The following is a 101192-nucleotide window of genomic DNA, read 5'->3' as shown; positions in this document are numbered from 1 at the left end:
AACAACATACTGGCGTGACTGCCTCTTACTTTTCCCTCCTGTTTTACAATATTATCTGTATAACAAGAACACGATGATTCGTAACTAGCTCACTATTGAATAAAAAGGTTTAGACCTTCGTTGGTGTAAGACTCTGATAAATCTAGACACCAATGTATCATAAATGATTTAAATACTAAACTAACATATTAATACAACAAAGGTCACAATTCAAATAACATCAAATGGCATCACCAATTCCCATCTCTCTCCATCATCAAGAATTGGATAAAACACATAAGTGGGCATAAAAAGGGGTAAACAACAAATCACTATCTCTATCTAGGCATCAAATTATTAAAAGCAAAAATTTGACCCAATTCTACTCCAAAACACAAGGCTCAATAAGTGCTGTGCACTAAAAACCAATTTTCAACACAAATTAAACAACCGTAAACCTGCATGAAAAATGAAAAGATGCATATGGGCAAATGGTTCAAATAATAAAATACAAACAATGATCTCTCAGTGCAACGTATCCACATAACAAACATATTAAATACAAAGTTCGACAGCCTCATCCTAAATAGCAAATATCTGTGTATCATAACAAAGGATGGCACAAAACATACTAAATTATGACCAGATTCATACCATCTCTATGAAATCAGAAAATACTCGCAAAAAGGAAAATGGATCAAATACAGAAAACAGCCACGTACCACCACCTTTTCATGTTTAACTACATGAACTTGACACACGGAACTTAATATCATTACTAGGCGTAATGCATGATATACATGGACATACAATGATTGAAAACAAGGGCATATAGATCAATATTCAAAACAAAAAAAATCTAATTAATATCAGAACAAAACAGAAATCATTTCCCAAACATCACAGTAGGCATATATCAAAGGATGAGTAATACCTTGGTCACATTTGCTACGGCCGCCGTAGATTCTAAAATTTCTACGGCGAGTAGCAATTCTACGGTCGCCTCAGAATTTCCACGGCCACTTACTCTAGCGGTCACATATGTAACGGTCGCCGCACGGCGTATTTTTTAATTTATGGAGAAAAAAATCTGCGGCTGACGTATGTCCTTTCGAAATCATGACGTACGGTCGCCCTAGGGACAAAAATGCTATAGGGCGACCCTGCGCTGGCCGTAGGTTTTTGACAAATACTACGGCAGACGCGAGGTGGCCGCAAGGCGCCCTCACGGTGGCCGCAGGGGAACTATACAGTGAGTATACCATGAATTGCTTGTCACACTCATGATATTTTACATTAGACATTTCATTTCAGAAAGTTTTCAAAGTGTCGCACCATGCCCGTGCGCGTATTCTGGGTGGGAGGGAGGGGGGTTCGGGGCCCGGGCCCCCGGGTAGGCGAAAAGGGGGCGCCAAAAAGAGGGAGGAGAGAAAGGGAAAGAAAAGGGAGATAAAAAAAGGAGGGGAAAAGAAGAGAAAGAGAAAAGGGAGAAAAGAAAGAGAGAAGGAAACAAGAAGAAGAGAAAAGGAGAGAAGAGAAAAGGGGGAAAGGGGGAGTAATAAAAGTGGGGGGGGGGCAAATTGATGTTTGACCTAGGAAGGGGGGGTCGCCAAATTAATGTTTGACACTGATCTGAATATTATACGATCAGTAATGTTCGACCTAGGAAGGGAGGGGGGGGGCAATTCGACCTTTGGGGTGATTCGCGCTCGCATCGAATGATTACTTGGACATCATGTTAATGATTACCTAAATTGCGTAGAATGTCTAGTTTTGGAACAAAATATAAAAAAGGTTCAGCTCGCGCTTCGCGCTCGGATCGAATAATTTTTAAGTGCCCATCCTGTTCATGATTACCAATAATGCTTAGAATTTCCAAACTGTGGGGCATTTTGGAATATAGACAATTTTCAGCTCGCCCTGACAGATAGAGAGATACCCATCCTGCTCATGCTTACAAAACTTCTCAGAATATTCTATTTTCAGGTCTATACACAAGCTATCAAAAATCGCGTTCGCATTATTTATTTGGACTTATGAAATAAATCTCCCTTAACCATGTTAACTTGTTTGTATGAATAAAGTTAAGATGTTAATATACGCTTTAGTCTTAAGTAAGAACTACACCCTAGGAAACAACAAAAATCAGCATTTAACTCCCCATGATAATACTAATGATAATGATAATGATAATAACGTCATATTTTACCCAAGTTAGCCGCTGGTGAAAGGGCAATATCTGTGCTTCCTGGTCACATTTGTTCTTTAAAAAAAAGTGGTATTACATCATATTCATGGATAGATTACTTTTTATCAAGTCATCATTAAAAAAAGTGGTCTGCAGTTGCCCTTTTTCATGTGATTATGAAATAAGATAATTCAACATGCATTTAAGGCACCTGTTTGCCTGACGAGGAGCGGTCGCCATTTTTTCTGAAAAGTACACATGCATATGGGCCAAAATTATAGGTAGGGCCCCCGAGGTGCAAAATTCTAAATACGCGCCTGATGGCTCCCGAGCAGATAACACAAAAGGAGAAGGGGAAAGGAGGGAAGAAAAACACGAGGGCAGCCGCACGGCCACCGTACGCTCGACGTACGGCAGCCGTAGACCGTTCTACGCCATGCCTACGGCTAGTCTAATTTCTACGGCGAGCGTAGAAAATAAAAAATGTTATAACTCCGCGTTAAAATTCTGCGGCCACCCCTACGGCCTGTAAAAAGTAGTAATCCGCCGTACGTCGACCCTGCGGCCACCGCAGATTTTCTGCGGCCGCCGCAGAAATTTCTCGAATTCAGGTATCTACGGCCGCCGTACGGCCGCCGTAGAGCAAATGTGACCAAGGTATAAATGTTAGATAATCATCATCAGTTTGACATCATAAAAACATACCACATCCATAAAATCAACAACACTCATAACTGGCAAAATCACTCACCCAAAATACATCACAAAATTAATGACAAACATCACAAAACTGTTTATTGTGATCAACCAAAATCACATATCAAAATGCAATCCTGTAACATAAAATACCTGCAAAGAAATATAATAAAACATCCCAACATAAAATCACAATCAAAATCACTATCAATAATATAAACAAGGCACTTTAAAGCATGTTGATTGAAGCAAAACATACCTGCAAATAAACATAAAACAAATCATGGTAATTGGTATATAAAATCAATTAGGCATCGGTTAATAAATAACTCAAAAAACAGATCCAAATCAAGCGATGAAACTCCCGTTAGTCCGTTCCTCACAATCACATGGTAAAATTGGGGGTTCCATGACAATTGCTCCGCCGACAATTGCTCCGCCGATAATTGCTCCGCCGACATCTGCTCCGCCGATATTTGCTCCGCCGAAAATTGCTCCGATTATACGACAATTGCTCCGCGACAATTGCTCCGCCGATATTTGCTCCGCCGACATCTGCTCCGATTATACGACAATTGCTCCGCCGATAATTGCTCCGCCGACATCTGCTCCGCCTTAAATTGCTCCGATAATGCGACAATTATTTATTTATTTTTTTATTCGTACTTTCATACGCATAACAATTTTAGCACAGGCTGAAGGCGTCAATTTACCATGGAGCATAGCTCCATGAATTTACAAAGTAAACTTAAACTATGCTTGCATGATATATTAAATGTCATACACAGGGGCCGCGGAACGGTTTTCAAAGTGAGGGCTGAGTCAAAAGTGGGGGCTGTCCATGCTAAAAATCACAATCATATGGTCATTCTTACGTTTTTTGTACACGGCTTTGGAAAATTGGGGGGGCTAAAGCCCCCCGGCTCCGTGGCCCCTGATACATGCATATAGAAAGAAATAGAAAAAAAGGGGTAGGCACAAAGGAGGGATATATATTCTTAATGCTTATTCATGGTGGGGGGGGGAGCATTTGTGTAAGTTTTATTACGTGCCTGGCGATTAAAATGAAGAAAAAAAAACGCGTTTTCATGTAATTATTATAACCATATAGCTCCATGTTATAACAGTAGAAACAAATTAGACATACCCAATTCTTAGCGTCAAAATCGCTCAGACTGGCGAAATATGCTCCGATCGAAGTGGAGACATTTGCTCCAGGTGAAATTCAACGGTATACCCCACCTTATTTTGTCGAAAACCTGTACTGTAGTCACGCAAAATGTTTACTGTCGGCAAATTTTGTACCATACAAACATGACCAAGACATTCAGTAAGTAAAAATTAATATTCAAGAAAATACCAACTTGTGAAAGGCTACATGTCGTGTCACCTTCTCGGCACACCCCTCCACTCTGGTTTCCATATCCTCTCGTACACACAGTGCTCTCAGTCTGGTCTCCACATCCACATCATGTCATACACATCGTAGGTTTTTAGATTATGATAATACTGTATATAATAGTGAGTTGCTTTTTTGTTTTATGTTGATCATGATTGTTTTCTTCACTGATAGAAAAAGGATAATTAATTTTTTTTAAATAATCCAAAAATAAAATCCATATGTTCTGTTTTATATAGTTATTAGTCAAGGTTACTTTAGTTCGCATTAGTTCTCATTGTTTATACGTTCTAATTCTTATGCATTATACCGATTGATATTGTACTTTAAATTTGACTATGTATTGTTACTTTGATTTTGTTGTGCTTTGTGAACGGAAAATGAATAAATCTTAATCTAAATCTAAATATGGTCCGCCAATAGTCGAATTATATTCATTATGATGTTATAATGTAAGTAACAATTCGTTGTTGATGGGGGATATAATTTTACACGTAGTTTCAAAAAATAAAAAAAATCAATCAAACAAGATTTTCTTCTATGAATGATATACCTTCATGTGTATATGGCCGCCTATGTATTTTCCAAGAATGAACTATATGAGAAGAAAACGTGTGTTCATGTACTTATTATCATTATCATTGTACCACCATTATCATCATCAGCATCATTATCAGCATCTTCATCATCACCATCATTATCATTGTCGTCGTCGTTTTGCTTATGCGGAAATCAAACAAACATGATTGTGAAAAGGGTTATGGAGGGAAAGAGAGAGAGAGAGAAAGAGAAAGAGGGGGGGGGGAGAGAGAGCTTGAGGAAAAAAGGAGGTGTATGACTTATTATTTCTGAATATCGCGATTTCTGTTTATTCATGGGATTGAAATAGAAGGATAAACTTAAGTTCTTGTCATTATAATTTTTTATTTGATTTACTGATCAGAACATGAGATAAATGAAATCATGAAGACTGTACGTTCTCGACAGATTTATTAACGTTTTCCAACCAAAACTACACTTTAATGACTGCAAACACATTCATTTTCACACACTCGCAACTATGGACACATTATACATGTAATTGAGAGTAGTGTCATTTTCAAAACCTTTCTTAGCTGCAAGGAATACTGAATCTCATTTCCACAATGTGCATCTGAATGCACAATGCCTGTGTTTCTAACATGTACCCAAATTACCCAATTTAAAGAACACATGTTAAGATCTAATGAATCAGCAAAATAATCCACATTCTATCATGATCAGCAGGCATAACAGCCTATATACTCTTCAATACTTCAATTACAGTTTGTCGAAAGAAATGACACAAAGAAAAAGAAATATATAGAATTGTAACTAGTAAATATATCCAAAATATTAAATTAACGCATCGTGCTCTCATTTCTTTTACGATATATCCCCCCCCCCCCCCCGAGATATGCTTCATGTTTACAATTTTAAAAAGGCGTATAAATGTCCCCTTTCCATGTCAATAACAGCTCGTGCTTTGTGCTCGCATTATAAATTCAGTGAGATGCGTATTGGGTTTCATGAATTTGTAACTATATTATTGCTGGTATATATATTATTGTCTTTTAAAAACAACATTATTTGTTTAGACGTAATGAGAGAGATACATACATATATTCATTTATAATATATTTATATTGTCGCTTTGCACAGAATAGAACAAAAATACAACCGAAGTCTAGTTTTATAGTAACTCACCAGTAGCGTAATGAGCCAACAACAAAAAATGGAGGGGGCGAGACAAGGATGACATTTATTTTCTTTTCCTTTATTCTTTTTTTTTCATTGGTAGGGAGAATGGGGGGATCCGTGACCCCTAGCACGCCCCTCCCCCATCTGTACGCCAGTGATGATCATACTTTCGTTTGAAAAAATTGAAGGAAAAAAAGTGCAAGGGTAGATAAGGCCGAAGACGTAAATAAAAATTATTGATACAAATATTAATAATTATAATACTGATAAATATACAATAAATCAAGCGGTCACCAATAAAAATAAACAACGTGAAAGAACAAAACGAGAAAGAGAGAGAGAGAGAGCCCGCGCGAATGTATGGTGTAAAAGTTGCTGGAAAGCAGAAGAGATATTGTGTCCAGCACAATATCTTGGGGCCCCCCCAAATTCTCTCCCCGCTCAAGACCGGAGTGAAACCAATGATAATAATATATGAACAAAAATCCAGATTCACAATTTCAATGGGGAGTGTGTCATTCCCCTTCTCCGTTACAATTTGTCAAGTGGCAGCGGCATGGAGAACAATTTGTTTTGTTTTTTAAGCAGAAAGCTGTGATGATAGGGGGATAATAAAATAAATAAAACATTAACGAATAACAAGAACAAAACAACGACAAAACAATTTGTATCAGGATGAATTTCTTAACATAGACCAACTTGGAGAGATAAGATGTTCATGCAATTGTCGTATAATCGGAGCAGATGTCGGCGGAGCAAATATCGGCGGAGCAATTGTCGCGGAGCAATTTTCGGCGGAGCAATTGTCGCGGAGCAATTGTCGTATAATCGGAGCAGATGTCGGCGGAGCAATTATCGACGGAGCAATTGTCGGCGGAGCAATTTTCGGCGGAGCAGATGTCGGCGGAGCACATGTCGGCGGAGCAAATATCGGCGGAGCAAATATCGGCGGAGCAAGTGTCGACGGAGCACATATCGGCGGAGCAAGTGTCGACGGAGCAACTGTCGGCGGAGCAATTGTCCGGAGCAATTGTCGGCGGAGCAACTGTCTTATTTTGCGTAGCAATTGTCGGCGGAGCAATTGTCGGGTCACCAAAATTGGGAGTCCAATCATAATAAAACATAATGTTCACATCAGTAATGGTCACTATCCAACACATGGATGTCTCTGTTGGTATTATCCTTTGGAAAGCTAGCCGAGCAGAAATGGAATTAAGTAAATAATGTCCTTAGACCACTGATAGTCAGGCAATGAAGGTCTAGTCTGCGAAGCTCTGCTACTGGTAGAGATAGACCCAGGACATAGCATGGGGCCGGTCAGGCGGACGAGTAAGATGACTTTCTTCTGGGGTGGACAGACCAGCAGGACCATGCTCTGGGATAGCATGGGGATGATCTGGTGGACGACCATGACATCCTTCAGGGGTGGACAGATCAGCAGGACCATGCCCTGGAATAGCATGGGGCTGATCTGGAGGGCGAGTATGGCATGCGACATCAGTCCAGATGGAATGAACATGGGTATTAGCGATTGAGATGCTACCCGAGTACGGACATTCAGTTGGAGGTGACGCATGCAGGGTGAACGACTGAAAGTTCTGTGAGATCAACCCATCCGCAGCACATGGTACCTGCGCTGGATGGATGACTTGCGCAGTAGAGCTACCGCTGCTGACGTTAGCCGGGCACGGAGGCATAGCAATTACCACAGAGTTTGCTCTGTAGCGGTTACTTGCGTCAAAAGGTAACACCGAATCGGCCGATGGTGTAACGGACACGGTATCAACACTTCCGGAAGTGTCAAACCTCTGATCAAGAGGCAGCACGGTACCTCCACGGTCAACGACACGGTTGCTACCAATGCAGCGATCCAGTAGCATATCGAGTGATAGGTTAGGCAAAATTGTCTCATCAGGCAAAGTCAAGTTAGGCAAAATTGTCACATTCGGCAAAGTCAGGGTAGGCGAAACTGTCACTTCAGGCAAAGACAAGTTAGGCAAAATTGTTACATCAGGCAAAGTCAAGTTAGGTGAAATTGTTACATCAGGCAAAGTCAAGTTAGGTGAAATTGACACATCTGACAAAGAGCAATGACCATAGTTCTGACTAGGATCCAAATCAAGGGACTCTGTAAAACTGAAGGTCACATTGGATTGGCAACAATCCCAAATTACCAAAAACTGACAATCATCGGCAGGAAGTGGAGAGCAACTCGATCCACTCGGAGTAGTAAAGGCAACATTGCCATGCCAACAATCAATGCAATGGAGTGAAGAAGTTCTGAAATCACTCAAACGTGAAACTGGAGGAGAACATGAACTGCTTTCATAAGTGTCTGTGTCTGTAACACTCTTGGAACAATGACGGCACACTGGCATCGGTATCCTGACCATTTATATCACTAACAATAGACCCTACATTATCTTTCCTTGTTTCTTTTACATCTCTCATGTGACCAATAAGCACATCATCTCCATTAGCTTTATCAACCACATCAACATTAGCTTCATATCCATTTTCCTCATTCCATTGTTTCACATCACATTGGTCACTTTCATGAACCAGACTATCACTAGTTGCATACTCAACCTCTTTATTCCATCCTTTCATGTCAGCACTGTTTGTTATATTCACCTCACCATCACAATTCATGTATCCATCAACTGCATTACATTGTTTCACATGAACTATGTTAGAGTCATTACCTCCACCATCACTACTCTCATAACCATCATCTACATTGCATGGTGTCATTTCACCTTTGTTAGTTTCATGCACCTCACCATCACTAGTCTCATCTCTTCGGTCTTCATTCCGAGATTGACAATCATTACTTTCAGATTCATCTATCTCACTATCACTCGTCTCATATCCATCATCTTCTTTGTGTATGTTAGTGTTTACTGGTGTGACCGTGGTCCCTAATGTAACATGATTATCAATTCCATGACTATCATCCATTGGACTCTCATTTTTCTCGCGTTCCTGATCATTTAGAATGAGATTCGTAACTGTATGTATGCCGGCGAGATCAACATCATACAAACACGGCGGAGCTGCACTACATGACAAAACATAGCAGGAAGTAGCACCATCTCCAAACATGATCAACTGCTTGGAGGGGCGAACCGAAATATCGTTCTGCTCCATGAATGGAGCCCCAGCAACAATGCTACAAGAACCTCTCAAGTAATCATCTTGGACTACCACTCCATCAAACCAAAGTTCACAACCATCGTAAAATAATGTGAACTGAGCCACACCCACAATGTGGGTCTGATCGACGAGACTAACAATGGACACATCATCAACAAAATAATCATCAAAACCAAAATCATCAACAAGAATCTCGACACCAATATCATCTGCTACAGATTCAGTGATTAAATTGAGCTGTGATCTGCTCTTCAATTCAACATTAATCCGCGAATTAATTATCAATTGTGCGGGCACAAAAGCAAGGTTTATTCAATGCCTGCCTGTTAGCAGAAAACTGGCGCAACCCTAGTTGCGACGACCTGCTAGCCGAACGCCAGCTCAACGCATCGTGAACGGCTGCCGCGGCGGTCAACGCGGCCCTGGCCATGGTATATGTAGGAATACACAAATTTATATTCGGGAAGAAACCCAACCTCTCGTCTACCACCGATAGAACACGACGTGCCTAGCCCCAATTTATAGGGTTAAATTAACTTGGGAAGGCTTATTTATACTCGATGGGTGGATACAATCCAGCTGCCACCACGCCATGGGTTAATGAGGCACAACTTAATATAAAAGAAGTAAATAAACTAAGCAACTTTGAGGTTACGTGTAACTGTCTTTAATAACCAAGGCCAAGAGACCAACGCTAGATGGCGCGCTTACAATTTGCGCTTGCAACATCGAATCATCATTATAATACTAAAACAACATACTGGCGTAGCCTGTATTTTGGTGTCGTCTACCTACACATCACAAATTTTTAAAATCCATTAAATATTTTTTGAGTTATTGCGCGGAAAACAAGTGGGGGGGACGGACGGAAGGACGGACAGGGGCAACGCTTAATGCCCCCTCCGGACTTCGTCTGCAGGGGCATAAAAATGCAGTCATAAAAAAGCCATGACTAGATCACTTGAATAAAAGCTGCCCCAATAATGCTATAAATGATTCCAGATTAACTCTTTGTGCGCTGGACCATGAACCCATCTGTACTGAATTATTTTCAGGGAGGGAAACAATGCATTGTTTGTTGAATGTGAAATGCGAAGTTTGCACGGCACCGAGTGTGCATTGGTGCGAAGTACGCGTGGAAAGGGTTAAGGATACTACATAATTCAGGATCAAAACAGATAATTAAAAAGTATTCCAAATAACTTACTTGAGGATGGCATACATATGCTTTTCCTTCATCATTTTCTCTTTGGCTTTCTGAAGTTCCTTAGGCTGAGGTGGGCGGGCAAATCTCAGATATCTTGACCGCTGACGGGCTGCTATTGCCTGAAATGTTACAGCATATATGTTGAAATATTTAACGAAAACTGTTGAATCTGTAATATCAACTGGATCTAAGTAAAACAACATCACTATCAAGAAGAATAAGAATGAAAAATAATGAATGAACTAATCTTGTGAAAAGCGAAGGGCTTTTCATGACTTCCCCCCATATTCAACCACTACTTTGGGAAATGCATCATGTTTAGGTGAATCAGATGGTAAAGGCGAACAGAGTAGGATGGTATGGGCATGAATTTAGGAGGGATAATAATCATGTTTTGATAATGGAGCTTGTACGAAGTGGGGACGACCAAAGAAGACATGGACAAGTGATTGAGATTAGGAGGGTCGGGTTAAGGGGGTAGAAGGGTTAGGTTGAGGGAGGAGGATGCATCCAAAAGAGTAAAATGGAGGAAGTTGGTGAGGGTGATTGCTGTAAATGAGAGGTGGATCCGACCACCCATGTAGTCGAGGACTAAACCTCATTTAAAACCTGGATGACTGTCTCATTTATTTTATTTCAATGTATTTTCAAACGGTCAACATAAATGAACCAAATATGAACCAAACTCACATTTCAATAATAATCCACATAAATGCAATATGAATGGAAATGGACCAACCTTGGATAGATCTTGTTCGTATAGCTGAACCCTTGATCTATGCAGAAGCCGCTTGTCAATCAGATCTGTGTTGTCGTCATAGTGATCAAATATCTTGATGTTGTTGCTGTGTTTCCAAGCTTTACCAATGGTCAGCATGGCCATCTGTGAGAAAAAAAAGCATGTGTACTGTTATTGTATAAAAGACATCTACACAAAGATACTAAACAGTAATTACATACTGAATTTCAAATTTCATGACATTCCAAAGATTCTTTGACCATTTGCCTAAATGGTCAAATGATGAGCAATTTTGAAAACTTACCACTGATGGTTGGGTAATGAAGATACATTGCAGGAATGAGAAGTACATAGACTGCATCCAATATATGGCCTGAGCATAGCTGAACCTGTGAGATATCAATTATTACAAATAATTAACGAGTGTCACACCCGTAATACTTTACTTGTAGTTTTATTTACATGTGGTAGTAATGTCAGTCACAGAACTGCTTTCACAAAAGCTCTGTGTATATTATAAGAAAATACATTACTTTCCAATAGGAATCATTAGCCTTGTAGAGCACTATCACAAGCCATTAACTACTCAAATCTGGCCAGGATCCTTACCATAATGCAATATTCTAAGCAGTGGTGTAGCCTAATGATATAGACCCACTTGAATGACAACATATGAATTCACAACTTACTATACCATAGTTCATATACTCATAATAATCACTTTACCAAGCAACAGAACATGCATTTTTCCCTTCGAAACATGTTTCAATATTAAAATAAAATAATATGCCAATCTAGTCTCCGTTATCAATAGTGATCCACAAGGGTACATCTTAAGACTAGCTATTTATAAAGCATGGCAAACGTGTGAAAACACACAGTGCTGTTGGTTAGTTTGCTTTGACTTCAAAAGAGACACATTATCACATACAGCATGAAATACATGCGTGTGCGGTTCCAAAGTTTCATTATTTCAACATTTATTGATTAAATTCAATTAATTTCATGCTATTTACATTTGAAACATAGAGAGACATTTTACCAGATTCTCATTTATAGCCAGGGAAAGAGTGGTATATGCCAAAAACTACGTTCTTAAATGCACAAGTGACACAGTGAGAAACAAACATTGATACTGTACAACGATACCTAACGAATGTGTGGAGAGTTAAATCAAGAAATGGAGACAGTGCCGGGAGGAGGGAGGACCGACTGAATAATTCATACTTACTTGAGACCAAGTACAATTGTGATGACGGAAGATGCGATCACAATGAAGATAGATCCTCCCCATGCGATGAAATAGAAGACATGCGGTAGCCAGATCTTGGGACTCTTCAGTTTCTTATGGCTCGTGGAGGGAATGGGATCAGGATCTAGAGACTCCCAGCTCTCAGTTAGCTCTGGTGATGTCAAGTCACTGTCTGTGAACATTGCCCTGTGGGCAAAGACGATGACAAAAGAGCGTAAAAATTGATTTTTATTCACAACTTGTTATAAGCTACTAAAATTCTTGTATATGAATGATTGAGGGTTGATCTGTTAGCGAGAATTACAGATGAGACGCTTCATGAACATTGCGCTGTGACTGAAGAATATTTATGATAAACGATTGTTTTCACCGTTAGCATGTTATAAGCTTCTGAAATCCTTGTTACTAATTGGTTGATGGTTAATCTGTCAATGAAATCACTGGCATGAGGTCTCATGAAACAATTCCCCGTTTCTCAATATCAGAATTCAACCTGACGCCAGCCAATACAAAGCATGCTTCAATGTCTTCCATTTGAGTCACATTCAAAGAAAATTTTATTCAGAACACCCTTCAACTCACCAGTTTCCTAATACGAATGGTTATCAAAGAGAAATATAATGCAGAATGTTGGCAATTCACATATCATTATACAGTAGATCAGGGTACATTCCCACTAGTTCAGCCACTTTTTGTAGAAGGCAAATACCAATTAATATAAGGTATTATTGATGCTTCTTTCTTATGCATAGTCAAAGAGGGTTGCAATATTGACAGAAAATTCTTAATTGCAATTTTGTACTTATATAAAAAATATATATATGTAATCAGTCTATTAATTGTTTGTACTTTGTATACATGACCAATTCAGCCATTTGGCTGCAACATATGTTTTTAATAAACCTTGAATAGAATTGAATTTATATTTCATGAATATATTTTCACAAACTAATCAATGGTTATTATTACTATATTACACTTTGAATTTTTCCATGTAAGATTGTTTGTCTAGATTGTATCAAACAAAATAGAATATTCATCCATCTGTTAATCTGTATCGCTATGGGTCACTATCCAAGTGTTGATGTTTGAACAGGAAATGGGTTATCAAGGAGAACGACATGGCTGCACATACCTAAATCTGTCTTCTGAAGAAAGTTCACCAAATCCACTGGAGTAGCTATGAGCATCAATGCTGGATCGACTGCTCTCATTCTCGGACAGGTGCTTGAAGATAGAACTCTGAAATTCACCAATCAAATGATAACAAGATAAAAAAAAGCCTTATCAAAGTAGAATGGTATATATTTTTGGTATCATCCAAGGTCCTGTTGCATAATAGTTGATTATCATGCTAACTTTGCCATTGAATGGTAATTTATATGGAATGCTTGATTTTGATTGGCAGTTAGGCATTGTTACCATGGTAATTACAATATCATGGCAACTTAACTATACTCGTAACTTTTTTCATAAAATCATAATATTCAAATGAAAAAAATTAGAACAATGTATACAGTTGACGCAGAGTAATTCATGAGGATTCAATTTTGGAACACTTACTGGATGCATGTGATTAACACTTAATTAAAGTGGGAAATGCAAAATGCATTGTTAAAAACTTGTTTGATAAAATCTGGTAAGAGTTAACTTTACGAAAAATGATGGACATGGCCTCATATCATTTGACCTTTTGACCCCAATCATCCTCATGAACACACATGTAGTATTTACCCAATGATCATTTGCACCAACAATTAATGCAGAAATGGAGCAGGTCAAACAAAAACATTTCCGAATCAGCAGTAAATTTATAACACATGAAAAAATGGGTACTGATTTTAAATCATCGATTTTGAGACTGATAAAATCATGGAAATTAGTTAACTAGTTATTGCTCGAGTACATCTTCAAGATGCCTGGTAAAACAAGTGGAATGCCTCTGGCGGTCTCACCTGCATCACGCGATTCAATATAGCAGCAGTGCTGACTTTGAAAAACAACATTTAACTAATTATTCACAAAAAACACCATTCATATAATGATACAATACTGTACGTTCATTGACATTGGACCTTGGTCATGTGACCTAAAACTGGTCAGTGATACTTGATTACCCCTATATCCACATTTTATACACTATATCTATAAACTTTGAAAGTTATGACAGCAACCTAATAATTACCTCTAAAATGGCCAAAGTTCAATGACCTTGAATTACCTTTGACTTTGGTCATGTGACCTGAAACTCGCATGAGATGTTCAGTGATACTTGAAGACTCTTATGGCCAATTTTTATGAACTAGACCAATATACTTACAGAATTATGATGGTAATTCAACAAATACCCCCAACATGGCCAATATCCATTGACCTTTGACCTTGGTCATGTGACCTGAAACTCGCACAGGATGTTCAGTGATACTTGATTACTCTTATGTCCACGTTTCATGAGTCAGATCCATAAACTTTCAAAGTTATGATGGTAATTCAACAGATACCCCCATTACGGCCAAAGTTTATTGACCTTTGACCTTGGTCATGTGACCTGAAATGCACACAGGATGTTCAGTGATACTTGATTACTCTTATGTCCAAGCTTTATGAACTAGACCAATATACTTACAGAATTATGATGGTAATTCAACAAATACCCCCAACATGGCCAATATCCATTGACCTTTGACCTTGGTCATGTGACCTGAAACTCGCACAGGATGTTCAGTGATACTTGATTACTCTTATGTCCACGTTTCATGAGTCAGATCCATAAACTTTCAAAGTTATGATGGTAATTCAACAGATACCCCCATTACGGCCAAAGTTTATTGACCTTTGACCTTGGTCATGTGACCTGAAATGCACACAGGATGTTCAGTGATACTTGATTACTCTTATGTCCAAGCTTTATGAACTAGACCAATATACTTTCAAAGTTATGATGGTAATTCAACAAATACCCCCAATTTGGCCAAAGTTCATTGACCCTAAATGACCTTTGACCTTGGTCATGTGACGTGAAACTCATGCAGGATGTTTAGTAATACTTGATTCACCTTATGTCCAAGTTTCATGAACTAGGTCCATATATTTTCTAAGTTATGATGACATTTCAAAAACTTAACCTTAGGTTAAGATTTTGATGTTGATTCCCCCAACATGGTCTAAGTTCATTGACCCTAAATGACCTTTGACCTTGGTCATGTGACATGAAACTCATGCAGGATGTTCAGTAATACTTGATTAACCTTATGGCCAAGTTTCATGAACTAGGTCCATATACTTTTTAAATTATGCTGTCATTTCAAAAACTTAACCTTCGGTTAAGATTTGGTATATAGTCTCACTCTGCTATGCAGGTGAGACAAAAACTGATTTTTTTTTTAATCTTACAAGTCGTGAATCGGGGGTCTAATTTCTTTGGACTCAACTTGACGGTTCGTGTAGTGTAGCATTGCACAAACCATCACCTGTGGTAGTACATAGGGTGAGTGATTCATAAGGAGAATTAATACAACCATTGATACAAACCTTGTGTCTATGTTTCCACTTCTCCCTTGCCCATCTCTGAAGGTTGTACAGTTGTGCAGCAGTTTGTTCTTCTGGGTCTAATTCATAATAAAATACAGAAAATTACTTGATTATCTTCAATTTTCTGTATAATGTCCTCTACAACCAGTTACATTTGACCCAATTCTTTACATAGCAATATTGACAATCAAAACTGCAAAGATACAATACAAGTTTCAATGGTACTTACTGGGAATGTTCCAATGCAACATGAATCAACTGGCAGACCAAAGCCTCGGGGCTTGATTCATCATGTACACAAATGCAACCACACTGACCATGTATTGGAAATGCCATTACCTCTACATGCCTTAGGCCTAAACATCGTGAGCAGGAGGCAAAGCAGCAAGGCACCATTAGGGAGCATAACACTGGTGGGCTGTTAAAAGGGTAAATTGCCAATCGTCCACTGCCAACTCGTCCACTCACCACATGGTCTACCTTCATATAGTCTAATGCCATTCCGTCCATCAACATTTCGTCTAACAACCATTTGGTCCAACAACCATTTGGTCCAATCATCACTTCGTCTAATCACCATTTTATCTATTACAATTTCATCTAATAACCAGTTGGTCTAATACCCATTTTCTTTTCATTCATTTTACACAATTAACACTTTAGGTTAATTAGACCAAATGGTATATGGTCACATTTCATAAGTTGGGTATGCAAAAAGGGTGGCGTATGAACAATTTTCCACACGGTGCCATGGATAAATTGTTGCTACATCACAGCATCTTGACCAAATTTATTGAGTAATATCTCATTTTGAAGCTAGAACTATAGGCTAAATATATTACTATGAATTAGATCAATACAATATCAGGAACAAAAACTATAGCACATTAAGTTTGAAGTAACAGGGGTGGCGGAGCCGGTGGATGCTGTAAATGATAAAATATTAATTAAACCTAATTAACAACTTACTATAATATGTAATATGACTGTTATCCTCATATTTCTGGGTGTTTTAAAGCAGGGAACAACTAAATGTCATAAAAATTTGACAATTTTGAAAATATGCAACAATGGAAAACATGTGTATGTCAGCTCTGATCTGCAACCTTATCAATTAGTAAACCGGAGAGATTTGGTTAATTATCTAATTTGTCATCTTAATTTTTAGTACAAATGTTGTGTATCATTGCAACAAACATTTCTACCCATGATGTTGTCATTTTGCCAAGCATATAAATGCAGTGACAGGTATTTTGGGGGCAAAAATGTGAAATTAAATACTGTTAATTAATTAGTATAATTAATATGCATGAAATAATAGATGATTATTCAATTTTTGGTACAGATTTAATTATCATTGTTTCAAGATTATAACTGCAAAATACTAGGGAGATCCAATGTTGCATTAACTTTTGACATCATTTTATGTGCAGCAGGTCCAATTTGGGAAAAACACATTTCAAAATGCACATTTACATTGACGTCTATGTAATAATTAGCTGTTAATTAGTCATTTTAAGGAAAAATAAAGGTATTCGAGACTTCAAACTTTTTCATTCTTTAGAGAATGGTAATAGCTATAACATATCAAAAAATAAAAATTTTGACCATTTTTACCCTGTTCGCGAAATTGGACCACCTTATGACATGCGACCATATGGACTAAATGGCTATTGGACCAACTGGTTATTAGACGGAATGGCATTAGACTAAATGAAAGTAGACCATGTGGTGAGTAGACGAACTGATGATAGACCAAATGATAGAAGACGAGTTGGCAATTGGACGAATTGGCATTAGACGAATTGGAAATAAACCGTTAAAAGCTTGTACCCTAATGACCACATCCTAGAAATGTTTCTCTACAGAAGCTTTCCAACAGAACAAGGTTGCCATCATTTCCATAATTCTTAAATAGCATTTTCTAACCTGTCCTCAAAATTTCTAATTTTGAAATACATGCTTTTGGTCTTTACGTATACATGCCTGTGAGAGAAAGAGAAAAGTACTTACCAGATTGATGCTTGCTATTGGATTTGATGTGCTTGAAAAGCTCTCCAATTTCTCCAGGCATTCGCCAGGGCTGAAATGAAAGAAAAAGGAATTGAATATAATTTTGATTAGCATTTCAATCATAATACGATTCAAGACATGAAATATTGATCCCAGTTATATGCTTTAATAGACCTTATGCATGTAACGTCATAATCTCGTAGCGCCATCCCTCAGAGGATAAAAGAAAACACCTAAACCAAGTTGTCAGAGATGCGCCAGCTGCAGATCATTAACGCATTCAAGGCAACAGCCTTAGCCTCAGATGGCAGCGCCATGATGTCAATGCATAAGGTCTATTAGTCTCTTCGATAATGATCGCTTCTCTTACCTTTGACCTCCGGAAGAGCATGATGAGAGGGAAGTTTATAGGGATAGCAATAAGAGCTGTGACAATTCCAACGAGCACCGCTTCTCCGGATACATCGATCACCCCAAGCTCAGAATCCTGATGAAGAAAATATGTGAGAAAATTGAACAACATTGATACCTTCATAAATTTAACACCATTTTTCGTCACTGCTTTTAGAAAGGTTCCCACTTCTTCATCCAATCCTTCCGCTTCTGCACTGACAAAACAATGGAGAATCAGGAAAGCTGCTTTGAAATCCCAAATACTGCAAAGCTGTGGACACAAACTTTGTTAAAGGTATTGTCCCTAAGACTTCACTAAAGGACCTTAATGCAAGCACTTTAGATTAAACATGTATGTATCACGATTCGAATAATTTCACACTACAATATTCAAATCTTGTATGATAGGGATTTAATTGGAGGCCTTTGAATGACTCTGTTTAGGGATGGCATATAAGGTTACATTCTTTGCCAGTGAGTGCTCATTCATCAGTAAGCAAATTTAGATTTGCAAGAGAACTTCTGTGATGTAATTATTTTGCAATATTGTTCTGGACTCCTAGATTTGTGCATGCCCAGAAAACTTTTTGACCAATTCATTTTAAATAAATAATAGGATTTGTATAGCGCACGCATTCACCTTGCTAGGTTCTCAAGGCTCTCCCACTACTTCGGCTAAGCTAGTCTTCCGGTGCGCACAGCTTTTTGCAGAATTACTTCCTGCCGCTACCCATACCTCAACTGGGTTGAGTGCAGCACCAATGTTGGTAAATTTCTTGCCGAAGGAAAACACACCATGGCTTGGAATCAAAGACACGTCCTTCAGATTAAAAGACGAGAGTCTTAACCACTAGACCAAGACGCCCCCACTATGTGAACAAGCATTAAAATACTATAAAAAACATTTATATGTAAGTTGATTTTAATAAAAAACTAACATATTGTGAAACAGCTGATGGTGTCATACTCCCTACATAAACCCAACCTACCTTCTTATCTAGTTTCTGGTACCAGAGTGTATTGACACACATAAAACCCATGGAGATACAGAGACAGCATGTGAGACGTTGCACTCGGGTGAAGATACTGTATGGGGGTCTGGTGAAGACAGAACTCCACAGGTAATAGTCTGCAAAGTACTGGGATCCCTTGGCAAAGAAAGCCTAGAGATGGCAAGAGAACAATCGAGGAGAAAGAATAGTATTAAACATCACTTAACTATTATTTAGTGAAGTTATAATACATAGTATGCAACATTTATGTCCCCAAATATCCTTTGAATTTTTTCATGACCTTACCTTTGTGAAACCAAAATCTTCCACCACCAAAATATCTTGTTTGAGCATCCAATCATCCTCTTTCACTACACACCAACAGCGATGTACATTTCTCTTCAAAACTACCTATTCAATAGAATTACCCTCAAATCCTTTGGAATCCTTTCATAACATTACCTATGTGAGACCAACACCATCTACAATCACCAGACTCTAATTTCACCTTCCCATCAACCTTCCACTGCAAACCAACAGTCATATACCTCGTTGAAGGTTCAAACTACAAAATCAATGAAACTCTTTCATAAACCTACCTTTGTAAAACCAACCAAATCGTCAACCACCAGAAGCTCTCATTCTATCTTCCCATCATCCTCCTCTACTCCAAAACATTACCAATTTACCCATTTTTTTAACCACATACTCAATGTTAATATCCTCAAAATGCTCTGAAATTCTATCATGACCTACCTTTGTGAAACCAACCCCATCTTCAACCACCAGAAGCTCTCGTTCAATCTTCCCATCATCCTCCTCCACGGCAAACCAGCGCTCACAGATAAAGAACCATTTCTGCCCTGTCAGAAGATCACGTACTGAGACCCTACTCAGGTACCAGCTAGGTGATAGCCCGGCATTGTTGTGCCATAGCTGAAGCCGTTGGATGTTTCCGAGGGACTCTGGGACACTAGTCAATGATAGAACAATATTGTGAAGGAGATATACCAATAACAGTATAATACCAAGATAGAAGCTGGTAAGGTACTTGGTTTAATCACACACAGGTTTTCATGGCAATTTTCCCCTCTACAGTGTATGGGAAGTAAGTGTACTTGGGGCCCTTTTGAAAAGGTTTTAAATGCCATTATCTAGTGCATATAATGCACCTTGGTTTCTAACATTCATGTATTCACATGATTTAAACGCAATCATCAAATATCATGAAACAAATGTAATGACAGAGTGAAATAATATAATAAAAAAGATGAAATGCAGTTAATGTATCTCAGTTTGGTAAGAGCCAAAACAAATAAAGGCAAAAGCCTTATTCAAGACCAACATATAATTCTTCAAAATTGTAATACACATAGTTTCTACATGTTTTAACACAATAGAACTTCATTACAACTTTGTTGTGTTACAAATGGTGCAAAAAAAAATGAACAAATCAAGAAATTAATTGAGACAAAATCCACAACAAAATAGGAAAGGAAACATTATTTTCAGAGACAAAGTGTACATTTCAAATACAAAGTTTGAAAATGTGAGAATAGCAAATCAAATAAAATGTGCATGGAACAAAATTTTTCTAATGGAAAACAGTTTATTGTCCTTATGCATTCATCTAAAAAATATCAATGATGTTTTAAGAGGTGGTTCATATATCATACAATTCATTTAAGAAATAATGATCACACACAATAGATCAAATTGACAACAAACAGTGAATTTATACTTACTTTCAAATCACAATCATATTTTCAAGGTCCAATGAAAACAATAATTAAAAGGAGTACAAATACATTAAATTTATTCGACATTTCTTTTGTAAGGCTTTAAAAAATCCTATATATAGATCAAAATCTGCATGTATTTTTATCTGTAAAACCTCTATAAAATATTCAAAATACAACAATTCAAATTAGTCTAGAAATAATTCTTTCCCTTTTCAACGGCCAGGTCTGATCAATGTTCCAATACAAAAAGTCGTTAAGTGGTACAAAATTTAAAAATAGCGCGAAGAAGAGCCAAACGAAAGCTTTTCCTTGTGCATTCTTCAGAGTATGACGCACAAATGAATGGAAGCAAACACAACAAAAGAATGTAACAAAGGGTGCGTAGGCAGACTGGCGCGAAATAGTGAGCGCTGATTGGCTATTTAATTCCTAATGGTAAATTAGTCTTGCCCCCAGTCTGCCTACATGCCCTTTGTTCTATTCTTTTGTTGTGTTCGCTTTCATTTCATTTGCCGTCATACTCTGAAGAGTGCACAAAGAAAAGCATTTAGTATGGCTCTTCTTCGCGCAATACAAAAAGTAGTGGTCAATCGCCATAACTTCCAATGTGCTGTTGTGCAGCATATGTGCATATTGTTCAACAATCAACCAATCACAATCATTGTTTGACATTTGCAATTGATTGCAAAGCTTTGTTTTACTGGGCCATAGGATAGGATCATCCCACCGCTGCCACCAAATAATGAAAGGAAGAAAACTAAAATAATCTAATAACAAATAATTTATCTTTAACAACTTCTGAAAAAGAAATTGTTTTAAGGCAAAGAGTCCCAAAATAAAACTTGCTACTTGCATAATTATAAACATGAAGAAGAAAAGAGAAAAGAAGGAACTGGAAATCTCCCCTGTATCTCGTTTTGGACCAACAGGCTTGTTACAATTTTCAAGCACCTGCTTGACCAATCTTGACGGCTAGACAGGTAGATGTAAGCTCGAAACTTAAGTGTCTAGACTATGATGACAACATACCTGATGATAAATCTATCTCGTGAATTCCTCTCAAAGATTGGTTTGTCATCACAGATGAGTTCTTTGGTCTCTGAATGTCCCTCATCTCCGTGTAAGACGATGCTGATCCTTGCCGTCGTTCCTGCTGCAGTTCGGAACCCAGTCTCAACTGTGATGTCATAGCTAATGATTGATAAAGACAATAAGGCAGATTAAATCGTTTCAATAGAAATTATTTTAAAACACAGCTGAACTGATCTAAAGGCATTGTAAAGTCTCTATCAAATAGGTTCTAGCATACATGTAGTTTAATAGCAGCTATGTTGTTTCTTTTGGGGGAGATTGGCTTTTGAGTGAATCCAATTTGCAGAAGTGGGTAGTGCATTGAACATAGCTTGAAGAAGCCTATTGACAGAATACATTACTTTTTTTGCTTACTTCTGAACAATAATTAATTTTCTGATATGCTTTGTGAAAATTTGTCAGTGAAAACCATTAACTTGTTTTGTGAAATACTCCAAAGAGCTGACAGCTTAAAACATTATTAGCACTGGATAAAAGGGGAGTGTTTCATCACACTGCCATCTGACAAGTTGTCAGATCTGACAACTATCCTTTTGTTTTCATTGGCTGCGAAGCACAGCTGTCTGCCTATAATGTGTTACTATGGAGTTGGGCTAAGACAGGTGTCTAGTTATGACTATAGTAAATGTCAAATAAATCAGACTTTGCATAAAGATCTGATAAGTTCCTTTCATAAAATGCTTTCCAGATACTGCTAAACTAAAAATTTAATTTCTTAACATTTTCTTCTCAAGCACCTCAAATGCTAAATATATGGCTCTGCATGTCGCTTGGCTTATCTAAAAAATAAAGTCCCTTTTTCCAGGAAAGCTATTGTTAAAACAATGCACTCACTATTGTCTATCTCCTGGTTGGTTATCCTTCAAGTAGATCAATCCTTGCTTCTTCTCATCGTGACGGTCGGCATAGTAACAGTATATAAACAAAAGAGCATACACTCCGATCAACCCAGCAACAAACATGTACGTCACTGGATTCTTGTTCGGCCTGTAATTCAGAGAGGTAAAAGATGAAATATATACTTGTTGAAGTACTAAATAGAGTCTTTTTGCAGGATTCCTGCTATAATGGTAGGCTATGCATCTTTTTGTAGTGGCTTTCCTGCATTCCAAATTGTTTTGCCTATGATGAAATGTGAGGATTGGTAATGATAATCTGCCTGCAGGATTCCTGCGGGAAAGATGCGACTCTGTGCAACTCTGCGCATGTGGGTGTGTGTTTTTGTGACCTTAGGTACATGCCGTACATTTGTAAGTTATTTCATTCTCCCCTTCCTCACTCTTCACTCTTTCTTCTCTAGGCTCTCCTCTCCTGTCTCCACTTTCATTTTCTTAATTCTATTCCTTAAACTTCTTCCCTGTACACTTTCTTCTCTCCTATTCTGTTCGCTTACATGATGTATATGCATGTATTCTTATGTATCTTTGCACTGTGTTTCACAGGTGATCTATGTCTTACAAGCTGTGCTTTTTAATGGATCACCTCAGTTCTACATTTTAATTAATGATAATTCATGGTTACTTCATTAATGACATGTACAATGTTTTGTAGAATTGAAATAAACTTGAACCTCAACTCTTACTTTTAAAACGGTATCTAGGGGGGGGGCTAAATACAGAGAGGGGTAAACTAGCTTTAAACTTAAACCCATTGAAGAATGAGCTCGCATATACACAGGCTAAAGTCTCTGGAAAACACATGCTTGTAGCAAAATCATTGAGTGTCCTATGGGTTAATACTGTACCTAACATAACAACAGACATGAACAAATGTGAAGGAAGGAATCAAAGCTTACCCGACGAAGAGCTGCATGTCGACAAAGGTGACGATGCTGAGGATGGGGACAAAACTAACTCCAAAGGAACTGAGATGGGTGCACAGGCATTGTGTGGTATCAAAGGTGGATGTAGAAGATGTAGAGCATCCGTCAGGTGACCAACTCACTAAAAAAGAAAGGAGCAACTGAATAACTAATGTTTCTACTATTAAAAGTCTGAACTAACACTTTCAAAACCGAAGAATTTACTTCTGATAGAACAAAAGGTGTGTCACAGATTTTCCGAGGATATAATCAACCATAACTGAAAGTGTATTGTTTCTATGAATCTGCATGAAAGATTGATGTCAGAGCTCAGGATAGAAGCTGGCTATCCAAACATTCAACACCAATATAAAAATGGGTTTCATTTCAATAATATAGTGGGGATGTAAAATTTAAGCACTGATCATGCAATACTTGAATATACTATATATCAGTACCATCTGGATCCCAGAACTGTTCTCAGTATGACGATGCTTTCAGTTTAGGTCATGTGTAGTGTACATCTCTCAACCCCCCCCCCCCCCACTCCCACCAAAAAAGGAGTCAGTTTAATACCGATGCAAACCATTGCTTAGGTCATGGGGTAGTTTTCACAATGCTATCCTGCCTATGCTAATGCTTTCTTTCATTATGTTTACTTTTATTAGGAACGAGTGTTCACTTTAGCATTTTATTAAAAAAGCACAATTGATATCCTCCACTCACCTTCTGCAGGATCCCAATAGAGGCACTCTCCCCACCACATTTTGAGTAGATACTCCCTAGTCTGATCACCATCCTGACGGAACACTGTCTCACCAAACTCACCATCAACAAGAGCCAGGTAATACCGGCCAGAGACTGAGTTAAAGTAAAAGAGGACATTATAGCATGGACATGGATATTTCAAATTTCATAATCAATGGGTGCAAGGACTGATTGAAGTGAACAAAATGTACAAAAATATTATAGTAACGAGGATACTATGGTAACAACTAGACTATGGTACGTAATAATACTTTCATCATCAACAAGCGCCAATTAATACCTGCCTGAGACTGAGTTAAATATAATACAAAAAAACTGGAGGATTATACATAATAAAGTAAGGACAAAGATATTATTAGTTGTACAATGCTTGTTCATGCAAAATGCAAAATATTGAGGTTCTGGTTCTATACTCCATGAGGCAGAAGAGTGGAATATAGAACCAGGGAACCCCCTGTGCGTAAAATATTTACTCTGTGCTTGTTATCTGGTCTACGCACAAAGTGAGCCAGTCTCATATTTGCTAGAGGGGTCTCTGCAGGACAATCTTCTGCTCAAGAGATGCTTGAAGTTGGAGTATCTGAATATCTTGCTTACCATTGAAGCTGTCTGGTGGTAGGAAGATATCAATGCGATTGATGTCGTCATTGTGACTCCAGCACAGGTCATACCTCGTGGGTGTCGGCTCTAATCCGTACCTGTACAAATCAAGATGAATCAGTTACAACCTTTTTTACTACTGAATTCTGAAATTATAAAAGCTTTGTACAGGGACAACCCAGTTTCATAAGATGATAGCACTACTTAAAGATAAACTCTGGAACTGGTAACAACAGTAATGGTTAAATCCCATAATGTAAGCCAATACTAAAATAAGTGCAAAGATATGTAAAATACCATGGCCCGTATTCTGAAATCTGGTTTGAATTAAGCCCTGGTTTAAAGTTGTGGTTTAACTATGGATAGCCAACTGGGGCACAAATCCCTAACAGTACACATCCAATTTATTAACATTTTTGACACTCAAATTGTTCATAATTGTCTGGATATGATAACTGAAGTATTTTGATGTATTTTTCGTCATTATGAAAGCAAAAATAAACAAAATAGTAAACAAAGGCCTACAATATAAACAGAATTTTTGAATTTTTGGCTCCCCATAATTTTAGCACAGAGTTAGACCGTGGTCTAATTTAAACCTGACTTCAGAATACGGGCGAAAAGTGTTTCCATGAACTGTAACTGATTACTACGTGAGATTTTTATTTTACTTTACTCTTCAATTTATGAGCCTCAGAATTGGCTTTTGTTGTTCTTAAAACTGGCTTGTATAGATATTACATCAAGCATTGTGGTTAACACTGTTCCAATTCTTCAATGCTCAGGGCAATATTTAATTTTGGTACATACACTTTCCAAGATAAAATATGGAAAGTAAGAAACATACTAATGTCGCCAAATGGATGAATCCAGCTGATCAAAGAAAGCTTCAAATGACTGGTTGTTCAAATTGGTTAAAAATACATAATCAACTTGCCTGGTCATAATTAGCGACAGAAGAATTGACTATAAAGTACACTCATGAAACTCTTCAAGTATATTCTGATTAAAGTCTTTTTTCAAATAATAATCATGTGCCTCTCCAATTTCTTTTCATTTTTTTGTGGGAGGGAGTAACGCAACCTATTCCGGTCTTCTCTATGTCTTTAATCATAATATCACTTTTTAAACATTTGCCTCAATTTTTTGAGGGAAATACAGGCCTTTCAAAATTGAGTTCTTAAATCTGCAAATAATAATTCAAAACATAAAATACGCTAGGATTAAGTCTTTGTTTTGGTTTTATCCTTTCAGATTCCTTTCCAATAATCCTTGTATGAATTGTAAATAGTTCATAATTCAAAATGATCTCTAATTACTTTTAAGGGTGTGTTCAATATTAGTTTCAAAATTTAAACGGTAACATGAATCATGATTGAAAGCGTGATTACAAAACGCTGATATAATGAGAAACAAAGGGTGTGTTCAATGTCCTCCATTCCCGGTCGTAAAAGTAAACGTCTTTCAAATCACGATTTTCGGAGGTAAAGTTGAACGTCAAATAAGATGTGTTTGTAAATGCGATCACCTCAAATTTTACAAACATGCGTCAGCATTGCGAACACCATTGAGTTTTGAACATCTTTAAATTTGCTCTAGCAGTGGAAGCCTACACAAAGTGGTGCCAAATTGACCTTTCTTGTGATGGGTTACACTGCGCAATAATGCTGCGCAAACAAAAGCAGGAAATTTAAAGACGATCAACATATAAACAGCTTTATATTTTCAACACTAAACAGTGCACCACTGATCGTGTTTGTGTTCTGTGTTTTGTAATTCAGTTTTAAATCATGATTCCTGTTGCTATTTAAATTTGAAACTCGACATTGAACACACCCTTAATGTAATAACACTAATTTGTTCTCTCACCTTAACAGGACTGTGATTGGGATGGGGCGCTGTATCGGAGTAAGCCTGATGGAGATGTGAAAACTCTGATAGATGTTAGTCCGGGAGACATTGAAAGAATGCACGCTCATGTATGCAGGATCAAAGGTGTAGTTATAGGAAAGTTGCAACTGATTGGCAAAAACAAAGATGATTTGAACATAAACAATACTAATCTGGTTATTGATAATGAGATTAAATAGACATTGGTGGATCCATGAAATACAGAGGGGTGAAAGCAGGAAATTTCAAAATAGGGGGAGCCAATATGACAATCTCCTTTGGTTTAGCTTTAGAAATATGTATATTCCAAGGCGGTCGTCAGATGGTAAAACGGTCTATCTCGAAAATCGCTGTTCTGACCATTTTACCATCTGACGGCCGTGTGAGGTGCCGGTAAACTGGTCTAACTCGAAAATAGACCATTTTACCATCTGACAGCGATGATTCAAAAATCTCGATTAAGAAGGTTAAAAGGTTTATGTAAAAGATTGCTCGTTTTACCTCCAAACGATATTACCGACAATGGGCTAACTCAAAGATAGACCATTTTACCATCAAATCTAAAGGAAAATACAAAAAGTGAATTTACCTCAAAAAGTCAAATTTTCGAGTTAGACCGTTTTACCATCTGACGGCCGAAGGGATTGTTACAACATAATGGGAGGGGGATGCCCATCCTTTATGCCCCTGCATGGATCTACCACTGGATGAAATAAAGTTACAAAATAAAATATTCATAACAGTTGTAATATCAATTCAAATAATCAAGGGCTCATACCCACACTGTATACTAAGTAAAGAAAATAATAAGATATAAAGACAAGAATAAATATCTAGAATTTATCTGAGCCTATTCAAAATATGGTTCAAACCTCTTCAGATAAGTTGTCAATGTCAATGAGGATTTCTTCTCCGGCAGGAAGATTTGAGACATTTACCAAGCTGGGCTCATCCTCATCACAGGAGAATAGCTCAAGGGATGCTACAGGTGTAGTGACCTATATGTAGAATCAGAGACAGGACCGTCATAAGCATTATCCCTTACACCATAATCATTAACTCTCAGCAGCATCATCATCATCACCAGCACAACCATCATCTTAATCATCCTATCATCATCATCATCATCATCATCATCACCACCATCACCATCTTCATTATCATCATCTTCATTATTAAATTTATCATCATGAACACCATTACCTTCACCATCACCACCACAACCATCTTTATCATCACCATTACCATCATCATCACCATAAGTGTCACTGACAACATCATCATCATCATCATCAATCTTATATTTGCCACCTTTACATATTTGTCATATTTAAATTTCAGAACTATCTATTATTGTATTCAGCAATAAGAAAGAAATTAAATTGATATTGTCTTCATGCCCCACTGTGGGACACTGACACAATTTATTCCAATTAATTCAAATTTTGCCCTACCTTATTTGCACCTTGACCCCACATGAAAGGATTGTCCACGTAGGTCACCATGTGAGCGTCGTAGCAAGGGTAATTCCAGCGGTACCTGTCAGTCCAACTATCCTCCGCCTGAGGTTTGCCTACCAAGGCATCCAAGCCCGGTGGGAGGGTAAAGGTTGCGCCCCCAGCCAAGAAGGTGGCTCCAGCCAGGGTACCTAGTCTGGACCCCTGGAGGCTTAGCAGGGGACTGGTGAGTATCACTGCTGCACTCTCAGTGGTCATGTGACCAAGATATACCTGTAAAGAAAAGTACAAGAATATATATGTTTGACAGTGATGTCTGTTTTAATGCAAACTCACCTAAAAAGGTGTCCAAGTTCTTCAAATATGATGCTTTCAATTTATTCAGTTAGTATTCCCACATCAGAGATGCCAAATTCAAATCCTAGCAATGCATCCAATTCTAGGTTGGTAACCATGGCTCAGTGAGAGATCATCTAAAGTATGCATTATGTACATGGGAAAAGGCTGTGATGCATGCGGGACAAAGAGATAGGGGAACGAGCAAAGTCCATAATAGACAAGACCTATGCGAGGAAAATTTGAACTCTAGAAGTACTTTGGGAGACACTCATTCAGGAACAGATCTATTTCATACAATTGAGACTCAGACTTAATGGACATTTTCCCAAGCAAAGTTCTCATGATTTGATATCAACTTATTACTATCAATTACGAGCTTAATCGCTCACGATGGCGGTCTCCTGCGTTCATTTGTTAATGTTGCTTTTATTATTATTAAAATGTGAAGTATATGCCCACACCATTTTTTTTCTAATTATGTATTATGTTTATATTGTATACATTATGGATTATTTTGTATATTGCAAACAATGTAAATATTTTTGATAATGTAATGTGAATGCAGAAATAAAAATAAAACAATCAAACTTATTAGCACAAACAAAATGAAAGCCAAATTGGCTATTTTCAAGCTTATTTGATTTCAAAAACTTTTCAATATTCACTTTCACAGACTTGGATGATGCAAACTCTATGTAATGGATCTAATCAAATTTGGCACATTAAAATTGTGTGAAATTGTCCTGTTCAAAACTCTTATCCACCTATAGAGGTTTATAAAAACATCATTTTCCAAAAAGACTTTAGTCTTTCAAAAGGGGGAAACTCTATAGTCTATTAAAAGGGAATAACTGACATGTCTACCACACTGACATACCTGAAGCATGTCAATCATGGCTGTCACCATCTTCTCTGTGATGTCTCTGGAGTCCTCTGGTGACAGGATTTCCTCAGTGTGGTTATGATGGAAAGACTCCAGGATGTTGGAAGCAACCATGGTCATCACCTCCAGGGCATCACGGGCTAGACTGGGCTCCTCCCACCTGCAACGTGCGCTTGACGTCGCTAAGGTCGTCAGGAGGCCGGATATCTTCCTCTGGCAGGGGGCATTCAGCTGGGATGGATACAAATCAACGAACACAAGGTTAATACACAGTTTTAGGGTCTTTTTTTATTAGGTCAATCTGGCTACTACCCCCAATGCAGCTTCTAGGACACATTATCCCCTCCCCATCCCCTTGCGTCCACACACTACTCTTTACGTAACTGCATCTCTCAAGGCTTAAACCAATTAATTTGAATAGAAATTTATTCTTTTAAGAACTGCTGTTAAAATTTCTTTTTTATATATCACAAAAATGTCTATTTCTTTTGCATACAAATTCTTCTCTTTTAATTCAATATCAAATATTCTTGAAAGATTACCATATCTGGTGGCATAAAACATTGACAAGACAATTCTATTAAACACCATGGAAATTACTACAAATTGATCCTTATTGCCAATAAAAATTTCCACATAAATGGTGTACTAGCTCCCACCACGTCATTCTTCTATTGAACCATTTCACTTAAATGGATAGGCGATGCATTTAATTGGTGGTGCAATGGGTGGAGAAATGGGCGGTGCAGATGAAAAGTGAGGTTGGACTTAATGTATTAAATGAATTTTGACACTGTATAATGACTAGAGGAAGAAGATAATTCAATATGACTCCCTACCTCTACTGGTACAGAGGACACCTCATTAATGGCACCGACAACCTGAAGAATTTCATACTCATCTCTGATAGGTAGCGCTAGAATACCTTCAAGCAAGGCACTACGTATTGCACATCTCTCTGCAATGACCTGTGGAAGGATAATGCCATTTGTAAAGTTAGCACAACTCTATGCATAACTTTAAGCACAACTGTAAAGATAAATGCCAGTTGTGGTAATGATTTCAAATGAGTTTGTACAGAATCCAATTAAATGACCACCCAAGTGTATGTACGTTTATATAAAAACATATGTACCAAAGGAAACTGGAAGATATTGTGTAATTGCTGAGAAATGACAAAAAACAAGCATATTTGAGCACGATGTCTGGTCTTTAACCCAGCAACAATAATACACATTTACAACTACTGTATAACAAATAATTGCATTCATATTACAAGAAATAAAAAAGTAACATACTTTCCCCTGAAAATATCCAGTAACATCAAATATTCAACATAGATATTTCGAATTCAATTAATGAAACACAGACTAATATTTGCCTTGCCATATCAGTCACTTGTAGGATTGTACACAGAAATCGGCTTTATTAAACAGTCCCTAGTTCCCAGTATACCCTTTTTCCCATTCAACAACTAAACATAAAATGGAAAGCATTATTTCCAATTACAACTTCTCAAGGCTCCTGATAGTTATCATCAAATTATTAAACCCTAACCCTTTTTATTACTGATAACAAATGTAATTTCAGCAAGGTTCTAAAAATGATCCATAAAGCTGTCATTTGTGACTTGATTATCAACTGACACCAACTGAATAAAGCGTTGAATTTGTAAAAATATACAAAAAAAATCTTGAAAAAAATTATGAATTTGCAATTTCCTTGATCTTACATGGCAGTGGTCAGAATCATGATCCTCGTCAAAGACATGGGAGAGTTGATTGAGCAGGTGTGCCACCAAACGCACATGGGAGGTGATGTTGAGGTCGTCGCCATGGGCAACGTACAGCGACAGCATACTGCTTGAGCCCACGGACACAGCATCCCTAAAAATATTTATTATTCATTCACAGAACAAGTATTACAAGATTCAATATAAATGTTATACAATGACATAATAAAAACACAGTAATTACAAAACAATTTACATGACAAACTGACCACCAGAAATCTCCAGTGACAAGTGCTGCTGTCTTCATGGTACTCTGCAAAAACACTGGTGTTGATTAACACCAGCCCGGTATCTATATCGGAAAATACCAGGTGGGTGTTTCATAAAGCTGTTCGTAAAGATACGCACAACTTCAAGCACGACTGGAATATGTTCTTAGGTCCTAAATCAATTACATAGACATATCACAAAGCACAAGAAAGGATCACCAGTCATGCGTAAAGTCATTTGTATCTTACAAACAGCTTTATGAAACACCCACCAGGGGAGTGTTGAAAACAACACCAGTGTTAAGAATCAAACCGATATTGGTTGAACACTGATTAGTGTTTGTAGCCTAGAGCCGAAGTTGCAATGTTTCAACACCTCTCAGGTGTGTTTCTATATAAACACCAAGCTTGTATTTAACTAACATCAGTATTTTTTGCAGTGTACAGTAGTATTTCATGAAGTCTGCATTTTCACAAACTAATGTGCTCTCAGCGAATCAGATGCTGGAATTTTCATTCGCGAGTAACATCTGTCACATGATGAAAATGTTTTGTTTAGATTTAAGTTTTACGTCTTAAGTAGATTTCCCAATGGAGCAATTGTCACTGGAACATGCCATTGAATAAAAACACTGAAATCATATTACTACAGGGAAGTCACAAGAAAATTATAAGGAATACCAGGTCTCGTAATACATAATAAGTCTTATAATAAATTGCAAATTTGCAATGGATTGTTGGTGCGATTCTTGTATCAAAATCTCTAATTTAGTAGGTCATTGAAATTAATCTAGCAGTTTTACAACTGAACTTTGCAATTGATTGCCAATAAGTTTCTTGTAACACCCCCACAGATTTTTAACTGGTTAAAATTAATCTATGGAATGCCACAATCACATATTATTTCACCATCTAGAAGGCATACCCAACTACCACATTCATACATACCAGATATATGATGGTGTATATACATGTATGAATGGGGGTCGCTGAATTTTGAAATCGATTCAACTGAAATAACTTTTGCTTCCTCTGTTTTAACACAAAATTCTGACTTTTCGTAGATAGGACCACAGGCAAAATACCCTGAAAGCACTATACTAAGTACTCAAATATTTCTAATCTTGGTGATAAATAATGGCATCGTTGGCTTTCCTTGACTCAGATTGATTTAATGAAAGGTCCTTTTTATGAGAAAGAACTCCAGGTTCGCCCTATTAAAAAAGCTATTTTGTAATGTAACCGGATTTAACAACTTTCAAACAAAGGAAGCTTGCTTCGATCTGTATTCACCTCACAAAATTTTAGTAATATTCATACAACAATCGCTTCCTTTTATCCCTGTTTTCCTCTGAATATGTAACCAATATATTATTGTAGGAAAATGTAATTAATTTATTTATTATTTTTAAATGCTGAAACATCTGCTGAATATGAAGCCATCTGTCAGGGTTGAGGTTTTTAATTCAAATATAACCATAAATATCACTTGTTTACCCTACTGCATGGGATTCAGATAATTTGGAATCATCTGGACATTATTTGGAAATTTATCTAAAATTATCTGAAATTATCTGGAAATTTTTTGGAAACACTGAAAAGAACAAAATGAGCTCTATGTAATTTTAAAAGAGTAATACATCATTTGATAAGCTACAAAATCACAATGATGGCATTATGAACATGTACATGGAGAGAAAAATATCCACAATATTTAGCATCTGAAAATACACAGTTAGAGCACGAACACTATGAACAAACAGAAGAATAATTAAGAACATATGGATACATACAAAATAAATAGAAAAGATAAACATACAGTATGAGAAGGGGATGAACTTATTCCATATTTTATCACAACTGAAATAAAAAAATATATAGAAATGGTTTTGATTCTGTCCAAATATTGGATGATATTTTGTTGTTTTCTTTTTAATGAAGTATGTGTACTGAATGAATGTTGCTGAACAAATGAAATGAAATAAAATAATCAAAACTAATGTGAATCAATACATATATAATGTGCGTAAATTACATGCAGTGTGATTATGACTGAGAGAGTGAATTTACTGTACAATAATAAAATAAAAGCATCTACGGCCCTGCATTCCTGAGCAAAGACCCAATTGCTCATCCTAATTTACTATAAAACAAACTCATTCCTGAAACAAAGACCATCAATACCCGCAGAGAGTAATGACCCTAAATGTACCTGAAACACAGATTGTGCTATGAAAATAAAATATAGGAATTCTTTATGTATAACACAGGAGGCTTCTGAATGTCATACTGAAAAAACTATTTAGCAGAATATCGAATTTCATCTCCAATTTGCAGACAGACGACTCACTCAATGCGAGATCCAGTCTTGACATAAGAATGTTTAGTCTTTCAATTGATTCACAGAGCTATGATATGTAACTCACTATTTTCCTAAATGAAGCAAAACTTCACAATTAAAAATCAACCAACTACATCATGTGGTACCCATTCAGCCAATGAGAGCTCATTCACACGATACTGTGTAGGTTTTTTAAGTTTCTTTGTCATTCTCTGTCATTGGGATTAAAAAGGTATGCAGATTGATTATTTTCTTGAGATCCAGATTTCAAGAAATTTTTTTTTTTAATCATTTTGCAGAGGAAAACGGCCCTGACAATTTGTCAGTTTTTAGTAGTTTCTTTGTTTGGCTCTCTTCTTTGGAAAATAATCTGAATGCATTTTAAAAATATATCAAGATATAAATGGGGGAGTTGAAACTGAATGATATATATATGGGCAAAAACATTGTACCAACTTTGAACTTGAAACATCAATCAATAACAATAAATAAGCATAAATAATTGCATCATCGTCTGTGAAATGGGGGAGCGATGACGTCCCGCTGTTGTAATCTCCTCCTCAATCTGGTGCTGCGTATTAAGAAATCAGATTATCTGCTAAAAACATATATTTGATATCAATGCATCCTCAAATGTGGTACACAAATATTTGGGGAGTATGCAAAGCAGGTCATTAATGTTAATTAATCAAGCAATGTGTATATTTCTAAGTCTTCTTGGGATATAATTTATTATAAAAATAATGAGGAATAGTTGATGGGTTGTAAAGTTACATTATATAATCAGGGGTTGTTAGGACCTTGTATCTCAAATAAAGAGGTTTTCCATTGTTATCATTTTAATGATAAACTTTAATTAGAACTGTTTTCTTCCCCTCTCCAGAAAATTTTACAGTTTGTTTGAGATACAAGGTTAAGTTGCCCAAGCAGTCTTATGCAGTGTAAAATTATGTTTAGTTAAATATGCATTGGTAAACATTTTAATATGGAAGCAATGAATGCTGAATGATGTGTATACACATAGGTATTCAATGAGGGAATGTGGGGTATAACATTGAATAAATTTTGTATGGAAAAAAGATGAGAAGGTTTTTTTGTGGACATGTTCACGAAAATCATTCTTAGTTTAACATTCACTTTGAGAAGGTATTTGATGAGGTGAATGGCATATGACATCTTGTATGTGAATTTGAACTGACTTTGTGTGGATTTAAATTGACTTTGGTGGATTCATTCATTGAGACATTAAGTGGCTTTATATTCTGATTTTTTTTACTTTGAATGGTTTGTCATATTTTAAAACATCACGCACCCACATCAACATATCACAAACAAACAGAAGCAAAAGACCTCAATCAGATAGACACTGTAGTCGGTTATCTCCATCTCCAATTAGAGAGACCAAGAGGCAACTAGGAGATCACTTCTTCTCTATGTGATTCTCTATGACAGAGAGCTCCAGGAAAACAATTCTCCAGCAAAGAAACAACATCTCCAAAGCCACATATGATATCAAGCTTGGCATCAAGTTTGATATCAAGTTTGCAATCACGTTAAGGCATAACCTTAGATAATTCCATGTAGACTGTGTGCGAACTACCACACAAGACTATTACTTTCAGAGAACAAAAAAACATTAAATGATATCACTAATCACACTCTTGACCATATTCATATTGATGGTTTTATTTTATTTGTGTTGATATCATTTTAAATTCATTCATTGTTGATATTGACTTTATTCATGTTGACATCATTTGAAGTTAATTCATTTTTATACAGCTTTGATTGCATTCATGATGACACCATTTGAAATGAATTCCATGTTGATATAAGTTTGATTGCATCCAGGTTGATATGATTTTTAATGACCTTATAATTGATATTGTTTGGATTGCATTTATCTTAATTTTGTTTTTTAATAGTCAAATGCGATTTATTCATGAAATAAATAAACACAGTATGAGGGGGTTTCAAACCAGGAAATTGAATTTGATTGCATGTTCTTCAAACCTTTGCATTCAATTTAAAATTCCTAGACAATTTGAACGCAAAAGAGTCTTAATCCTTTTTAATCCCCTTGGATTCATAATCTTTGACAGGATGGAATGAAAATGATGACATACAAGTAGGATTCATGCAGAATATGTCATGAATAGCACATACTTGATAAATGCCTTACTCATGCTTGGCTTTAAAGTATAAGTTTTGTTTCATGCTGATACAAAAAGCAACTCATTGATCTAAGAGTACCAGCTGAAAGTCTTTTTGATCACTTTAACGCAAGGTGAGTGTGTTATCATGCCATAAATATGATTGTAAAAGGAACAAAGACTTTCAGTCGGTACAATACAGGAAGAATAACTAGTGGAATGTTGGCTAAAGTGGACGACCATTAAATAGAGAAGACAGAACACATCACACATAGAAGGGCCCTTCACCATACATTTAAACACACTTAAAAGGTAAGATTATATACATTTGATTGCAGGCAAAAAGTATAAATGAACAAACTGTTGGGTTAATTGCAAGTAAATATCATAGGTTATCTGCTCTGAGGATGATACGCTTTTCAGATTATGAAAAAGTGATTAAAATACATGAATGATTAAAGTATTATAGTTACTGCCAAAAGTATACATACACTTACAAAATATGAATCTTTTTTGTTATATGATAATTCAGACTTATTCATATGTGTTTTTTTTTACTAATTGTATGTATACCTTTGAGCTCAAAATATATTAGAACATAAATCTATAAATATCAACAATAACATTTCAAACAAAACAAAACAAAAAAGTACCCATAAGCTATCAACAAATAATCAAAATACAAGGGACTGAAAAGAAAATTAAAAATGAAAGAAAGTATGGTGGTGTGGTTAACACTTACAGATATTCCAGCTTGTTTTCTAAACTTTCAAAAGACTTTGGGAAGACTGGTATGGCAATATCACAAACAGATGTTTTGCCTCCCTTGCTGTCCACTATGGCTAACTTCAGATAAACTGTCATGAGAAAGGATATCAGTCAATAATTATTGACACTTCATTTAAACAGTGTTTTGACAGTATAAGTATTAAGCTGGAGAAGTACAAATTAACATCAACATTTTGTTCACAGTTTTGCTAAGATAAAAATATACCATCATTCTCTTTGTAAACTCAACAAATAATCAAAGAGATGCAGATAATTTACTCAAATAACTTGTAAAGTCAAAGAGAATATGGAATTAAAAGAATTTCACAAATGAAATAAAATGGATGAATGAAAGAATGAGTGAAGCAATACAACAAACAATATTTTTGGAAGGGAGCTTCTGTAATGTATATCGATTCAGACCAATAACAATTACTCAAATGTATTTTACACAAAGCACATTACAACATTTAGGTCTTCAAAAAATCAACCAATGAAATCTAATCCATTACCATTGTGGTTGTTTTCCGCATGTCCAGCAGGCAGTAAAAACCTGACCGATCGGTCCATTCCAAAATATAAAATTGTCTCTGGGTCTGATTGGTTAAGACTATATCTGACCTCATACTGCAAAGGAGTGTCCTAGAATAAAATCAAAGCATCAGAAATATCTCCGTAAACTATTATGAAAATTAAAAAAATATATTTAATTCGATTCAATTATACATCATCATGTAAAGCACTATACAAATGAATCCTGCTGTTTGATAGGTTACAATAAAATTGCATCACTAACAGGAGGTTTTTGGCATTTCATTGATATTTCTAACCAATAGCTTTGGTTCTTAAAGCCAAATGATCGATTAAAAACATTTCAATTATGTGCAAAGTCAGAAAAATGTTGCACTACATACTATATTCGATAAAAGTGCATTGAACTTTATACATCTCAGATAAAAAGTTTGTTGAAGTGCGTAGTATCTCATCAATAAAATGATAGAACATAAGCATAATTAACTACATGTATGCACTTAAAGTAAACTCGTATCATTATGTGTGAAATAAAGCAAATAATCACCTTGTGGATTTAGGCAATAAGAATAAGAAATACTATTACTTCCACAAACATATATATACATAGGTAAATATGCTATCTTATGGGATCAAAGAAATATGTTTCACTTAGGCAAAAGGAGAGGTAAATAATACCTGCACTGTATAATCCGTTCTGAAAATTGCTTGTAGATTTGCTTCAAGGAAGGTCAAAGTATTCTGACTTAAGGCTACATCAAGACAACTTAATAAGTAATATGACATATCGTTCACCTAGAAACTGAAATAAATGGGTATTCAAGACACAAAGCCTACCTCATCTTTCCACGAGTGACAAACAGCAGAAAAGAAAGTATCCAATTCTGTCCCACTATCCGGGGAGATTGAACATATGCCCAGCTGAGGAGCTTCGTTGACTGTGACATACTGATATGCTTCAGCCTGCACCCCAGGGCTTCCATCTGAATATAATGGGAATATGATGACATGAATTACTTGAATGAATTTCTATTAAATATCTTTAAATCATTGTGTGGCTGGTGAATAAATTAAGAAGATTTCTAAAGATATGAAATACAAAGCTGGCTTTCAAAACAAATTCTTCAGCAAAAACCAACCTAGATAGGCAAAGTCAATACAAGTGTTTTAATGTCTGAACAAGATTACACCGACTGGACTATTCGCACCCTTGATCTGCCCCCCCCCCCCACCCTCGTAATAGAGATTGGTCTGAAAAAGGCCAGTTGAAATAGAGAAGAAGAGGTCAGAGCCACGTACAGATGTTATATTTAGTGCGAATACAATTCAGCATCCTTCCTTTCCAGATTCCATGACATTTGTTCCAGCACAATTGCTCCTTATTAACTCACCAATGTCAACGCAGACAATTAAAATGATATGGGGTCAGGTGATCTACTAGACAAGATCACAGTCATCACTTACCCTCAGGATATACCTTGACACCAACTGCATAGGTACGACCTTCCTCGAGGACACCAGGTCTCAGGGTGAACTGCTTTCCTTTTAACCCTGACAAGGTGGATTCTTCGCTAACGACTACTGCTTGGGATGACCGGGATACGATGTGCTCCTCATACGTGACAGGATTATCGGGGTTTGCCACATCATCCCCGTCGTTGGCACTACTCTGTACGCTGGAAATTCCTCCTTTAAGACACAATTTTAAGTTACTAGGAAAAATTCAACAAAAAATCTTTTTACAAAAACAACAAAAATCTAACACAAAAACATTATTGCATTACATAGTCGAGGACTGTGCATTTAATATTGTTCTAGATATCACTCAGTAAAGTTAAGTTAATTTTAAGTGTCTATTGCCACTGCTTAACCTGATCAATGGAATCGCAATTGATATATGTAGTTCTCTTACTCTGAATGTGTTTAAAATGAATTTTAAAAAATAATCAATAGAGATATTGTCTTTGCTTTGAAAAATAGTTTAAAATACTTTGTAGAATAGTTATACTATGTGCCCTATGTGATAATTTTCTTTGAAAAAAACATATAGGCCTATAGCCTTGTAAGAATAATCTACTTACCTCCTCCATATGCATCAGATGCTGCAAAATTGAAAGAAAAAGAGAGTTGGAATGAAACTATTTTTTATCATACTTTTCTGCACATTAATCACAGTGATATATTTCCTTCATGACAGTAATCTTAAAAAGGCATAAAGGTTTATAAGCACTTGAAAATGTATGATTTTCTGGCTGGTGATTAGATCTGGGACCTGTGTCATAAAACTTGTTATGATAACAAATTTGAAATGACAGTTAAAGCTATGAAAAGCATTCTGTCTGATTGGCTGATGGTAAATTTGTTATGGAAATTCTGCATTTGTTACTAAACAAGTCTTTATGAAACGGGACCATGGACACCTTGAGACATGTTCTGGTCTTTTTAACCAATTGACTAGTAAATTCTGAAATTCATGTAGATCCTATATAGATAGACTACCTCAGAAGAAGCCTATACATTCATGACAACCCGGTGGGTGTTTATAAGGCTGCTGGTAAATTATGAATGACTTTTAAAAAGACCGGTGATGCTCTTAGGAATTAGATCAACACCAATAAAAATCTGGTGTGCATCATGTAACACAAGAAAGGATCAATTGTCGTTCGTAACTCACTCAAAACTAACAAACAGCTTTATGAATCACCAACCAGGTTGGTGTACTAGCCCATTATCCAGATTTCCATATATCAAACTGCCTCTTAACAACTCATTCAGACTTACAATATTCTGGGTATAGAGTATCATCTCCTTCTTGAATGGAGCTTCCATCATCAACGTCAACATGTTCCTCAGGTGGCTGCGGAGGAGTGGTAGAAGACCCGGATGTCCGCAACCCAGAGGTGGTCCTGGTAGTGGGTCCAATGCTGTAAGAGCTTTCCTCACCAATATAGGAGGAATCATCAGGGTATTCATAGCTACTCTCAGAGTAGTCTTCAAGGAGGCTGTCTTCAACTATTCCACCAATGGGCTGACGGGTTGTAGAGTGCGGTATGGTGTTTCCTGTGGTGGATGATGACGCCTCTGAAGGGGTGGAGGGGTCGGAGGTTGTCAATGTGGCTGTGGATGTTGGCAACATGGTGGATAGATCAGCAGTTGGAGGTTCTTCTTGGATTGATGATGATGATGATGCAACCTCACCCACAGACGAAGACACCACTTCAGCAAAGCCGAAAGATTCCGAGGATGAGGAGTCGTCAGCTTCCATAACCATATCTGATGATGAAGATGTATCTTCTGTAATTTCCACGCTTGAGGATGATGATGACAGGGTTTCCCCTACAAATGAGGAGGAAGAGGAGAGAGCTTCAAAGAAACCAGACCTTCCTTCCACAGTAGATACACTCTTGTTTTTGGTGGCCCCGTCGTCGCTAGTTCCCATCGAGCGGCCTTGCGTCAGATCATCAGAGTAATTATCCTGTTTCGTTTCGACTGCTGCGACACTGTCCTCAAAGACACTCTCAAAGACACCACCTTCGTCGCTGTAATATTCCTCCAGAGCACTGCTGCTTGCAATATTTTCAAGAAATGAAGACTCTGGAAGGGATTCCGCAAAGGGTGATGATGATGATGATGATGACCAATCAGGGCCTGGATTGAAGAAAACAGAAATATTTTAAGAACAGTGATATTTGATGAAGAGAGCTTGCAAGAAAATGAAGCACATAGAAACTATCAAATAATTTTTTTTTTTTTTAACATCCAGGTATTACATGTAATCAAGCATCTAACATCCATGAAAATTGATCAGGGGAGCGTTTCATCAATATTTTCATCCGACAAGTTGTCAGATCTGACATCTTTCAATGATTTTGATTGGCAGAGAGGCACTGTTCCTATGGTAACTGTCGGATAAAATGGGACGTCCCCCTGATATGACTGCCCTGAGTGTAAACTCCTCACATTAAGTTATACATAAACCATAATTTTGAGTTTAACTCTTATTCTAATCCTCATATGCCCAGTATGAGTAATAAGCCTATCACAACCCTAACCAAAAAAAAATCAAATCTTCAGATAATATAAAGCAATAGCGATTGTTGTAGGAACATCTGTCAGGATATGAGATAAATAGGATTGTTCTTTATCAATTTTGCAAACCATTCAATAAATTAACCATCAAAAGGCAAAAAACAGAATAATGAAAATTATCTCTTAAACATATTAAAGAAAATTACCTCTCAACATGGAATTGGCTAACCTATGGTTTACTGGGAAACAGAAACTATCATATTACTGGACTCCCTAGTTCTATGAGTGGACATGGATCAAAGCAAGAAAATATATTAACCTGAATGAGAGGAAGTAGTTGAAAGACTCGCTGGAGAAGACGACAGAGCTGTTGGCGACGTGCTAGATGCCACAGTTGTCCCAAAAGTTGGACTTGTTCCTTGCCCATCAGGACTTGATACCATTGGACTTGTTTGGCTGGATGTAGGGCTTTGGGATGAAGTGGAAGTGTGAACAATGCCAGGGGTGGATACATGTTGCACTGGTGTGCTGGGTGGACTTGTGGCTTGGCTGCCTGCTGTGTTCACTTGTGACGAAGTGAGTGGAGTAACACTGGTCTGGATGGTTGTTTCGCTGTCGGCTGACCCTGATCCATCAGCATGATTGCATCTAGAAGCTGCATGAATAGTAATAATATGAAAAGGTCATTAATCAATGATCCATACTATTTAGAAAATGCTAAATCGAATACTTAATTACCATTACTCTTCTGGGCCCTGTCGCACAAAAAATATATATTAATCGCACCATGAAATGGCCTATCAAGATCATTGCAGCATGCGCATTTCGCTCAGTAGACTGACAAAGAACTGATTAGAAATCACTCTTTCAAAGTAGCAATTAGCTGCTAACCTTTGTGTTATGGGACCCTGGTCTTAAATGATCATTTATCTAGTTGTAGTTCACTGCATTGTTTTGACGTTATATCTTTTCTTTGTCCGTATATGTAAGTATTTTAATTCCTCTCATAATCAAGTTCAAATTTTTCACATCAATATTTTTACACTTCAAGAAGTGTAAATCTGTGTTATACGGTGATTAATTGGTTAATAATAATAATAATAATTACAATGTGAACATTTGTAATGCATATCCATCATAAAAAGATGCTCATGGTTAAAAGCATACGTATGCTCAGTACATTCTAAAATTCGTTCTTATAACTTAATCCACTTACCAGAGTTTGAATATGTTGTGCTTCCATCCCATATGACAAACAGCTCCCACACAAATGTCACATTATCCCCACAAGTTGGACACAGCGCCTCGAGGGTTAGCTCTGCATTCGAATTGACAATGCTCTCATCACAGGATGGGCAATCCACAAGGAGTCTGCAGTAACAGAGTGAGAAGAAAATTGTCTCAAAATCATGAACAGACCAGAAAATAAATATTTATAAAAAGGAAAAAACTCTGATACACAGAGGATGTTATGAGAATACATTTCAAAATCAAGGACAGAGACTGAAACTGCTCATGGGGGAGGGGAGTTGTCTGAAATGGCAGCTCATTATGTCAGGAATCACTTTATAAAGTATAAGGATTTCAAGTGCCAAAATATGAGTTTCAACAAATGCAGAATATATATTTCAAAATTATGAATGCTTGGCAAATAAGTGAAATTAGAGATCAATATTTATATCAGGCAGCAATGTAAAAAAATTCTTTTTCGACTAGAATACGGAAGATACTTACTCATAAATCTTCTCATTGGAAACGACCTTCAAGACTTGGGAAACAGAATCTGGTTGCCTGCCTTCTTTGCTAACGGTAAGGTAGAAGACAAATTGGAAGGCCATGTCCAGCCTAAGCCAGGCTGCAGGAAAGAGTAAGGAGCCATTGGTGGATGGTACAGGAGCCGTGTCATTGGGAAACATCAATGGATCAAAGCAGGGTTCAAACGGGATGTCGATCGGATGACATGTCCAATTGTATCTGTATGGGAAACATAAACAAAATGTCAAGTGATACATAGGCGATATGATATGATATGATGAAAAAAGAACTACAAAAGAGCAAGTGCTTGAGGAAAGATGCTTAGATTTATGAACATTATTGACCTTTTGTTTGTAGAGAGTAAAGGAAATTCCAAAATTCTGTTTCAATTGTCGCACATTTTCTGTAATCCTGGACAAATAACTGTTATGATTGCCTTGCAGATATATCATTCAAGACTTTATCCATCTTAATATTGACATTATCTATCTAAAATTATGTTAATCCCTCTATCTATATTGAATTCTGATTAGATCATGCGATGACTTACTGTAGATTTGAATCTGACGGATGATCTGGATCTATAGAGAATCCACCATTGATGTAAGCAAGAGTGTTCCTATCAATGGTCCTTGTGGTACCCCCTTCTATGACTGCAATTAAAAGACTTTCCCTGATTGTTAGACTCAATGATGTCCTGGAATACACTATTGTGTTGTTCATGTGCACCTAGAAGAAAAAAGATATGTGTCATTCTGGTAATACTACAACTGATGTTCTTGTAATATTTTTTCAACCAAGATATTCAATATTATACATAACTTAGTCAAATTTTAGTGCTTGACTCCAGGCTTACACATAGCTGGAGGAATCTGCTTTATCAACCTTAGACTGAAACGCAGATTAAGACTGAAGTACAACCTACTGCAGTAATAAATTGGTAATATATTTTCTATAGTTTAAAGATGTTGTCAAGTAAATTGTGGCATAGAACAGTTCATCAATATTGCTAAGAGCATTGTTCATCTAACATGATGTTAATAGCAGTGGGATAAACAAAAAGATTTTGTGAAGTAATTTACTAGCGACAAAGCATCACAGTGGTACAACACTTGCCTAGCCACGATGTTCCCCAGGGGGTAGAGATGGCACAGTTTATGTGTGGAACAGTGATGGATCCAATGGTTGGGGTAATACTAATTACATTTAAAGCACTTAACCACACATAGTATGAAGTGATACATAAATGTAACTATTTTAATCATTGTCATTATTACAAATTCATGAGGTACCTTCAGAAAATTTCAACTAAAGGAACTTACCTCTGCTGATACTGAATAGGAACCTATGGGCACCACATGACTGGGTATGTAGAGTGTCCGTTTATCCAGAGACGCTACCATTGGATCCAACAGTAGAGGGCTTCCGACGACAGCATCGATGAGGGACCAATGATAGGTTGTTTCTTGTGTGATGTCACAGTCGATGAATACCTCAATCTCCAGCTTTATTGGATTAGAGAAATTAATCTGGAAAAAACAAAAGCGGATTAAACAGTTAATAGATGGATACCAATATTTCAAATTCTGAGTTCATATATTCACATATATATTCTATTTATGATGAAATAAAAATTTATGTAATCATAGCTATTACCAATGAATATTATGTTGAGGATTGAAAACCAGAAGGCATTAATTATTAGAAAACAATGGTTTAGAGACAAGTGATGTGTGATAATTAGCTACCAAGATAATCTTCTAAGCTGTATCATATCTTGCCTTATCGACAATTGGAAGTTCAGTTAATTTACCGTATTTTGTTTTTTTTAAATTAAGGTGTAACTTATTATTTCATTTGGTTCTAAAATCCCATAATGGCTAAAAGTGATTTATATCTTTCTTTATGTGAACCCTCGAGACATTCAAATGCCAAATTTAGAACCTGGCCCCATGACACAATGGTTAGTGAAAAATCATACTACTAGAATTCACAATTGATTGTACTTATGATTAATACAATCTTGATACTTTGCTCTATGATCAATTGCGAGGCTTTGTTCTACTCTGCTAGACAAATGTCACTCAAGCTCTTTATACATGTACCAATGTTACGTAATTGCGACCAGTTTACTCTGTTATTCAAATGAACTTATCTTCTAATGCCTACATTTCTTCTCCCTCTTCTCCATCTGTGTTTCTTTTTCTACTCTTAACTTTCTTATTTATATATGATGTCATTACAGTAGGACCTACGTAACTTGTTATTTATTTGTATCTGGCGACCCCAACTCAAGCTCTGCTTTCCGGGTTTTCGCCTCCTTCAAAATTTTGTCGAAATATATACTGTATTCGTTACTATGTCAAATATTATTTTGTATCTGTTTGAAGGAAATAAATGTGATTTTCAATCAATCAAAAAAAACTGACCCTTGAACGATTTCTGATGTACATGTAACTTACCGTTCTGCTTGAATCTCCAACAATGTAGAGTTCTGGAGCTAGACAGGGCTCATCTAAAATGAACACATTGGTTGACGCACTTGAATTACTCACATCATTGCTTGCGAACACATTGATGAAATATTCTCCAGTTCTAAAAAAAATCAGATGACATACTAGCATCATACGTATCATGCAAGAATCAAGAAGGAAAATCCTGTAGTATGATAAATAAAGTCCTAAAAAAATCAAAGGATATACTAGCAATATGTGTACAGTGCATGTATCCAGAAGAAAAAACATAGAAAATCATAATATCTTTACAACAGTACATTTTTCCCACTTGGTACAATCCACAAACTCTCAATTTATACCTGACATGTAAATATGGGCCCTGAAACATTAAGATATACGATTGATATCCATGTTAAATCACAACTTTATTTACATGATATGCCGTAGACCTAGGGTATGATTAGTTGTGCAATTGATTTTATAGTTCATGTCACAGGCTTATGATAAACCATATCAACTTAAAATCCCATTACTTGTCCCATTAAATGGATATAAAAACAAAACAAAACAACTATTACAATACCTGTTATAAGAATGCAGTACAACAGACTGTTCCGTAATAAGATAGGGGGAGCTATCACCAAAGTCCCAGACATACTCGATGTTGCTACCGGAGTAGACCTGAACCTCAAGAACAGTCCTCTGTCCAAAGAGTGCAGGTGCTGAGGCTGTGATGATCATTGTTCCGATAAGTGCCTGCAGGGTCATCTCAACGGGGTTGGAGGTTGCGTTACTCATATGGTTGCCCGCTTCAACTGATACATAATAGCTTTAGAAGAGAAGAGGATGATGAACACCATTACTATTACCATGACCATGACCGTCACCATCATTGTAACCCATCATCATAATCATCACCATCATCATAATAACCATAATCACTGGTGTTATCATTATCATCATCACCATCATAATCATAATCACCATCATCACCACCATCTGCATCTGCATCACCATTATCACTTTCATCATCAACTCCATCATCACCATTTCCATTGGGGCCCTATCTTTAGATATTTTGGGTTAAAACTGGAACTCAGAGTGGTTCCGTTTGCCTCCTAGGCACAGATGGCACCAATTAAATGAATAATGATAATAAGGGAGGCTTAAAACCATCTCAGTCCACTCATATCGAAGATTACCACGTGATAACTTACATGCCAGGGAGAGTATAACGGTGGGTCAAGGTATTAACCGATGTCTGCCTTATAGGGTGTCCATTCCCCATGTCCCATCGGAACCACTTAGCACTATTCGCTGGAGTCTCTGCAGTGAAGACCAGCTTGGTGTATGTCGTCGCTAGCTGACTCTCCACCTTCAGGTCAACGACTGTGAACACAATTCAAAATTATAATTATTCTTGCTTATACAGCGCTAAGATTAATTGTAACAGAAGTCTCTGAGTGCTCTGCAATAGTGAATTAGGCCTACATTGCTTTAGTAAAGTAGTTGCTGCATGCACCATGTATTGATGAGGAATAAATTCATTCCGGGTGGGTGTTTCATAAAGCTGTTCATAAGATAAGAGCGACTTTAAGAAAGGTTCACCAGTCGTTCTTAAAGTCGCTCTGAACTTATGAACAGCTTTATGAAACGGCCCCCAGGTCCCTATTTACCTAACCTAGGTTGATTGCAGCATAGAATGGGATAAATATCTGAGAAAAACTTGATGCCAGAAGTAGGATTTGAACCCACGACCCCAGTGGCGGCACCAAAGGGGGGGTGCCCACCCCCCACAGAAATTTTGAAAACTGAAGGAAACAATTGTAAAATAAATTAACCTCTGCCTCAAAAAATTACTTATTCAGGGTTCCCACAGAAATTTGAAAACAGAATTCCATGACTAAATTGCTGCTTTCCATGAATTCCTTTCTGGCACGGTTTTCAGAATCAGACACATTATGATGGCCTCCACCTCCCCTCACAGCCATCCGTTCCACCCACTATCTTACTCATGACATGTACATCTATTATCATTAGTATATGGGCTGTTTCTGACCAGGGTACCATTTTCGTTTCACCAACACCCAAAATTCAAAAGTATCTTGAACTTAATTCCATGACTTTTTCACAAATTTTCTAAATTCCTTGACTTTTCCTTACTTTCCAGGATTTTCCATGACTGTGGGAACCCTGTTATTGCTACATGTATGCATTCATACATAAATGTTATTTAGTATTGTATTTTGAATATCTATTTACATGGTGAATAAATAAATGAAACAAAAAAACATTACAATCATTCTTGTACTTACAAGAAACAAAGTTGACAATATCAACTGTGCATGCAGTCTGAAGGCTCTGTACTTTATTGAATGCAACCACAGTGACATTATAGCTTGCAGCAGTACGGTAAACATGAGTTACAGATGGACCTTCAGGAGAACAGACAAAAATCAAAGAAATTAGACAGTGTATAGCTGGATGTTATTGTTCGTCAATGTCATCTACTTCTCTACAATTTCAGCATCAGATAATTTAATGTTATCATGATCATAAACTAATAATTGTTCCTCCTACCTATGCCATTCCCAAATCCAGAAAACAGGCTGGTTTCAATTATTTTTAAATCTCTTGATCCACTGTATTTGGAACAAACTCCCTCCAATTTTAAGATATATTATTTACTCGACCTAAAACATCTGAAAACACACAAACATGATAAGTCTTAACTCGCTTTATGCCTTTATATCCCATGGAAAATGAATCAATAAATCTATTTATCATTTTTACTAACCTGCGAATAAGTAATTGGTTTGATCACCCATTGACCAATTAAAGAAGAGGTTATTTCCTTCGTCCACTGTGACAGTCAGTACTGACATGTTACCAAAGGGGAATGTATAGACCGCATGGTCAAAGTAAAGACCATTGGGAGAGATGACCACGATGAATGGTGTCCCCAGTGATTGGGTGACGTTGGTCAGAAGATTAAAGGCTGTGACGCTGACATGAAATTCACCCTCTGTGAAAGAAAAATGTGTAGAGTTGGTATATAATTTGAAAACACTAAAATGTAAGAGAATAAAGCAAAAATTCTAGAACTAAAAAAAAACTGCTATTTAATTATTTAAAAATGCAGCATTGGATCCAGTTCATTGTCAAGGTTTATGAAAACATGCTATTGTATACATTTTTAATTCTTGACTCATAATGTAAAGATGCTAAGTGAACATGTTTAATTCTCCATATCATATGAGCAACAAAGTCTAGTTGACTAACTTATTATTCAATTGATTGCTTTGGGTAAGACAACTTAACTTATAACAATAAAACAATTTAACATCAAAATTATTACTCATCAATTGCTTAGGAACAAGGCAAAAATCAGTCTATTCTAAGACTTGAAACTAATAGGTGGGTCGCACTTTCAAGAATTACACCAAACAAAAATGCCTAGGGACACAAAATAAACAAACAAAATATTCAATCTGATTAGTTTTTAAAAAAAGGTTTAATCTGATAACCAACCAAAGAAGCGACCAGTGTCATGAGATGTAAGAATAATTTTGGTCATGATCCTTTTGCCAGATGTTCGGAGAGTCATGATTTCAGTGCTTGCCCAGGCACTGTGTTTTTTCAGATATACATAGAAATCTACGAGACAGGACAGAATAGCATTAGATAACCCCATACCTGCTGTGTAAGCATGAGTGCCGAGACCATAGTAATTGCCAACTAAACCCAACTGGCCTTCAATAACCTCCTCATAGCCATCACCATAGTCAAAGGCAAAATTGATGTGAGAGCCCCAACACAGTGCACGGAATGTGATGGTATCGGTCTGCCAGTCACCTGCTTCGTCCTGCTCGAGGGAAGCCCAGTTGTTGCCTTCATAAACCTGCAATAAATTAGCAGCAGCCAAAATTTTTTATAATGGCCAATTTTCACAGAGATATACAAGATAAAGGAAATTCAAAAATACAGTAACTGCATTTTTTGTTAACAGCATTTTTAGGATATGACAATCTGTTTTGCATCGGGCCTTAAATATTGGTGATTTTTTAAAGCAAGGTTTTTTCTATGATGCATATTTCTACATTGCATCATTAATGAGAAGATTGTTGAAGGGTATAAATACATCCAAGGCCAAAGAAAGAAAGAAGCATCAAGGCCAATCCACAGGGCATCCTAGGCCATTGTCAGAATGGCCTTCGATTATTTTTTGCTCTGTTGTACCCTGCCGTCCTTTTATACCATTAATATAAATGCCTAAACTCATTTATTTTATTCGGTCTTCTAATAACTAGCATAACTACGTCATATGAATTGGATATAGATTACACTCATCAAGTTTGCAGAATTCCTGTTCATAAAATTTTGCGATTCAAGGATTTGTAGATCTATGCAAATGATCACTATTACCATCATTCTCTGAAGGTTTTGCAAAATAAATAAAAATTTTCTACTCTTTCACATACAAATTCTGTCATCCAATACTCACATTAAGTTCCAATGCCACAGGCACTTGTTGGACCACAAAATGTGTAGGATAGTGATATATCAGAGGGTCCTGTTGCAAGGCATTGCTAGCACTGACACTGATGTAGTACTCTCCAGGCTTACCAAAGGTATGGATGACTGCACTGTAGCTCCCGTTGCTAATATTAAAGAGTATGAGAAAAAAAGACAATGAGAAATCATTATACAACATATGTAAAAATAACAAAAGGTATCTAAATATTATAAATTGTAATTGTTTCATGAGGACTTAAACGTATCTAGGAAAACCAGTGTCCAGGCAAGCACTGAAATCATGCCCCATTGCAGAATTTTCATATATCATAAACATTTCACATATAATTCATATATACAGTACATATTGTAGCAAGTTACTAGTATTGTTATCTTGGCCCCATCTTACAAAGAGTTGCGATTGATCCCATCAACCACAACTATGGAAAGCCAGCAACGTCAACATCTATTATGCATGCTTGTTCAAAATATCTTCTATGATGTATATTCATACATTCATTGTTTTCTTGAATATTTAGTGTTCTTCTCTTTGTTTCCAAAGTACAGTGTGCAAATTTCCTGTAGAAAAAACTATGGCATTGATGGATTTCCATATATTTAATTGATTGCATCAATCGTAACTCTTGGTAAGACAGGAATTCAAAATCCCTTGCCAGATTATCCAATATTATTCTCATTGTGCTTTTCTGGATTGATAACTCCAGGGCCGTCTTACAAAGAGATTTGATTGATGCATGCATTTTAGATCTTGGGGTTGCTGGCTTTCCATAGTTGTGGCCACCTAGGCCCAGAATTTTCCTATGGGATGGATCAACAACAACTCTTTGTAAAACGGGGCCCAGGACAAAAAAAAATTCAAATCTATAGATAAGGAACAAGTTTGCCAGAAATATTGGATAGCTATTCTTATTGCACTTCTAGTGCAATTTGGAGGAAAAAATTACAAGAATTAACTATTTCTTAACTTTCAAGGGAGGAAGTTGGCTCAGTGGACAAGTCTCCAGACTTTGAACACAAGGTCCGGGGTTCAAATCCCACTGCAGCACTCGAGTCCTTTGGCAAGGCATTTATCTACATTTGCCACTCTCCACCAGGGTGTATTAAAGGGGTACCCGGTAGGAAGGAATTCCGTGAATGCTCATGCAAGCCTCCGATCAGGATAGCCATGCTAAAGCTGGGGTAATAGTATGCAGCACTTAAAAACATTTGTATTAAGTGCTATATAAATGTTGCATATTATTATTATTATTATAAAATCCATTCATCAGCTAAATCTTTCTCTTACCTGTGAATTGTTGTTGTAGGTCCAGTCATGTCATTGAAGTCCCAAGTGAAGACAATATCATTGCCTGTATGAACAGTGGCCTCGACGGTGATATTGTCAACGACATTGACCAGCCAAGAATTGGATGTGACAATCGTAAGCCCAGTGATCCTCTCTTCAACCCTCACAACAGTAGATCCATCCATATCGGACACACCATTGGACACCGTTGCAACAACAGCATATTCACCCAGGTCTGCATAGTGCTTCCTCAAGGTGAAGACATATGTCGCTGGCTGGGTGGAGTGGTCGATGGACTCGAGAGACATGTCTGGGGAGTCGGAAGAAACTTGCTGTTGAGTGCCGTCCCCGTAATCGATGCTGAACGTGAATTCTAGTCCACCTCTGACTTGAAATGAGATGGTGGAGTTAAGTCCATGTAGGACGGGATTGCTGGATAAAACAAGATTTGTGATTGGCTCTCGGAGGGTGGTTAGGGTATGGGTCGAGGTACGAGATATTTCATTGGATGCTGTGAGAGTGAGGTTGTAGGTTCCTGGCATCCAAAATGGAATATAGGCCTATAAAAAAAACAGTATGAGAAGAATAGATTAACAAAAATGGCAAAATATACATCATCAAATTTCATTAGTACAAGCAGATGATATAGAAAACTTCTTAAGATAGCTGGCAATGATGCATGTGGATTTGTCTCTGTGATCACACCAAACATAAACCATTCAAAGGTATCGAATTAAAAACTGGGAAATATGTCGCAGTCACGATATAACACTATCATTTAGCATCCACTTGAAAAATTACTTATGATCAAACTGAACAAGGTACATGCACCATCAAGACATTATATATCACTAGAAAACTTGCAAGAACAATTATCATAAAGACTGCCACTTCTATTCTAGTCCAAATTGCAGCTGAAATATGTCTGCACTCTAGTCTAAATTATTCATAGGGAACCTGAGATGATTTGCAATCAACCAAAAACAGTAGAGCTCATCACAGTGAGCTAGACTCCATCTTACAGAGAGAATTTGGATCAATTCAAACTAATGACTCTTAAACTGCTCTCAAGTTCTGTACTAAAGGGAGATAAGTCAATATTATTGAAAAAACTTTTAATGATTTCAACTGAATTGATCATGACTGAGCTGAATTGTTGGACCGATCTGAGCAGAATCAATTACAGCTCTTTGTAAAGGCCGTTTCACAAAGAGTTTCAACTGTTGTAACTGTGCCATCATGGCAACTTCCATGGCAACAGGGCTCAGCAGCCAATCAAAATCAAGGTTACCATGGTAGTTGCCATAATGGCAAAGTTACAACATTTGTAATACCCTTTATGAAACGGGCCCCATGCAGCTAGAGTTACACTCACCAAAGTGTTGCTCCCTCCCATTGCTATTCTGTTGATCCCAGAAGACGAGTTGGTGTCAAGAGGGATGATCTCCCACTCATACATGATGCTTGAGCCGGTGGAAGGTCTCAGTTCCCAAGTCACAGTAGTTGAAGGCCTGCAGTATTCAAGAAAAGTTAAGTATAGAGCATCAGGTGCAAGTCCAGTAGCCAAAGGTACACCAGCATAAATTTCACCTAAATATCACTAATAGCAGTATGTTCTTTTTCTTTAAAAAGTACTCCCTTTTTGGTATGAAATATAAGGACTTTTCCTCTTGTTTGAGGGAAATTTATGACATTTTAATGTTTTTCGAAAGATGTATGTGCTCCCAATACTTTAATAATAATAACAGCTGGATCTATATAGCGATTTATGTATATCTATGGATACAAGCGCTGCTATTATTACCCGTCTCCATCAATTATGGAGCGTTGTGGCCCAGTGGATTAGTCTTCTGACTTTGAAACAGAGGGTCTTGGGTTCGAATCCCAGCCATAGCGTAATTTCCTTCAGCAAGAAATTCATCCACATTGTGCTGCACTCAATCCAGGTGAGGTGAATGGGTACCTGGCAGGAATTTATTCCTTGAAATGCCACCGCGCTGTAAAAGGCTGCGGGGCTAAAGCCAGGGTAATAATATCCAAGTCCTTTGGAAGCGCATAGGGACGTTATGAAATAATGTGATATGCGCTATACAAGAACTGCGTTATTATTATTTAGCTTGAGCTACCAGTTTTTCAACAGTGCTTAGTGCATTCAAAGAATTAATCCTGCCAGGTACCCATTCACTTCACTTTGGTCGAGTGCAGCGCAGTGTGGATAAATTTCTAGCTGAAGTAAAACAAGCCATTACTTGGATTCAAACCCATGACCCTCTGTTTGAAAGACAAGAGTCGGAACCACTAGACCATGATGCACCAGCTTTACAATCTTGGATCTGCCCCTGTATATCAAATTGAAAGATTAATGGTTTGAACTTACCATTCAAATCTGGACAGTGCAGGACCTAGAATATTAACATCTGAAACACTCTCTTGGACACTGACCACTGAAGTGGACTGGACAGTTCTATTGTCCGTGTCCACAATAATGATATCCATGAGCCACAACCCTGTCATAGAGAATGTGCGTGACCAAACAACTTCCTGGACCGGACTAGCAATAGGCATGGTAACCGTCTCCGAGCCAGTGCTGTTATGGCGGTAGGTAATTCCTACACTGCGCATGGAGAGCCCAGATTGTAGCTGCATGGAAAATAAACAATACAAAAATAATTGGAAAACACATACAATATCATGATACAATATCCAAATGTTCTTCCAAAGGGGTTTGAAAATCATTAAATGGACTTGATCCTGCCATTAACAGCTCTGGTGAAATTTGATTCTTGTAAATTTATTACAAGATTGCCACACTGTACCAGGCACTGAATTACATAGGGGTTAAGGGGTGTTTTGCTCAAACAGATTATAAGATGTTATCATCAAACAGTGGTTCAGATTTAAAGATCTATCCATCAATTTATCTGTCAATATATCTATCTATCTATCGACCTTTCTATATGTCTGTCTATCGACCTTTCTATCGGTCTATCTATCTATCTATCTGCCTGTCTATCTTGCCATCTACCAAGATCTATCCATCAATTTATCTTATCAATATATATATCGACCTTTCAATCTATCTATCTATCTATCTATCTATCTATCTATCTATCTGCCTGTCTATCTGTCCATCTACCAATCAATCTATATCTTATTCTATGTATCTCAAACTCTGTCTTGTCCTTTCCCTTCTCATCCTCTGCCATTATTCTCAATCTCTTCAAAACTAACCAAATCTCTTGGTTCTCTCTACATCTCCCTTATACCCCTCTCTGTCTGACTCTCTTTCTTTCTTCCTCTTCCCCCCCCCCCCCTCCCTCTCTCTTTAATACAAGTCATACTTAGTCATACATTCTACTCTACAAAGAATGTTCAATTTTGTAACATTGATATTCTTCATCTCCTTCATGCATATTTCAAAGTAATTTGAGAAGCGCTTATTGTTTGGAAAAAAGTACCCAAACTCTACCTGCAATGTGACAACAAAGAAATCAAATTCAGCCGTCTATGGAACTTTGCATCTACAAAGAACCTCAATTGTTTTATATCCACAGAAAGTTCATTGTTTTCATGTAGTCAAAAAGGACATCCGAAATATTCATTCTTGATTGATTACTTACAAACAATAGACAGCTGCCAAGTAATTTGGTCGCGTTAATTCTCGATGCAAGTATATAATAACCGAATAAAAGAAGACGCTTGCCAAATTTTGTATCACATGAACAGCGCATGCAACTCAAATGCGACCAATCGGATCATTACTGGCAGAGCAGTTACCACATAACTTTGCAAAGTCAGAGCAATATTAGTCCACATTCTATGAAAGTGTGCTATGTATTGTAAATATGAAGGGCTGGTGCCCGTTTCATGAAGGACTTGCAACTGTTGTAACTTTGCCATTATGGCAACTGCCATGGTAACAGGGCTCAGCAGCCAATCACAATCAAGGTTTCCTTGGTAGTTGCCATAACGGCAAAGTTACAACAGTTGCAAGTCCTTTATGAAACGGGCCCCTGGAACATTAAATTTAAAAGCATCAATATGTATTTCAAGAATGTGCTAAAGACTTGAATTTTCAATATATTTTTCCCCTCAGAAAATGTAGAATCATTGGTGACACGACATTAACTCCTGCGACATTTGCTCCGATCTTAATATCTCAGTGGGCATAAGGTTAGAGTTAGGATTGTAAGAGAGTTTATGGTTCAGAATAAAGCAAAGATTAGAATGAAGGCTTATTTCATTTTAGAGATTAGGTTTTCTGTTTGGCTTAACATGCAGATTTTCCATCAGAAGATCTGTCACCAGAGCAAATGTCATGGAACCGAATCATTAAAACTATACAGGTTCCCAACTGCACACAATCAGAATTGATGCCTCCACCATTGCCAGGTCAAGAATATATTACACACCCAATTTCTTACATTTTTAACCAATTATCTGTTTGACTTTTGAACTTTAACCTCATAACCCCTAAATCTAATCAGATCACAGTCACCTCAATATGCATACATTAGCCAAGTTTGACGTTGAACCCTCAAATGACTTATCATGAGAACAAGATATTTCCAGGTATACATGTAAATGGCCTGTGACCTATGACCGTTGACCCCAGTAATGTCATTCTTATATGCATACTTAGAACAAATTTTAAATTTATCTGTCAATATTTTTTCTGTTATCACAAGAACAATGACAGATTCCACAGAGGCACGAAATATGGTTCCACTGAGCAATTACCTGGAAGGCATTATTCAGCCATAGATATCTTAATACCTTAATAGTGATAGGTTCATTTCTATTCTTTGCATTTTTGATTATTTGTCTTTCAATTTAAACCCCACAAACAAGAACTTCTCAATTATAACTTCTGTAGAGTTACCAACGTCCTTCAATATTTGTAGATAAGGCCAAGGACCGCAAGGTGCTTGGCATCCTGACAAATTCAAAGGTCGATAGAACTTAAAATTGTCTTTGGTTACATCCTCACAGGAGCATTTCATGAAGAGTTATAGGATGAAATGTCACCAATAAATGCTACAGGCTACTGAAAATCCTTGCATCTGATTGGCTGTGCTCATATTTGTCAGTGAAATTCACCAACAAAACTCTTCAAGAAAAGCCCCCTGCTGTTCATATCTCTTCATTTGAAAGACATTGTCACTTGGCATCACATTACCACAATATGCCAAGTTTATGATGCTTTTTAAATGCATTTGGAAGTGTTGTATAGACCCCATCCCATCTACTTTCTAGAACTTGTTTCCCTTACACCAGTTTAGGAAACCAGTTTATAAGATCGCTTTGGTAGCATCCTCATTCTGACTGACCTGGTTTCCAGGACCATTCCACATCTAGTGGTCTTATTACCATGAGATGCGTAGTAGAGAGAGTGCAACCATTGTGTGTCGGGTGATATGAGGTGGTTTCAGACCGTCTCAAAGTTTGTCAATTCCAGGTATTTTGGCAGTGTGAAAGCAAATAGCGCGTAATCTCCCAAAAAGAAAATACCCATAAATAGTAAGTAGATGTCAAAATTACAAGAACATTCGCAGGATTTTTCCAAGATTGTAGGTATTTTGACAGGGTGAAAGCAAATTACAGGAACTTTTAGCCAAGTGTGTAGTTGCGCGCAGGCGCCATAGGTGGCTGCTGAGCTAGTGATTTGAATCACGCGCCTTGCTTGCTTATCAGACCATACTGCGCATGTTTGCAACTTCAGAAACTTATCCCAAAGGGTACGTTTCAGGGCAATGTGAATGCAAAAATAATTAACAGTATTTTATTTTAGCCTACAAAAGTTCTTGTAATTTAACAGGGATTCTTGTGATCGTTTGAAACCACCTATGGTGTAAATAAGCAAGAATCCGATGACTGGGCCTGGGAAATACTATATATGTATAGGGCGTATTTGTCAAGCCCATAGAGTGGGTATGATTATCGTTTTGCTGCAACATATTCAATGAAAAAACATTTTTGCTGCATATTAAGTTTGAATAAAAATATGGTGCAGTCATATTAAGATACAAATTCCAAAGTGATCTCATAATGTAAGTTTTGTTACTTAACATACAAACAAAACACTATGAAAACAGTCTTTAAAAAAATAAAAGTAAAAGAACAAGTGTAGACATGGCCTTTATGAATATTGATAAGGACTTTAGCCACTGTATTGTGAGACAGAGGTCTGACATGAAAGAAACGCAGTAACCCAATTTTGCAATCGTTCTTTTTTTTCTATACACTTGCAGTTGCATGCTTTAAAATGTACGCACTTCACAATATTTCCTACCTTTTTTCATTTCAATCAACATAGAAACGGCTTGTCAAAGGTCACATTTTCCTCTTGATAAAATTCATATTCCATACTGTAATCTTGGAGAAGAAAATAACTCACTCAGCAGACAACATTGTTTCCTTGCTGTTTTTTAACAATCCCCCCCCTCAATTATTTTCATAAATCTATCATCACATATAAGGATAATGTCAAAGTTTACAACATTACCCATTATTACAAGTTTAATGAAATATCAACATCTCCAAATGAACATATACACTTTTGATCAAGAGCCTTGAAACTCAATCAAATACTTTAGAGCTTGTTTTAAGTACAGTGTTCATTTAACTGTACTCTTTAAAACTCCACAAGAAAAACTTAAACAAAATTTGCAATTTAAAAAGTTAATTTAAATGAATCCTTGTCTACTTTGGTTAGTAAAAATCCTACAAATAGGACTGATAAACCATTCTCTGACGTAGGGTTTACAGTGTCGGCTTAAAAAGCATGTGGTTGGATCTACATGCACCACAATAATATCCAAGTCCTTTGGAAGCGCATAGAGACATTATTCATAATCGTGATATGCGCTATACAAGAACTGTTTATTATTATTATATAATTAGACAATTTTCATCAGTAATGCAATTAAGAAAGGGATTGTACCAATCTCTCTAAAATTCTACAGTTTGAAGATTACATTTTTTTAAATAATTCTATGGTATAACAATTTGTACAAAGTTGAATTCATTGCAAGCAATTTGGACATTATAAGAAAAATACTGTTTAAGTTAGAGCTTACAATGACTTTCCTCAATAAATTCTAAATATTTGATAGTAAGAACAAGAATGTGAGATGAAAACATTTAAAAATAGAATGTATTTCAGGTTGATTCTTGGAGTTCAACAAGTGACCCAGATTTGTAACTTCCTTAGGGAGTATTAACAGTTAACATCTTTAAAAAAAAGCATATTGATAAATGGAATATTTGATTTCATTCCAACATTCACACGAATTCAAGCCACTTCAGAAAAAATAACAGAATGGATGGCCATTAAACTATTGAATAATAGACAATAAATCATGACCTATCACTGCATTTACAAATGTATGATTTGTAATGGCTTTAAAGCTATGCTACACAATGTTGATAAACAGGTTGCAGAAACAACTGTTGAAATTACAACAAACATACATCATAGCTTTTTAACCATCCTCTATAAATTTAGAATTGAACTCAAAAGACTCAACCTACCGAAATTAAGCATACGTTCCAATTGGGGTAACAATAAAAATAAAATCAAGTAAATAAGAATAGGCAAACTCTCACAATGTGATTGTAGAAGTGCGATATATGATTTTGCTTAAAAAAGAGACACTTAAATGTGAAATAGGATGTGGATTCCATCCATCGATGGGTTCTTTTCCAAATAATGACATATACATGTATTACATTACCGACAGTTGTAGCTCGAGCTGACCAAGGTATGAATATATCTATATATATACGAGGAAATTTGGATACCAATATTCATAAGAAACCCATGAAAGCAGTGTGCTTGGTATTTAGTTGGGTCACCCAGAAAATATAAATAAGAAAAAATGATGGAAAACATAACATAATTGTACACGTATGGAATACTAAAAGGAAAAGAAATCCAAGAATAAGAATGATATTGATAATATTGATATTGATATTCAGTCCAGATTTCATTCTTTTACATCAGCAAGATGATGGTATGTGAGAACTTGCCAGAGTAGCCATGATATGGTAAGCATTATCCATTATATTCTGCGATTTTCCTTCCTACCACTGCTAACTCTGAAACAGTAGAGTCTGGATTTGGTTTAGTCAAGGTGGCTTTATCATTAAAGAGGCATTAAAGTTCAACTGAAGAAATGTTGTTAAAAATACCATAAAATATAATATAAAATATTGGTAAAGGTTTGAGGAAAATCCATCAAAGATTATAAAAGTTCTTAGAAGTTTTTGATTTGTGAAGTCATATATGAGCAGCTTCCCCATACGTTATGTAAGTATTAATATAAAATGCTTCAATTTCAATTTTTTTATGGTTTGTGATGACCAACAAAGTTTTTCTTTCAGGAGAGGGTGGGAATAATTAGTATGTTAATATAAAGACGGTACAAAAAAAACATTTTCACTATTTTGAGAAAATAACATTTAATTGATTTTTTTAACTATACGATACATGGGGAATTCTAATAACTTTTTACCTTCGATAGATTTTCTCAACCCTTCACCAATACTTTTTTAATATCTAATATTTTTCAGCTATTATTACAATAAACTTTTGTTGTAGTGAACTTTCCCTTTAAGGTTGAAAAAGAAGGTCATTCTAGCAACTTCCTTGGTTAATGATTGGGATTAGGATGATAAAGTTAAAAAAATATATATATATTTAGATATCATCCTTTGAAATATTACTTCCAAACCATCTTTGGCAAGTGAATCATAAGAAAAACCCTATATAAGGTCAAAATATAGGCATCATAAAATCCTGATTTTTGACACCGAACACTATAATGAGTCATTGTCTGTAAAATAGGATGAAAAAGATATTCTTGAAACAGCCTCTTTTGTCTCTAAGATTACATTACCAAAGGGAATTTAAAGGGGCTATTTATGTTTAAAAATCAATCACGGCTGCCTCTTTTGCAGACAAAGTGTAAAAAAAGACAAATGTTTGTCCCTCCTTTTCCTGCCCCCTTTATCTGATTTACTGCCCATTGTCTTCGACCCTTAAAACAGGAGGTCACAAATTCTCTTTGGAAATGAAATATTACTGGTTCTGTGTCCGCTGTGCTTCTGATGTTTCAAAAGGGATTTGTTTAATTGACATTAGTATTGCACTAGAATCATGATTTTCAAATGACCTAGTTCAAGCCAGCAATATTTGGTCAGTCACAAAAATAACGGGTCTTTCAAAAACACTAAGCATTTTGAAAATGACTTACAAGATGAATGCATATCCCAAGATGCATGGTTAAAAAATAAATATCTTGCAGCAGCAGAGAAAAAATACATGAATTCATTATTGATGGAATGAAAGTTTCTTTATTTTGTAGTTCTAAAAATATGTATACTTGTAGATATGGCAATGGCAGGCTCAAGCTTCTTATTTGAAGACGGTGAAGAATATTAAGGACATTATAATAAAACAAATACTAAAGTAAAGATGAGATTTCCTATACATCTTCATTTAATCAAAACACCAATAACCAAAGAAAGTTTTGATAAACTGTGTCTGGTAAGTAAGGTAAAGTGATTATGTTGAAAATGGTCCCATCATGGATCTGTAACACAAAGATTAGATTTGAACTCCATTGAAGGGGAAGTTCACCCTGACAAAAAGTTTATTTTAAAAATAACAGAAAAATAATTTTTTTTAATTGCCCATGGTTTGAGAAAAATCCTTCAAAGAATACAAAATTTATTAGAATTTGAATTATTTGATTAGTGACGTCATATGTGACCAGCTATGGTAAAAAATCAAAGATATGTCATTTTCTCAAAAAGTTGAAAATAGTTTTTAGTGTACCTTCAATATATCAATAGACAAATTATTTCACATCTGTTCCAAAGAAGAAAACAAAAATAAGTAATCACGAACCATTACAAAATTTAAATTTATGCAGTTGATATTACATAATATATGGGGCAGCAGCTCGTTTATGATGTCACAAATTCCAAACTTCAAATTCTAATAACTTTCTTAATCTTTAATGGATTTTACTCAAACCTTCACCAATATTTTTTGTTACTTTTTCTGCTGTTTTTACAACAATCTTAACTTTATTTCAGGGTGCACTTCCCCTAAAAAAAACAGTGATGTGCATTCTAGCTCATTTTCAGATGTGCATTTCTTCAAAAACACTCACCAAAAACCTGCATCAGAATTACTCTTTCATATTTGCAATCCATTACAAACCCAGGATAGAAAATGAAAACAGCCAGTAAAAAGAATTGATCAGGAGACATTGGATCAAATTTTTAGAAATACTTCCAAATTTGAGAAATTCAATCATAAATTGGTATTTTTAACTGCAACTCAACTTTCAATATCAATTCAAAGTAACAATTTAATTTACATCTTTCAAATCTAACAAGGAAATTGAATTAATATTATATCACTGGCATTACAGGAACACTCTTTTCTTCTTTGCAATAAAACTGTCCAGCTAATACCACCTTTTCTGCCTATAACAACCTTTGTTTATGCCTGACAAAATAGATTCCCTTGTATCTACTGTATATAAAGTATATAACCATCTTCTATATATATGCAACAATTGGCATCTTTTCATATTTCATTTCAGTGAAATATAAAGACCTTGGAAACAATACAGATCAAATAGCAACATTCCTTCCAATTTCGCTACTAAAACACATCTCTAAACTAGGGCTGGGTTATGTTTGTAAAACAATGCCACTGTAATTCCCCTCAGTCTTTAACATTCCAAGGTCAAAAATAGAAAGTGAATTACATTACAATTTTACACTAATGGCAAGGAAGAAAACACCAACTGACTTGGACCTGATATTTTTATTAATTTCCCATTCATTCCAAATGGAAAACGTGAGGGAATTTTAACAATAGGAAACTGTCTTGCATTCTTTTGTAACCACCCTGGGAAATGCCCAGTGATACAAATACATGTACCTAGTTGTAGTAGGCCCGCCTTCATCAGTCTCATTTTTCAAATTAACATCCCACTATTTCCAAGCAGGCAAACTATTCAATAAATGGAATGAACAGGCTATTAGTATCATCTTGATACTACATGTACAATCTTAAGTCAACTCGTGTCCATTTGGAACTGAAGGTGTGCTGAGTTAGGACTAAGGATAACTCATTCATACAATATATTTTAACCTATCAACTACTGAATTCTGTAATTCAAATAGAAAATTTACAGAGATCCCCAAGTTCTAGCAAGCAATGAGTTAAAATATAAAGAGGCCAAAGTGTGCATGTTCCATAGGGTGACTGATCCTGCCCATGACACCCCCCCCCCCCCCTTTGATAGCCATTTAAGAAAATCTTTCTTTGTGGAAAATATTGTGTATATATGCAAGTGAAGACCTCTTTCCTAAGTTACATAAAACATTAGAAAGTGAAGACTTTTTTTGGCCTGTCAAAACTTTTCTGAACCAAAATGCCCCACTTTCGGAAAATCCAAGATCCGCCCGTTTCCATAGCCCAAAGACAAGCTCCACATGAGGTTTCCTGAATCTCAAGATTAAAGATTAAGAGGGCTAAAATCAGACTTAAACTTTGGGATTGAGCAAAATCAGACTGATGAGGAAAACGTTCCTTGGCTTTTGTTTTAGGATAATTCCCATTCTCTACAAGGTGCAGGTAGGCTAAGCATCTGTGGGAAAGGAGAAAATCTGAGAGGCGAAAATGAATTATGATATATCTCCTTTACTTTGATTGGTTCTTTCTACACTCCAACACCCCACCCCCCCCCCCCCCGCCCCTCTATCTGTTAAACTCTTTATAGACATCACATTGAAGATAGAACATTCAGATAAGTGCTGTTCTGTATGCTGATGATGGCATTTGGGTGGCGTGGTGTCTCAAACAGCATTTGAATGATGGAATTTACATGATAACATTTAAATGATTCCATTAGAACTTATATTTCAATTGCATGGGAAATGAATGGCATTTGAATGTCTGTTTTGCCTAACTGCATTTTAAATCAGTATTTGAATGATATGATTTGAATTGCAGAATTTGAATGATGGAAATTTAATGAAGATATATATTTTCATTACATCTTACACAATGGAACTGCAATTGCTATATTGAAATGAATGTAATATCAATAAACAGCATTTAAAAGAAGAAGAAATTAAATAAAATCATTCTATTGTGCTTTTTGTTTAGAAGACTAATCTGGAAAAATTATAAAAATCAGGGGTCTCCATCTGAAAGAACAAAAAAGTATTTTTTGTTCTTTTGCTATCTGACCTCCTTTCGCAACAGTTGATCTTGTCATGACGTCAATAATCAAAAAGCACAATTAAATGATAAAGAAATGAAATCCTTAGTATGATCGTTCCAAGAATTTGGCTAAATTTACTTATGCAATTCTACAGAACAAATAACAATAAGATGAATGGCAGGGATTCAAGTCCCCCAGAATGAAGAAAATAATAACAAATCCAATATCTACCAATCCATCAATTAGTTATCAAGGTCAGGAGGAAAACAGATGTCATAACAATGATCCCAGTTGGTCTTTTACTCTGCCAAGTTTGAGGAAATTATTTTTATACCAGAAGCTAATCGTCAACTAAAAGTAAAAGCTTAAGGGGCGATCACGCATCACTGATCTGGACGGTGGTTTACAAAAGGTTTGCCCCCGAAGTTGGATGCAATCAGAGCTTTTTATTACAGGGCTAGGCAAATTTGATTTCAGTTGGTTACACTGTTCCACAATATGTTTGAATTTGTACGGGCCAAACAAAGCAAAACCTGCCTTGATCTAACCCATTGGAAACAATTTGGCCAAACTCTATTATAAAGGGCTCTCACTGCATCCAACTTCAGGGGCAAACAACCATGAATCTGCCATCCTGACGTGCAATGTGTGGTCACCCCTTCTGGCCTTACTCCACAAAAGAACATTGTATTAAGTAACACAAAAGTTGTTTATAATTATCATTAATATTTTCAAAGGACCACTGATGAAATGAATTCTAAACCATGATGATTTTTACTTTTGAGTTTTGAGGAGAGTGTTCTGAGGCTAATCAAAGAAGATCATACTCCATATCAATAAACATGACACTTTTTTCATAGGGCAAGGGCCTGATATTTAGTATTAAGTAATGTGAACACTACATGGCAACTTTGCCATAATAATCAACACTTTGATTGTGGGCAACAACGGAAAGACAAGACATGGATCATGAAGAGCATGGGGGAAAAATCTTGTTTTTTTTGTTTTCATTTTGCTGTATCTCCAATCATTACTTCTTCTAGCATTCTTTATAATACCATTTTTGACAGACAAAAACTGTTAACTCATTACATACAAATTTTTAAAAACTTTCCATTAATTTTTTTATTTGTTAATTTGCATATTTCAATATCTTGAGCATTTAATTAAGTTAGAAAATGTGATATATAAATCTGATATAATATCAATGATAATAAACATTCACTATGTGATAATCTTCTAATGTTTACATATTTTAGGTTATAAATGGCCCCCTAACACAGCAGTATTCAGATTACTGATGGGGCTACCCTGTTGAATAAATATGAAATAAATGAAAAATGAATAAATCATTACAAGCGAGTTCTTAACTTTAAACCAAAATCTTCTCAAAAAATGTAGGAGTCTCAACATCCTCAAGGTCAAATATACAGAGAGAAAGAAAACCTCATTCAAGGTTTATTATTTCAGAGGGAAAAAAAAGAGGTATTCTCCCAGCTATTTTTGTCTCGTCTGCGGTTTCTGCGGTTTTGGGGCGTTGCGTGAGCTCCCATTTAGAACCCTGCTGGGTGATCCCAGCATCTAAGATACCATTCTCTTGTTCTTTCCATCAGACTTATTGCTCTCTATTGTTTTCATCCAGAATGGTTGGACCATGGAGCTATAGCTCTATGGTTGGACATACCAATCAAATTACCCATCTTGTAATAGACCCCACATCTGTTGTGCAAGTCATCATTTGATTCAAATATGCCAGAGTGAGAGAGAGAGGGGTATGATTGCTTGGATATGACAGATTGCAGAGCAATGATCAGACCTCTTTATTCATTTATTATTCAATATTCACTGTTTACGCTGTATTACAGCTTAATCAAATGCCAAGTTCACCCCATGAAAAAGTTGATATTAATTTTTTTTTTTTTTAAGTCAGACACATTTTTTTTTCTCTTTTCAAAGAAAGACTTTATTCACTTTTTCTCCATAAATCATATAATTAAATCCAATATGCATGTAATACATATCAAATATATTATACATGCATAGAAAACCAGAAATTCAAATAAATTTGATGTGCCTGGACCCATCAATATCTGCAATAAACAAGGTTACCAATGAAAATTTCATTGATATAGAATGTGAAATAAGAAAGTTGTGACATTTAAAAAAAATTGCTTATTTTTATTAAACATTTATGTGCACAGCCTGTATGCAAATGAGGGAACTTATGGTGTGACACACTCATAATTTCTTAAGTATTTATCATATAATATATGAAATATCTATATTTTCCAAATTTTACAATGTGATTAAAATTCAATAAGAGTTTCCTCATTGTCAAATCTGCAAAACAAATGCATACACCCACTAACCCACTCACACATGTACACACATACACACCTTTTCACTCCCTCCCTCAATCTATCATTTTCTATACATTCTCTCCCAAATCCCCTTCTTCATTTTGCACTGTTCTCTATAAAGCAGACTTATTTCTTCTCCACACCCTTCTTTTTAAATATCTCGACCCCTCCCATCTCCCTCTTTTCCTCCTTCTTTCCCTCTTTTCCTCCTTCTCTCCCTCTTTCCTCCTTCTCTCCCTCTTCTCCTCCTTCTCTCCCTCTTTTCATCCTTCTCTTCCTCTTTTCCTCCTTCTCTTCCTCTTTTCCTCCTCTCCCTCTTTTCCTCCTTCTCTTCCTATTTTCCTCCTTCTCTTCCTCTTTTCCTCCTTCTCTCCCTCTTCTCCTCCTTCTCTCCCCCTATTCCTCATTCTCTCCCCCTTTTCCTCCACCTCTCCCTCTTTTCCTCCTTTTATCCCTCTCTCTCCTTCCACTCTCTCCCTTTCCCATCTCTCTCTCTCTATTCATCCCTTTCTCCTTATCTCTCTCTCCCTCGCTGTCTCTCTCTGTGAAGTAAAAATGTGGTACTTACAGAAAGGGTGAATGAGACTGTTGAATTTATTTCAACATAATGAGGATGGCTGAGCAGAAAAGGACTCTCCGAGACATTATTCGGTAGATAAACTATCCCTTTATCCACTGCAAGAAAAAGTGTGAGGAAAAAAAATATAAGAAAAAGGACGATACAATGCCGACAGTAATGGATAGAGATTTTTCATGCTTTAGCACTGCCTTAAAACAGCCACATTATTTTCATAGCTATCATTTCTTTTTCATAGCAGACTTGTTTTAAACAATCAAATGCGAATTCTCAATTGAAACCTGAAATTCAAAATTGATGCAATATGTTGAAAAGTAGCAGTGCACCATACATCAAAGCAAATAAAATACTAAATATGAAAAGAAGTAATTCTCACCTAGATTAGAAGCGATAACAGAGCTATTATCAGTGATCTCATCACGTTCTATGATGAAGACTCCACTTGATGTTGTAATGTTCATCTCATCTTGGATCCACTGATACAGGAGATCATCTCTTCTGTTTAGTTCTCCTGAAATTAGATTTTTTTTTAAATATGCGATTAGTCATGTTATAACATAGTTTCTGGTCGGTCACATATGCCCCCCTTGCCAGTGGGCAATTCGTTATATGCCCACGACTATTGACAATTTCTGCCCTTTTTTTGTTAAAAATTTCCACCATCACTGCCACTGTCACACAGAGTTGCATGTAGTTAGCATAATAATGATATCGACATGCATGAATGCACCAAGTGCATCGGATATATATGTATATAATTTTGGACTACCTTGTGACATACCAACGACTGAGCTGCATGACTGCAATGAATGCTCACTTATAAATCATTCATTAGGTTCCAATAATTTTTGTGTTTTCTCTCCATTCCCACTGTCATCTATAATTTTTTTTTTATTCTTGCAAATTCAACAGTAGAAGGGAAAAATGCATGAAAGCATGTAATTATTCTGCAAGACATGTTTTTAGACAAGATTTATCAGTGCACTAAAATGATCTAAATGAGAAATGAAATGAAAATAAGATATCATTTTGCCTTTGAAGGGCAGCATAGATGTGACACGAAAAGTTTGAGGGTTTTTTACTTACCATCGAAAGTTGCAATAACAGCAACTTTACCAAGAGACAGTGGTAACAGACTGACTGTAAAGTTGTTGATGGGCTCTTGAACCAATAGTGTAGCTTCTGTGGATGCTTCAGAAACATTGTTGTAGGCTGTGATGTTCAAGTAGTGCAATCCAGTGCCCGAAAGAAGAGTGGTGATGACAAACATCCCATCCGCATGCAGTTCCGACTGCAGTAATTCATCTTTCCCATTCTCGTTTATGATAAACTTCACATGAGAGCCACGTATCACTCTGAGGGTTATTCGTGATGTCTGATTCAAGGTAGTTGGATGGACGGACTGAGATGAAAGACCAACGATTGGTTCCTGGACTATGATCAGTTGGTCAAGTCTTTGGGTCACCGCACTGACCAGATTTGATGCAGTGACACTAATGTTGTAATTGCCAACTTCTGCGAAGGTGTGATTGACTATGCTGAATACCACAAGACCTGATGCATCTTGTTGTCCCATGTCGCTAAATGTGCTTCCATTATCAAAGTTCCAATGGAATGTGGGGTCTGTACCGCTTTCAGTAGATGCTTCTAGTGTTACAATCTGATCAACAGGGACCACAAATCCCTGATCTATATCTGAGATGGTCACTTGCGTGATTGCTCTCTGAACTCGAACAACCTTCAGAGCTGATGCTTGGCTCACCAAGTTCCTCACAGTCACTTGCACCACGTATTGACCTTCAAAATCAAACACCTGGATGATGCTTCCATTCTGTGTGGTGTCGGCAGTAATTGTTCCATTGCCAAGTTTAACTCTCCATTCGTAAGTCATATTGTAAGTTTTAAATGGAACGACTGCGATGATAGAATCCTCCGATCCCAGAGGGTACGAACTTGATGATTCCAACTCAACATACTCTATGGACCGCTGCACAACAATGGCTTCCGAGAGTTCAGCCAGATAGGCAGTTCTGTTGCTTTGGATGAGCGTCTTTGGACCATAGCTCCCTGAGGCAGCATACTTGTGGCTGAAGGAGACAATGAGTTGACATCCATCTCCATAGCTCGCTGTGAGGTACATATTGGCAGGGTTAGCTGATCCACCACTGATAAATGTCTCATTGACATCGCGAAGGGACTGGTTGTAAACAGTCCCATCGTCAAAGTCTAGGGACAGAACAGCTTGCTCGCGATCTGCTGTCTCCATTTTCAGGCTGAAGATCAGGCTCGTGTTTGGGGTTGTGAAGTGAGATCCTTCAACCAAAGATAGGCTCAAGTTGTTGATACCTCTGTTCATTACAATCTAATTGAATAAAAAGAAATTTTGAAAATTTGTAACATTCAAGTTTTAATCATTCTAAAAAATGAGTAGGAATTACTTTTAGCATCACTTTCTTAACCCATTGCCTGCTTGAATCTAGATAATCCATGTAGAAAACTTAAAGGACTTACAGGACTTGGCAGTAAATAATACCAGGCAAATTTATGTGCAGATCTTGCAACCATCCATGCAAAGGGTCAAAACTCTCACTACTATAACAATTATTATCATCATCACAATTATTATTATTATATTATCATCATCATAACCACAATCATCATATTTCATCATTCTCATCACATCATTATCATCATCCTAATCTATACATCATCATTATCATCATCAACATATTCATCATCATTATTTCTTTCTTTTTAAATCATATAATTCATGTCATGAACCATGTCTTGCTTTTGATATAGATGGAAATTGTACCACTTAATGATCGAACAAAAAGCACCTACCACATGAAGAGTTTTCTGAGCACTTCCAAGTTCATTTGAAGCATTGACAGTCACTGTAAAAAGTCCTTCCTGATTAAATATATGAGCCTGGAAAAACAAAATATGAAAATTAAATTTTGCCACACAAGCATTTTCTGTTCACAGAGCTTCTTAAATACATTAAATGCAGACAAAATGTTTATTAAAACCTGCAGTTTCGACAGGAAATGGCCACAGACAGTGTTCTATGTTTTACTGTCAGGAAACGATTCACAATGTATGTTATGTAATCATTTTTTATTTTGCTAATTTCATCTTGTATCTGATACATTTTTGTTGAAATAAGCTAATTAGCTCTTATTCTATTTTATATCATTTCCTTTCTCATAAGCCAGGGCAAACATCCAAGCATTTTTTATCTCAAGCCCTAGCAACCAACCGGCCGATGAAAACAATGCACTAGCAACCCGTACAGCAGCGCAGCGTTTTGGCAAGCCTACAATGCATAATATACAAACATAGCGTTCATACTTTGCGCTGAACGTCGTGATAATCGAGTTTACCCATTTCGTTATCTGGAAGTTTACATATCTTTCTGAAATTTTTAGTGCTGTTTCATTGTGTTTCTTATACTTTGTTTTCATCGCACTAAGGGCAGTGCTGTCGTCGTTAAGCAGATGTGACGTCACTCCGCCCACGCCTATTGGACTTTGTCAGTTGTGATTTAAAACATTTTCTTTTACTTGATGGTTACAATAAAATTTGAAAAAAAGGACTGAATGAATGTGTGGGCATTAGGGTGGAATATTTCTCAGACAGAAAAATGACATAGAATTATAAATATACAAGAAAGGTCCCTCTATCAACTATGATAATCATGCTTTTTTTTGTAAAATAGAACAGAAATATTACACCCACACAGAAAATGCAGATAAAAAGAAGATACTAAGGGTCACTGTGCCAAAGTTTAAGATTGGACCATGAAATTATCTGTAGCTGTTGACAGCAGCATCTTCTTTCAAGTAATCTATAAAATTCTGAGGAATGTCGGCAAATTCTCCCATCTTTCATTAAGCAGGTTTGTTCATTTCTAAAATGGCTGTTTCTTTTGAAGCAAAACTGAGTTTATCTTCGGGGGCTGTCAATAAATCTCTTCCTCAGAGTATTTCTCTTCGAGGAATCAATTGTCAACATAACTCATCTGATTGTCTGTTCTTCTAGGTGGTGAAAGGTCATTTAGAAAAAGATGAAAATCTTCTCCCCGTTTCCATTCAGAAAACTGAAGATTAAAGGCCGTACTCAAAAGAAAACACTAGCTCTACATCAATGTAATGTAAATATTTTTACATGATCCCATGAAAATCTTCCCAAGAAACCATTATATAAATAGTTGTTCCACACAATGCCATGAAAACAAAATCTAATTCAAAGACCAATTAAATTTCAATGATGGAGATTTCATAGAGAGTTCTGATTACCTTCTGACAAAACTTACATTGTAACTAATGAAATAAGTAATCATATAACTTTTCTAATTACATAATTTAATTTTACGTCTTCCAGCATTTGAGTTCCAGGGTGGTCTTTAAACTCACTTCTGTGTGGTGGTGTGCAGACATACAAATAACCCACCCACACTAAATGTCAAAGCCACCCTCTTCTTATCTCCATCTTGACCTGAAAACTATAAGAACAAGCCAATTTGTATACAGTGTGTCCAGAAAAAGTGAACCGGCATTGCATTTTCAGCAAATATGCAAATTTATCAGTATTTTATTTACATTAATATGAATTCGGCTCAGTTATCTTCCTTATTATTATTCTAAATGAAAGTGTAAGTAGATGAGCAAAAATAGTTTGAATATTCCTAGTAAATTTATAAAGCTGGGCAGAAAAAACTGGTCAAGATTAGTAAGGATGCAATAATTGAGTGTAAGAAATTGATGGCACATTAGCATTTTTGAATGCTCCATGTTACTGTATTCTATAAGATCTTTGTTCCTATATTTTACTAAATCTCTGTACAATGTATGAGAGTGAATGCAGATTCAAAAATTAGTTTCTGCACAATCATTTCTGACATGACTCAGATTTTATCATTTGTATTCTGCCGTGCATTAACATTTCAGTTAGCATATTTTGTCTCAAATGAAAGTAGAGATTTCCCTCTTCAATTCAATCTCAAATTTAGAAAAATATATATATATTAGACTGAAAGCTTTATTTGCTCATGTTAAGAGTACAATTCTTTAAAATTTGAATGTTTTACAATTGCTTGTTTAATTTTCGATACATAGTAGCACATCTTACTCCTGTAGATATGTTTGGAATTAAAAATTGAAGAGCTCATTTCCACAGTGTACTGCCTACTTTCTTAAAAACAGGCCTACCACTTATAATTTTTTTTTTTTTTTTTTTTTGCTCGACTAAGGCATACTAAAAATCATTTTAACATTGCTTTTAAGTCAAACATTGTCCTGTCCTTGAGATTATGTTTTAATCTGAACTTTTATCTAGTGGCGGCATCATTCACAAAATATGAAGAAGTGATGAATGGGATGTTTGGATGAGATATCCTCCAGACAATTCCTACCAATCGTCATATATCATCGAAGATCTGATATCATCAATCTTTTAGTAATGACTGTGTTCTCATGGAACTATTGTAATTCTAACGTCAAGTCTTAGGAACTTAAAGGACAAGTCCACCCCAACAAAAAGTTGATTTGAATAAAAAGAGAAAAATCCAACAAGCATAACACTGAAATTTTCATCAAAATCGGATGTAAAATAAGAAAGTTATGACATTTTAAAGTTTCGCTTAATTTCACAAAACAGTTATATGCACATCCTGGCTGGTATGCAAATGAGGAGACTATGACGTCATCCACTTACTATTTATTTTGTATTTTATTATATGAAATATGAAATATTCTAATTTTCTCCTCATTGTCAAGTGATACAACGATTAATTCCTCCCAGATCATGTTGAATTAGCATTGTTTAATACTATATGGTTCAGTCAAGTTGGTCCTTATTGTCAAATCTATACAAAATTAAATATTGTATAATTCAAACAATAAAAAACAAAAGAAATAGTGAGTGATGGACATCATCGACTGTCTCATTTGAGTTGTGCATATCACTGTTTTGTGAAAAATAAGCGAAATTTTAAACTGTCATTACTTTCTTATTTTACATCTGATTTTGATGAAATTTTCAGCACTATGCTAATTTGATTTTTCTCTATTTATTCAAGTCAGCATTTTCCTGGGGTGGACTTGACCTTTAAGTATTTAAAACATTGATCTACAACATGTGTAATTACAGTTTAGAATTTTAAGAGTTTAGAGTTCACCAATATAACTGTCAGATTTGTATAACATTAAACTTGAACAAAATTCTGATTAAGGTTTTTGTATTTTAGACAATTCTACTTATAAACTTACCAAATGGTTCATAATCTTTTATTTCAAAATTACCAATGAACCTCAACTGATTACATAATATGCTACTTTTGCTACTTCTCTGAGACTTGGGGTCTGCATCAATATTTTGGCAAATCAGTGTGATTTGTGTTCCTCTTTTTTCTGAAAGGGAAAATTAGTACATTTCCAATATGACAGTAAATGATATGATAGTTATGAGAGGAGTTCACCCTGATGAAAAGTCTGTTGTAAAAAATATCATAAAAATGTTGTTGAAGGTTTCACCGTTTGACAAAAATCTATCCAAGATTAAGAAAGTTATTAGAATTTTACATTTTTGATTTGTAACGTCATATACAAGCAGCTGCTCCATAGGTTATTGAATGAAAAATGCAAAAGTTTCATTTTTCAATATTTCATGATGACTTTTTTTTTCTTTCACGAACAGGTGTGAAATAAACTGTCTGTTGATATACTGAAAAACATTTTACCTTTTTCTTAAAATGACATTTCATTGATTTTTTTACAACACATTACTGTATGCGTGGAAGCTGCTCGCATATGAAGTCACAAATCAAAACATTGAAAGTCTAATATCTTTTTAAATCTTTGATGGATTTTCCTCAAACCTTCACCAATATTTTATTTTTTTCTGGTACTTTTACAATAAACTTTTCATCAAGGTGGACTTCTCCTTTGAGACTGATGAGATCAATCACAACCTTTTATAAGTTGAGGCCCTGATCAGCAAAAGAAATCATGATCATTGTTTCAAAACCAGGGCACATACGGACAGACGTAGTGGAGTTCAATCAAAAGCAGAACGCCTCCCATGCATTGTCCACAAGTTACCCTCTCATACGTTAAATTAGCCACAAAGGAATGGTTTAACTGTCACCTGCTGATACACCAACATCTAAAACTGTTAAACTGATAAGCAGATAAAAATGGGTTATTAGTTCTCACTATAATTGCAGCCCACGCAGAGGCCGCGCTACAGGAGGGGGAGTGCATCGGTTTGGCACCCCACACCATGGTTCTTTTAGAAAAGAAAAAATACATGTAGTTTTAAAAGAAGAAAAAGGGGGAAGATAAAGAAGGAAAGGGTGAAGAAAAGGGGAGCACGGAAAAAAAGAATTTTTAAGAGATTTGTAGGTCAATTAACTCTGTATTATTCCTGTAATTCAATTGGGAAATAAAATAGGTCATGTCCCCCCCCCCATCAAAAGACCAGTGGCACCACCCCTAACCCTAGGAATGCCTTTATACGATAGAGATTGGATTGACGACAGTTTAATGGTGTCAGCACATTGTTTGCATCTTATGATTTTTTTGTCTGTTTGTATATATATCCATCTCATGAATTTTATATGACCCCTATAAAATAACATTATTGTAGTTCTTAAGGAACAAGTGTGTATTTATTGGACAATCTGGGATTCTTTTGTAAGCTGAGGTTTCAATAACAATACAAAAATGTAGGTCACTCGCAGACCTCCAACATCCATCGCTGAGGGAGAATATTGTTTGTGAAAAGATTATCCAATAAATAATCATGAAACTCATAGGCCTAGTTATTAAAAGTATAAAGTATGACTTGTTCCCAGGGGGGCCACTTCCATTGACGAGTGGATACCAGGCGCGACCAAAGAAACACATAAAGGGGATCTCTTTTACACGATTGGGCGTGTTCCGTATGTTACGTATGTAACGTAATAAGGGTGTCAAAAACACTAAAATACTGAAAAAAGGGTTTATATTTCGCTGGGAAAGCTACAGGTTTATGGTCAAATTTGCAAGGGTAAAAAGACTAAAATGCTTTATAGGATGTACTTTTTGCCCCCAAAATACATGTTTAGGATCCGATTTGAGCTAGGTGTGGGAAAGACCCAAGGTAATTACATGTAAAGCCGACGTCCCTGATCACGTCCATGCTATAACAATTAAAATATCCCTTTACTTGTTTAGGGGGTCAATTCAGGGAATACTTGTCAAGGGTACCATTTTGTTTCCAATAATTGTTAAGGGGTGCATTTTCAGAATATGGAAAATACTTGTTTAGGGTGCTTTTCAAAACCCTATGGTCGCGCCTGGTATCCACTGATCAATGGAAGTGCCCCCACCCCCGGGACTTGTCAGCATTTTAAAGATATCTGATTTAGGTTTCTATGATAAAATTTCACTGGACACCATTGTTCTAACTTCTAAGTAAGTGGTGCTGTGTAGCAGGTGGTTCACTTTAACTCCAATAAGCAATTTGTGAGTGTATGCCCATATCAGGTGTTATTTTAGCACTAGATGGTGCTGATGTACCAGTGGCTTTTGGTCTGACTGGTGTTCAAATTGCATCATGCCTGGTGAGGCCATCTTACATACCCGGTACATGAAAGCACCTGGTGTTCTTTTAGCACTCCTGGGCCCCGTCTTACAAAGAGTTAATTTGATCAAATCAATTGTCACTCTATGGAAATCCATCAATGTCATAATTTTTTTTTTATACAGGAAATTGCAAAATGTCCTTTGTAAACAAAGAACACACTAAATTATCAAGAAATCAAAGTTTTTTAACATACATGCATTTTTCTATGTTGACTTTGCTGGCTTTCCATAGTTGCAATTGATTGGATCAATGGCAACTCTTTGTAAGATGGGCCTTGGTTTTACAGGGGTTTTTTCCCCTCTTGTTATGAGATAGGCCTATACAAAATTATTGTATAACATCATTAAAAAAAAAGACTTGATTGCTTTTTCATTTTATCCTCTAAAGGGAAGTGTCCTGGGCGTAATGTATAGTATCATTTCCTTAAATGTGCAGATTTGTCATTAACATGATAAATAAAACATAAAATATGCATCTGTTCAGTTAGAATTATTTCCAAAGAAAAGTCATTTTCAGACTTTTAATTGAATTTACTTATTATGTGTGATGAGGAATGTTTTTTCAATAAAAACAAAACAGATTATGAGACTCAAAAACCTCACCATGTGCACTGTGCTGATCATGCAAATGAACCAAGAGCATTTTTGTACAAAACAATGGTGTTCAGAAATGCATGATACTAGAGAAACATCATGGTACCATTTGACAACCAGATTCCCAGCACCACAGTGTACAAACACTCAGATTTTGTGCCCTTTCATCATAATCGATTACCATGACGATAATCAGGGCTATTTTACAAACTGCATTTGCAAAAATTATGGAAATAATGAAGGCAGTTATTATTCCAGGGCTCACACTATTATGATCAGGACTATTTGAGGATGAATAAATGAAAATGGTATTAACCATATTGTAAAACGCATGGTCTGGCATATTCTCACTTTTTTTTAATGACGCCATAATATCCTGGGGCCACTTCTAACTTTCAAGATACCATAATGCAGACGATAGGCGGTGCTGCACCATCCCGAGTTTGCTCAATCTCGAGATTTTAGCCCGATCGGCCCACTTCGCGATTAATCTCGAGATTCAAGAAACCCCGTCTGCACCATCGCAAGACAGCGATTCCTGCTCGAGCGAGGCAACAAACCCGATATTCCGAGCATGCGCACTTTCGGATCTTGGAGTTTCAACGGCCCGCGCTTTTGAATAACTTCCCGCGATATGCAAGCAATGTGCTCCTTTCACTAGCACTTTCGCCGAATTCGACCGGTGTTATGCAACAATCCTCTCAGCTCAGCGAGTGAAGAAGTGATGTATTCTTCGTTAAATATGATGGCGGAGTAGGAGGCAACGACAGAGAGAGAGAGGGAGAGAAGGAGGAAAGAAATGCTATTTGCTCACATTTTGCGAAGGAATAAGACGACACTGCTGTCAGTGTTGTTATTGAATATGACCATCGTCGATGAGCGCCTCCCCCTTCGGTCTGGTCTCTCCCAAAATCCATTCACTGGTGGGACACCATCGTTGCTGATTAGGCAATTGATGAACGCTATTCGCGATAAATCTATTCGCATGTATAAAGTTGACTTTCGCACGTGTTTATGTTTACGTTTTGACCAAGGCGGAAGTGGAACGCGAATTGCATTATGGACTGACGTCATGAATAAATTACCCCGAGTCCAATCTCGAGTGCGTCTGCACCTACGAATTAGCGGGATAATTCGTAAAATAGCGCGCTATTTTGCAAATAAACCCGAGTTGACTTGGGATTGCAATCTCGAGATTAATCCTACGAACTAGCGCGATAATTGCGTCTCCACTGCAAACTATCTCGAGATTTTTCAGATCGGGATAATTTGCCGGATCAGAAATAGCGCGCTAATTTGAAAACTCGGGATGGTGCAGACGGCCCTTTTGTATCTCACACAAAACCACTAATCTTGTAGGTCTACATAATTATCAAGCACAACAATTACAGAGTACATCATTTATAATTTTGATAAATATTTAGTATACAAGATAATAATAATAATAACGATAATAATAATAATAATATAGTTGCATTTTAACATATAGTATTAAATATATTATGTTTCTAAGCTCTTTATGTACAGTGCAATTATTATTCTACTGGTTATCTGATCCTGGCATGCCCGCACACAATGTATGATCTTTCTCCACTCCCTGAGAAACATTCCAACAAGAGTACTCAAGATTGTATCAGAAGAAAAACTAACAAGAAAATTAAGAATCAACATCTTGGGTAGTATGACTTTTGAGCTGATCAAAATCTGAGGTTAAATGATGTTAGTTTGGTGGCAATTGACTTCAAGCAAATCAAAACAGACTGCTCATTCATTGGGGTAATCTGAAGAGAAAAGCGGCTGTAATGGGTGACTTGTGCTCCAATAATTGCGATGGTGACAGACATTGTGATGTGGTTTCCCCATAACCTGAAAATCATAGTCTCCTGAGTATGACCTTTATTGGAGTATAATGAAGACTATTCAAGACTGATTTGTATCCCAGGCTGTGTTCTTTTTAATAAAGTCAGTTGCCTGTAGGTATGATTTTCATAAATGATATGAACAGATTGGTTTTATACATGGCCTCTTTACTCAAATAACTGGAAGAATAGAAAAATATAGGGCCTACATTATCATCACAGTTCCGATCACCTAGATATATAGGCAGCAAAGTTTCTCATAAAATTGCCAAATTATCAGATGGTCTTCGTAAAGAAGGAATACTTGGTAAAGTTAGTCCAGTGGGTTATTAAATGATTCAGAATGAATCCTATTGATTCAGATGCTTCAGTAACTTTACTTGATAATTTCACCCCTTCTGAGCAAAAACTATCCTAGTACCAAATATTTCCTTTTTCTTTTTATAAATCATAAAAGAAATTTTAAAATGGCAACCATTTTAAAATACATCAAACACATCTCTCCCTTTCAGCCAAACCCCTGCTTTTTCTTCCTCACCATTTTCGTTCAATCTTTTACTTTGCTCTGTCTCTCTCTCCCTCTCTCTCTCTCTCTTGCTTTCTCTCTCACTTTTTTCTTTTGATCAAAAATATATTACCTGATGGGAATGAAGACACATGATGACATCACACGACTCTCCCTCTTCCAAATAAGGCATAGAGGTCACATGACTCCCATCATCATTGAACCACCAATCAAATGTCAAGTTGATGCCAATCGAGAGGTAAGCCTGAAACTCAGCCGGTTCATCAACAAAGACAGCAACAGCAGGGAGATTGGACATGAGGTTGTCATGTTCTGGGACGCAGGATGGGATGTTTCCCTGACCTGGTCGTAGAATGACCTGGAGGTCAGAGGGCACGGGTTGAACCACGTGAAGGACTGTCCTGGCAGTGCGATGTGAGATGGCATTGCTGGCAGTCACTCCTGCAAAGAGAGAATAAAACGAAAACCTTCACATTTTTGAGGCAGTAAGCCATGAACATTTCTCACTTCAGGGTGTTGCAAGAATCTATCAATCAATTAAAAGTCAATTTTGGGTCTAGCAACTATATTGCCCTCAATTGCTCATCTGCTTTCTGAAACAGGAAGTTCAAATCGATTTGCTAAAATTACAAGTGATCTATCAATTATAAATTTTAACAGACATCTGCAATTGATTTTAATTTAATAAATTTTAATATAATTAATTTTAATAATAAATATTTTCTTGCAACACCCCCCAGCTCTTGATCTAAATCCAACAGATAATAGCTTTACAGAATTTTCAAACATTTTACGATCATAAAAATACCTATTGGGATGGGATTATGATATAAAGAAAACAATCAAATTGTCTAATATTTGCAGATTTATATTCAAATTGTAAAAGTCCAATCTAATGATTGAAAATGATTGATTTTCTAATATCTTTGAATTGTCCTTGCTGGCAATGATATATTTCGCAAAAGCTCAATGTGTAAAATACTAAAAGTATATCCTTCATTTTTTTTGTTTTAGGAGGGAGATTTTTTTAATTCATAAGACTATTTTTTTTAATTCATAAGACTATCATATAATATGTATTTTATGCTCGCAGTGTTCTAGATTTTATACATACTTATTACAATTACATTGTGCATATTTGTGTTCGCATTTTTTCACAATGCATATGTATTCTTCATGCAAGTATGTGTCTGAAAATAAATGAATAAATGCCATCCAGTACCCACATGAAGTAACTACATGTAGAATTAAATAATGAAACAAGAAGGCCTACATGCACAAGTATTATGTACAAAGTGATGTTGCCTAAACTATATCAGATGCAATCATTGACATTGTCATGAAAATTAAGTCATACGGGCATAAAAAGAATCAAAACAGAAAAAAAATCAACAAAAATAGAAAACTGGAAGTTTTAAATGACATAAAACTGGTATATTTAAAAGTGGATGTATTTACAATGTAATGCCAGTAGAATATGTAAATTTAGTCATCATTGACTATTTGACAGTGCTTACTTATGAATGTTTGTATGCTTACAGCCAGGCTTTTAGAAAAAAAATCCTCTTCTACCAACCGAACTGATTTAAAGTAATATTGTGTGGCAATTATCAACATCAGAACAGTGTATTAAAAAAAGGTTGGCGATCTACCTTGTAAAGAGGAACTATTCAATTTTCATAACCATGATGTGGCTGACTAAAAAAACATCCATTATATAAGAAGTGATTTATACAGTCTAGATTTAACAATCAAACTTTTGATTCCAAAATCCTTGCCCGAATTGAAAGTTACAAATGTAAGCTTTTGTGGAGAGAGATATAACTCTGCCAGATTCACCATGATCAACAAGCCTTTTTGTTAAAGTTACATAACACCCCACCCCCCCTTCATCCAACAGTATTCACACAAACAGATGAAAGAATGAAAAGAAAGTCAGTGAGAGTGCTATACATGTCCACTCCAAATGTTGTACATAGGTAAAGAGAGAGAGAGAGAGAAAGAAATAGAGAGAAGGGAAGAGAGAGCAAGCACTCCATCATTGTTCCAAGAAGCCAATGAAATGTTTGCATCGAGCAAATAAGTTTCACAATAAACAGCAAAAACCTCAACTGCTACTGTAAGCAGGCTGAACATGAACTGTATGGCTATATGCAATGTTGAAGATTTGTGGAATTAGGCCTACATGTTTTTAATCATTCTGGAACTTTTCTGTGATTTAGGTTTTATCTTGGCTTTGATGTCTTAATATCTCCTAAAACTTTGTATCTTTCTAAGGTGATTTTTTTTAATGTTCCGTTGCTACTCTCATTTCAATTTTCTTTTGAATTAAACCTTTTTTCAATTTTAAAAGTCTCCTTTTACATCAATATATTTACACTAGTTTTCCTACAACTCCAATTCCAATCATTTAAATTAATAAAGGATGATAGGAGTTTGAGTCTCAGAGACTCTTTGAATATTTACAAATCTACACAACTTCAACTATTTATCATATTTTTCATGCTAGCCTATAGGCAGACAAGAACATCAAAACTTGAATACAAACATTTTTTCCAAAAAAAAAAAGAAAAAGGATTTTATCAAAGATAAATGGATATTATTTAACTGGGGGAGAAATCATACAGTAGCGTACATGAAAATACTCAATGTATTTTTTTATATAGGCCTACAGTAAGTTACAATTGCAATGCCAACATACCTATGAACCAGACTCCGACTTGACGGAATGTATATATGAGGCTGGATGTAGTGGAAGAATTAGTGACCGATTTAATGGACTGCTTGACCGCGCTGCCGTTGACTGACCAGGTGAAGTTCACATGTTCTAGGTCTTTAGCGGCCACATTTGAAATACCTATTTGGAGAAAGATCAAACGATGTTGTTTATTTGTAGTTATTATGACTTTTCATTATGACTTTTCAAACAGAACCAAAGTATTAAAGCTTAGATTGTCCCAAATTTTTGGAGAAATCAAAAGTTTACAAATTTGGGATGTTTCCCTCTATTTTGAAAAACACAAATAAAAAAATCAAAGTTTAATTCAACAATCCAAATTCACCAAAAACAAATCTTCATGTATTATCAAGTATTTTGAAAAATTAAAGATGATCTAAGAAAACAGGAAAAAAAAAAGATGTAGAAATAGAAACAATGTGATGTTATAAAATCAGATACATATATATATAGGCATATTCCATACATATAAATAACACACATAGCCAAATTTATCTTCCACAAATTATTTGTAGAGGAAAGTAAAGATGGAAGCTCTTTTCCTCTTGTTTAACTTATCCCTCCAAACTTTTCAGACTAAAGTGTATCCGCATCAGCTAAACAGATATTTCAGCACACATGTTTTGAGTAACAAAATGTAATGGCTTTATAAACAATGAACAAAAGAAAGTCTTCATCCTATCAAAGGAAAAGACAATTTTGGATTTAGGGTGAATCTCTTTGTAAAGTCAAAAAGATAATTCTTAATCCAGATAGATATACAGATGACAATAGGTCCTCTGTCAGGGTATCTTCTATTCTAGATGAAGCTGAAAACCAACTTGATACCAGGATTCAAATCCATTTATCCTCAGTTGATGTCCACTGGGGAAACTTCACCTAGCCCATCTTTCCATGGCAGGCAGCAAGAGTCAATCTATTTTAACAATAACTTGCCAAAGAATCGAAGTTCTATCTTTTTCCAATAGGATACAGAAGAGTTTAGCATTTAGGAATAAGCATGCAGTTTTGAGGAGAAAGTAATTTAACTTTTTTCAGTGATGTATGCAAAACTGACATATCCCTTTTTACTAATTCGTAGCTGTTTTCACAATGGATACAATTACCAGTTTCAACAAAATGTAGACTAATATCACTGATTTTTTTTACTTGTTTTATACATCAATAGCTCAATACATGAATTACACAAGAACATAGCATCAAGTTCAACCAAAATGCACACAAATTGCACGCACAATAAACTAAGTAGTTCTCAGTGAAAGAAAAGACAAATACTAATTACTATAAATCAAATATGAAATAATTCAGGACCATTAAAGAATCTTCAATATATGCTTGGCTCTGTTGCCATGGTTACATTTTACAAAGGTGATATGAGTTCAGTGAACCCTGGTGTCAGTGAAGAATTCCCATGATTAAAAGGAAAGTCCATTGCCACTTTACCAGAGAAGTTTGTCGTAACCAATGGCGGAGACAGGGGGCACATCCGGCCCATGCCCCACCCCCCATTTGCCATGAGAGGCATAATCAAAATTTGTAATGTAAAAATGCCATTCTAAAACAAGTGTGCCTCCCCCCTTGAAAGCGAGGATCTTTTTTTCTTGTCAAATTTTCCTCGGGAAAATGTGCCCCCCCCCCCCTTTGGAAAATCCTGGATCCACCCCTAGTCCCAACAAAGACATAAGGGGAAGGAACAAAAACTTGGGGAAAACTGTCCAAAACCCAATCAAATAACATATTTTCAAAAGCATTACTTGATCAATTTTATTCTTCAATGTTGATATTTTATCTCACTACTGCTATATTTTCCTGTTAACTTTCGTGCATAAAAAATCTATTTGCGAAAAGAACAATGTCTACAGTAAAGAAATCTTCCAACTTGACTAGATGAATTACAAACTCAGTAACATATACATGTCCAAGTAATGATAACAATAGATATTTAAATTATACAAAAGATTTCAACTGTACAAACAAAAATGATTTGACCATATCACCACAAACATATTAAATCTATACAACTTGCTATACAATTTGCTACTGAGTACTGACCTATTCTTTCTCAATTGCCAAATGTGTTTTGATATGAGCCTACACACACTTAAAGAATAATGTAGATTTGCCATATAATAATGAAGGCACTTATAATATAATAACAATAGTGAGACTTATATAGTACTTTTTGCCTGAGGATACAAAGCGCTGCTATTATAACCATCACCAGTGCTCAGTGCATTCCAGGAATTGATCCCGCCGTGTACCAATTAACCTCACCTGGGTCGAGTGAAGAACAGTGTGGATAAATTTCTTGCTAAAGGAAAGTACACTATGGCTATGATTCGAACACATGACCCTCTGTTTGAAAAGTGAGTCAAAACCACTAGACCACGGCGCGCCCACTAAATACTAAATATTGCTCCTTCTATCTAGAATTAATCTCTTCCAAGGTTCTCTATCGTTATTCCCCGGCTTAAGCTCGAGCTGCCACTTCAAGTGCTCAGCACATTCAAGGAATCAATCCTGTATGCTACTCATTCACTTCACATGGGTTGAGCACAGCAAAATGTGGGTAAATTTCTCTTTGAAGGAAAGCACGACATGGATTTGAAATTCATACCCACGACCCTCTAACTGAATGACAAGAGCCAGAACCACAACACCACAATGCCCCCACTTTGTAGAAAATAAAATGTGCAAGCATGGTAAATCTCTAGGCAGCAATTCATCAGAGTTTTTTAGATGTATGTGGGAATTTTTAAGGTGATCTGATGCCATATAATAACATGTTACCTAATACATGTATAGCGCAGTTACTATGTGCATATACATGTATATTCATTCACAGCCGATTTGGATTTATTTCAGATCCTTGAAACTTAGTGTAGATACAAAATATATTACTTGTCATTCACTGATTGCAATTGAAAATATAAGAATGCACCACCTGCACAAAGAAACTTTGTCTAAAATGTACATAAAAGAAGTTCTATAATCTAAAATTCTACAAATTATGATTGCAGATTGGTGTCCTTACTCTTTCTCTAAAAGAAAACATATATCATATACTGATTACAAAAAAATGCAAAACCTGCACACACAAAAAAATATAATATACATGTGTACATGTACAATTATTCCCAGTAATTGTAAATCTCTTTCTAACACACTTCACAGTTCACAATAAATACAAGCCACCTGCATTGTCAGTTATTGATTGCAAGTAATTTGTTACACATCCTTTAATTAAACTCTTATTAATTATTAGAATTATTGTTAGATTAACATTTTCCGCACAAAAAAATTTATTTATCTAGCCATTTACTTCAAAACATATATTGATAATATCATCTCCACATACATTCAAACAGTGGCTGAAAAAAATCAATTATTGATTGTACACCCTAAATGTTTTGAAACAAATAACAGCACAGAAAAATATATCACCTATTATTTTTGGTGAATCTGGATGGGGATACAAAATTCTCTCATGAATGATGTCATCTATTTTAAATTGATTTGTCTCTATGCAATGCCTTTCAAAATAATTCTACCAAATAATACTCAATCATTGCAAATATGTTTTAACTTTCAAAGTAATATATGTGCTGAAAAATAAATCATATATTTATAATCAATTGCAAATATGCAATATTCGTAAAGTTTCAAATATTTCTATGAAACAAATTCTTATTACTCTTTCACACTTTCTATCAAAACTTAGACAGAAAAAAAATCCTTTTTCTTTAATAAACCGTCATGAAGATGTGCAACTTTAAATTGACATATCCAATAGTTTATAATGCTTCACAAGTTTACATGCTCAAAGAAACACAATCCCTGACAAACACCTGCTCAACTTGATAAAATTAATGCGAAAATCAGAAAAATAAACTTTTCCTATAAGATGCAACCCGAACAATTAAAACCACTCAATTCTACATTTGTAAACGTGTTCAGTGACAACTTAGAAGCAAATTCAAATTTCGGTTTAAGCTACAGAACAATACATACAAAAATATAAATTTCCACATGGAGATTGACAATAAAAAAACTACAAGGAGCATGACTCGTAAATTTTATGGTGGCAACCACCTTTAAATAACTTGCTACTCAAGAAATAATCAACATGGCATTTGAAAGCAATACAAAATTGAAATATAAAATAATTCTGGTAATTTTTATCTTGGCAGCAATAAAAATCAAATTCCCATTGCAAACACACATACCGGTACTTGAATGTCGGGTCATACATGTATAGAAAGTCTATCATCCCACTGCTGCCACCAAAATTATAAAGAGGCTAAAACAGCTATAAAGTAGTGACGGACTTCAATAAAGGAGTAAACAGCAGCATATAAGAATGTTTCATCAATGTTAATATTGATTTCAAAATCAATTCTAGAGAACAGATCAGAGCATGCACCCTTGGAATAATTATGTGAAAATGATAACCAATATTGCCAAGTACCGGTACATGTATTAAGTTTGAATTTATCTAAAGTAGGTGGTTTGAGTGTTTCTTTGGGTGATCCATCTGTGTGAATTTTTTTCACCTCCATTAATTCCTTCTCACTTTATTTAGTGAAACCTCCCAACAAAAAAGGCCTGATACAAAAATAATATCCACATTAATTCAAAAAAAATTACTCTAATGAAAAAAGTATCCCCATATTCATCAGACACTTACCAATTTCTATGTCAGTAGCAGCGGCAAGTTCTATTCTGGCATCAAAGAGAGATGTGATACCAGTCTGCACCATAGTCGATCCTTTCGAGAGGGAGAGTTGAAGAAGGTATGGACCTTCTGTGGCATAGATACTGACTGTATCTGTACTGCCACATAATAACTGGGGTCTTTCTTCTTCACATCTGAAAAAGAGAAAATTTTATCAAATAATTTTCTTTGACATAAAGAGGATTTCAGCCATTCAAAGGTTTGATAACAAATCAGCATCTCAATAAGTACATGTAATTTATATTGCAGTCCATACATGTTCTTAAAGAGATAAACCCTACTGTGCTAAAAAAAAATATTTCAAAACATAACGAAAATTGATATGAAAGAAATGTGAAACTCAGATTTATAAGCAGGTTGAAGAAGGTTTGAACATAAAAGTAAGGCTAAAAAAATGTAAATTAATATAAAAATGATCAAAAGATTAAATTGTAAATTCACAATGCACGATAGTCTACACAACACTGTGTAACAGTAAACTCTAAGATACAGGCAAATCTACTGAAGATATTAAATTTTTATGTCACTAATTTTGTATTTTACTCAGAAAAGATACAAAAGTTGGTTGCTCTGGGTCTTTTTTTCTGTAAACCTAGCAACGGTTTAGCTTGCCCATTTTGGGGCAGTTTTAGTAGGTTTACTCATAGGGTCAGCATTTACAAAACTATTTGAAATAAACTTCCTAAATTTATTTGGTTACTTATTGTTTATTTTCATATTATGAGCCATCACATACTAAAGAGCTGAGGCTTGTTTAAAACAATAATCTTGAAGTTACATATATAGAGTACAAGCCTGTCACAAATGGAACATTGCAAGCCAAAGAGACGAAATTATCTGAAATTATTTATTAAACTTTTCCAGAGAAATTGAAGCTAACACCTCATACTACTTTACAACTTACATGTAAGTACAATTTAGTTTATCTCCTTGGTTTTACATGCCCCTGGCCCAAGGTACATGTATGTATTTCCATCAAGCAATTGATAAAACCAGAAAAATTACAAATGAAAGTCATAATTCCTCTGACCAACACCAGCATTAAAGTTGATCACATATAAATGCTATTACAATCATCAATCATAATGTAAGGTAAGCCGCATTGACCAAAAATATTAATTAGATATATCAAAATATTAATTAGAAATAGATACGTATATCTAATAAATATTTTGGAGTAATCTGAAAATACAAAAATGTAATCTCTGTCTTTTATAGACATAAATATACAATTGTTTTTTAAAACAGAATACCTTTGGCTTTTGACTAGTTACAGAATCAAATTTGAAATCAATTTCACAACTCCTTCCATCAAAATTTTTGTCATAAATCTTTATTTACAAAATAACATTCCATAAGACCATAACAGACAAAAATTATCACTTACATTTCATTGCAGTGATTGTCAGATGCTTCAAAAGCTGTTTCAAAATTATTACCGCACCAACAAGTATCATTCCCAATGGCTGCATATTCATACCTGGAAAAGAAAAAAAATTATGACAATAATAATTGTGAATTTACATATATTGCACAATTTCTATCTATAGCCAAGGAATAATAACAAGGTTATTGCATTTTAAAGATTTGCATTATTCTAGTATAGTTCTAGGCATGTCTTCATGGATATTCAATGAGCAAACTGGTGATGTCATATCCCCACTTGTTCTTTTGTATTTTATTATATGAAATTTGGTTTATTCAATTTTATTTTTCATTCAAGAACCGAAAATATTGGAATAACTGATAGATGCATTAGATATTAATTGCTGCAACTTATTTCATTAATTATAATATAAAGGAGACATACATGTAATGTATCATTCACCCATGTATGAAAAAATGAAACAATTATGATTTCATGTAATAACATAAGAAAAATGAAAGTGGGATCAACAGCCCATCTAATGAATATTCATGACGACGTGCATATCACTGTTTTCACAATATATTGCTAAACTTTAAAATTCAATATAACTTCGCTATTTGTTATCAGATTTTGATGAAATTTTCAGCATTTTGCTCTGTGAATTTTACTCTATTTATTTAGATATAAATATTTTCAGCCTGCAGCACCACTTTAAAACCAAGAAATACAACAATAACAGCAATTAGATTTTATTCTTCTATTTTTCAGCACTTTTGTTTCCCATATTATTTTGCCTCATTCAACAATAAGGCATTTAATATAATAATCAATATGAAAGAATTAGGGAATGATATAAGCTTTTTTACTGCCTAATCAAGGAAATTAAAATCATGTTCATATTCTAAACTTCCAAAGTCCACTCTCTGCTCCTTTTCTGACACCTTCCACAAAAATAATTATATTGTTCTGCACTCTTTATGAAAGTAAACATGTTGTTTATATTTTCTATGGTTTAAATATTAATCTGGTTTTAGATACCATTTTCTTCCAAACCATTTTACATTAACTCTTTGTGCGCTGGACCATGAACCCCTCTGTACTGAATTATTTTCAGGGAGGGAAACAATGCATTGTTTGTTGAGTGTGAAATGCGAAGTTCGCACGGCACCGAGTGTGCATTGGTGCGAAGTACGCGTTGAAAGGGTTAAGATCTAAAACTTTCCATCATGCTTTTGCCAAACTTTCTTCTGAAAATAAATTATGAAATACTTGGCTGTTTGTATAAGTACTATATATTCATGTTTTTGGCAAAATTTCTTCTGAAAGTAAATAATGAAATGCTTGGCTGTTTGTATATATTCATGTTTTGGCCACAATTTCTTCTGAAAATAAAAAATGAAATTATGAAAATGTACACATGCTTGCCATGGTTGATTTATTTATTTTAAAAATAATACTTCAGGGTAAAGAGTTACAGGAAGGATTACCATCAAGAAGTCAAGCTGTTTTCACTTAAAGCAAAACAATCAGAGAAATGTATTAGTATTTATTTGTTTGGAAAGAAAATTATTCCATAAATTGCTCTTTTTCAATCGAAATGGTCCATGATGATTGAATACATCCTTTTTTATATTTTTAATGAAAATTTGTATGAAATTATGTGTCAGATTTATCAGATCCACAGGTAATATCATTTAGGAGAAAATATCACTTTTTGAAAATTTTATCAAATGACAAAAAAAGGAGCTGCTTGTATCAAAATAAAAATGCGCATTTTAACATTTCTATTATTTGACAGATAATCAGCTTTTGGTGATAATATATTTTGGTGATCTCATATTTTCTGAGGAACAATATTGTTTTCAGTGTGAACTTCCCCTTTATATCAAAATCTATAACCAAATTAAAAATTATTAAATAGTTAGAATAATAAGAATGACTACACTACACTAAAACTACATGTACACTACATATCGGACACGTCCGAGAATGTATCAACAATGGTAGTAGGATAACTATAGGTTGTTTTTTAAACAAATCATGGTAAAATTTGTTAAAACTATAAAAGATGCTTACCCATTTTGATAGCATTCTGAGCAACAGGTGGTTGGTGTGGTGGCAACATTTTGTTGCTCAACATAACTTGGATCTGATGTTGTTATATTTGACCAAGCACATCCTCTGTACCACTGTGAACCTTGAATATGAGAAAGCATAGAGTAAAGAAATAAACATTGTTGCAATCCAGTATACACGTTTGATCATATACATGTAGGCCTACCCATAGAACAAAAAACCCTTTTTTTATGAAGTTACCTCAGTCCAAATAGTATTGTACAATGTATTATGGTCTGTAATCCAACTTTTTCAATAAAAAAACTTTTATGTTTTTAGTCACTATATTAATTCGTCGCTATCATATTTTCCACAAAGTTATTGATTATTTCTTTAAGAGTTATCAATATTATTATTTTATCATTATACATGTATTATAATTATCATCATTATTGTGGTTGTTGATCTATTTTTCTTTTTTTTCATTATTGCTGTCACCATTATCATCAAAAATACTTTGCTTGCTAATTTTGCAATTTTGCATATTCATAAAATTAATTTGAACATAAAGATCAATGCAATAAATAGTTCCCTCCCATTTATAATTCTTATATGGGTATTGTTCTTAAAGGTCAAGTCCACCTCAGGAAAATGCTCACTTGAATAAATAGAGAAAAATCAAACTAGCATAGTGCTGAAAATTTCATCAAAATCGAATGTAAAATAAGAAAGTTATGACATTTAAAAGTTTTGCTTATTTTTCACAAAACAGTGATATGCACAACAAGGTGAGTCAGTCAATGATGTCCATCACTCACTATTTCTTTTGTTTTTTATTGTTTGAATTATACAATATTTCATTTTTTATAGATTTGACAATAAGGACCATCTTGACTGAACCATATACACTGTAGTATTAAACAATGATAATTTCACATGTTCAGGGAGGAATTAATCGTTGTATCACTTGACAATTAGGAGAAAATTAGAATATTTCATATTTCTTATAATAAAATACAAAAGAAATAGTGAGTGGATGACGTCACAGTCTCCTCATTTGCATACCAGCCAGGATGTGCATATAACTGTTTTGTGAAATTAAGCGAAACTTTAAAATGTCAAAACTTTCTTATTTTACATCAGATTTTGATGAAATTTTCAGTGTTATGCTTGTTGGGTTTTTCTTTTTATTCAAATCAACTTTTTGTTGGGGTGGACTTGTCCTTTAAGTAATATTTGTAAAATAATTATCTGTATCAATAATTAAATAATGAACTCAACATATTGAAATCTAGAATCAAAGAAAATATCATGATTGTCGTTAATATCCCACCATAGGTCAGAATTTATTCAGTGTGTTAAGAGAAAATTATCATTCATAATTTTCAATTTTTCATTGTTAATCATCACATTAAATGATCATTTCTATCAACATCATTTGTAGGCCTACTGTTATTATCCATTCATTTAAATCTATGTTTGTAGTCATGGTCAATTAATGATATATTTTTTTTTAGTTTAACTGACAAAGCTATAATTCCACCATGGAAAATATAACTGGAAATAAATATTTATAAATACAAACAGAAACATCTCATAGACGCCAACTCACCTAGTGCTTATTCTGAAGATGGATCATTTTAATTGAATAATTCTATTTCTTTAAAAATTACCACGGTAAACTAAATATGACTCTAAAATAACTCAATAACAAACATGTTCCAGCATAATTACCAGGCCAAGCTTAATTCTTTCCCTAGAGAATATCACTGGACATACTACATTTTACAGAGATTTATTCTCAGACAAAAGTCAGTAAAGAATTATAAACCAAAATGTGAATTCTCGGTGTAAAGATAAGAAACTTAGAGTACGGATGTCATGTTAAATAACCTCAAAATCAGTACAACTCTGTTTAACAGGTTCCCTTCAACTTGTAATGAAGAGATTGCGTTTTGGCAGATAGTCATAAGTTTCCACAACAGTCCGTGTATACAGACGCCACCCCTTCCAAAACAAACTTTCTCCGCAGAGAATCCTCCGGAAAACTGGATAAAAAATCAATGCCCCTAATCACTGTCATCTCACTTACCTGATACTAGGTTAATCACAGATATAAGAAGAAAACATTTTAACACGGTGAAGGTTTTAGAGAAGCCGCAGACCGACATTTTATTCGTCGTTTATGTTCCATTATCTTCCAAGAAACTGAGCTGCCGGAGATGCGGCCGAAAGTTCCTCCATGTCTTGCGCGTGCACTGATTTTTTTTCTACATGTAGATGTACCACAAATTGCATACACTGTGCGATTACGCACGGGTGTACGGGTGATGCACGGAGATGTTGGTAACAAAATTTTATCTCACTGCTGTCGTCTGCGAGCAATCGTAATTTTCAATAGAAATTCTATGCGACTTGGTATTTCAAGGTTTGGAGCTTTTGGCCAAATAAATCCCGGCTTTTACGATCTGAAAAAGGGGTTCTATGAATAGAAGGATTAAGTGGAGAGGTTTTTTTTTATATTGTTCGTACTTACAGCTAACGGACCAAACTTCCAAACTTCTTTCATGAGAACCAAGGGTATTACCGCGGTGTATTACTCATGTACAAGAAATAATTGTAACATATTAATCCCATATTTAATTGAATAACAGGTTACAAGGGGTTACAAGCCGGCAGATCCTTTCCTTGTTCCATCAAATAGCCTCTCATACTAGTATGAAAAGGGAAGAAATGGGATTAAAGATGAAACAATGAGAACAAAAAGAATGAAAGAGTCGGGGAACATGGATCCAATTAGCACGTAGTTGTGGGGGGAAGCTTTGTCATGTTTGTTGTGTGAATTTAGTTTGACCATAAATACAATAGGCCTACCCATATTAATAAACAAAAAACTTTTAAATCGTCTTCCTCCAATACCAAAATACCATGGCCCCTCTATTACTTTTATTAGTTTTGCGATGTACAGATCGAAAATTGACGAAAGTCTCTCGTACAAGTAACAAATCAATAGTTAGATTCTTCTTTATTCGAGTAATATCACACTAGTCCATTAATTTTTTGAATGGATTGTGGGGGGGTGTAACGGTGGAACACCTATAGATTCGGGTTTACTGGCATACAAAGAGAGCGTAGACCTTGTTTTATGTAACATAATTACGTATAGGCCGGATTTCTATTATTTCTCCCTCTTTTTTATCCATTACAATCAATACATGCATACATTTGCAAAAGAGAGCCAAAGGAGCCACTCATTTTCTTTCTTTTTTCATTGCATTCAGTTTCAGTTTTACATTTTCTCATTTAGAACAAAGAAAACTAAAGTTGGTATACGTATCATAAGTACTGAAAACATTCAAAGATCAGTGCATACAAGAGAAGAAGCAGAATTTCGAACACAGAATGAATAAAATAAATCAGTATTCTGAATAAATTTGCTTGAATATTTGGCTGGAAATGGAGAGGTCCACCGAGATGCGAAGCCTGTAAGTCGTGGACCCCTAAACAAAATTCTTAATTTACCCATAAATTAAGAAGGATGGTGACCAACAGAGAGAAATTTAAAAAATACATAAATCATCTAAATGCACATTGTATTAAAATAATGAGTAAACAATAAAAGTAACAAATAGATTAAAAATAGAAGAATGGTGAACGCATGGACAGTCCTGACCGCCGACGGGACTGAAGGATCAAGACACAAGCAGCATAAACTGAGTGCACAAATATCATTTTAATTGCGAAAGAATGAAAATCTTGAGAGAATAGTTTGCAAGTGGTGACGATTTCTTTGAAATATGAAAATGCTATATAGATACTGAAATAAGAAAATGCTCTAAAATAATGAATAAGAAAGTGCTCTAAATACTCTCTCTCCATGCTCATGCATTTTATTTCAATAGTCCACGGAGTGGTCGAGTGGGCCGAAGCCCCCCCCCCCCCCCCCCCATGACCTAAAAAGGGATAAAATGGGGGAAAAGAGCGGGAAGCAAAGCTAAATGTAGCCTCTTGTCGAGGCCCTATCGGCTGCTTTCCGAGCGAACATGGCTAAGCAAGGGAGACAGCGAAGCAGAGCGCTCGCGCCAGGCCTAATTCGCGAATTAGGAAATCCCTCGCTTCGCTCGGGAAGCAGCCACCAGGGCCTCGACAAGAGGCTAAGCTAAATGGGATGAAGAACAAATTAAACGGGAATGAATCGGGAATATCTGAAAACTTTCTGCTCACCATAAAACAAAATGTGAAATAAAAACTTGTCCGCGCCAGGCACTCGAATCGATTAGAGAAATATCCTATATACAATAACATTAACGTCAAATTGTTTTAAAAATTAAAAATAATATAAAAAACATCTGCGTGTCAGTGTAATGATACAATTTCGACTTGATCAAGTGAGATACCGTCCTGTTTATGATAACAAAAATGCTTTGAATTTCACTTTTTGAGATCCGAATTATAAAATGATTTCCAGGTGTACGATTCTTGAAAAATTCAGATTAATGTTATAGAGTTTGACTGAATTAATTAAAAATACCGTCAAGACAGCTACATATAATTCTCGGCAGTGTTAATCGCTTAAAATCGGATGTGTGATGCGACGGGTAGCCGCAATTTACGGCGTAGAAGAAAACTTGATTAATATAATCATTTTTTATATTTATTTTGTTGTTCTTCTGCGTTTTCTTAATAATATGCGCGTTTAATATAATTATATGAACACCTGTTCAAGTTGGCAGCAAACGGTATATACACCCTATCCTCAGCTCTGAGCATACCCCCCAAATCATGGAAAACAATAGAAATAAAAAATATATTGTTTGTTAAAAGAATTTCCGAAATGATTTACGATGTTTTTATTTTATAAAGAACGTGTGGGGGTCCAAATATTACAATGGTGCTTTCAAAAAATGCAGCCATTCCAATCCTATAGGTGTGATTAGAAAGACATGGAGGAATTTATTGTTGCTTTTCCAAAAACAATGATAGTTAAATATCTGTGACAAAACATTGCTCTGGGGAGTGGGTGAGACTACATGAAAATAAAAAGAGCTCAAATATATCCGGCTCTAATGTTAAATTGTCAATGGTATTTGTATTTCAACTACTTTAATGACTCCCGATATTCGTATGTTTTACATTTCAAATATGAACAGTATACGTATTTATTTCTTATAATTTCATATTGTGTATATGCTTGTTTTGTTTTTATGCTTTAGGACCACAACTAATACCAGCTTATTGCTGAAACGGGATTCCTGATAAAATATTGTTTGAATAAAATGACAAAAAAATAATAAATAATGCCTCTATTCTGGTAACCTAATTTTCTTGGGGAAAAACGACGGCATCATTATTCTCTATCACCTTGCTTTGGATACGTAACAATTATATTCATGAACACTGACGCAAATATTTCCCGGGGCACTTGACCCTTACAATTTCAACAATAAGAACAAATATATAGAATGACTGGAAAGAAATTTAAAATTGTTTTGAAAAATATATCACTTTTTGTATATCTAAATCTATCACATCATATTTTAATATAAAAAGGGAAATACTTTCGCTGGCTCTCTACGTATCTTATTCTATCTATTTATTTATTTCCTTTTATTTTATTCATTTATTTTTATTTTATTTTTACTCATTTTTTTGTTTTTTGGAGGGGGTGGTCTCGCACGCCACATTGTGGCCCCTTAAAAAATTTATTGTGTGCCTCACTACGACATTTGTACACTCTTAAAATGTAGTTGGGCAAACATACTGTCCACACAATAATTGGTTAAAAAATTATCCAACTCTGGGTAGTTTTCAACCAAAGCACACATTATTGGTTCAAAGCTATCCAGAATTGGATAATGTTTTAACCAATTGTTGTGTGGACAGTATTTTGCCCAACATTTTTTAAGAGTGTACGAGTCCGAAGTGTAGGCTACTTGTATGAGCCACAGAAATCGCGATATTATGTATTTAAAGTAGTTTATTTTCAAAATTTTCATCTTTTCAAAAATTGATAAAATGTCTTCTGATGAATAGAATGATACAAACATCTATAAATTAGATGAAGTTAAACCAATTTAAAGTTATTCAATATTCCGCTTTTCGAGTATACCCGGTATTGGCCAATATTCAGAGTGACAATATCAAGAGAAGATAAATGAAAATATTATTTCAGAGCAGGGACGGTAATTTATTTTTACGAAGGTGGGGGGGGGGGGGCTAGTAATCTTGTGGGGGCTCTGTGACGTCATCCTTGTGAAATTACCGGAATGTGTATTTTTTAGGGGTGAGTGACTGAGGGTCCCTATTTTTTATATTCAAAAGTGACGTGTGATTTTAGAATTAAAAGAAGATAAATTTGATGTAGTAAACAGAGACGCTTCCCCGAATAAATTGAGGTCATCATGTGGGATGCTAAAATTAGAGAAATCAATGTGACCTCATTTAAACCGTATCGCATTCAGCATATTATTCCGATTCGTTCCCCGTCAATAAGTATTCCAAATAACTTCTGACCAATAAGGGAGGTTCGTTTCGCATAAATTTATTTAGCAAGGCTCTCGTAAAAAAAATGTAACTATTCAAATTTTGCCGAAGGTGGGGTATGTCACCGTATGGCACTAGTTTTCCTGTATAGAGGAACACTATATGGCACTAGTGTACAGGGGTAACCCGACACATGCTCCGGCGACGATTGCTCCGGTGACAAATGCTCCCCAAAATGTGACATTTGCTCCGCGACATTTGCTCCTCGACATGCTCCGCCGACATTTGCTCCGCCGATATTTGCTCCGCCGATTGTTGCTCCGCCGACAGTTGCTCCGCCGACAATTGCTCCGTCGACAGTTGCTCCGCCGACAGTTGCTCCGCCGACAATTGCTCCGCCGACATTTGCTCCGCCGACAGTTGCTCCACCGACAATTGCTCCACATTTAGCGACAAATGCTCCGGCGACAAATGCTACCCGAATGACACATGCTCCGGCGACAATTGCTCCGCCGACAGTTCCTCCACCGACATTTGCTCCGCATGTAGGGACAAATGCTCCGGCGACAAATGCTACCCGAATGACACATGCTCCGGCGACAATTGCTCCGCCGACAGTTCCTCCACCGACATTTGCTCCACATGTAGTGACAAATGCTCCGCCGATAATTGCTCCGTCCACAATTGCTCCATCGACAGTTTCTTGGCATGTTGGTTAAAAAAAATAAATATAAGACCTAAATAAAATACCTGCCACAAATGCTCCTCGAATAACAGTTGCTCTGCTCACGATTGCTCTACCGACAGTTACTAGGCCTAAAGGAAGACAAGATAAGCACTTGCTCCGACGAAAATATTTGTTACATCCTTTTGTGTTACATACTTTTTTGTATTGTTTTGTTTTACCATTCATGTTGTTGTGCCACTTTATACCCTATATAGGCCTATATATCGGCTGACAATGTTAATTTTAATATAAATATATCAAAACATCTAGCTCGGTTCTTACGGCTCGGCTCTTCGATAGAATAAAATAGCTTGTCTTTATAAAATGCTCGTAAGGTGCATGCATGAATTTGTATATACCCTACGAAAGTAGTCTAATGTTTATGGAGTTATACTTGAATCAGCTGGTATCGTAGACCAATGTAAGAAACGGAGAAACTAGCTATTTGCTTCTTGGTGCCTAGTCCTCTTGGCAAACTCTTATGAACTAAAAATCAATTTAGGAGGATGAAGTTAGAACTGGCGTACCGATTGCTAATTTACACCAATCTACCCCTCTTTGGTCTTGAAAAGAAACCACAACCTCTGCATTGCATATTTTGAGCGAAGTTTGCAAGTACATGTATAGGCCTACTATGAATTCGATTTAAGCCTTAACTGTCATGGCAAAATTCGTCTAAATAATTATCGCTTCCGAGGCGATTTTGGATATTCTAGATCTGCTTATTATTTTTCGTTCGTTTTTAATAGCTGGAAAGCCTTGAATTTCCTCTGTGTTCTTCCCTCTCTTCTGTGCTATATTCACAGGGGCCGCGGAAGCGGGGGCTTCAGCCCCCTCCCCCCCCCCCCCACTTTTTCCCAAAACCGTGTACAAAAACGTAAAAATTACCATATGATTGTGATTTTTGCATGGTCAGCCCCCCCCCCTTGAAAACCGTTCCGCGCCCCCTGATTCATCATCAGTCATCCCCCACCCATAATAGAAATCAACACCAATGTTTCAAGTTTTTAGTTTAATTTATTGATTCCATATCCAAACATAGAGGATTGATAAAAAAAAATTCGCAAATGATAAAACAAAGAGTTACATTGAAAAAGGAAAACCCTTTTTTGTAAACGAACAAAATACCCAATGAAAAAAAAAATAATGGAAAAAATAACTTTATGCTGTCAAAACCAGTTACTATTGGCCACCCATTATTGTACTGCTCACTGATTACCCCCCCCCCGCAAGAATTCTGAGCTGTGGAGTAGCAAATTCGGGCATGCATCGCTTCATGAAATGAGGCATAACATTTAAACATCTTGGTCAAAATTGAATGAAAATTGACGATCTTGGTGTATGATTAGAGAAAATGAAATCTCTTTGGATGAATTTTCACTTGATCTGCAACGGCTTTTTGCTACTGCTCTAATTTCACACTGTCTAATTCAAGTTCGTCTAAATACAGTCAGTTCGTCTAATTACCATTTCGTCTAATTGCCAGTCAGGCTAAACCAATTCCGTATAATATCCAATCGGTCTAATATTACTTGGTCAATATGATCAGATGATTAAATGATTTACTCATCAACCTTTTCTTGCCATTTGATAAAATGAGAAGTAAGACTGACCGGCAGTTATCAAATTGATAGTAGACCGAGAGGGTTAGCACATGTGGCAACTGTGACTCTGTGAGGAAATGCTTGTATATCAATTGATAATAAGCCCTTTTTTATTCAGCGTTAGCTATAGCAAGAACTGTCATCAACGTGGCATAGTTTGCGATGCAAGCATTCTGTTTAAATGCTGGTGATTTTAATTTCTAACTCCAAAAGTAATTCATGCATGACCATACCAAACAAGAATTTTAACCAAAACAAATTTCTCCCAGGCTAACACCAGGCAGATTTTAAACGTCCTCAGTCATTGTTAGATGAACTTAATTTTGCAATGAAAGGAAAAAGTTAAAACAGATAAAACAATGAAATACCTAGGTCTTATAATAGATGACAAGTCAAAATAGAATATACACTCTAATAAAAATAGGTTAAACTTTGCATGTTTACCGATGTTACACCTGGAGCACATTTAAAGCTGCAATTTAGCACCTTTCAGAAGAAGGGTTCAAAACTAAACATCTGGAGGTGCAAAGTAGGTACAAAAATGCACCTTTAAAGATGCTCTTAGTGTGACATTAGTCTGCACCTTTTATATTAATGAAAATAATTATATTAAAGGTGTAAAGTTGAACCTATTTTACTTGGACAAGCATTTGGCATAGCGTGATGATTTTCTGTTTTAGCTGTATATGCTTTTTTTTTACTTTGTCATATTGTAAATGATTTTCGACCTTGTTTTCTATTTTGTTTTTATAAACTGTGTTGGCTAGGTTTTGACATAATGTCGGAAAAATAACTTTTTGTAAAAGAAAGTGAAAAAGTTTTTTTTTCTTTTAAAACGTCGTTCATTGTCATTTGTTATTGTATGTAGTTCTCAAACTTTATGCATGATCATATTTTAACAGAATATTTTGTTGCAGTTTGAGGTTAGTTCAGCGTGATAAAACAATGCCTATTCTTTAAATGGCTCCAAGGCACGTCCTCAGCAAGTCTGTAAAAACTAATTTTTAAGAGGAGAGTTTTTTTCGCACTGCACGTAATTGAAGGGAAAAAACAATAAAATCAAATGGAGTGAAAGTGACAGGAAACACCTTTCTAACAAGATTGTAAAACTGTATTAGTTTCAATTCTATTAGAGGGGCTAGGAAAAAGTTAGAAGAATAAACAGTGACAACAGACCAAAATAGCATTAGAGCGAGAAGAAAGAGATAGGAGAAGAAGGGAGAGGGTGTAAAAGGAATAGGAACAGAAGTTACTGGGAATGCAGAGAGAGAGAGAGAGAGAGAAATTTTAAAACAGGAGGAGAGAGGGACGGGGGAGAAGGTGGTTTTCAAGGAAAGAAAGGGAGAAATAATCGAGATAAAGGCGCTGATGGGAAATTTAATTTGAGCAAAACTATTTCTTTCCGCTGAGCAATTCAATTAGGAATATAAAAAAATATATAGAATAATAATAATGACCATACAGCTTTGGAGAAGAAACGTTGTTATTTTTACAAGAAGAACAATAATTTTTCGGTGGATGGCATTTTCGGCGGAGCTATTATCAGAGGAGCAATTTTCTGCGGAGCAAATGTCGGTGGAGCAAATGTTGGCGGAGCAATTGTCGGTGGAGCAATTGTCGACGGAGCAATTGTTGACGGAGCAAATATTGGCGGAGCAATTGTCGCCGGAGCATGTGTCGTTCGGGTAGCATTTGTCGCCGGAGCATTTATCGCTAAATGTGGAGCAATTGTCGGCGGAGCAAATGTCGCGGAGCAAATGTAGCATTTTGGGGAGCATTTCTCACCGGAGCAATCGTCGCCGGAGCATGTGTCATGGATTCGTACAGGGACACTATTATGGCACTAGTGTGGCACTATTGTGAAAAGGAATTCACAACACTGATAACAAAATACCATTTCTATGGGTGACTTCTTTCTTTTTGAACATTATATGAGCATTATATTCATCGCAATTGTGCTATTATCTTGGTATGACATGGGGGTACGATATATATGAATTTCTAATTTATTGCAGTGTAGGAACCATTTTCTTGTATTCTTTATAGATAATCCCTCTAAAATCAGTCTCTCATAATATTGCGTGGCTCGGTATTCATTAAACACCTGGGTCGAGAGTGGCAAATTGAAGCAGAGGCGGCAGAATGTATTTCCGTTTTTTTTTTTTTTGGGGGGGGGGGTAAAGCCAAAAGGGCACCTATACGTCAAAATGAGCAAAGTTTTGGTGCAAACGGATATCTTCACAATCATATTATCTCCGTGAAGTAGTTGTGAGTTTTGTAGTAATTAAGTTGAGCTAAACCTTTTTTAAAGGGATTTCTGATTAATAAGATATAATAATTAGGCTTTGTTTTTTTCTGAGAGAGCGCGCGTATAGCAAGCAAGCTATTTTGAAATATTTTCAAATCTGTAGTTGTAAAAACTAAGTTTTTGGTCAGTTACGGCACTAATTACTATTAAAAGGGCATCCTTGCGAGCGCAAATAGCGAGCTCAAATTTTGTAATCATGAAAAAAAAATTGTGTATCTAACAAAAGAATTAAGGCAAGCGCGAAGCGCGAGCTGAAATTTTTTATTATTTTAATTGCCCAGAAAAGGAACCTTTTAAGGACTGCATTTAGTTACTCTTGAATAGACCAATCGAATAATGCGAGCGCGAAGCGCGAGCTGAAAATTTGTGATAATCCAACCTGAAAACTGGACATTCTAAGCATTTTTGTAAACATTAATAGAATACCCCGAGGAGAATCTCATAAAATGTTTACCTTACTAAACAATAATTGAAGCAATCACGAAGCGCGAGCCAAACATTTTGAGATTTTCAAACCTAAAATGTGTACGTTTTACTTCAAAGAGGGTATTCTATTTTAAACAAATTGAAGGGCACATTTCATTTTGAAAAAAAAGGGCATTTTCCATTTTGAATAAAGGTTACTTTTTTTTCCACTGCCCCCCCCCCCCCCCCCGATTTCGCCACCGCTGAACCTGGGGGAT

At 35.9% G+C, this 101192-nt stretch overlaps 1 protein-coding gene across 1 annotated transcript; it reads right to left on the bottom strand.

Annotated features, from left to right (window-relative positions):
• Positions 1-10340: 10340 nt before the first annotated feature.
• On the bottom strand, positions 10341-91765 carry LOC129274293 (polycystin-1-like protein 1). The gene is made up of 52 exons (XM_064108487.1): positions 91480-91765; positions 89409-89529; positions 87351-87443; positions 85916-86097; positions 81193-81348; positions 78604-78932; positions 69727-69813; positions 67969-69244; positions 67259-67393; positions 66874-66980; positions 54069-54331; positions 53067-53202; positions 51692-52251; positions 50375-50531; positions 49567-49771; positions 48668-48895; positions 48186-48305; positions 47088-47259; positions 46454-46699; positions 45877-46009; positions 44737-44943; positions 43965-44143; positions 43394-43633; positions 42876-43030; positions 41979-42314; positions 40412-41278; positions 39712-39732; positions 39095-39319; positions 38468-38613; positions 37612-37741; positions 37074-37188; positions 31569-31722; positions 30676-30804; positions 29831-30067; positions 28612-28887; positions 28030-28155; positions 27137-27285; positions 25265-25365; positions 24626-24760; positions 23894-24041; positions 22933-23085; positions 22036-22197; positions 20021-20237; positions 19262-19435; positions 18250-18366; positions 17880-17949; positions 15867-15943; positions 13471-13577; positions 12315-12521; positions 11388-11472; positions 11084-11227; positions 10341-10463 (listed from the first exon to the last, which is right to left on the bottom strand). Exons 1-52 carry the CDS (start codon positions 91556-91558, stop codon positions 10341-10343), a joined length of 10497 nt encoding a protein of 3498 aa, XP_063964557.1. The 5' UTR covers positions 91559-91765.
• Positions 91766-101192: the final 9427 nt, after the last annotated feature.

This window comes from Lytechinus pictus, chromosome 13, assembly GCF_037042905.1.
Source record: "Lytechinus pictus isolate F3 Inbred chromosome 13, Lp3.0, whole genome shotgun sequence".
In the NCBI taxonomy this organism is placed as follows: Eukaryota; Metazoa; Echinodermata; class Echinoidea; order Temnopleuroida; family Toxopneustidae; genus Lytechinus; species Lytechinus pictus.
Note: the sequence above shows the minus strand (reverse complement) of the source record. Positions and strands in the feature narration are given on the sequence as shown.

Coding starts and splice junctions, on each gene's coding strand:
- LOC129274293 (XM_064108487.1), bottom strand. CDS start 91,558: ATGTCGGTCTGCGGCTTCTCTAAAACCTTCACCGTGTTAAAATGTTTT. Junction 78,933..81,192: donor AGTCGGAGTCTGGTTCATAG/GTATGTTGGCAT, acceptor CTCTCTTTGCAG/GAGTGACTGCCAGCAATGCC. Junction 24,761..25,264: donor ACCACCAGACAGCTTCAATG/GTAAGCAAGATA, acceptor ACTTTAACTCAG/TCTCTGGCCGGTATTACCTG.